General features: G+C 38.5%; 3 protein-coding genes across 9 annotated transcripts in view; all 3 read left to right on the forward strand.

Moving 5' to 3' along the window:
* LOC110898800 (probable leucine-rich repeat receptor-like serine/threonine-protein kinase At3g14840) overlaps window positions 1–3400 on the forward strand; it is a 17869-nt gene extending 14469 nt beyond the window's left edge. The window contains exons 19-24 of the mRNA XM_022145639.2: window positions 585–749; window positions 1038–1147; window positions 1230–1440; window positions 1753–1990; window positions 2079–2229; window positions 2862–3400. Of these exons, the coding sequence (XP_022001331.1) occupies window positions 585–749; window positions 1038–1147; window positions 1230–1440; window positions 1753–1990; window positions 2079–2229; window positions 2862–3128 (1142 nt within the window). The 3' untranslated portion in view covers window positions 3129–3400. The remainder of the gene's footprint in view (window positions 1–584; window positions 750–1037; window positions 1148–1229; window positions 1441–1752; window positions 1991–2078; window positions 2230–2861) is intronic.
* A 5972-nt stretch (window positions 3401–9372) lies between these two features.
* Window positions 9373–25124, forward strand: LOC110901382. The gene is made up of 4 exons (XM_022148213.1): window positions 9373–9522; window positions 9601–10093; window positions 24466–24581; window positions 24987–25124. The coding sequence occupies exons 1-4, from the start codon at window positions 9373–9375 to the stop codon at window positions 25122–25124; spliced, it is 897 nt and encodes a 298-aa protein (XP_022003905.1).
* Window positions 25125–79648: 54524 nt separating this feature from the next.
* LOC110898801 (probable leucine-rich repeat receptor-like serine/threonine-protein kinase At3g14840) lies at window positions 79649–116770 on the forward strand. Of its 7 annotated transcripts, none has more exons than XM_035979637.1 (24): window positions 79649–79975; window positions 80052–80211; window positions 100617–100688; window positions 100799–100870; window positions 101580–101651; window positions 101729–101800; window positions 101899–101970; window positions 102077–102148; window positions 102229–102300; window positions 102385–102453; window positions 103734–103796; window positions 103974–104045; window positions 104240–104305; window positions 104518–104577; window positions 104655–104690; window positions 104790–104833; window positions 105307–105671; window positions 110336–110519; window positions 113026–113178; window positions 113879–114012; window positions 114092–114301; window positions 114745–114983; window positions 115077–115227; window positions 116239–116770. In XM_035979637.1, exons 1-24 carry the CDS (start codon window positions 79894–79896, stop codon window positions 116632–116634), a joined length of 2988 nt encoding a protein of 995 aa, XP_035835530.1. In that variant the 5' UTR covers window positions 79649–79893; the 3' UTR covers window positions 116635–116770. The 7 variants fall into 7 exon arrangements, with proteins under 7 accessions (XP_035835530.1, XP_035835533.1, XP_035835529.1 ...); XM_035979636.1 differs by having other exon boundaries at window positions 79651–79975; window positions 110327–110519; XM_022145642.2 differs by having other exon boundaries at window positions 79651–79975; window positions 104793–104833; window positions 110327–110519.
* The last annotated feature ends 13581 nt before the right edge of the window (window positions 116771–130351 follow it).

Below are 130351 nucleotides of genomic sequence, written 5' to 3' on the forward strand. Positions count from 1 at the left end.
TATGTTATCTCTTGATTCAGTGCATATATATTCTATCTTATGTAGCGTAAATTGTATCCAAAATTAAGAAGATTTGGGCCATCGGAGGGTTTGGGCCTTGTGTCGTCGCCCACCCCGCACCCCCTACGGGCCGGCCCTAACCCCTATCTCCTTGGTGCACCTTGTGCATTTTATAGAACCACGTGTATGCAACCCCCTAATCTCAATCTACATGGCCGTGACCTTCGTCGGTGCACCTTGGGCTTTTTATATATATTTTATCAAAATACGTTGTTTGTTTCATCTAAATATGCAATTTCTATTATATAGTTATATTAATACAGAAAAAAGCCTAAAATTCATCTATTTATATCAAAACAAAAAAGCATGATATCCTGGTATTTTCACATACTCACGCTATGGAGTCGCTAACAATCAGATTGCGTGATAGGGTCCCTCTGCTAACACTCACCTTTTAGCATTTCTACAAGAACTTTTCTTTGATAAATATCCTTTTTATAGTTGGATTTGCTCCTTGTACACTATTTTTTTTTTTCTTAAATTGCCCTTGATCGACTATTGTTTCTATCTTCTTAATTTTTCAGATTTTTGGGTTCCAACAAAAGATAGACCTCTGCACGGAAATGGAAACAGTGTGTCTGCAGGGACTCTGTCTGGAATTGTGGTTGGAACACTTTGCCTTTTCATCTTAATTTTTGGAGCTTTATGGTGGCGGGGTTATTTAACATGCAGAAATACTACAGAACTAGGTAATTGAAAATACAAATATGTATAAAAGAATAATGGTTTAAAATATTATAATTGATGTCATTTTCTGTTTTTAACTTCTAATTTTGGTGTACTTCGTATATGGCATAAAACACAATTCTAAAAAGAACACTAAACTAAACTAGTCAACCTATTGTGCTAAATGTGTTTGTAGGCTTGACTTGAAACTGACCCGAACCTGTTTAGACTAATCCCAAACCCGCAAATTTAGTGATAGATTCGTGTCATGTCAGGATTTCACATGATTTGTTAAATTTGTGGTTCAACAGAGCTGAATGGGCTTACTGGTTCCTTTACACTGAGGCAAATTAAAGCTGCAACAAACAATTTTGATGTTGCTAATAAGATTGGAGAAGGTGGTTTTGGCTCTGTTTACAAGGTAATCTAGTACTTAATCTATGGATCACATAATATTAAACATGTTTTTAATTATGTTGGGTAATATTGTCTTTTTTATGAAGGGAGTATTGCCAGATGGCACCTTAATAGCAGTAAAGCAGCTTTCCTCCGCATCAAAGCAAGGAAATAGGGAGTTCTTGAACGAATTAGGCGTGATTTCTGCTTTGCAACACCCGCATCTTGTGAAGCTGTATGGATGTTGTATTGAAGGCAGTCAATTGTTGCTTGCATATGAATACATGGAAAATAACAGTCTCGCCCGTGCTTTATTTGGTAATTATGATACACTTTTACTCCATTTAACAAGTTAAAACTTGTAGTTTTTTTACACGGGTCGGGCTAGGTTGTCCTAATTCCTAAAACACTTTTCTTGAGTGTTTTTTTTTTTTTTTTTAATATTTTTATGTACTTCATCGAATATGACTGCAAAAATCCTATAAATTGACTAAAGAGTACACTTTCTGTCGGTTTTGATGTGTTCCACCTGTTTCCGTTTTAATTAATTGTTTTTCGTTTCTTTTTTTCAATCTGGATCTTATGTATTTACTTATTAGTTTCAAATGATTTTGACCTTATGGATTGAAGGGCCTAAAGAATGGAAGTTGGAACTTGATTGGCCAACACGATATAGGATATGCATCGGTATAGCGAAAGGTCTTGCTTTTCTCCATGAAGAATCAAGATTAAAGATTGTGCATAGAGACATTAAAGCAACTAATGTGCTGCTTGATAAGAATTTGAATGCCAAAATTTCTGATTTCGGTTTGGCTAAGCTTGATGAAGAGGATAACACCCATATAAGCACCCGTGTTGCTGGCACTTAGTAAGTCATATAGACTTGAGTATATTTTTTTTATTAATTTATTGCATTTTCAAACCCTTACTGTAAATTTTCATTTTTAAATTTTCAGTGGATATATTGCTCCCGAATATGCAATGTGCGGTTACCTCACAGAGAAAGCAGACGTCTATAGCTATGGAATTGTTCTCTTAGAGATCGTGAGCGGGACTCGTAACATTGCTGACATGGCAAAGGAAGATGATTTTGTTCTTCTTGATTGGGTAACTAACTGCGTAAATAATTAGTCCGTTAAATAAGATTCTTAAAACAGTAATCTTGAAATAATAATTAAGATCTTTTAATAAATATATTTAGGGGGTTTGAACTTTTTTTAGTTGTAATTGTAGTGTTTTTTTTTTTTAAAGTATTTGCAAATGGGTGTCATTTGTTTTGTAAAAATTGTTCAAGACTCCAATAATTTAAAAGTTTTTTTTTTTTTTTTTTTTTTTTCAGTTTTCACTTTTTTTATAAAACTTAGTTTATTTCACTAATAATCTGTAATATTTGATATAATCTAAAGTTTAGTTTTCTCTACGTTTCTGTATAAGTGTTACTGAAAACAGGGTTGTATGCGAATATTTTTTGATGTATTATGAGACCAATTAATACATTATTTTCGATACGACTTAAGATTAAATGAAAATATAAAAAAAAGTTATGCGATTCAAGAGAAAATATTTGGTTCCCAAACACGGATACCCTGTTTTTACAAGAAAAACCACCTATTTTTTTCTTATAAAAAACTCCATTTGAAACCACTTTAGGTTACTTTTAAACCATTGCATAACCCTTTTTATTGCATTTATCCATCATACTCAATATTTTTATTATTCCCCATGTTTCTTTATTTCAGGCCATATATTTGAAAACCAACGGTAATTTGATTGAGTTAGTTGACCCGAAGCTGAATTCCAAATACGACATCCAAGAGATGATGGTTGTTATAAATGTAGCTATACTGTGCACAGCAATCTCTCCAACCAATAGGCCAACAATGTCATCAGTGGTTAGCATGCTCGAAGGGAGAGTAGTTCCTCAAGAATTTGCTTTTGAACAAAGTGTCTCAGTGACTGAATTAGACCGTCACAAAATGATGGAGCAACTTGAGGATATGAACTAGAGCCAGATCACAAAAACGTCTATCCCGTGCACCAATTACTCAAAATCTGTTGTTGATTTGTACCCAGTTGACGCTTTTAGTGACCATCTGCAAAACAGATCCAATGATACAAATATATTATTATCTAAATGGTTTTAGTGTAAATGTTTACGTCTATAGAAGGATCGATAGAGTACAGTAGATCATAAATTTTTTTTTACGTGTCTTAGATCGCAATTATTTAAACTTTGGTTTTTCTTATGGTAACACTAATTTTAGTTTTCTGGTGACTATGAGCATGTCTGCATGATATTTTCTTTTATAGTTAAAACATATTGCAGTTTTGACATATTCTAACCACATTCTGCTTGTAAGTTGTAACTATTATGTTAGATTCTAAGGCTTACATACCCCAAACAACGGTCCGATTATGTCCCATCTTCATGAGGGAATGTCCGCTAATAAACTCCCACAACTTGGCAAGGATGTTTGGTTGTCTGCTCGGATAACACTATGGAATCATGTAACATTCTACAATGCCAAAGAGGTAGCTTTCCATTCATATACATTGGATCGCGAGTACGTGCTAACAGGAACCATGTTAGACACTAGAAACCTGTAATTGAATTATATGAAGCCAAAGTCTCATAAAGGAAAGCAAAAACAGAGAATTACACTGATTAAATCAGTATTGGGAAGCATAACAATATACTACTATCTATCACAGTTTACAACAAAGCAAATACGAAGATCTGTTGGATCACATGGGAGAAGGTTGTAGCTCCAAAGAAGTAGAGGGTCTTGGTGTGGGTAGAGTTTGAGAGCAGCCAATCTTGTGCTACTATTGTTGAGTATATATCTGACAATCAAAATCTATGGTTTAGAGATCATAACATAACAAGTATTGATGTAGATTTAGAATGACTTTCAATGGACCTAAGAAGTTATATGAAAGGAATAATGAGGGATGCCAAAGAGATTGATTTCTGGTTAGTTGTATGGGCGGATCATAAAATGTCAATGATAAATATAGATGAATAAAATTTATATTGGAATTATAAACTATACTTTTATAATTCTTTATGCATTATGTATTAAGTTAATTATTATGGGTCAAATTATGAAATGGGTCAGCCAAATGATATAACTGCCATCCAAACGGTTTGTCAGTTAACAGATAGTCCCGACGTTTAAGTTTACGACTATATATACACACATATTTGTAAACAGATTTTGTACTTTTGGTTGTTACCATATTTCTGATCAATACAAAGATTCTTATTTTTAGAATTCTTGTTCCTGCATATGATTGTATACATGATGTATGATTCTTGATTCTTGTGTTCGAATTCGTTCATTAGTTATCCGCTGCCAATAAAGTGGTATTAGAGCATGGTTACGATTCTCGGACTATGATTGAATACCGCCGCGCGAATCGAAAAGAATCAAGAATCAAGAATTTATGAAAACGATCCAGAATTTACAACATCAGTGTTGAAGAAGTAAGAATGAAACAGAGGAAATCATCGCAGAAAAATTAAAGAAGAAGATTGATCAAGAAAAGAAACAAAGGAAGGAGAAAAGGAAAAGGAATACGAAACGAAGAACATGGATTAATTTGATTCATATATGACACCGAGTTCATACTCTCATATATGAAAAAAGGAATTAATCGGATCCATATATGACACCAAGTTCATACTCTCATATATGAATGGAGATAATACGAACGAAGCAAAGAATTGATAAATACTCTGTTTCAATGATCGAAGAAGAAAAAGAATGACATATGCAGGACTTGATTAATACAAAGTCGAGAAACAAGAGACGAATCAGATTTAAAAAGAATGACAAAGAACGAAAACATGAGGAACACAAAACAACCGGCTCTGAATCACAGGAATTTTGATTAAATAAACAACCAAAAGTCACATCAATTTTGATTTACTGCACAAAAGAAAAGGAAAAGAAGAAAAAAAAACAAAATTTTTTGTTTCTTCTTATGTTTGCTGTACGAAGACAAAGGAAGAGGAAAAAAAGTCAACAGAGAGTATTCAGGTTCCGATGAGGATGTAAAAGTGAAAGAAAAGAGTAATAATGGCGGTAAAGATAAAGAGAAAGAACATGGTGTTGGGTCAGTTAGGGTTTCTAAGGATTCAGGAGAGAGAAGGGGTACAAGGATTCGAAGGATAGAGATCGCGGTTCGGATAATCTACAAGAAATGACCGTTCGAAAGAAAGACGAAAGGCATAAAAACAAAGAATACGGAGATATTAGAGAATCCCGACAAAAGGACGAAAAACATCTGGAAGATGGTGAACGCGATAGAAAAAGTCGGGACCTTAAACATCGAAGTGAGAGTGGAAGATATAACAAACACGATAAATATATCGAAAATAGTGATAAAGATGATAGAAGTAGAGACCGGAAACGCATATATAAGGATGATAAAGATAGTAGAAGAGGCAAATAAGAGTGATAACACATCATTAAGAATGAAGCAATCAAAATTTCAACTCAGCTATGGATCGGGAAGAAACAAAAGAATAAACAAAAGAATGAAGGCTTCAACTCAATCCTAAACTAGTTACATAGTCTAGTTTAAGGGAGGGTATTGGAATTTTAAACTATACTTTTATAATTCTATTATGTATTATGTATTAAGTTAATTATTATGGGTCAAATTATGAAATGGGTCAACTGAATGATATAACTGCCATCCAAACGGTTTGTCGGTAGATAGTCCCGACGGTTAAGTTTATGACTATATATATACACATATTTGTAAACAGATTTTGTACTTTTGGTTGTCACCATATTTCCGATCAATACAAAGATTCTTATTTTTAGAATTCTTGTTCTTGCATATGATTGTATACATGATGTATGATTCTTGATTCTTGTGTTCGAATTCGTTCGCTAGTTATCCACTGCCAATAATTTAAACACCTAATAACTAATAAACTAGTTGAACTCGAGCATTAGAAATAGATCTCTAAACAAGCCAAGCTCGAGCACATGCTCTCTTAACTTAAATGACCTGAGTTCAAGGTTAGGCGCGCTCAGGCTTAGCTCAGCTGGCCTACTAGGGGTGTGTACAAGCACCAAATTGATATCACACTAAGATATTACTTAAGGATTGACTTCTAACTAAATTTTTCATATGTAACTTTGATATTAACTTTCAACTAATGTAAGCAGATAACAAGGTGATGGACTTAAGGTCTATCATATGCACCTTATTGCTTTGGAGTAACATAAATAGCTCAACCTCGTGAGCTTGACACCATAACCACAAAAATGAGTATTAATATATTCAGTGTGGTTTGTGTTAGAATATATTAATTAAGTTAGGATAGTTATTTTATTCTTCTTTTTAACGGCCAACAGAATCAATCCTAAGCACTTTTGGGGCACTCACTGGACTAAACGGAGTACTCCGAGAGTAACCTAATTCCACCACCAATTCCGGGGAAAACCCGGTAACCCACCCGCCCGTAGACACAACAGTGGAATTACCTTTAAAACACGTTTAGCTCAAGGATCGAACCTAAGTTTAGCTCAAGGATCGAATCTAAGTTTCCCTGGGTCCCCTATCATTGCCCACCAGTGCGTCACTCTGTACCAAGTGAGAGTTGAACCTGCATCTCTCAAGAGAAATGCAAGCCTTTCACCACTTGATCTAGAGATGATTGGCTTATTTTGTTTTATTCTAGTTATTGAATTGTAATATCTACTTTTTATATAGAGTCTATCAATTGTAATCAGAATTGAATCCATAACAAGGGAAAAGATCAAATAGGAAGTTTATTTTAGCTAGGAAGTATAGGAAGCAATAGGATTAGGACATGTGGCAAGATTTAAAATAAAGAAAAATGGTATTTTAGTAATCCAACCCTTTCTTCTTCCTTTTCAAAACCCAGTAACTTCAAAACCCACCATTTTCAAAACCCACCATCTTCAACCATTTCTTCACTTTCTATCTCAATAATCACTACATTATAATGCGATTTTCATCACCAATCAATGATTCAAACACCCGATCAACGTGTTCTTCAGCTTTTTTGAACAGTTTAATTTAGTACAAAACTATTGTCATGGTTCAATGCGTTTTAGAGAGAACACTTTCTTTGGTGTTTTTAGGCAATTGCGTTTTAGAACTAAAACATTTTTATGTGTTTTTTGGCCATTGCGTTTTAGAAAAACACATTTCCTGAAGTGTTTTTGGTGCATTGCGTTTTAGGTAAAACACCCTTTTAGGTGTTTTCAGTCCATTACGTTTTACAGAGAACACTTTCTTTTGTTTTTTAGGCAATTGCGTTTTAGAATGAGTCATTTTTAAGTGTTTTCTGGTCATTGCGTTTTACAAATAAGACATTCTTTTTTGTGTTTTTGGTGCATTGCGTTTTAGGTAAAACACTTTTTTATGTGTTTTCAGTCCATTGTGTTTTAGAAAACAGACATTTTAAGTGTTTTCTTGCCATTGCGTTTTAGAAATAAGACATTTGTATGTGTTTTTGGTGCATGTAAAACACATTTTTATGTGTTTTCAGTCCATTGCGTTTTAGAAAGTACATTTTCTTTTTAGTTTTTAGGCTATTGCGTTTTAGAAATAAGACATTTCTTTGTGTTTTCTGGCCATTGCGTTTTACAAATAAGACATTTCTTTGTGTTTTTGGTGCATTGCGTTTTAGAAAAATGTCATTTTTTAGGTTTTACGCAACTGGGTTTTTTCCATTGCGTTTTACGCAACTGGGTTTTCAAAAAAAATTTTTCGAAAATATAGCAATAGTATACTCGTTTTAAAGATAAAAAAACGCTCGTTTTTTTGGTGCAATTTTTATAAAAAAATAATATCGTATGAAAGAGTTATTAACGTTTAAAAAATGGGGGGAATTGGAGGAGAGAGAAACTATTGCCTTGGATTGACTAGAATGCCCCTAAACAAACTCACGCGCCTCTTTTCTTCCCTTCAATTTCCATCATTTAATCTTAGCCCTTGATTAACTAAATGGATGGTCAAGATCACTTCCTAGCCTTCCTAGCCAAATAAACTTCCTATTGTATCTCCACCCTCCATAACAATTATTCTTTGCGTCCCAATATGGTATAAGCCAGGTTAATCAACCGGGAACCGAAAAAAAATGTTATGAATATTATTAAACATTTACCATGAAGATCAAGATTTACCTCTAGATTTACCAAGCAAGTGGACGAACTCTTTGTCAAACTTAGGGATAGCTTTGTCTACTAAATAGTTAATCTTGTCTACCAAATAGTTAACCTTGTCTACCAAATAGTTAACCTTTTTGTAGTATAAATACTAGCTCAAGTTAGAAGAAAAAAATGCACCTCATGTATATACTTTCATAAGTTATACAATTCTCTTCTTCTTTCTCTTATAACATTTCTAAAGTTATTAAAGTTTTAGCACTAATCTTGTGTTAATTCTTGTTATATTATAACACGTTATCAGCACGAGTCGCTTATATCCTAATCAGAGAAGACCTTAAGCCCAAAGATATCCATCATAAGCAATGTAAGCACTTAATTAACTTTATAATTTACTTTGAAAAAAAAAATTAATTACAAAAGAACATTTTAATATACATATTTCATAACTATGGGACTACTAACAATATAATATTTAATTATGCATCTAACTTTACTTTTATCGCCGTAACTACGGGACTACTAACAATCTAACATTTAATTATGCATCTTACTTTTACTTTTATCGCAACTAACTTTTATTTATATACACACGCTCACATTTCATTTAGAGTTTACGTTTATTTATATATACTAACATTTTTATTCTTATTATTATGCATCCTAATTTTATATCTTATAAAATAACATTTATGTAGTACATCATTTATATATATATATATATATATATATATATATATATATATATATATATATAACCGTTATATAACGGCTATAAAACGGTAATATAACCGTTGCAAAACGGTTATAATTTACCACTATAAATTACCAACTATCAATCTCATTTTTTTTCACAATAAACACTCTTCTTCTCAAGGTTATTCAAGAAAAAATTTCGAAGATGATTCACCCGGTTTTAATATTTGTCGGCATAATATTAATATTGTTGCCGACCTTAATGTATGGGCTTCCACCTCATCTTTTTAGTACTTATGTATTCATTTATTTGTTCATAGCTGAACCTATGTATATTATCTCATTTTTAATGAGTATTTAGATTTTAATATTTATCTTATTTATGTTTAGCAACAAAATGGCAAACATCGCAAAAATTGAATTCCCAGCTCTTAATATCACCGGAGAAAATTATATGCCGTGGACGGCACATGTTAAGAGACATCTCAAATCAATGGGTGTTTTGGAAACGATAACGGAGGGGAATAAATGTAGCGATCAAGACAAGGCAAAAGCCGATGTCTTCCTCCACAAACACATTGATGAGATGTTGTAATTTGAATATTCAAATTGTGAGGATCCATAGGTTTTGTGGGAAGATTTAAAAAGCAGATTCGATCATCAGAGGGAAGTTTTACTTCCCACTGCTAGAGATGAATGGAACAATCTCAGGTTCCAAGATTTTAAAAAGGTGAATAAATACACCTCTGCTTTGTTCAGAACATGCTCAACACTCCGATTCTGTGGGCAAACTGTTACGGAGGAAGATATGTTAGAGAAAACTTTCTCCACATTTCATGCATCAAATATAAACTTGCAACAACAATATCGGTTGCAAAGGTTTCAAAGATATTATGATCTAAATTCATTTCTCCTCGTAGCAGAGAAAAACAATGAGCAACTAATGAAAAATCATCAAGCTCGTCCCACTGGATCATTAGCCTTCCTAGAAGCAAATGCTTTTATTAATGATGATACTAAAGACTCTGGAAGAAAATGGGGACGAGGCCGTGGCCGTGGCCATTTTGGTAAAGGTAATGGTCGCAACCATTCCTTCAAAGGAAATAATAATTTTCGAGGTAATTCCCATGGTCGTGGACGTGGTCGTGGTCGTGGTCGAAATCAAAGAACCCCCAATTACCATCCTTTAAGTTGTGTAATACATGTCCCCTGTGTTCAATATATTTGAAGATTTAGGAACACAAACACAGTCGTGCTTTTAGCTTTACTAAATAAATCCTGAATATCCTGGGATAAACCCTTAATATCCTGGGGATAAACCCTGATTTTCATGCGCTACAGGTGAGAGTGTACAAACTCCAAGACTTAGAAAGGTGAAAACCTTTAAACCTTAGAGAGTATGAAAATACCCTTTGATGAGAGAGGGTGATCAATCCTCATATACCTTTAGGATCCAGGATATAGCCAATAGTAACGAAATTGTCAGCCACTTTTACATGAACTGGTCCCGCTACCTTGAACTATCCCTAGATAACTTGCACTCCAGGCGGGGTGTTTAAACCCAGTTCGAGAGAAAGGTGAATACCTTTAAACCTGTGAAGGGATCAGGATCCCTCAAACGTGAGAGAGGGGGCTAATCCTCTAATCTTTCGAGTTATCCTGAGCGTATATCCTGGAGCATATTCTGCAAAACATCCTTAAACTAAGGTGGGTGTTAGCTTGGCTAACACCCCTCCGATGCTTAAGTCAGTATTGGGTTTGAAAGAATATATAAACTCAAATATATTGAAAACAGATAGAATTCATACCATTATGAGTTAGAAATTAAATTCTAAACTCACCTGAAATAAAGCTTTAGATGTATAGCATTCCAGGATCTTGGTAGCATATCCCCTTCCATATTCTTGAGTCGATATGCTCCGTTTCCTGCCTCTGATTCGATCTCATAGGGTCCTTCCCACTTTGGAGCTAATTTTCCATTGGCAGGATTAGTAGTATTCCGAAAAGCTTTTCTTAACACCCAATCCCCAACTTGAAACCTCCTAGTCCTTATATTCTTGTTGTATGCTCTGGATATCCTCTATTGATATGCTGCCATCCTTAGCTTTGCTGCATCTCTTGTTTCATCCACAGTATCTAATTCTTGGCACATAGCTTCAGGATTCTGCTCAGGATCCCGGAGATTGGATCCTGCCGTAGGTATTGTTAGGGCTGGATTTTTATGACCTATGATCCTTACTTGATATCCTAACAAGTGATCCTTGTTTCTTTGGCAGATAGTGATCCTCAGAAGAGCTCCAGGATCATGATCATGGATCATCCTAAGGATCCTCATACTAACGATTGTTCTCTTTGGATTTAATGTTGTTTTGCAGGAATTACGAGTTGGACTTGGTCTTAGCAACGTAAACAGGGAATCTGTCACGCTAATTTTGCACATGCATAATCAAAGATGGACGTTATGGAGAATATGGAAACTCAACACAATTCAAGGGCAATTAATCAGGCTAAATTTACTTCTATTTCTAAAGGGGGTAACGAGCTAGTAGTTAGGTGATTTGCCTAGTATGACCACACACACTTATATAAAGGGCACTCTTCAGCATTCGGAAGACACAACACATTTCTCACACGCTTTAGCATACGATACTATAGAGATCCTTGTACCTAGCTCGTTACCATCCGAAGTTGTAAACATTGTTTGTTATATTGAAGTTTGGTGATCGGTAGTTTCCATCACCCGAGGTTTTTTATGCCGGAGATCATTCATTGATCAAGGGCTTTTTCCTCGTATAAATCCTTGTGTCACTTGTGCAATTTTCATTATAGTGATCCTTATCTTTGTTCATCATACCAAGCATCATTCCCCGTTTACAAAGAGTTTGGTTGCATTATCCTTGTGTGATTTTTGACCAAAACAGTTTGGCGCCCACCGTGGGGCAATTGGTGCTTCATTCATAAGAAAATTTTTCTGTTGGTGATCATTCCGGAAGTGTTGCATGGCTTCATTGTTGAAGAATACTTCCACGGCGATGTCTGCAGTCAATTCATCTAATGGCATTCCACCTTTGCCTCCACCACCAGCTGGATCTCAGAAAAATGCTGAGAAGAGACCAACTCCTATCTTCTCTAAACCTTCATCTTCTGCTCTAACTTCTTCTGCTCCCAGTACTAGTGATATATTTACTTTGATTTTGCAGATGAGGGATCGTATGCAGCAGCAGGATGAAACTAATGACAGGATCCTCAAGGAAATCAGAGATCTCAAAAGGCAAAAGAAAACGGCAGAGGATCATTCCCCACTAATGCCCAAATCTTTGAATTTTGATACTCCGATGATTACTTCTCAGCCATCAGAGGCCCCAGACATTCAACATATGGGTGGATTAAGAGGAGTGCATTTCGGCCCAGCAGCAGTGACTCAGGCATCAGGATCATATTTCCAACCGGCAGGATCCTATACTCAGTATATGGGATCCTTCATGAACTCAGGATCCTCCTTCGTTCCAGGATCATCCTAGGTTCTAGGATCCTCCTTCGTTCCAGGATCATCCCATGTTCAGGGATCCCTTCAGATACCAGGATCCTTGAAGAATTTGCAAACAGGAAGTCCAGATGTCCATCAAGGAGATTTTATTCCGATGCAGACCATTGCTTCCACTGGTCCCTCCATCATCCCAGAATCCCAGCAATATGGATTCACATCCAATGTTCCTAACTTGAACCCGATGGGAGGTAACACTTTTAATAATTCTCATACCACTAACCATGGATTCATGCAGGATACAGGTATCAACCATGCTATGGCCAGAGAACTGCAAAAACTAAAGGATATGATATCAAGTGTTCCAGGGGTAGTCAAACCTATCCCGGAGATTGCAGATAGAAGCCATAAGGTATCTCGTTTTGCACCACCAATTTGTGATGCTGAGATACCCAAAAGATTCCATATCCCTACTATGAAGCTGTATGATGGTACGACGGATCCTGAGGAACACATAGCACAATACAGGGAGAGGATGGAGATCAATCCAATTCCAGAAAGGTTAAAGGAAGCATGTCTGTGCAAGGGATTTGGATCCACTCTTACTGGATCAGCTCTTAAATGGCTGCTAAGTCTTCCCCCTTACTCTATTACTTTGTTTGCTAATTTAGTTAACTTATTCAATAATCAATTTTCTTGTAGTAGAAAATTTGAACGATTGACTAGTGATTTATAGAGGATAACTCAGGGTCATAATGAATCATTAAGGGATTATATAACCAAATTTAGTAAAGAATCCTTGGACATTCCCAACTTGGATGTGGCCACAGCTGTTGAGGCCTTCAAAATGGGATTGCTTAGGGATTCATTGTTCTATGATGATCTTGTTATGACACCATGCAGGAACCTAGATGAAGTAAGAACTCGAGCCCTCAGGTTCATCCGGCTAGAGGATGACAAGAGGATCCAGGAGAGACAAGTAGGACCCTCAAAACAAGAAAAGCAAGGATCCTCTTTCAATAGCAACAAATTCAAATCCTATAACAGAACTGACAACCAGAATGTGCATGCTGTTGACCAAGAAGAGGATGATGAAGATTATCCTCCGATTTCTGAATACTGTTTTTCCGTTGATAACCATGAACTAATCCTTGCAATGCAGAATCTAGGAGAAAAGGCCAGATGGCCCAGAAAAAATGACAAACCAGCCGCAGCTAAAGATAAATCAAAGTGGTGTGCATACCATGAGGATTTTGGGCATTTGACAGAGGAATGCATCGCATTACGAAAGGAAATTGGATATCTGCTGAGCAAGGGGCATTTGAAAGAATTGTTGGGAAGAAAAAAGCAAAGGACTCAGGATCCTGAAAGGATCCCTGAAAGAGCTCCAGCTCCTCCGGCAGATGCACAAGTGATCAACTTTATTTCTGGAGGATCAGACATCTGTGGTACATCCTTCTCAGCAGCTAAAAGGCATGCAAAGGAAGCTAAAATGGATAACGGAGAAAGACCTATACGAACATCAAGTGTCTCGGAAGGAAAAATTATAACCTTTGATGAGGATGATGGAGTTGACATCCAGGATCCTCATCATGATAGTTTAGTTATTACTCTTTTTATTTCTAACCACTTTGTCCGCAGGATCCTTATTGACAGAGGAAGCTTAGTAAACATTATCCAGCTTGATGTTCTGAAGAAAATGGGTATCCCTGAATCAGATATCACACCAAGATCCTCCGTGCTTGTAGGATTTAGTGGCGAAACTAAGAAAACCCTGGGGGACATCAAACTCCCAATTTATGTGGAAGGATTACATAATTATCAAAAATTTTGTGTTATTGACTGTTTGTCTTGCTGCAATGTTATCCTTGGTAGGCCCTGGATACACGATATGAAGGCAGTCCCATCCACCTACCATCAGTGTGTGAAGCTCCCTAGCCCATGGGGAATAATCAAGATCGACAGTGATCAGCAGGAGGCTAAGGATTGTTACACCTCATCAATGAAACCAGCCTCGAAATCAAGGGAGCAATAGCAATTAAAGTATCCTCCAAGGGATGTCTTGGAGGCAAGAGACCAGGATGTGGACGAAATCCTCTTGGATCCTGATGATCCTGAATCCAAAGTCTACATCGGATCAGGGATCCTTGATAAAATGAAAGAAGACATAGTATCCTTCCTCAAAAGAAGAAAATCTACCTTTGCATGGAAACATGAAGATATGACAGGTATATCTAAGGATATTATCACTCATAAACTTGGCATTGACAGGTCAATTAAACCGATCCATCAAAAAAGGAGGAAGTTTGCACCAGAAAGAAATGCCATTATCCAGGAAGAGGTAGAAAGACTACTACGAGCAGGTATGATTAGAGAAGTGAAGTATCCAAAATGGCTGGCCAATGTGGTTGTTGTTCAAAAGAAAAATGGAAAGTGGAGGGTATGTATCGATTTCACTGATTTGAATAAGGCGTGTCCCAAGGATCCTTTCCCATTACCCCACATTGACTCCATGGTGGATGCAACGGCGGGTCATGAACTGTTAACCTTTATGGATGCATCATCTGGATTCCAACAAATTCAGATGGAACCATCTGACCAAGAGGATACGGCCTTTATGACCCCAACCGGTTTATATTGTTATATTGCTATGCCTTTTGGATTAAGAAATGCAGGTGCAACATATCAAAGGCTGGTGAATATGATGTTCAAAGATCAAATTGGACAAACTATGGAAGTGTACATAGACGATATGGTGGTGAAATCCAAAAAAGCTGAGGATCACCTAAGTGACTTGGAGGAAGCATTTGATATCCTTGATAATTATAACATGAAGCTTAATCCTTCAAAATGTCACTTTGGTGTTAAAGCAGGTAAATTCTTAGGATATATGGTAACCCAGAGGGGCATTGAAGCAAGCCTGGAACAAATCAAAGCATTGGTGAATATCAAATCCCCTGCCAACGCTAAGGATGTACAAAGGCTAACAGGCAGGATAGCAGCTCTAAACAGATTCATATCCAAATCCTCAGAAAAGTGTAAAGAATTCTATGATATCCTAAGAAAGAACAAGAAATTCGAATGGACTAAAAAGCATGAGAATGCTTTACAAGCCCTAAAAGAATACATGTCATCAGCCCCAGCATTGATGAAACCAGAAAAAGGAGATGTGTTATCCTTATACCTTGCGGTATCCTCAAAAGCAGTAAGTGCAGTCCTTGTTAAGGATCATGAAGGTACACAATATCCTGTCTATTATGTAAGTAAGAGTTTACTTGATGCTGAATCCAGGTATTCTCACCTTGAAAAACTTATTCTTGCACTGATTATGGCATCTACTAAACTAAGACATTATTTTGAAACCCATGTTATTGTTGTTAGAACTAATTTTCCAATTAAGAATGTCCTCATGAAACCAGAGATGTCCGGAAGAATGGCTAAGTGGGCAGTAAAGCTTAGTGCCCATGATATAAGATATGAGCCTAGAACAGCCATCAAATCCCAAGCATTAGCAGACTTTGTGGCTGATTTCAGTAGTGATTTACAAAAGGAAGCCGAATTGGAAGTCCAGCAGCTGGATGAAACCAAGGATCCTTGGATACTACATACTGACGGATCCTCAAATGTTAAAGGCACGGGGCTTGGTATACTACTAAAATCGCCACAGGGGGACATAATACCCCATTCCATATCTTGTGAGTTCCAAGCCACTAATAATGAGGCTGAATACGAAGCCTTAATCGCTGGTTTGCAAATCGCTAAGCATATGAGGATCAGGTATCTTGAGGTATACGTGGATTCATTGTTAATCACCAATCACTTTAATGGATCCTATGCTGTTAAAGGGGAAAAACTAACCACATATTTAGAGATAGTCAAAGAACTGGCACTCTCCTTTGTTTCCTTCAGTTTGACACAGGTATCAAGGGAGGAAAATACAGAAGCTAATGCATTGGCCAATCTAGGATCATCTTTGAAGATCCCAGAGGATATAAGTATCCCCATCATCCATATCTTGGCTCCTGCTATTGAAAATCAGGTGGCCATGGAAATAGAAGAGGATTCTGCAATGATCCCTAGTGAGGATACTCAATCTTGTTCAGGATCATGGATCTCATCAATCATGAGATACTTACAACACGGAGAGATTCCTACGGGAGAGAATCCTAGGGCTTTCAGGATTAAGGTATCTCAGTTCACAATCTTAAATAACATACTGTATAAGCGATCTCTTGCAGGACCATATTTAAGATGTATCGAGGATCCTGAAGTTCAAGAAGTGTTAAAAGATTTCCATGAAGGAGATTGTGGAAACCACACTGGGGGCAGGGCATTGTTCTCAAGGATCTTAAGGACAGGACACTACTGGCCAACTATGAAAAGGGATGCTGTGGAGTATGCTAAGAAGTGTGATCCTTGTCAAAGACACAGCAATATCCTTCATCAGCCGGCTGAATTTCTACATCCTATACCATCCTCTTGGCCATTTATGAGATGGGGGATGGATATAGTTGGCAAACTCCCTAAGGCACCTGGTGGAAAAGTATTCATGCTTGCTATGACTGACTACTTCTCCAAGTGGATAGAGGCTGAAGCTTTTGCCCAAGTCAGAGAGAAGGAAGTTATATCCTTTATTAAGAGAAACATTATAACTAGATTTGGCATTCCTTCCGAAATTGTATGTGATAATGGTTCCCAATTTATTGGGAGCAGGACTACTAACTTTTGTGACAGTTGGGGGATTAAGATGATAACATCAACACCAGTCCACCCACAAGCCAATGGTCAAGCAGAATCATCCAACAAGATCATCATCAACAATCTGAAGAAGAAACTTGGATCCAAGAAGGGGAAATGGGCAGAGGAATTACCTTATGTGCTTTGGGCTGATAGGACAACCCCCAAGAATGCTACTGGTCAAACACCCTTCTCTTTGGTGTTTGGGGCAGAATCAGTGATCCCAACAGAAATGGTGGTTCCAACTGCTAGAACAAGTACCCGTGATCCTGAGGAGAATGATGCAAACCTGGCTCAAGACTTGGATACTATTGAAGAAATCAGGGATCTGGCTAGGATAAGGATGGCTAGCTACCAACAAAGAATGGCTGGTGCTTACAACAAAAATGTCAGGATAAGGAAATTCCAAGTGGGGGATATGGTATTAAGAAAAGCATTCCAAAATACCACCAACCCTGCTGATGGGAAATTGGCACCAAAATGGGAAGGCCCTTATTTGATTGAAGCCGAAGCAGGAAAGGGGGCATATAGATTGCTTACCATGGAAGGTAATCTGTTACCAAGAGCCTGGAATGCTGTCCACTAGAAAAAATATTTCATGTGAGCAGGATCCTTCTGGCATGAATGATCCTTACATTGGAAGTATCCTTCAAGGATCCCTGAAGCATCAATGATCCTTACTCTGGTAATGTCCTAAGCTTGAACTCTTATTTACATATCTTCTTATTTAAGGATAAGGATCATGTATCCTTCATCCTTCTCTCACGAGATTTTGAGTTCTGATAAGTCCAGGTATCCTTAGCATAATGTCGACAATCTTCAGAAGCGACTCAGATCCTTGGGTTCAACCCCAGTTATTTGGGCTTGTCCCCAGTTATCCTTGGGCTTGTCCCCAGTTTTCGCCTGTAGCGCACGATGATCCTGGTATAGCTCACGTCTTTGGGACCAGTACTCGCTTTAGGGGCTGATAACCCCATCGTACTGGATATACCTAGGATCCTACGTATAATGGTAGATGTAGCATACATCCGTTCCTAAGGTTTCTAACGTTTTCACGTTAGCTAAGGTTTTGGCATTTTCATGTCACTAAGTTTGGATAGTCGCCAGTGAGGGCCATACTCCAGTTTACATACGATCCTTGGGCTTGTCCCCAGTTATCCTTCGGGCTTGTCCCTAGTTATCCTTCGGGCTTGTCCCCAGTTACCCTTCGGGCTTGTCCCCAGTGATCCTTTGGGCTTGTCCCCAGTTACTCACTTATCTATGATATTGGCTTAGTCCCAAGTTATATTCTATTTTTCAGGTTTTCGAAGTTAAACAATTAAGGATCCTTAATCCTTATTATCCATTAAAGTTTTACTTATGGTTATCCTGATTAAAGGTTAGGATCCTAACTTGGATCCTCAGGTATGATCCTTGACTATTTTTAAATTTCATTCATTATTCATTTGAATAACCCTTAGACCTTGACAACTGAACCTATGATCCTTAAAACGAACTACTTTTTGGAAGTTTTCAACTATAGGATACTTGATCATGGATCGTATCCTAAATTTCTTAAACATAACTTGCTTAACTTTTCTTACTCAAACAAATATATATCAAAACAATTGGAAATTAAAAGGATAAACAAGGATAACAACGCAAGATAAGCCAAAAAGATTAAAGTTATTTTATTAACAAAAGTTTAAAACCCTTCAAAGTTGTCAAAATTGCCAACCCACGTTTCTACCAGCAAAATGTGGCCCGTCCACATGGGTTGGCAAAGGGTGTCCATTGTTCACGCGGTCATAGCAAGTGCAGGAAATTAAAAGCGGCAGGATCACAATGGCTTCATCCCCCAAACAGAGGATCCCTCCACCATATGTAATCCTACCTATTGTTCACAGGATCCTAGATCCTCAACCCTAAACCTATTGTTCAAATACAAACCATAATTGTTTTAAAACATCACAACCATCAAACAAAAAATTGGGCTCCGGCTAAGTCTCGAAATGTCCGTCATTGCCCAATCCTGCAGCTCAATCCTTAGCCGCACCATCACCACCAGCTCCGCTTGCCTCTCCAGCATGATCCTTGCCAGCGCCTCCACCCTCAAGCATCGAGATCTCCTCAGCCTCCTCATCATCCTCCAACTTTGCCAGCCTCGCCTTCCAGCCCTCTACGTCCCATGTGCCCTTGTCGAAGGCAGGATCCTGAGCCTCCATAGCCATCTGCAGCTGGATCTTGTACATGGCTATCGCAGCAGAGACCTTGGCATCCTGGGTGATCTCATGCTTCTCATAGTCAAAGTTGATCAGCATCTTGGCAGCATCATCCTTGGTGGCCCGGAGCTCCTTCTCAAGATCAGCTATCTTAAGATCCTTCGGCACACCCACTTGTTGGAGGTCAGCAATCTGGCGGTCTTGATCCTCGACATGGCCAACATACGTCTCTATCTCAGCAAATTTCTGCAAGGAAGACAAGGCATAACATCAGAAACAAGTGATCCTCAAAACTGTCAGGATACACAAACAGGGGCAGTGATCCTTACCTCGTTGAAGTAATCCAGAAACTGTTGGCGGAGCAGGGGCAAACCTTGGAGATCCTCGGCTTCAGAGGCCTTTCTCTTCTTTCCTTTTCCCCTAATAGGTGCTTTAGGGGCCGACGCACTTGGGCTAGCAGGAGTCTTCTTCCTTGAGGATTTGACATTAGTAAGATTAGCAATACCGAACTTGGAAGCAGACTTAGAGGATTTTCCAGCACCTACACAACCAAAACAAGATAAGTATCTTAATTCTATTTGACTCTCATTATATATATACTCCTTAAAAAAGGATACTTACTTGACATTGTAACAGAAGCAGAGGATACTTCCTGAGAATCCTGGGTGATGATCTGGAAAGTTCTTATTTCAGGATCAAGCTTCCTAAAGGCCAGCAGTCTCTCTTTGGCAGCAGGTGTCAACTTCAGATGAGAGATGGAGATAACTGCACAAAAAATAACAGAACATCAGTAATCCTTATGCTATAGGATAGGTCCTACGGTGATCCTTCCAGGATCCTCTATCCTACCATGAGTAGCCCACTCCTTGGGCAAATCCTTCCCATCAGGGATGGTTTCTCTCCTTACAAAAAAGAACCGCCGCTTCCAGTTCAGGTCATTTTTGGTAACTTTGAGAACAGGGTGATCCTCTCCAGCTTTTCGTTTAAACAAGTACCGGTGGGATCCAAAAGTGGTGAGATCGTACATCTCAGCCAACTCCGCCATGCCGAGGTCAATCCCTTCTTGTTCAATGATCCTTTCAAGGGTGTATAACACCCTCCAGATCATCGGCATAGCCTGGATGTAATAGATGCCGGTAAGGGAGAAAAAGGATTGGGTAAACTGAGGAAAAGGATACGAGTATCCTATCATGAAAGGAGTGACCGGAAAAGCTACCCAAGTCTCTGAGATGTGATCGCTCAGAGCGGTAGAGTCAAAAGATTTAAAGAAGGTGTCCGCCGGAAAACAATGACGGATTTTGTCAATTTGAGAATCAGTAAAACAACACCTCTCGGTGGGGGAATCCTTGATGATCCCTTGACCCTTCAAGGGGCTGCTCTTCTTAGGATCCTTACAGGGAGAGTTCCGGAGCAACATCTTTCGCAGAACGATGGAAAAAGAAAGAAAAACAGAGTAAGCAAGAGAGAAGGAGAAGGGGAATACCTGTTCAATCCTCTGATCGCGGTTATAAAGAGAAGAGTCCTTGAATTTAAATGCAAACGATCCTATCCCCATTTCTATTTATAATGATGATTTGTGTAGGGCTGTCATCTCCATGACGTCAGATCGCAACGGATAGTTCATTCTTAACGGCTACATATCCGTTGAGTTAGTTATAGATAAGATTCAGCAAAATATAACTCGTTTATATTACATAAATACTCCTTATATTTTGGGGGCAATTGTTAGGGCTGGATTTTTATGACCTATGATCCTTACTTGGTATCCTAACAAGTGATCCTTGTTTCTTTGGCAGATAGTGATCCTCAGAAGAGCTCCAGGATCAGGATCATGGATCATCCTAAGGATCCTCATACTAACGATTGTTCTCTTTGGATTTAATGTTGTTTTGCAGGAATTACGAGTTGGACTTGGTCTTAGCAACGTAAACAAGGAATCTGTCACGCTAATTTTGCATATGCATAATCAAAGATGGACGTTATGGAGAATATGGAAACTCAACACAATTCAAGGGCAATTAATTAGGCTAAATTTACTTCTATTTCTAAAGGGGGTAACGAGCTAGTAGTTAGATGATTTGCCTAAAATATGACCACACACACTTATATAAAGGGCACTCTTCAGCATTCGGAAGACACAACACATTTCTCACACGCTTTAGCATACGATACTATAGAGATCCTTGTACCTAGCTCGTTACCATCCGAAGCTGTAAACATTGTTTGTTATATTGAAGTTTGGTGATCGGTAGTTTCCATCACCCAAGGTTTTTTATGCCGGAGATCATTCATTGATCAAGGGCTTTTTCCTCGTATAAATCCTTGTGTCACTTGTGCAATTTTCATTATAGTGATCCTTATCTTTGTTCATCATACCAAGCATCATTCCCCGTTTACAAAGAGTTTGGTTGCATTATCCTTGTGTGATTTTTGACCAAAACAGGTATCACCATTTCTGTTGGGATTACCGCTTCTGCTCCAAATACTAAGGAGAAAGGAGTTTGGCCAGTTACATTCTTTATTGTTGTCCTGTCAGCCCACAAAACAAAGCGTAGTTCTTCTGCCCATCTTCCTTTTTTAGCTCCTAGTCTCTTTTTCAGGTTGTTGACTATTATCTTGTTTGAGGATTCTGCTTGCCCATTTGCTTGGGGATGCACTGGTGTAGATGTGATCATTTTAATTCCCCAACTCTTGCAAAAGTCAGTAGTCCTCTTACTTATGAACTGAGAACCATTGTCACATATTATCTTGGCAGGTACTCCAAACCTGGTCAGGATATTTCTCTTTATGAAGGATACTACTTCTTGGTCTCTAACTTGGACAAATGCTTCAGCTTCAACCCATTTAGAAAAATAGTCAGTCATTGCTAGCATAAAAACTTTTCCTCCTGGAGCTTTTGGCAACTTTCCTACTATGTCCATTTCACACTTCATGAATGGTCAAGGGGAAGCTATAGGATATAATGGTTCAGCTGGTTGATGCAATATGTTGCTATACCTCTGACATGCATCACATCTTCGAGCGTATTATGCAGCGTCTTTCTTCATTGTCGGCCAATAGTATCCTGTTCTCAACACTTTTGAGAACAAAGATCTGCCCTCAGTGTGGTTACCACAATCCTCTTCATGTATATCCTGAAGCACTTCCATGGCCTCAGGATCCTTCAAGCATCTTAGGTATGGACCTGCAAGAGATTTCTTATACAAAATATTATTTATAATGGTGAATCGTGATACCTTCATCCTAAATGCCTTAGGATTTTCGTCTTCAGGAATGTGTCCTTCCTTGAGATATCTTATGATTTGAGTCATCCAGGATTCAGTATTCTCGTCGGGATCATGACCAGGATCTTGAATGTTGGTTACCTCCTTATCCTGAGTCTTGTATAGATCTGTTTTGGTCAAAAATCAAGCAATGATAATGCAACCAAACTTTCTGTTGTGAGGTATGATGCTTGAATCAATGAACAATATTAAGGATCACTCTGAAATGTAATGAACAAGTGACACAGAGATTTATATGAGGAAAAAGCCCTTGATCAATGAATGATCCCCGGCATAAAAAACCTCAGGTGATGGAAACTACCGATCACCAACTCAAATTAAACAAGAAATGTATTACAACTTCGGATGATAGCGAGCTAATTACAAGGATCACTATAGTGTAATGTGCACAAAGGTGTGTAATCGCCAAGTGAATTGTCAAGAGCTGGTGAGAGCAGTTACGAGTGTGTGTGTTAAGCTAAAAATAGCCAAGTGTTTCTATTTAGCTCGCTATCCCCTTTAAAAATGGAAAATATCTAAGCTAACAAACATTCCGCATTTGGTGCAAGTCCCCCACGACCTCCATAACGTCCATTTTAGTCATGCACGTGCGGAATAAATATGGAATATGCTCTAGGAATATCGCCAAGATCAAGTCCAAGCTCGTACTCTTGCAAAACAACATCATATTCAAAGTAGACAATCGTTAGTATAAGGATCCTTACGATGATCCATGATCCTGATCCTGCAATACTTCTGAGGATCACTAACTCAAACAGAAGTGAGGATCACTAAACCCAACAGTAATTGAGGATCACTGATCATTGGAAAATCCTCCCCTAACAATTGCCCCCAAAATATAAGGAGTAATAATGGAGATAACGAGTTATATTTTCTGTTCTTATCCTCAACGAATCAGTCGGATAACTAGCCGTTATAAGCGGACTAGCCGTTAACATCCTGACGTCACTGAAGTGACCATCCTGCAAAATCATCATTATAAATTGAAGTTAGAGATAAGGATTAGAGAGCATTTAAATTCGTGTGTTTCCTCTTTAAATCCTCATTCGAAGACTTGATCTAGTATTTCTCTTTCCTTTCTCTCTTCATCTTCTCACTCTGTTTCTCTTCTTCACCACCGTCATAATCAAGATGATGCTGAGATCCTCACCGGCTAAGGATCATAAGAAGGACAGCCCCTTGAAAAGCCAAGGGATCATAAAAGATTCTGCAAAAGAACGTTGCTGCTTCACCGATCCACAGATAGACAGAATCCGCCATTGTTTTCCGGCGAATACCATTTTCAAACCATTTGATCCCACCGTTCTGAGTGATTTCGTATCTGAGAATTGGGTAGCTTTCCCGGTCACCCCATTCACAATAGGATACACATACCCTTTTCCAGATTTCACCCAATCCTTCTTCTCTCTCACTGGCATCTCTTACATCCAAGCGATGCCCATAATCTGGAGGGTCTTGATCACCCTTGAAAGGATCATAGAGCAGCAAGATATTGATCTGGGAATATCAGAGCTCGCAGAGATGTACGACCTTGTAAGCCATGGGTCTCACCGGTATCTACTCAAACATAAACCTGGTGAAGAACATCCCATCTTCAAAGCTACTAAGAATGACACCAACTGGAAATGGCGATTCTTCTTTGTCAGAAGGAATTCTATCCCTGATGGAAAGGATCTGCCTAGAAAATGGACCACTCATGGTAGGATAGAGGATCCTTAGAAGGATCACCGGGTGAGTTTGCTTCTGATCAGGATCACTAACATATTTCTATTTCTTTTGTGCAGCTATTTCTGTTTCACATATCATCAAAACACCCGCAACAAAGGAAAGGCTTGCCGCCTTTCGGAGACTTGATCCTGCAAAAAGATCATTTAAAACAAAGACCCAGGATTCTCAAGAGGTATCCTCAGGTTCTGTCACCATGTCAAGTAAGTATCCATGTTTATATGTAATTAAATGGTTAAATTAAAATGAAATAAGGATACTTATCTGTTTTGAATGTGTAGGTGCTGGAAAATCTTCAAGATCTGCCTCCAAATTCAGTGTCACTAATCTTGACACTGTCCGATCCTCAAAGAAGAAGCTTGCTGCCAGTCCAACTGTCATGATCCCCAAGGCAACCACTTCTAAAGGCAAGGGTGGCAAGAAAAGGAAGACCTCTGAGGCTGACAATCTACAAGGCTTGCCTCTGATCCGTCATCAGTTCCTTGAGTACTTTTCTGATGTAAGGATCACTGACTTAGCTTAAATATCCTGCTCACTTGAGGATCACGTGATCCTGAACTTTGCACTGTCTTCTTTGCAGAAATTTACTGAAATCGAGGACTATGTTGGGAACGTTGAAGGGCTGGAAGGGAAATACTCGGACCTCCAACAAGTATCGGTGCTCAAGGATCACAAGATTGCTTCTCTTGAAAAGGACCTCAATGATGCCAAAACCTAGATGGCTAAAGTTCTGATCAACGCTAACTATGAGAAGCACGAGCTCATGGAGGGTGCTAAAGTCTCCGCTGCCATTGCCATGTACAAGACCAAGCTGCAGATGGCCCAAGAAGCTCAGGATCCTGATTTTGACAGGAGCAACTGGGACATTGAGGGCTGGAAGGCTAGGCTAGCTGAGCTGGAGGATGAAGAGGAGGCTGAAGAGGTTCTGGCAATCGAGAGTGGCAAGGATCAGGCCGGTGGAGAGGCAAGTGGAGCTGGACGAGCTGGAGATGGTGATGCAGCGAAGGTGTAAGCTGCAAGGATGGGCGATGATGGACACTTCTAGACATAGCCGGAGCCCATTTTTAAGTTTAGTTGTTTGGTTATGATGTTTTTGTTGAACAATGATGGGTTGTAATAACTTTAGACAATAATTTCTAGGGTGAAGGATCATGGATCCTTGAACAAAAGGCAGGATAATGGGTGGTGGATGGATCCTCTGTTTGGGGGATGAAGCCACTCGTTATCCTTCCGTCTTTTATTTCCTGCACTACAAAGACCCATAAACAATGGACACCCTTTGCCAACCCATGTGGACGGGTCACGTTTTGCTGGTAGAAACGTGGGTTGGCAATTTTGACAACCTTAAAGGGTTTAATGTTTTGTGAATAAAATAACTTTAACTTTTTGGCTATCTCCCGTGTTGCTATCCTTGTTAGTACTTTACTTTTCAATTGTTGTGATATTCATTTTGTTTAAACTTATCAAGTAAAGAAAAAACTTAATAAATATCCTCAAAAAGTTTAGGATATGATCAAGGATTACATATCCTATAGTCGACAAGTTCCGAAAAGTAGTATATTTTAAGGATCATAAGTTCAGTTGTCAAAGTATAAGGGTTACTCAAATGAATAATGATTAAAATCAAAATAGTTAAGGATCATACCTGAGAATCCAAGTTAGGATCCTAACCTTTAACATTATAATCAGGATAACCAAAAGACAAACCTTAGTGGAAGGTAAGGATCAAGGGTCCTTGGTCGTTTGTCTCCAAAAACCTAAAATAGGATACAACTTGGGACTAAGCCAATATAATATAAGAGTTAGTAACTGGGGACAAGCCCAACAATTCTGGGGACAAGCCCAATATACTGGGGACAAGCCCAAAGGATAACTGGGGACAAGCCTAAAGGATAACTGGGGACAAGCCCAAAGGATCGTGTGTAAACTGGAGTATGGCCCTCACTTGCGACTATCCAAACTTAGTGACATGAAAATGCCAAAACCTTAGCTAACGTGAAAACGTTAGAAACCTTAGGAACGGATGTATGGTACGTCTACCATTATACGTAGGATCCCGGATACAGCCCCTAAAGCGAGTACTAGTCCCATTGCCATGAACTGTACCAGGATCATCGTGCGCTACTGGCGATACTGGGGGACAGGCCCAAACTGGGGACTAGCCCAAAAAACTGGGGTCAAGCCCAAATAACTGGATACTTCTATGGATAATCAGTCCTTTGTTAAGGATACCTGAACCTTCAAAACTCAGAATCAAGTGAAAGGAGGATAAAGGATGCAGGATCCTTATCCTTATATAAGAGAATAAAAGAATGAAATAGTTTGAGATTAGAATGTTACCAAAATGAGGATCATCTGTTCTGTAAGGATCCTCCAAGGATACTTGTCATGTGAGGATCATGGACCCTTGTCACATGAAGTATTTCTTCAAACGGACAACATTCCAAGCTCTTGGTAGCAAATCACCTTCCATTGTTAGCAATCGATATGCCCCCTTTCCTGCTTCAACTTCAATCAAATAAGGGTCTTCCCATTTTGGTGCCAACTTTCCATCAGCAGGATTGGTGGTATTCTGAAATGCTTTCCTTAATACCATATCACTAACTTGGAATTTCCTGATCCTGACATTTTTGTTGTAAGCTCCAGCCATCCTTTGTTGATAACTGGCCATCCTTATCCTTGCCAAATCCCTGAGTTCTTCTATAGTATCCAAGTCTTGAACCAAGTTTTCAGCATTTTCTTCAGGATCACGAATGCTTGTTCTTGCAGTTGGAACCACCATCTCTGTAGGGATCACTGATTCTGCCCCGAATACCAAAGAAAATGGAGTTTGGTCAGTAGCATTCTTGGGAGTTGTCCTATCAGCCCAAAGCACATAAGGTAGTTCTTCTGCCCATTTTCCTTTCTTGGATCCAAGCTTCTTTTTCAAGTTGTTGATGATGATCTTGTTGGATGATTCTGCCTGACCATTAGCTTGTGGGTGGACTGGTGTTGATGTTATCATCTTAATCCCCCAGCTGTCACAAAAGTTAGTAGTTCTATTCCCAATAAATTGGGATCCATTATCACATACAATTTCAGAAGGGATACCAAATCTAGTAATAATGTTTCTTTTAATAAAGGATATCACTTCTTTCTCTCTGACTTGAGCAAAGGCTTCAGCCTCTATCCACTTGGAGAAGTAATCAGTCATAGCAAGCATGAACAATTTTCCACCAGGTGCCTTAGGAAGCTTGCCAACTATATCCATTCTCCATCTCATAAATGTCCAAGAAGAGGATATAGGATGCAAAAGTTCTGCTGGTTGGTGAAGGATATTACTGTGTCTCTGACAAGGATCACACTTCTTGGCATATTCCACAGCATCCTTCTTCATAGTAGGCCAATAGTATCCTGTCCTCAGGATCCTTGAGAACAATGCTCTGCCCCCAGTGTGGTTTCCACAATCTCCTTCATGGAAATCCTTTAGGACTTCTTGGATTTCAGGATCCTCAATGCATCTTAGATATGGTCCTGCAAGAGATCGTTTATACAACATATTATTAAATATTGTAAATTGAGATACCTTAATTTTGAAAGCCCTAGGGTTTTCTCCTGTAGGAATCTCTCCATGTTGTATGTATCTCATGATTGGGAGGATCCATGATCTTGAATGAGATTGAGTATCATCACTAGGGATGATTGCAGAATCCTCTCCTATCTCCATGGCTACATGATCCTCGATAGCAGGGGTCAGGATATGGATAATAGGAATCCTTGTATCCTCCGGGATCTTCAAGGATGATCCTAGATTAGCCAATGCATCAGCCTCTGCATTCTCTTCCCTTGGTACATGCGTCAAACTAAAGGAAACAAAAGAGAGTGCCAATTCTTTGACTATCTCTAAATATTTGATTAGCTTTTCACCTTTAACAGCATAGGATCCATTAAAGTGATTAGTGATCAATAATGAATCAACATGTACCTCAAGATACCTGATCCTCATATGCTTAGCAATTTGCAAACCAGCTATCAAGGCTTCATATTCAGCCTCATTGTTAGTAGTTTGGAACTCACAAGCTATGGAGTGGGGTATTATGTCCCCCTGTGGCGATTTTAGTAGTATTCCAAGCCCTGTTCCTTTGACATTAGAGGCTCCATCAGTGTAGAGTATCCAAGGATCCTTAGTTTCTTCTAGCTGTTGGACTTCTAATTCAGCTTCCCTTTGCAAGTCACTACTGAAATCTGCCACAAAGTCAGCTAAGGCTTGGGATTTAATGGCTGTTCTAGGCTCATATCTTATATCATAAGCACTGAGCTTCACTGCCCACTTAGCCATCCTTCCTGACATTTCAGGTTTCCTAAGAACATTCTTAATTGGAAAATTAGTCTTAACAATAATGGCATGAGTCTCAAAATAATGTCTTAATTTAGTGGATGCCATGATTAAAGCAAGAATAAGTTTTTCTAAATGTGAATACCTGGATTCAGCATCAAGTAAACTCTTACTTACATAATAAACAGGATGTTGTGTACCTTGGTGATCCTTAACAAGGACCGCACTTACTACTTGTGAGGATACCGCTAAGTATAAGGGTAATATATCCCCTTTTTCTGGTTTCATCAGGGCGGGAGCTGAGGATAGGTAATTCTTAAGAGCTTTAAGGGCACTTTCATGCTTCTCAGTCCATTCGAATTTCTTGTTTTTCCTCAAGATGTCATAAAATTCCTTGCACTTTTCTGAGGATTTGGATATGAACCTGTTTAAGGCTGCGATATTGCTTGTTAATCTTTGCACATCCTTAGCATTGGCAGGTGATTTAATGTTCGCAATAGCCTTAATTTGCTATGGACTTGCTTCAATGCCCCTCTTTGTCACCATATAGCCTAACAATTTACCTGCCTTAACACCAAAATGACACTTGGAAGGATTTAGTTTCATATTAAATTTATCAAGGATATTAAATGCTTCCTCCAAGTCTTTAAGGTGATCCCCAGCTTTCTTGGACTTAACCACCATGTCATCAATATAGACTTCCATAGTGTGTCCAAGTTGATCTTTGAACATCATATTGACTAGCCTTTGATAAGTAGCACCTGCATTTCTTAGTCCAAATGGCATAGCAATATAACAATATATATACCAGTTGGGGTCATAAAGGCTATATCCTCTTGATCAGATGGTTCCATCTGAATTTTTTGAAATCCAGATGAAGCATCCATAAAAGTTAACAGTTCATGACCCGCGGTAGCATCCACCATGGAGTCAATGTGGGGTAATGGGAAAAGATCCTTGGGACATGCCTTGTTTAAGTCAGTAAAATCGACACATACCCTCCACTTTCCATTTTTCTTTTGAACAACAACCACATTGGCTAACCATCTTGCATACTTAACCTCTCGTATCATACCTGCTCGGAGTAGTTTATCTACCTCTTCCTGGATAATAGCATTCCTTTCAGGTGCAAACTTCCTCCTCTTTTGATGAATTGGCTTGAATGATCTGTCAATGCCAAGTTTATGAGTAATTATATCTTTAGATATACCTGTCATATCCTCATGTTTCCAGGCAAAGGTAGTTTTTCTTCGTTTAAGGAAGGATATTAGCTCCTGTTCAATGTCGCTAAGGATCCCTGATCCTATGAAGATCTTGGATTCAGGATCATCAGGATCCATGAGGATTTCTTTCAAATCCTGTTCTCTTGCCTCCAAGACATCTCTTGAAGGATACTTTAATTGCTATTGCTCCTGTGGTCTTGAGGCTGGCTTCATTGATGATGTATAACAATTCTTAGCCTCTTGCTGATCACTCTCAATTTTTATCACCCCCCATGGACTAGGAAGCTTTACACACTGATGATAGGTAGATGGGACTGCCTTCATGTCATGTATCCATGGCCTGCCAAGGATAACGTTACAATAAGATAAGCAATCTATAACACAAAATTTCTTATAAGAATGAAGTCCTTCAATATAAATAGGGAGTTTGATGTCCCCCAATGTGTTTTTGGTTTCCCCACTAAATCCCACAAGGACTGAGGATCTTGGGACAATATCAGACTCCGGGATATTCATTTTCTTGAGGACATCAAGCTGGATGATGTTACAGAGCTTCCTCCATCTATAAGGATCCTGCGAACAAAATGGTTAGAAATAAAAAGAGTAATAACAAGACCATCGTGATGAGGATCCTGAATATCAACACGATCATCCTCATCAAAAGTTATGACTTTATCCTCGGTAACACTGGATGTTCGAATGGGTCTGTCTCCATTATCCATCTTTGTTTCTTTGGCATGTCTTTTGGCTGCTGAAAAGGAAGTACCGCAAATGTCTGATCCTCCAGATATGAAGTTTATAACTTGTGCATCTGCTGGAGGTGCTGGGGCTTTTTCTTGGATCCTTTCAGGATCCTGGGTTCTCGACTTCTTTCGTCCCAAAAGTTCCTTCAAATGCCCCTTGCTTAACAAGTAACCAATTTCTTTTCTTAGTGCAATACACTCTTCAGTGAGATGCCCAAAATCCTCGTGATAAGCACACCATTTTGATTTGTCTTTTGTAGCAGCTGGTTTATCACTTTTTCTTGGCCATCTAGCTTTCTCACCTAAATTCTGCATTGCAAGAATCAGTTCATTGTTATCAACAGAAAAACAGTATTCAGAGATTGGAGGATAATCCTCATCATCCTCTTCCTGTTCCACTGCATGCACATTCTGGTTATCAGACTTGTTGTAGGATTTGAACTTGTTGTTCCTGAAAGAGGATCCTTGCTTTTCCTGTTTGGAGGATCCTGATAGTCTATCCTGGATCCTTTTGTCATCCTCTAAGCGGATGAACCTAAGGGCCCTGGTTCTTACTTTATCGAGATTCCTGCAAGGTGTCATAACAAGATCATCATAGAATAATGAATCCCTAAGCAATCCCATTTTAAAGGCTTCTACAGCCGTAGCTATATCCAAGTTAGGGATATCTAAGGATTCCTTACTAAACTTAGTGATATAATCTCTAAGTGATTCATTTTGACCTTGTGTTATCCTATACAAATCACTAGTTAATCGTTCAAACTTTCTACTACAAGAAAATTGGTTATTAAACAAGTTAACTAGATTAGCAAATGAAGTAATAGAGTAGGGGGGAAGACTTAGCAGCTGTTAGGGCTGGATTTTTATTATAGGTGATCCTTACACATGATCCTAACCAGTGATCTTTGTTTCTTTGGCAGACAGTGATCCTCAGCAGAACTTCAGGATCAGTATCATGGGACATTATGGTGATCCTCATACTAACGGCCACTTCCGCTTAATACAATATTGTTTTGCAGGAACATGTAGCAGGATACGCTCTAAGCATCATGATCCAGGGACGCGTCTTCACAATTATGGCAAGAGCTTAATTGAAGATAGACGTTGCACAGGATATGGAAACTTGGCTTGATTTATGGGCGGCTATTTAGGCTAGATTGTATCTCATTTCTAAAGGGGTAATGAGCTGAATATTAGTTTAGCTACCTAAAATAGGTCACCAACACATGTATAAATACCACTCTTCCTCATTCGGAAGGAGACACACGACATACAACGCAACTCTCACACACTTAGACACCAAAAGCAATAGTGATCCTTGTACTCAGCTCATTATCATCCAAAGTTGTAATCATATTTTTTGTTATATTGAAGTTGGTGATCGGTAGTTGCCATCACCCGAGGTTTTTTATGCCGGAGATCATTCATTGATCAAGGGCTTTTTCCTCGTATAAATCATTGTGTCTTTGCATCTTTATCACAGAAGTGATCCTTTACTTTCATAATTAACCAAGCATCATACCCCGTTTTCATAAAGTTTGGTTACATTATCCTTGTGTGATTTTTGACCAAAACAGTTTGGCGCCCACCGTGGGGCAATTGGTGCTTCATTCATAAGAAAATCTTTTGTTCGAAATCATTTCAAAGAGTTACATGGCTTCATCATTGAAGAACACGTCCACGGCGATGTCTTCAGTCACCTCATCACAGATCACCTTGCCTCCTCCACCGGCAGGATCTCAGAAAAATACTGAGAAGAGATCAACTCCCACTTTCTCTAAACCTCTATCTTCTTCTGCTATGAATTCTTCTATTCCCAGTACTAGTGATGTATTTGCTTTAATTTTGCAGATGAAGGATCGTATGCAGCGGCAAGATGAAACTAACGAAAGGATCCTCAGGGAAATTGGAGATCTCAAAAAACAAAAGAAAGCGGCAGAGGATCATTCTCCACTGATGCCCAAATCCTTGAGCTTCGATACTCCAATGATCACTTCCCAGCCATCAGGGATCCCCGACGTGCAAATCATAGGAGAGTCAAGAGGATCACGTCTCAACTCGGCAGCAATGACTCAGACATCAGATTCACATTTTCAGCCAATAGGATCCTATCCTCAATACATGGGATCCTTCATGAATCCGGGAACCTATCCGGGGGCACAGCAGTTTCAAGGATCCCACTTTGTTCCAGGATCATTCCAGGGCCAAGGATCCTCCTTTGTTCCAGGATCATCCCAGGTTCACGGATCCTCCTTCGTTCCAGGATCATCCCAGATACCAGGATCCTTACAGATGCCAGGATCCCTAAAAAGTTTGCAAACAGGAAGTCTAGATGTCCATCAAGGGGACTTCATTCCAATGCAGACCATTGCTTCCACTGGTCCCTCCGTTGTTCCAGAATCCCAGCAATATGGATTCCCTAACTTGAACCCAACGGGAGGTAACACTTTAAATAATTATCCTACCACTAACCTTGGATTCATGCACGATACAGGTACCAATCATGCTATGGCCAGGGAATTACAGAAACTAAAGGACATGATCTCAAGTGTTCCAGGGGTAGTCAAGCCTATCCCAGAGATTGCAGATGGAAGCCACAAGGTATCTCGCTTTGCACCACCAATTTGTGATGCAGAGGTACCCAAAAGGTTCCATATCCCTACCATGAAGCTGTATGATGGCACAACGGATCCAGAGGAGCATATAGCACAATACAGGGAAAGGATGGAAATCAATCCTATCCCAGAAAAGTTGAAGGAAGCATGCCTATGTAAAGGATTTGGATCCACTCTAACTGGATCAGCTCTTAAGTGGCTGCTAAGTCTTCCCCCCTACTCTATTACTTCGTTTGCTAATTTAGTTAATTTATTCAATAACCAATTCTCTTGTAGTAGAAAATTTGAAAAATTAACTAGCGATTTGTACAGGATAACTCAAAATCATAATGAATCATTAAGGGATTATATAACTAAATTTAGTAAAGAATCCTTGGACATTCCCAACTTGGATATGGCTACGGCTGTTGAAGCCTTCAAAATGGGACTGCTTAAGGATTCATTATTCTATGATGATCTTGTTATGACACCATGCAGGAATTTAGATGAAGTAAGAACTCGAGCACTCAGGTTTATCCGGCTAGAGGATGACAAGAGGATCCAGGAGAGACAAGTGGGATCCTCAAAACCGGAGAAGCAAGGATCCTCCTTCAAGAGCAACAAATTCAAATCCTACCATAGGAATGAGAACAAGAATGTGCATGCTGTTGACCAGGAAGAGGATGATGAAGATTATCCTCCAATCTCAGAATATTGTTTCTCCGTTGATAATCATGAACTGATCCTTGCAATGCAGAATCTAGGTGAAAAAGCTAGATGGCCCAGGAAGAATGATAAACCATCCGGGACTAAAGATAAGACCAAATGGTGTGCATACCATGAGGATTTCGGGCATCTAACTGAAGATTGCATAGCCTTAAGAAAAGAAATTGGATACCTGCTAAGTAAGGGGCATCTAAAAGAACTGTTGGGGAGAAAAAAGCAAAGGACCCAGGATCCTGAAAGGATCCCTGAAAAGGCTCCAGCACCTCCGGCAAACGCACAAGTGATTAACTTTATATCCGGAGGATCAGACATTTGTGGTACATCCTTTTCAGCGGCCAAAAGACATGCAAAAGAATCAAAAATGGATAATGGAGAAAGGCCTATTAGAACCTCAAGTGTCTCAGAAGGGAAGATGATAACATTTGATGAGGATGATCGCATTAACATTCAGGATCCTCACCATGATAGTTTAGTTATCACTCTCTTTATCTCTAACCATTTTGTCCGCAGGATCCTTATTGACGGAGGGAGCTCAGTGAACATTATCCAGCTTGATGTCCTGAAGAAGATGGGAATCCCAGAATCAGACATCACACCAAGATCCTCCGTGCTTGTAGGATTCAGTGGGGAAACGAAGAAAACTCTGGGGGACATCAAACTCCCAATCTACGTGGAAGGATTACATAATTACCAAAAATTTTGTGTTATTGACTGTTTATCTTGTTGCAACGTTATCCTTGGCAGGCCTTGGATACATGACATGAAAGCAGTTCCATCTACCTACCATCAATGTGTGAAGCTCCCTAGCCCATGGGGGATAATCAAGATCGACAGCGATCAGCAAGAGGCTAAGGATTGTTATACCTCATCCATGAAGCCAACCTCGAAGCCAAGGGAGCAATAGCAATTACAGTATCCTCCGAGGAATGTCTTGGAGGCAAGGGAACAAGATGTGGACGAAATCCTCTTGGATCCTAGTGATCCTGAATCAAAAATCTATATCGGATTAGGGATCCTTGGCAAGATGAAAGAAGACTTAATATCCTTCCTCAAAAGAAGAAAATCTACCTTTGCTTGGAAACATGAAGATATGACAGGTATATCTAAGGATATTATTACTCACAAACTTGGCATTGACAGGTCTATTAAACCAATCCATCAAAAAAGGAGGAAGTTTGCACCGGAAAGGAATGCCATTATCCAAGAAGAAGTAGAGAGACTACTTCGAGCAGGTATGATCAGAGAGGTAAAATATCCAAAATGGTTAGCCAATGTGGTCGTTGTCCAAAAGAAAAATGGAAAGTGGAGGGTATGTGTCGACTTCACTGATCTGAATAAGGCATGTCCCAAGGATCCTTTCCCATTACCCCACATTGACTCCATGGTGGATGCAACAGCGGGGCATGAACTGTTAACCTTTATGGATGCATCATCTGGGTTCCAACAAATCCAGATGGAACCATCTGACCAAGAGGATACAGCCTTTATGACCCCAACCGGTTTATATTGTTATATTGCCATGCCTTTTGGACTAAGAAATGCAGGTGCAACATATCAAAGGCTGGTAAATATGATGTTCAAAGATCAAATTGGAAAAACTATGGAGGTATACATAGATGATATGGTGGTCAAGTCAAAGAAAGCTGAGGATCACCTAAGGGACTTGGAAGAAGCATTCGATATCCTTGATAGTTACAACATGAAACTTAATCCTTCAAAATGCCATTTTGGTGTTAAGGCAGGAAAGTTCTTAGGATACATGGTAACCCAGAGGGGCATTGAAGCAAGCCCGGAACAAATCAAAGCATTAATAAATATCAAATCTCCTGCCAATGCCAAGGATGTTCAAAGACTGACAGGCAGGATAGCAGCTTTGAACAGGTTCATATCGAAATCCTCAGAAAAATGCAAAGAATTCTACGATATCCTAAGGAAGAATAAGAAGTTTGAATGGACTGAGAAGCATGAGAACGCTTTACAAGCCCTTAAAGAATATATGTCCTCAGCACCAGCATTAGCAAAACCGGAAAAAGGAGATGTGTTATCCTTATACCTGGCGGTATCCTCAACCGCTGTAAGTGCAGTCCTTGTCAAGGATCATGAAGGTACACAATATCCTATCTACTATGTAAGTAAAAGTTTACTTGATGCCGAATCCAGGTACTCACACCTCGAAAAACTTATTCTTGCATTAATCATGGCATCCACTAAGTTAAGGCATTATTTTGAAACCCATACTATTGTTGTTAAAACTAATTTTCCAATTAAGAATGTCCTCAGGAAACCGGAGATGTCAGGGAGAATGGCTAAGTGGGCAGTGAAGCTTAGTGCCCATGATATAAGATATGAACCAAGAACAGCCATTAAATCTCAAGTACTAGCTGACTTTGTGGCTGATTTCAGTAGTGATCTACAAAAAGAAGCGGAATTGGAGGTCCAGCAGCTGGATGAAACCAAGGATCCTTGGATACTACACACTGACGGATCCTCAAATATCAAAGGCACAGGGCTAGGGATCCTACTAAAATCGCCACAGGGGGACATAATACCCCACTCCATAGCCTGTGAGTTCCAAGCAACTAACAATGAGGCTGAATATGAAGCCTTAATTGCTGGCTTACAGATTGCTAAGGATATGGGGGTAAAATATCTCGAAGTATATGTAGACTCATTATTGATCACCAATCACTTTAATGGATCCTATGCTGTTAAAGGTGAAAAACTAACCAAATATTTAGAGATAGTCAAAGAATTGGCACTCTCTTTTGTTTCTTTCAGCTTAACACAGGTACCAAGGGAGGATAACACGGAAGCTGATGCATTGGCCAACTTAGGATCATCCTTGAAAATTCCAGAAGACATAAGTATCCCTATCATCCATATCCTGGCTCCTGCTATTGAAAATCAAGTGGCCATGGAAATAGAAGAGGATACTGAGATGATCCCTAGTGAAGAAGCTCAACCTCATCCAGGATCATGGACCTCACCAATCATGAGATACTTGCAACACGGGGAGATTCCGATGGAAGAAAATCCTAGAGCTTTCAGGATTAAGGTATCTCAATTCACAATTTTGAATGATGTATTATATAAGCGATCTCTTGCAGGTCCATATTTGAGATGTATCGAGGATCCTGAAATTGAAGAAGTATTGAAAGACTTCCACGAAGGAGATTGTGGAAACCACACTGGGGGCAGGGCATTATTCTCAAGGATCCTTAGAACAGGATACTACTGGCCAACCATGAAAAGGGATGCTGTAGAGTATGCTAAGAAATGTGATCCTTGCCAAAGGCATAGCAATATCCTCCATCAGCCAGCTGAATTTTTACACCCAATACCATCCTCTTGGCCATTCATGAGATGGGGAATGGATATAGTTGGCAAGCTCCCTAAAGCACCTGGTGGAAAAGTATTTATGCTTGCCATGACTGACTACTTCTCTAAATGGATAGAAGCTGAAGCCTTTGCTCAAGTCAGAGAAAAAGAAGTTATATCCTTTATCAAAAGAAATATTATAACTAGATTTGGCATTCCCTCTGAAATTGTATGTGATAATGGTTCCCAATTCATTGGAAGCAGAACCACTAACTTTTGTGACAGTTGGGGAATCAAGATGATCACATCAACACCAGTTCACCCACAAGCCAATGGTCAAGCAGAATCATCCAACAAGATCATCATCAACAATCTGAAGAAGAAGCTAGGATCCAAGAAGGGGAAATGGGCAGAGGAGTTACCTTATGTGCTATGGGCTGATAGGACAACTCCCAAGAATGCCACTGGTCAAACACCTTTCTCTTTAGTATTTGGGGCAGAAGCAGTGATCCCAACAGAAATGGTGATCCCAACTGCTAGAACAAGTGCTCGTGATCCTGAAGAAAATGCTACAATCCTAGCTCAGGATTTGGATACTATTGAAGAAAACAGGGATCTAGCTAGGATAAGGATGGCAAGCTACCAACAAAGAATGGCTGGTGCCTACAACAAAAATGTCAGAATAAGGAAGTTCCAAGTCGGAGACATGGTGTTGAGAAAAGCATTTCAAAATACTATCAATCCTGCTGACGGGAAGTTAGCACCAAAATGGGAAGGCCCCTACTTGATTGAAGCTGAAGCAGGAAAGGGGGCATACAGGTTGCTAACCATGGAAGGAAACTTGTTACCAAGAGCCTGGAATGCTGTTCACTTAAAGAAATATTTCATGTGAACATGATCCTCCATGCACGTGATCCTTATATTGAAGTATCCTTAAAGGATCCCGGTGATATCAGTGATCCTTACTCTGGTAATATGCTTATCCTAGAAACTATTGCATTTTCTTACTTTTTACCTAAGGATAAGGATCATGTATCCTTCATCCTCTACTCACGAAACATTTGAGTTATGATAAGTTCAGGTATCTTCAGCATATCGTCAAAGATCTTCAAAAGCACCGCAGATCCTTGGGTCCAACCCCAATTATCCTTGGGATTATCCCCAGTTTCCGCCAGCAGCGCACGATGATCCTGGTATAGTTCACGTCTTTGGGACCAGTACCCACTTTCGGGGCTGACAACCTCATCGTACTGGCTATATTTAGGATCCTCCGTATAATGGTAGACGTACCATACATCCGTTCCTAAGGTTTCTAACGTTTTCACGTTAGCTAAGGTTTTGACATTTTCATGTCACTAAGTTTGGATAGTCGCCAGTAAGGGCCATACTCCAGTTTGCATACGATTCTTTGGGCTTGTCCCCAGTTATCCTTTGGGCTTGTCCCCAGTTATCCTTTGGGTTTGTCCCCAGTGATCCCCCGGGATCATCCCCAGTCATCCTATGGGCATGTCCCCAGTTACTCATTTATCTTTTACATTGACTTAGTCCCAAGTTATATCTCACTTTTCAGGTTTTGGATGTCTAAACATATAAGGATCCTTAATCCTTATTAACGATCAAAGTATTATCTATGATTGTCTTGATTGAAGGTTAGGATCCTAACTTGGATCCTCAGGTATGATCCTTGACTATTTTGATTATACTCATTATCCTAACCGACCCTTATACTTTGACAACCAAACCTATGATCCTTGAACTAAAGTACTTTGAAAACTTTCAATATCAGGATATTTGATCTAGGATCATATCCTAAATTTGGATAACATATTTTCAACTCTTGCTACTTTAAAATATACTACAAAAACAACTGAGAAACAAGAAGATAAGGATAACAACACGAGGTAAGCCAGAAAAGGTAAGTTATATTATTAAATAAAAGGATCATTAACCCTTTCAAAAAGTTGTCAAAATTGCCAACCCACATTTCTACCAGCAAAACGTGGCCCGTCCACATGGGTTGGCAAAGGGTGTCCATTGTCTATGCAGTCTTAGCATTATGCAGGAAATTAAAAAAGCGGCAGGATCACAAAGGTTTCATCCCCCAAACAGAGGATCCCTCCACCTTTTGCAATCCTACCTATTGTTCAAAGGATCCAGGATCCTTAACCCTAAGAAACTATTGTTCGAAGATTACAGACCATAATTGTTTCAAACACCACAAACTACTATCAAAATTTAAAAAATTGGGCTCCGGCTATGTCTAGAAGTTTCCATCATTGCCCAATCTTGCAGCTCAAACCTTCGCTGCACCATCACCACCAGCTCCACTCGCCTCCCCCTGATCCTTACCGGCATCTCCACCTTCAAGCATAGGGATATCCTCAACATCATCGTCATCCACCAACTCTGCTAGCCTTGCCTTCCAGCCTTCAATATCCCATGTGCTCTTATCAAAGGAAGGATCCTGAGCCTCCGTGGCCATCTGCAGTTGTATCTTGTACATAGCTATCGCGGCAGAGACTTTAGCGTCCTGAGTAATGTCATGCTTCTCATAATCGAACTTGATCAATGCTTTGACAGCCTCATCCTTAACAGCCCGGATCTTCTTCTCAAGATCAGTGATCTTGAGATCCTTCAGCACACCCGTTTGATGAAGGTCGGCAATCTGGCGATCCTGATCTTCAACGTGGCTAACATAAGATTCTATTTCAGTAAGTTTCTGCAAAAACAACAGGATATAACGTCAGACACGGGTGATCCTCAAAAACCATCAGGATAACCAACAGGGGCAGTGATCCTGACCTCGTTGATAGAATCAAGAAATTGCTGACGGAGGAGGGGGAATCCTTGAAGATCCTCAGAAACTTTCCTCTTCTTTCCCTTACCCCTAATGGGTAATTTAGGGGCCGAAGCAGAAGGACTAGCAACCGAAGTCTTCTTCTTCGAAGACGTGACCTTGGCAAGATCATCAATCCCAAACAAGGAGGCAGATTTGGCAGACTTAGCGGATTTCCCAGCACCTACACAATCAAAACAAGATAAGTCTCCTAACTAATTTAATATTTTTTACCTAAAACTTATTTTTTGGTAAGGATACTTACTTGACATTGTGGCAGACGCGGAAGATACTTTTTGTGAATCTCGGATGGTGACTTGAAAACTTCTGACCTCAGGATTAAGCCTTTTAAAAGCTAAAACTCTTTCTCTTGCAGCAGGGGTTAACTTGAGATGAGCAATGGAAATAGCTGCAAAGGAAAAGAGATATTAGTGATCTTCATCAAATGAGACAGGACTAATAGTGATCCTTCGAGGATCCTCTACCCTACCATGAGTAGCCCACTCCTTGGGCAGTTCATTCCCATTAGGGAGGGAATCCCTTCTCACGAAGAAGAAACGATGCTTCCAATTTGTCTCATTTTTGGTAACTTTCAAAACAGGATGATCCTCCCCGGCCTTCCGTTTCAACAAATATCGATGAGAACCAAACGTGGTAAGATCATAAAGTGCGGCCAGCTCTGCCATCCCTAAATCAATCCCCTCCTGCTCGATGATCCTCTCGAAGGTATACAAGACCCTCCAAATCATCGGCATAGCTTGGATATAAGATATGCCGGTCAGAGAAAAGAAAGATTGGGTGAAGGCCGGAAAAGGATACGAATATCCTATGATAAATGGAGTTGCAGGAAAGATCACCCAGGTATCTGAAGTAAAATCACTCAAGGCAGTGGATGTGAAGGATTTGAAAACGGCATCCGCCGGAAAGCAATGACGAATCCTATCTACATGAGCATCGGTAAAGCAACATCTCTCCGTAGGAGAATCCTTAATGATCCCTTGGCTTTTCAGGGGACTATCCTTCTTGGAATCCTTATGTGGAGAATTCCGGAGCAACATGTTTGTGACGGAACAGAAACAGAGATGGAGTAGAAAAAACAGAGCAAAGAGAAGGAAGAAGGGAAAGAGAGAAGAAGAGGATACCTGATCAGTCTTCGGTAGCGATTATAAAGGGAAGATATCTCGAATTTAAATGTAGAATGATCCTAACCCTATCTCCTATTTATAATGATGATTTGCAGGGATTGTCACATCTATGACGTAATGATCACAACGGCTAGTCCATGTGTAACGGCTAGTTATTCGGAATCGCCCGTTAGAGATAAGATCGAAACAAAATATAACTCGTCTATTTACAATTAACTCCTTATATTTTGGGGGCAATTGTTAGGGCTGGATTTTTATTATAGGTGATCCTTACACATGATCCTAACCAGTGATCCTTGTTTCTTTGGCAGACAGTGATCCTCAGCAGAACTTCAGGATCAGTATCATGGGACATTATGGTGATCCTCATACTAACGGCCACTTCCGCTTAATACAATATTGTTTTGCAAGAACATGTAGCAGGATACGCTCTAAGCATCATGATCCAGGGACGCGTCTTCACAATTATGGCAAGAGCTTAATTGAAGATAGACGTTGCACAGGATATGGAAACTTGGCTTGATTTATGGGCGGCTATTTAGGCTAGATTGTATCTCATTTCTAAAGGGGTAATGAGCTGAATATTAGTTTAGCTACCTAAAATAGGTCACCAACACATGTATAAATACCACTCTTCCTCATTCGGAAGGAGACACACGACATACAACGCAACTCTCACACACTTAGACACCAAAAGCAATAGTGATCCTTGTACTCAGCTCATTATCATCCAAAGTTGTAATCATATTTTTTGTTATATTGAAGTTGGTGATCGGTAGTTGCCATCACCCGAGGTTTTTTATGCCGGAGATCATTCATTGATCAAGGGCTTTTTCCTCGTATAAATCATTGTGTCTTTGCATCTTTATCACAGAAGTGATCCTTTACTTTCATAATTAACCAAGCATCATACCCCGTTTTCATAAAGTTTGGTTACATTATCCTTGTGTGATTTTTGACCAAAACAGCAGCCATTTAAGAGCTGATCCTGTGAGTGTGGATCCAAAACCGTTGCATAGACATGCTTCTTTCAACCTCTCTAGGATGGGGTTAATCTCCATCCTTTCTCTGTATTGAGCTATATGTTCTTCAGGATCTGTGGAGCCATCATATAACTTCATGCTTGGTATCTGGAACCTCTTGGGTATCTCAGCATCACAAATAGGTGGTGCAAAACGAGATATCTTATGGCTCCCATCTGCAATTTCAGGAATAGGCTTAACTACCCCTGGAACACTGGATATCATATCCTTAAGCTTTTGTAATTCTCTAGCCATAGCTTGATTGATACCTGTATCCTGCATAAGGCCATGGTTAGTGGTATAAGAATTATTGAAAGTGTTACCTCCCGGTGGATTCAAGCTTGGAATCCCGGATGTGTATCCATATTGTCGAGGCTCTGGTATGATTGAAGGACCAGAAGAAGCAATAGTTTGCATTGGAATGAAGTCTCCTTGATGGACATCAGAACTTACAGGCTGCAAACTTCTCAAGGATCCTTGATCTTGCGGAGCATTGGATCCTTGATGCACTGTGGATCCTTGAACCTGAGAGGATCCTTGAACCTGAGAGGATCCTTGAACCTGAGAGGATCCTTGAACCTGCTGCGTCCCCATGTATCCTCCTAAGCTGACGAAGGGTCCTGGATGCTGGAAGAAGGATCCTGCTGGTTGAAAATAGGATCCTAGGGCCTGAGATGTTGCTGAGGATCCATAGTGCATTCCTCTTGTTCCACCCAAGTATTGGACATCTGGGGCTGCAGAATGCTGGGAGGTTATGACCAGAGTGTCGAAATTCAAAGATCTTGGCATCAATAGGGAATGATCCTCTGCCGATCTCTTCTGCTTCTTGATATCACCAATTTCTCTGAGAATCCTTTCGTTGGTCTTATCCTGCTGCTGTATGTGATCCTTCATCTGCAAAATTAAAGTAAAAAGGTCACTAGTAGTAGGATTAGAGGAAACAGAAGGAGTTAGTGGTTTTGATAAAATAGGAGTCGGTCTCTTTTCAGCATTCTTCTGGGATCCAGAAGGTGGTGGAGGCAAAGGTGGAACGCCTTGTGAAGAACTGATTGCCGGTATTAAATTTGAGGTGTTCTTCGCTGAAGAAGCCATCTGCTTTGTTGTATCGAACCGAAATGATCACAAGAACAAGAATTCCTTAGGAATGAAGCACCAATTGCCCCACGGTGGGCGCCAAACTGTTTTGGTCAAAAATCAAGCAATGATAATGCAACCAAACTTTCTGTTGTGAGGTATGATGCTTGAATCAATGAACAATATTAAGGATCACTCTGAAATGTAATGAATAAGTGACACAGAGATTTATACGAGGAAAAAGCCCTTGATCAATGAATGATCTCCGGCATAAAAAACCTCGGGTGATGGAAACTACCGATCACCAACTCATATTAAACAAGAAATGTATTACAACTTCGGATGATAGCGAGCTAATTACAAGGATCACTATAGTGTAATGTGCACAAAGGTGTGTAATCGCCAAGTGAATTGTCAAGAGCTGGTGAGAGCAGTTATGAGTGTGTGTGTTAAGCTAAAAATAGCCAAGTGTTTCTATTTTGCTCGCTATCCCCTTAAAAAATGGAAAATATCTAAGCTAACAAACATTCCGCATTTGGTGCAAGTCCCCCACGACCTCCATAACGTCCATTTTAGTCATGCACGTGCGGAATAAATATGGAATATGCTCCAGGAATATCGCCAAGACCAAGTCCAAGCTCGTACACCTGCAAAACAACATTATATTCAAAGTAGACAATCGTTAATATAAGGATCCTTACGATGATCCATGATCCTGATCCTGCAATACTTCTGAGGATCACTAACTCAAACAGAAGTGAGGATCACTAAACCCAACAGTAATTGAGGTTCACTGATCATTGGAAAATCCTCCCCTAACAAGATCCATGGCAAGATATAGGATGTGAAGTATTGGTATTTGGACTCCCTCAGGTATCCTGACTGATGATCCTAGATTTGCCAAAGCATCTGCTTCAGCATTATCTTCCCTCGGTACCTGTTCAAGTGTAAAAACATCGAAATATCCTGCTAATTTTTTGAGAATATCGAGATATTCAATCAACTTTTCACCCTTAACTGCATAGGAGCCATTAAAATGATTAGTAATTAACAAGGAATCGACATATACTTGCAAGCTTTTAATGTTCATGTTCTTAGCCAATTCTAATCCTGCAATCAAAACCTCATATTCTGCTTCATTATTAGTGGCAGGAAATTCACATCTAATAGCCTAGGGTATCATGTCCCCCTGTGGCGATTTTAGTAGTATACCCAATCCTACTCCTCTAACATTAGATGCACCATCAGTGTATAATGTCCAGGATCCTAAGGATTCTCCTAATTGTTGAACTTCTAAGTCTACTTCATTTGAATATCACTACTGAAATCAGCCACAAAATCAGCTAAAGCCTGAAATTTTATGGCATTTCTAGGTTCGTACACTAGATCATAGGCACTTAACTTCACTGACCATTTAGCCATTCTACCTGACATCTCGGGTTTCCTAAGCACATTTTTAACAGGATAGTTGGTTTTAACATGAATCCTATGTGTTTCAAAATAATGTCTAAGTTTTGTTGATGCCATAACTAGTGCTAATATTAATTTTTCCAAATGAGAATATCTAGTTTCAGCATCTAATAAACTTTTGCTAACATAATAAACAGGATACTGCCGACCTTCATGATCCTTTACAGGGACAACACTTACTGCATTCCCTGATACTACAAGATACAGGGATAATGGTTCACCATCCTCAGGCTTCATTAATAGAGGTGCGGTTGAAAGATACTGCTTCAAATCCTGCAAGGCTGCTTCATGCTTCTCTCCCCATTCGAATTTCTTATTCTTCTTCAGGATATCATAAAATTCCTTGCATTTTTCTAAGGGTCTTGAGATAAATCTGTTTAATGCTGCTACTCGTCCTGTCAGTCTTTGAACATCCTTCATGTTAGAAGGTGATTTGATATCTAGGATGGCTCTGATCTGTTCTGGGCTCGCTTCTATCCCTCTTTTAGTCACCATATATCCTAGAAACTTTCCTGCCCCCACTCCAAAATGGCACTTAGCAGGATTCAGCTTCATGTTATACTGATCCAGGATATCAAATGCTGCTTCAATATCCTGGAGATGATCCTCAGCCTTCTTAGATTTCACTACCATGTCATCGATGTACACCTCCATAGTGTCCCCCAGTTTGTCTTTGAACATCATGTTTACCAATCTTTGATATGTTGCACCTGCATTTTTCAAACCAAAAGGCATAGCAGTGTAACAGTAAATACCTGTTGGTGTCATGAAGGCAGTATCCTCATGGTCTGAAGGTTCCATCTGGATCTGCTAAAATCCTGAGGATGCATCCATGAAGGTTAACATTTCATGGCCGGCAGTAGCGTCTACCATTGAGTCAATATGAGGAAGAGGGAATGGGTCTCTTGGACAAGCTTTGTTTAGGTCTGCAAACTTGAGGGGGAGCTATAGACTGCACTCTTTTTCCCTTAGCTAAGGTTTTTTCCCACTGGGTTTTTCTTTAGCAAGGTTTTTAATGAGGCGGTACTTAAAGACCCGAAGTTTGCAAAGTGTCATCCAAGGGGGAGTGCTATGAATATTATTAAACATTTACCATGAAGATCAAGATTTACCTCTAGATTTACCAAGCAAGTGGATGAACTCTTTGTCAAACTTAGGGATAGCTTTGTCTACTAAATAGTTAATCTTGTCTACTAAATAGTTAACCTTGTCTACCAAATAGTTAATCTTTTTGAAGTATAAATTCTAGCTCAAGTTAGAAGAAAAAATGCACCTCATGTATACACTTTCATAAGTTATACAATTCTCTTCTTCTTTCTCTTATAACATTTCTAAAGTTATTAAAGTTTTAGCACTAATCTTGTGTTAATTCTTGTTATATTATAACAAAAAAACCTCTTGCCACCGGTTATTATTATTTTTTTTAGAATAACCATACTGTTGTCGTCTGATTATTTTCCCGCCGTAACCACCTTACTGCTGCAGATGTTTTTTCCAACCCTAATCCTTCTAGCAGATTATTCGTCCAATCCTTCCAACACAGCATCCTATCTAATCCCAATTCTATCTTCAAAAGATACAAATAATCATGGCCAATCTTGCCTTCTTTACTACTCAAGAAAAGAACAATCATAATTCTTACAAGTTTGCCTTTACTCTTTTCACGCACAAACTATGGGTGAAGGCTATGGTGAAACCGTTTCTTGTCTCCAATAATCTATTAAGGCGTGTTGATGGGACCATCCCTTATCCATCACCAAAATTTTCAACTGATCCTTTTGCGGCTAACAATCCTAACTTTTCTCGTTGGACTGCTAACGATGCTCATGTCCGCATGCTTATTATCTGGACTGTTTCCAAAGCCTTGTTTCAGCATGTTCAAGGAACTACCTCCAAGGATGTTAGGCTTTCTCTGGAACGTGCCTACGCACCGCAAACGGCCTCTCATGAATACACATTAGAAACCCAACTCCTCAAACTGACCATGACAAGAGATAAAAAACCAGTTGATTGTTTGAGTCGTGCTCAGGAATATGCCACAGCTCTGGCCAATCTTGGTAAGCCAATGAAGGATAAGGATTTGGTTATGCTTGCAATCTCAGGTATGCACAAGGAGTACAATGGGTTAAAAGGCAATCTCTTAGCTCGTTCCTTACTGGTTCAATTTTTGGAAGTACATGGCCTCTTAATTGACAATGACTACATGATCAATAAAACGAATGACACCCCACCCCCTATAGTCCCGCAAATCTATAACACCACTATTGGAAAATCGCCACCTTCAATCGATACCATCCAATCACAACTTCAAAACCTACAAATCCTATCTTGGGTATCAACTAAACCTAATCTCCAACACCAACCAGCAAACCCAAGCATATACTCCACAGCCTAAAGCCTATTTTGCACCACGGTCTTTCAATAACAACCGTGGCAATTGCCGTAGTAACTCTCGCGGGAACCCATGTGAAAATTCTAATAATTACAAGGGCGTGACACAAACAGTGGCGACCGACTGTTCTCATGGACTTCTACTCAAAACACAGTTTTTGTCATTGTAACAGGTGTGGTATTGGTCATCTACTATCCCAATGTCCCAACCAGCCAAGTGTTGGTGCAGTTTGTGTGTCTGATGTTGTTCGAATAGATTTGTTATTATTTTATGATGATAATGTAATAGTTAGTGAAACGGTCAAACGAATGTGTATTGACCCGCTCGTTTGGAGTGGTCAAACGAGAGGGTTATGTGTTTGACCGTGTGTGTTTGCTAGACAAGTGGGTGTGGGTATAAATACCTAGCCCTTGTTCATTTGCAAAGAGAGAGAGTGAGAGAGTTCACAGAGAAGTTTGGTTGAAGGTTTTAGACTTTGGGAGAGATCACCACTTGGTCTCTCCCCGGATGTATACTCCTTTGGTATTGTTCGGTTATCTTGTAATCTGGCCGCTTTGTAATGTTATACTACCGGATTAATACAAAGAAGTTGTTTGTTTGTCTCTAATCTCTCCCGTTTTGAACATAATCACTCACTAATCACGGTTTCGGTCCGAAATCCTGAACCTAAAATTGGTATCAGAGCCATGGTGCCTGATTTAGTGAACCTAACAGTTTGCTAAATCACATGTGCTCTAGATCTGTGATTTTTTTTGTAGTTTTAGTTCAAGTTGTAAAAAAGGTGTAAAGAACAAAAACCCAGATTTGAAGCCAAATATACGGATCCGAGCTGAAACAGGTTGCACAAAAGGGTTAGGTTTTGTATTTTACACCAAGAAAGTCAAGTTTTCATCTTGTTTTGAAGCTTTTTCATCAGATCTGCAAATGAACAGTGGTTGTGTTCTTGAGGATAATGGTGGCTACTTTAGAGAAACTAGGGATTCTTCAGATCTGATCTAAAAGTGAACCACGAACATTCCCGGCGAAGACTAATGTGACGAAGAGTCTCCTTTGACGAAGACTCAAGGTGTTCGTCCAACTCTCATGTCACGAAGACTCCTAGTGGATGAAGTCTCCATTGTTCGTCCAAACTCATTGCCTCATGAAGATTCCCTTTGTTCGTCTCTCTTGATGCGACGAAGACTCCACTCAAAGAAGTCTCATGGTTCGTTGATCTTTACCTACGAACACTCACTCAAGTTGACGAAAACTGAGTGTTCGTCCAACTCAACATGGCGAAGACTTAAGGTTCGTCAAATTATCAATGTGGACGAAGTCTCCTTTGTGACGAACAATGATGTCGACGAAGACTCTTGTTCACCGCGACAAAGCTTGAGAGTGTTATGTCAACGAAGATTGAGAGTGTTCGTGGTGTCTCAATGCATTCCAACGAAGACTCCATGACGAAGACTAGTGGGACGTAGACTCCTCACGAACACTCATGTGACGAAGACTCAAAGTGTTCGTTTGATTTCATCTTGGGCCAAACAGTTTGAGCCCAATTCAATTGTTCGTCTAAGGTTTAGTCTTCGTCGGACACATGTTGTTCATCTAAGGTTTCGTGTTCGTCGACCCACATGTTGTTCGTCTAAGGTTTAGTCTTCGTCTGCCTACATGTTTGCTCGGCCCAACTGATAAGATTTTTCGTGGGATCCAATCTGTTCTGATATTGATTTCTTTCGTGGTCATCATCAAATTATTTTTGTGGGCTTTAAAGTGTGTTTCGACAACAAGGAATCATGGATTTTAATAGTGGCCACATTGACCAGGTATGAACTTATTTGATTTAAAATCCATTAGTTGAAGGCCCAACTGATAAGATTTTTCGTGGGATCCAATCTGTCCTGATATTGATTTCTTTCGTGGTCATCATCAAATTATTTTTGTGGGCTTTAAAGTGTGTTTCGACAACAAGGAATCATGGATTTTAATAGTGGCCACATTGACCAGGTATGAACTTATTTGATTTAAAATCCATTAGTTGAATTTTTAAATCATGGTTTTGGATTGGAATTATGGGCTACACATGGATTAGTTTGTTATTGGGCCGAGATTAGCTATAGGATGTGTTTGGTAACATGAACAGTGGGCTCAATGCCCGGATTATTTATGAGTTTGGGCCGGGAATACAAGATTATTGTATGGGCCAAGAAATTCAAGTGTTGAGTACGTCTTCGGGGGCGCGTCGGGTCAAGTTTGGGATGATGAGAGATGATGAAAACTTGATTTTTGTTAAACGTGGGGTAGTCACGGTTACCGGTGCAAATGACAAAATTGGTGACGGACTATTATGGGGCAAAAACGGTATATTTTTCTTCCACGCGTGAAAATTAATTTTGTTATCGATGTTCGTACATTCTCGAAAGAATTTTGTTTATTGTCATGTTCTCGCATTTGGTAACGATTGAAGGAACCTAGAGAGCCAAGACCGGTCCTAACGAGTTCACAAAGTCGAAGAGTTATGCCTATGATGGAAGTTTTCGGATTAGGTGTTAGCAGAACTTTGGGGGGATACAAGTCGGATCCTACGGGGCCAGGGGACTTTCATTATCAACTAGAATATGCAAAGAAGAAAGTTGCTTTCGTGATTTTTAGAAAAACCGAGAACGTTTGAAAGATACTGCTTAGTGGAGAGAATCTGTTCAGTGTAGTTAACGACAGTTCCGCTCAGTGGAGGGTATTTGTTTAGGTTTAGAGATTTTACCAAAGAAATGGGGGGATGAAAATTTTCATATGTTTTGGAATTTCTTTGGTAAATTTCTAAACGCAATCACAGGTGGTAGAGTTTGTGATTTAGAGAAAACGGGGGAAAGTGTGAGAATGGTGAGAACGCTTACGGATCGTCAGATCAAAACAATCCATGGGCTAGATTGCGCGGTGGCATTTTCGTAAATAACATCAATTTTATTATGTGGGATGCATTCATTAAGGGTAAAAGGGTCTTTTACCGCTAAAATTCAAAACGCCAACAAATGATAAAACGCCATTAAAAAAAATAAAATGCCATTAAAAACAAAACGCCAAAAATTAGTGATAAAACGCGTTGGATATTACAGGAAGAGGAAACAACACAGTAACTGAATTCCAGTTATTAACATTTATTAGAAGAAAATTCCCTCCTAAATTACGCGCCAAAAACATCATTATATAAACGACATAAAACAACGCTTCCATAATCACTTCAATCTATCCATTTCTGCAAAAACATCTTTAACCAAAAACGCCAATTTAACCAAAACGCCAAAAATGGCAACAATCGTTTTGTGGAGATACACTCTGGCAATAAGGCGATTCGTCCTGCGTTTTGACAACAGAAGGAGGGGTGTATGTTAGGACGATCAAGGCAATTTTGAAGATGGAAGAAGAGGTATAGAGGGGTATCCTATCCCTTAGCATCGCTCTGGACAACGAATGCCATGAAACACATATGCTTATGAAAGCATTAACCAGGAAACTTGGACCAATCAAAGTAGATGTAAAGCCAGACCCTGTCATGACATCATGGCGTATTGATGATAAAACAGACATGGTGACCGTTATATACGACAACGGAGAGCAGGAAGTCTACTGGCTTGAAAACATCATAACAAAGCAGGGGCTTGGTTTCATGGAAGAATTGCCTAACGCCACTTGTTTGAACACAGAAATGGACTCAAAATTAGAGTTAATGCAAGACATGTTCAAGTGGAGGCTTCAGAATCTTTAGGAACAAGAAGCCGATGAAGGTGAAGGTGATGACATGGATGAAGATCCAGATGAAGACTCCGAGGAAGAAGATGACGCAAGTGATGGATACTTTTCGGATAAAGTACCTTCTGACGAAGGGTTTTAATTTTTTTCTTCTGTGTAATCTTCTTTTTTAAGATAACTAAATGATATATTTCTCTATTTATTTGCAAAACGCCAAAAAAAAATACTAAAAAAGGTTATTGCTTATAAAACGCCAGAAATAACAAAAAATATTTTTCCTGCTTAATATTTTTTCATCTTGGTCTGCATAACGCCATTTAAAAAAACGCCAAACTTAGAAGATGGGACGTCTATCACCTATAAACTGATAATGCTGATCAAAACAGTAAATACAAAACAGTAACTGAAAAGACGGTTACTTAATTACTATCATTTATTACAATAAAAAATCTTGCCTAAACTACGCGCCAAAAAACTCCTATAAGAGACGGGTCTATACACAATGAATTGATCACACCCAGAAAAACAAAATCCATATTCTCTAGAAACCACTCACTTTAAAACGCCAAAAAAATGTTAGTTAAAATAACCACAGATGGAAAAGCTTTCACTGAATGGATTCTTCTTCTGATGGGGTTATCTCAATAATCTTTTGCTGAATGAGATGGACAAATATTCAAGAAAAAGAGACTGATGACAATGATATGCCATCATGTGAGCTTTGTTCTTGATGAATATTGGCTTGGAATAAAGGGATAAACACAAGTGTAAAATGTTATTTTGGACTCCATTATTATAAATAGCATCAAGCAAGAATTGATCTTCAATGACATGCCACCAAACAAGAATATCACACCAAAAAACAGGATGCCACTAAGCAGCTTCGTCTAAAAAAGACGGTGTTTATGTAGGAAAGTTGACATCTAGCTAAGGTATTCAAAGGTTCAAAACGCCAAAAACAAATTCAAGAAGAAGAGCCTGATGACAGTGAAGATTCGGAAGAGAAATTAGATTACCATTTTTAATTTTTTTTTCTTTTTCATTTTTTATTATTTTGTTATCAAATTATCTGTTGTTTTGATATCTAATTCTTTACAAATAAAATACATTATTATATAAAACGCCAAAAACTACAAACACCAAAAACTACAAACACCAAAAACTACAAATACCAAAACGCTAGTAGCATGAAAACTATGAGAACGGGTGCTGGCAAAGCACTTTGTCAAATGTATTAAACGCCAAAAAATTCACTAAATGCCATTAAGAACATTTGGTCTTATTGTAATTTTATGAAAAATATTAATCACTCGTAGTGAATTATTATACAACGCCACAAAACGCCAAAAAATTGACCAGAAAATGCTATAACGCCAAAAAATTATCTATGTGACACAAAAACAATTAATTCAACGCCAAAAAGTTTAACAAATACAATTAACGCCAAAATAATTTTAGACGCCAGAAAATGTCATAGCGCGTTGGGAAAATAAAAGAAGATTGAAAAGACACAAAAACCCCTCACCCCCTGATCATATCCGCGCTACGTGTTTGGCCAGAATGCGTTCTCACCATTCTCACAATTTTAGGCGTTTTCTCCTGATCCCGTTTCTCTCTCTCTCTCTCTCTCTCTCTATATATATATATATATATATATATATATATATATATATATATATATATATATATGGATCATGACCTCAAAACTTGTGCGAGGCACAAAGCTATATGAAGGGCTAGGCCGTTCATACAAAACGAGAGCAATATATATATATATATATATATATATATATATATATATATATATATATATATATACAAAATATATAATAACAATAAATGAAAATAATCAACGTATCAAATACAAAGGAGGGTTCCAAACAATCAAACATATACAAGTCTAACTAACATTCAAGATGAGTGACTTGTACGAAGTCAAGCATAAACCTAAGTGTTTAATGAGATTAGAACACTTGTAGGTTACATCACGTACACGGAACCCGAGGATCACTAGTTATTAGCACGGAACGCTATCAGTGAGTTCATGTCCCCCTTTTCTTTAAACGCTTTTCAGTTTTTAACATATGGGGGAAATACATATTACAGTGGTATGGTTAAGCTAGTTAATGAAACAAACATAATATCATGTGCGATAGGATAGTATCAAGGGGCCATTAATGAATATCTAAGTACCAAGGAACGAAAGGGATAGATCTATTGGGTTTTGGCGAGCCCCACTCTTATCGTCACAACTTAGTTCATTAGAGTGCTTTTCTGTCCAAAACGAGTGTCGTAGACACAATTATCATCTAGGTTCGGTTGCCTCCTATGTCGGTGCACATATTAATGTCCTTGTAAAACATTAATGATCAACGATTTCATTAAGGTTTTACATACCCGTTTTTAATGCTTCATATGTTTTAAAGATTCATTTGATTCAAAACAAACGTATAAGTTCACCAACTTTTGTAGGCATTTTCAAACTTAACATGTATTTCAGGTAACTAGTGGGCTGCATTTGGAAACGAGTTCATGGTGTCAAGAAGTCAAGCATAAGATGTCATCCACTTTTGATGGACTTTGGTTCACATGTCACGCATTCGTGTGAAACATGGAATGCAAAGTCTTAGTTGTATAAGTACTTTGTTTTATAAACTTATGTTTTAATTTCAAATAATGCAACTTACTCTCTTTGGTTGTTTTTCTTTTGAACAAACATGTATGGGTGTAAATTTGTTTAATTATATGGTATGGATGAACATCTTACTATCTTTTATTCATTTAGATGTTTACTTGGTTGCATTTAATGATTACTGCTTCGATCACACCTCATGCTTCCGCTACGACCAGGTGTGATAGACCTGGTATTAGAGTTTTGATTGTAGTGAACTAGGATTCTCTCTTTGAGTTTAGTCTACAATTACAAGGATCCATTCATGAAAACCTCTTTGTTCTTGAAAAGAATTACAAAAATACAACATGTGTTTTCATTGCATTACTAACACAAAGTCCACTAGTACAAAAATCATTTCAAAAACAATAATACAAGGACATTACACGGGTTAGTCGATAAGGGATAGATACGCGGGTTAGTCGATAAGGGATAGATACGCCCTGCTTACGGTATGCACATGTATATATATGTGCGGGCGCTCGGGGGGGGGGGGGGTTAAAGTGCACTAATTTTAACGTTATTTTACTAATTTCGTGAAAATAACGTTAAAAAGGGGGATGGTTAATCATGCATCATGTGGTGGTGTTGATAGCGGAAAGACAAGGGAGTACATGCACTAATCGACCTTTGTCTTAATTGTTGAGTGTTATGTGCCTTATGTCTAAGGCTTGATGCAAAACTACTATCGAGCCGGGGGTCTCATTGGAAGTAGCCTCTCTATTCTTTCGGGGTAGAGGTAAGGTTGTCTACATCTTACCCTCCACAGACCCTACCTTAGCAGTGCTATTGGTGGGATTTACTGAGTATGATGATGATGATGATGAGGAGTCGATAAGGGATAGACACAATAACAATAAGTTGATCCACACAATACATATAGGATGACTTAAAATGAAATTGAGGTGATTAACAAAAATATATAATAAGTAATATTTATTTACTAATATATATACGTTTTATGGATTATTTTACCACGAACGTAATATCATTATATTAAAATTCTATTATTATTCTCGATTTGCATAACAAGCGTATTGACCTCGCGTCTATTGATGAGCTTATGGTGGACGTAGTTCCTAAATGGAACCCTAAGTTCGACAATCCGTAGAAGATGGCTGTTTTCCCTCGGATGTTGAGATGCCTAACTTCGATAATGACAATGAGGCAGAGGTGGTAGCCTTGGACGAACACTCTATTAGTGGGAATAGGGTCCCCATGGTTCATATTAATCACGATTGGTGACATTCTCGCAAAACAAGGAAGATGAAGCACTCATCTTGAAAGTGCCCCTCCAGCTATTATTGTTATGAATCCTCTCTATTTCTATTTCTTATAACTTGTGCCATTCCATAAGTGAAGACAACAAGTATTAACGCGTGGACCATCACGAAGGTCCCTTCTATGTTAAAGGTAAGTAGACAGTCGTGTCCCCTCTCTGACTGATCGTCTATTTTGAACGAGGGAACACTATGGTGACCATGCAAGGCAATTTATTATTACGGGGGCCCACGTAATAATAACTTGCAGTACATGGGAATCTTGGGGACTCTGCGTGTCAAGCTAATGATCACTAGCTATTCGAAATTCTTAAATCATTATTCGAGATTCAATTTTTCCATTCTTAATACGCTAACTAAGGTGGTTACTATAATTCTCTGCAATACAGGAAAACAGAACGTACTGGTTCGTGACTAGCATTTCGATCTATAACTCGAGTCGGTTGAGAATAGTCATCTAAGCAAACAAAATTTGGTTAATCTCACGGTGCCTATAACACCTTATCTTATTCATTGGAGTTGTTACGATAAACTCCATCATTTGACATTCGTTTTGTCTCAAAGGGTAGTATGGCATGAGCCATGGCATGACTCTTTTACTGCATTCTATTTGACATCTATGGAAATCATAACAATCTTGTTGGAACTCGTAGAGCTCAAGTAATGTCAATGTATTCGTCACATAGGTTAGTGTGGCAAAGTATTTTTCCCTACTTTTGACGATCGAGGTCCATGGAGTATGAAATACATACTGTAAGGATGGAGGTGACTGCTTGGTTTTTTCCTCCTCAACAGATTGTTGTTCCTATTATGCATATGGACAACCCATGCAAGAAGTTCTTATCATCCTTCACCTCACATACATCCCACCACCACTACCGACGTCTCCACCACCATCACCCCCATCAGTACCTCCACACTTTCCATTCCAAAATGCGCCTCCATCATTTGAGGAGTGCATTCGTACCCATGAGACCCACTCTGCTGCCGTCACTAGGCTCATTTTAGGTCTCGGGGAGGAGGTTACGTACCTTCGCGGTATAATTTCTATGTCTTCACTTTCACATCCCACACCACGGTAGTTATGTTCAGTTACCATCTTTTAGGAAGTATACCCATTTTTGTGGAAGACTAAAGATTGTTGAAGACTTGGAGGCTTGAAGATCAAGCAAGGAACAATGTGAAGAAAAAGACCTTACCTTATTTTATATATTACTGTATGACTTGTACCGACCGGAGTGATGTAACTCCGAGATTATTTTTGTTTTCTTCACAAAAATAATTGTAACAAGTTGACATGGTATATATAAAAGTTGGTATTTTCTTAGTGACACATTGTTGTAATTTATTTGACTTCCCTACAATGATGTGATGATTATGATGTGAAGGATTTGCATAAGTATCATTATGATTTATCTTACCCTTATGCTCGTAGTGCGTGACGATGTGTTTTTTATTTTCATTCATAAATGACAATATTTATTTTAAATATATGTCTAATCTCTTTGATATATGTTATATATATGAAGATCATACACCGACCTCAATAAACCCCATTACCCGCATCTCAAGTAGAAATTGAGGCTCTACTGAACTAGCGATTAGCTTAAGCGATCGCGCAGCACGAAGCTAACCGTACCTAGCACAATGATAAAGCTAGGGTCTAAACCCCACCGAGAGCTCTTAATCTTGCTAACGGTTGGTCATTTAAAACCTTAGAAAAGAATTTTCATTAATATTATTGTGATAATGTATTGTTGACAATTCTTGGGAACAATCATTTAAGGATGTACGTACAAGCAATTTCTAGATTGCAAGTCACCAAATTATGATGGCCCCGGTGGTGCTATGGCTTTCGTACGATGGACTGAAAAGATGCACTGAGTGATCCGTATGAGCAATTGTTCTCTTGATCAAAGGGTTATGTATGTTACAGGGTCGTTTGTTGATGAGGCACTTTCATGGTAGAATTTGCATGTATAAACTTTGAGAGATGCAGCTCCTTATGCTTTTTCGTGGGAAATATTGAAGGAAATGATAGAAGCAAAGTATTGTTCGAGGCGTAACTCCAGAGACTAGAGACTGAATTCTAGAATCTGACTATGATCGGAACCGATATTTACAGTTATACTCAACATTTTTCATGATCTTTCACGGGTCATCCTATACATGGTGACTCCTGATTTCAAAAGAGTTGAACGTTACATTTGGGGTTTAGCCCCTGAGATCAGGAATATGGTCACGTCATCACATTTGGCTACGATCACTGAAAGCTGTGACTCTTGCTGTGAGTCTTACCGAAGAGGCGATAAGAATGAATAAGTTGACAAGGAAAGGTGCTGAGAAAACGAAGGAAATGCATGTGGAGTCTTCTTCGAACGACAACAAGCAAAAATTTTTGCATTTTTAAAAAGAATTCAAGGTCAAACAACAAGAGGAAGGAAAACCCCGCAACATTAGAGGCCAAGGCATTTTTGGCCAATACCGAAACTGGACCGAAGGGATATGCTGGGAACTCACCAAAGTGCAACAAGCATGGCTATCAACACCTTGGTGGATGTCGAACCACAAAATGTGATAAGTGTGATGAGTTGGGTCACCGCACAAAGAACTACTGGGGAAACACTAAGAGAGGAAAGAATGGAGGCAGAAAAGAAGGTGGAAATGGTAATGACTATGGAAAAGGAAGGAACCAAGGATGTTATGGATGCGGAGATATGAGCCACTTCAAGAAAGACTGCCCCAAGAAAATCAAGGACATGGCCGAGCTTTTGTGATAGGAGTCTGAGATGCGTGCCAAGGCCCTAATGTGGTCACTGGTACATTTCATATCAACAATCATTTTGCATCTATATAATTTGATGTTGGCACCGACTATAGCTTTATGTCTTTCAAATTCAAAAAAATATTTTTGGAGTAGAAACAAATAAGTTAGACATCCCTTACGCTATCGAACTAGCAATGGAAAAGTATTCGAGTTTGGAGAAATTATCAAAGGATGCTCGCTGGAGCTTGGCGAACGAAAGTTCAACATCGATCTCCTACCTTTTCAATTAGGTAGCTTCGATGTTATAGTCTATATGGATTGGCAAACCCATAACCGTGCTGAAGTCGTATGTTACGACAAGATTATTCGCATTACCCTTCCTAACAACCAAACGCTTCTTATTCATGGTGAGAAAAACGAGATGCCACTTCGAATCATCAACTGCATGAAAGCTCAAAAGTGCTTGCGAAAAGGATGTATAGCTTTCATAGCACACGTAGTTGACAAGAATGTCATGGAGCCGAAACTCGAGGATATCCCTGTTGTGAAGGAATTCCTCGAAGTCTTTCCAGAAGACTTGCTAGGATTACCGCCACAATGACAAGTTGAATTTTAAGTTGACTTGATTCCAGGTGCCGCACCCATGGCGAAATCTCCTTACCGACTAGCTCCTTGTGAAATGCAAGAGTTATTGGACAAAGGTTTCATTAGACCGAGTTTCTCACCTTGGGGAGCTCCGGTTCTATTCGTGAAAAAGAAAGAGGGAACCTTCAGGATGTGAATAGACTACCGAGAAATGAATAAGCTGAGTATCTATTCCAAGATTGACTTAAGGTCATGATATCACTAACTCAGGATACAAGAAGAGACCATTCCGAAAATGACATTTCGAACTTGTTATGGTCACTACGAGTTCCTTGGTATGCCTTTTGGCTTAACGAACGCACCAGCAGTGTTCATGGACTTATTGAACCGTGTGTGCACTTGTTATGGTCACTACGAGTTCCTTTAGTTTCGAATTTCCTACTTTGATGTGATTTGTGTTTTTGCACTCAGAGCTTTACGGTGCATCGGGACGGAAAACATATCAACCGGTAGCGAGAAACAAACAAAACAGAAAACAAGAAATCAAGAGGCCGTCGGCGACACCCCCTGATAACCCCGCCGGGAGAAAATGCTCGTAGGCAGTCATTTAGGCTGTCAGACACAAACGCCGAATTTCAAAAATTATGTGGTTTGGGCGGGTATAAACCCAATATTGTGGGTCTTGAGTTGGGGGTTACGCATTTTTGAGCTTTTGAACCTCACCTTGGAGCCAAGAACACCATCAATCGCCATCTTCATCTTCCATCAATCCCAATCACATCCATCAATCCAAATCATCCGAAACCTAAATCACCATTCTCACCATCATCTCACCAATCCATTCTCCATCATCATCCACCATAAACCCTAACCTTCATCACACATATCTTCAAGGCTTCAAGATGTTCGTGATCAAGCTTAATTTATCCGACGATAGTGTTCCGTTCACCATGAGCGGCTAATCCTCTCGGATTTCACCCCGGTGTAGGTTTTGTAAGATTCTAGGGTTAAACATTGTTTTGAGATTCGATTTGTGACAAATTGTATTTTGATTTTGAAGCTTTTGATAATTATCGTGTATTTGAATTGAATTTGTGAATTGTCGAATGATGATAAAATTTGACTTTGCGAAATGAATTTGTGCACTTATGCCTTATCATTTGGTGGTATTTAAATGTTCTTGGTAACGAAGTGCATTGCAGTCTGTCGTCTACGGCATTGGTACCTCTTGGCACCTGAGCCACACAACACAAAATCCGTTAATCATATATGCAAGTGAATTAAATCTAAAACGTGTAGAAACCCTAGGTCTTCAATTACCGAACCAGGTGTGAACCTTGTTCCAAATCATTGTTTTAACTTAGTAATTGTCACACCCTGGCTTTGCGGAAGCGTGGTTAATTTAGTGTGACTTCTTAATACCATAGCTTAACCATAACAAAGCTATATGAATAAAAACCATGCAAGATCATCTATTCAGTTAAGTTTAAAAACCAAGTACAACAACATTGTTTTAACGGTAACACAACCTAAAGACATAAACATTGTTCACAAACACCACCATATCATAATATAAACACAGTTTAAGGACTGTGACTTGTCCAGGAAAGAGTCACATTCCCTAAACCCGGATGACCTCGTACTAGTGCAGCGGGAAAACGTGCCATACCGTGCCAGATCCTTTAATTCCCTGAAATACATATAAGTTGAAAAATCAACAATAATGTTGAGCGAGTTCATGTGTAGGTGAGCAAATAAACCTTTGTTTGTATAAAAATCCTGGTATGTAGCAAATAAGGAAAAAGAGATCACCAATGGTTTGCAAGGCCATTGATATGTGTGAAATGCAAGTAGGAAGGCTCAAACCTAGCAGATTTATGCGCCGGGTACAAAGTCATCCCGAGGTCCGTTATGCTGGGCCTGGGACTGGGCTCGCTACACCCAAATAGATCTATCGCTCCTGCCCCTTGGTCCTACCCTGAGGATTAATGACCTCAAGTTTCCGCCTACCCATTCACATGATCTAAGTAACAAACCTCCTTACGCTAACCATACCATGTATAAAGTACTCATAAACATTGTAACATGTATTTCACCCCCGTAGTTTAGAAAACTGAAAACAGTTAAGAGAAAAGGGGGACATGAACTCACAGCGGTGCGTCTCTACCAAGTATGTCTCCAAGTCAAGCAGCTGTGCAACGACCTACATGTACTAACTCTATTAGACGGACGGCCATGCCTTAGCTTTATGGTTTAAGTTTTGGGAAATAGTTAGACAACTATTTCGTGTTTACATTCTGCGCATACTTGGTAATTATTCTCCTTCCCAAGGATCGGGGATTTAATACATGTGTGTTCGTAATATATTATTAAGTCTCACTTAATATATATTTATTTCTAACTCCAAAATATAAATATTTTTCTCAAAAATATTATATTTTTACTTCACAAAATTCTCCCAAAATAGTACTTTGTCAAATATACGCGTTCATAATTATTTCCGTAAAATGCGTAAGTTACGTTTTAACGATCGAGTGGTAATAAATATTACCGGTGTAACTTATATGTTTGTCGTGAGAGCGTTCGTATTATTTTGGATTCGTTAACATTCGATAATATTATTTTTACCCTAAAAATAATATTTATACACTTCACAAAATAGTTGATAAGTGACGTTGTGAAAAATATATTTACTAAATATATATATATCACGTTTAATTTTGTGAAATCCCACCTCCGATATTTTGTAAATAAAGTCGTGGCGAAACTTATATATTTTGAAAACACGTCAAAAAGTATTTCTAACACTTGTAGTGAAAATAATTCTAAGTGTTAGGTTTTTGGAAAAATTTCGCCAGAGTTTCCTCTGGAACTGGAGGTGGCCACGCTTTCAAGCGTATCATTTTCTTTTACAAATCAATTCAACAATTTTCTTATTCAATCAAAACAACGTCCAACACACCAACTAGTCCATAATATGTAAATCGCAAAGATTTCATGAACTTGTAGTTTTTCCAAAACTATGGTGTAAATCCCATCACTTTTAGCGGATCTTTATATAAAGCAATCCGATCTTGTAAAAACCTTGCTTTTAAAGAAATCTCGTCTCTACATCTTCTTGTAAATTTTACAAAAATTGTTATTTTGTCGAAACTTTGTGTTACACAAGTGTTTACACACTTGTGTGTTCTAAAAATCATTCTAGTTATCATAAGATCCGTCTTTAGAAAACATGATTTTCTTGACACTCGGTCCTTTGAAAATACCACTTGTAGATACGTAGATCTGCTAGTTTTAAACACTATTTCACAAGTAAAAACGCTTTTACACAAGTTCATGATTCGTGTGTGGTAGAGTTTCACCCTTTAACCCTTGTTTCATTCAAAACAACCTTACGTCATGATCCATGATCATGACCAACCCGGGTTAAACGATGATCCGAGCTACCACAACATAGATCGGGTCCAAATAACCACACAAATCAATTACTACAACATTTACACATCATATGAGCTTTTAACCATCACTTTAAGTGTTTTTAGTGAACTTTCATGCATCAACTTGTAAGATTTCGAGTTTTAACCGTTACAAATCATATTAACCACTTCAAAATAGTTCGAGTAGGTGACTTAAGCAACATACCACTAGCTCGAGGCTAGGGAAGAATCTAGACGCAAATAGGGTGGATAAAAGCAAGAGAGTGTGGTCCTTCGCCTTCCGTTTGCACTAAGCCTCCTTATACGTGATCCTTAACGTTTGTGTGGACTTGGAATGGGATGATCAAAACCGAAAAAAAATATGATGGATGGATAGGGGATGTTCGGCCGAAAGCCTTGAGGGAGAGAGAGGTGTGTGTTTGTGATGTTAGTGAAATGTTATGATCATATGTGCAACCTTTGCTACTTATAGACAAAATTAAAGTTCATTATCCCATGGATTTTATGCCTTCTAGATATCAAACAAAGGATTAAAATATTAATTTAGAGGACAAAGTATGTCCCCCTTGTTGGGGACGGTTTCTAGGGGGGGTAGTTTGGTTAGATTCCAAGTATTAGTTAGATAATAGTTAGGTTAGATTAGTTAAGTTAGGGATTAACTCGGTTAGTTGTGTGTAGTGCTTTATGGCGGGTGTTAGGGTATTCAGGGACCCTAACTGGCTCAGAAAAAGACAAATAGTGTTATTAACAATATTTTCATGTTCCGGGTATAGTCCGGTTGTTTGGTTGGATAGTAATCCGTTAAAGCGCTTAACAAAGCTTTAGGGTGTCGTTAATACCATTTTTAGTGACACAACTTATTCCCGACACTTTGGAAAGTGTCTAGTAATATTTTTCTCACGTTTTGGCACTTTATTAGTTAGCTAAAAGCTGAATTGTTTATTAAAGTGCTGAGGTTTGTGCTTAGTGTATGTCCTAGGCACATCCTGTCATTGTATTCTATTCCTAGAGACGCAGTTCTACAACCCTTGTGTCCCTACACTCACTATGGGTGTAGTGAAATATTTCTGGCTTATACAGGCCTTAGAGGAAATATCTGCCTGATGCTGGCTTATCAGCATGTTCAACAGGTTATCCGTTCATAGTGCTACTGTGCTTTTGTGCATCATGTTTGTCACTAAGGTTCAGCATGTAAATAATGTAGTGACGGTATGTAAAGTATGATGCAGGAATATGCATGTATCAGAAATCAAGTAGCAGTTCATCAGTAATTTCAAGTAAGCACAGTAATTGAGCAGTAATTAGTCATTAATTAAGTCGTACGGATACCTGGTTTAGTGAGGGTTGTCACATTCTCCCCCCGTTAGAAAAATTTCGTCCCGAAATTTTAAGTTCTGCTTCTAGTCGCAGGGTTCTTGGGAAATAAGCGGGGGTATTTCTCTTTCATCCGGTCCTCACGTTCCCAGGTGTATTCAGGACCATGTCTGGCATTCCAACGAACTTTGACGAGCTTGACACTGCTCCGGCGGGTCTTGTTCACTTTCCAATCCGTAACCTGAACGGGTTCTTCAACGAAGTGGAGCGTGTCGTCAACATGAATTTCTTCGGTAGGAATGACAACGGTATCTTGAGTTGGACTCTTCCTCAAATTTGATACGTGGAACGTATCGTGAACGCCATTCAGTTCGGCAGGTAGGTCCAACTTGTATGCTACGTACCCAATTCTTTCCAAGATTTTGAACGGACCAATATACCGGGGATTCAACTTCCCACGCTTCCCAAAGCGTGCCACACCCTTCCAGGGTGATACCTTCAACAAAACCATATCTCCTACCTCAAATTCCAGAGGCTTCCTTTTTCGATCCGCGTAGGCTTTCTGCCGGTCATGAGCCGCACTGATGCGATCCGAGATCTGTGCAATCTTATCTGTGGTTTCCTGGACCACATCAGGACCAACTAACTGTCTATCACCAGCGTCTGACCAACAAAGCGGTGATCTGCACTTGCGGCCATATAGAGCTTCGAATGGTGCAGCACCAATACTGGCGTGATAGCTGTTGTTGTATGAAAATTCAACCAAAGGTAAATGCTTATCCCAACTACCGCCCAAATCCATAACACATGCTCTCAGCATGTCTTCCAAAGTCTGTATCATTCGTTCGCTTTGACCGTCGGTCTGCGGATGAAACGCGGTGCTCATATTCAATTGCGAGCCAAAAGCTTCTTGGAAGGATTGCCAAATCCTTGATACGAACCTTTCGTCTCTATCAGAGATGATGGAGAGAGGTACTCCGTGGCGTGTAACAATTTCTCTCATGTAAATTTCGGCCAACTTGCTCGTATTATCTTTCTCTCTGATAGGTAAGAAGTGCGCTGACTTCGTCAATCGATCCACTATTACCCAAATAGTGTCATGGCCTTTTGGGGTTCTTGGCAACTTTGTAACAAAATCCATTGAGATTTGTTCCCACTTCCACTTGGGAATTTCCGGTTGTTGCAGAAGTCCTGAAGGCTTCTCGTATTCCGCTTTAACCTTAGCGCATGTTAAACATTTGCTCACATAAACAGCTACATCGCCTTTCATCCTAGGCCACCAGTAGTAATCCTTAAGATCTTGGTACATCTTATCCGCTCCTGGGTGGATAGAGTACCGCGATTTGTGTGCCTCATCAAAAATAACCTTCCTTAAACCTCCAAACAAAGGAACCCAAATCCTTTTCTCAAAACATAATGTTCCTTCCCCGTTTGGTACCAATAACTTCTCCATCCCACGGAGATATTCTTCTTCAAGGTTTCTTTCCTTGAGAGCTTCTTTCTACGCGGCACGAATGCGCAAGGAAAGATCGGTCTGAATAATCATTTCCAAAGCCCTAACCCTTATGGGCTTGATCCTCTCCTTTCGACTTAGGGCATCGGCGACCACATTCGCCTTCCCTGGATGATACTTTATCTCGCAGTCGTAATCATTCAACAACTCTACCCATCGTCTTTGTCTCATATTCAACTCCTTCTGGTTGAATATGTGCTGTAGGCTCTTGTGATCTGTGAAGATTGTGCACTTTGTACCATAAAGGTAGTGTCTCCAGATCTTTAATGCAAAAACCACTGCGCCGAGTTCCAAGTCGTGAGTGGTATAGTTCTTTTCATGCACTTTCAGCTGTCGTGACGCATAAGCAATAACCTTTTGGCGTTGCATCAATACGCAACCCAATCCTTGACGTGAGGCGTCACAGTATACCACAAAATCATCTGTACCTTCCGGTAGTGCTAAGATTGGCGCGTTGCAGAGCTTATCTTTCAATATCTGGAACGCTTCTTCCTGTTTGATTCCCCAATCAAACTTCTTATCTTTCTGCGTGAGGAGCGTCAATGGTTGAGCGATCTTTGAAAAATTCTCAACGAACCTTCGATAATAGCCAGCCAAACCCAAGAATTGTCGAATCTCGGTTGGCGTCTTTGGCGTTTCCCAATTCTTGATCGCTTCGATCTTGGTTGGATCCACGTGGATTCCATCTCCATTCACCACGTGTCCAAGGAACTGGACTTCTCGTAGCCAAAACTCGCACTTAGAGAATTTGGCATACAGCTGTTCCTTCTTCAGCAGTTCCAAAATGGCTCTTAAATGTTGTTCGTGCTCAGCCTTCGTCTTTGAATAAATCAAGATATCATCGATGAACACTATCACGAACTTGTCCAAATACGGCTTACAAACTCTATTCATCAAATCCATAAAGACTACAGGTGCGTTTGTCAACCCAAACGGCATAACTAGGAACTCGTAGTGTCCATAATGAGTTCTGAAGGCTGTCTTCGGGATACTCTCCTCTTGTATCCTTAACTGATGGTATCCAGATCGAAGATCGATCTTTGAATAAAAGCTTGAACCTTGCAGTTGGTCAAACAGATCATCAATCCTTGGCAGCGGGTATCTATTCTTGATCGTCAGCTTATTCAACTCCCGGTAGTCGATACACATACGAAAACTACCGTCCTTTTTCTTGACAAACAAAACTGGAGCTCCCCAAGGCGAGAAGCTTGGTCGGATAAATCCCTTGTCTAACAACTCTTGAAGTTGTGTCGACAGTTCTTGCATCTCAGACGGAGCAAGTCTATAGGGTGCCTTAGCCACAGGCGCGGCGCCTGGAACTAAATCGATGCGAAATTCCACTTGTCTCTGAGGCGGCAATCCAGGCAAGTCCTCTGGGAAGACTCTTGGATATTCCCTCATGACAGGGATGTCTTCGATTCTTGGCTCAGCAGCTTTCTTATCCACAATGTGTGCCAGAAAGGCAGCACATCCCTTCTGTAAACATTTTCGCGCTTTGAGGCAGCTGATAACCAATCCATTCCTACCACCACGTCGAAGCTTCCCAACTGGACCAGAGCAAACTCACGCTCTCCCAATTCGATCACACATCCTCTGATAACTTCATTGGCTTCTACCAACTTTCCATTAGCCAATTCGATCGAGTACGGAACATCTAATTTACTAGCGGCTAAACCAAGCATATTCTTAAACTCCAATGATACGAAGCTATAATCGGCACCAGTATCAAGTAAAACGGATGCATAGCGTTGGTTTACAGGGAACGTACCAGTAACGACATTGGGGTCCTGGCGCGCTTCCCTTGCTTTGATATCGAACACTCTTCCCCGGGCTTGGTTCAACTCTGGGCAGTTCCTCTTGTAGTGCCCATCATCACCACAGTTAAAGCATCCAGATCTTTGCTTGTTTCCACCACCATTTCCAGCTTGATTACTCCTCTGGTTACGATTCACAGTGCCCGCTTGATTCGCATTGTTGCCTTGATTCCCATTTCCTCCAATGTTTCCTTGTGGGCGATTTCCATTACCACCCCGGTTATTGATTCTGTTTCCGAATCCTCCCTGGCCTCTCTGGCCAGCTACGGCCCAACAAGAATCCTTCAAGTGGCCAGTCTTTCTACAAGCTTCACATATTTTCAAACCACATCGGCCAGAATGGTGACGCTGGCAGGTTTTGCACTTGGGCTGAGTGCCCATATATCCCTTTCCTTTCTTTTTACTACCAGCTGTAACCGTGCCCATATATCCCTTTCCTTTCTTTTTACTACCAGCTGTGCCTTGCTTGAAGTTCGAGAACTTCCGTTTGTTACCTCCGGATGACTCGACGTGAGTCTCCTTGCCAGGGTTTGCAAGTTTTTCTAATCTAATGACTTCCGTAACGAGTGCCAAGCCCATCTTACTTGCAGCCATAGATGTTGGTGGCGTGGATGCTGTCATTAAGCTCAGGACTTGAGGTGCCAGTTCCCAAATGAAATGTCCTAATTTCCTCAATTCTGGTTCTACCAAGTACGGAACGACTCGTGCCAAATCATGAAGTCTTTGCATGAATTCCAACATTTTCAAACCTTCCATTATCAGGCTCTGGAATTCACCTTCCAACCTCTGTGTTTCTGTTTGGGTGCAATACTTCTTACGCATTATTCCTTTCAACTCATCCCAAGTTAACGCGTATGCTGTAGTTAGGCCCATTATTCGAACCTGAAGATTCCACCATAATCGAGCTCCATCTTGAAACAACTCAGAAACGTATGGGACTCGTTGTTCTGGCGTACAACCACTCATTCGAAAGATGGATTCCATACCTTCAATCCATTTAACAAAAGCTATGGCACCCCCAGTGCCGTCGAACTTCGGAGGCTTGTAATTGAGGAAGTGCCAGTAGGAACAACCGTTGTTTTCTGGGGTGCCTCTGCTAGGTTCGGAGCGTAGGGCCTCGTGCTGTGCTATAGCTGCAGCAATTATCTTTTGAAGTTCCGTCTCTGAGGTGGGCATGTGCATTTCGCGTTTTGGTGGCATCTTCTAAAAGATGTTTCACGTAGGTTAGGTCATAACAGGTGAAATGTACGTATGTATTCAACAATATCAGCACATAACATCTCATGTTATAAATAAATCAGCCACATAACATCCCATGTCATAGAACATAAACAATAGATCACTACGATTGCATTGCCACAAATCGAGACCAGAATGTAAGGTTTACAGGTACCCGACTGTATCATACAACATCAATGACTTAGTAGGGGACGACCCTAGGCAAGTCGTGCGATCGCTGGACATGTTCAGGAATCTCTGGTTCGTCCATTTTCAAATTCCAGGACTCCATCTCAAGCTTTTGTTATCCCAGTCTTAGAACCACATTTCTCCTCAATCATTTCCTTGAGCTCGTCCCAGCTCAGTGCATAAGCAGCATCTGTACCAAGGGTCTGAATCCGAAGGTCCTATCATGAGAGTGTGCCATCTAGAAATGACCCCGAGGTAAAGGCAACACTCTGTTGGGGCGAACAGTTAGAAATTCTTAGAATGGAGTCAATCTTTTCGGACCAACGAACAATTGCAATGGCGCTTCCTGTTTCGTCGAAGTTCAAAGGCTTGCAGTTCAAGAACTGCTCATAGGTGCGGTCAGTTGGGGGGGGGGGGGGTTATTTCCAGTAGTGCCATCGCTGTGCTTAAAGCGGAGTGCTTCATGTCGTGTAATTGCCTGTGAGTTGCGTTTTCGCAGCTCAGATTCTATTCTTGGCAACGTACCGGTGTTTGTGTCACGCCTGGGTGGCATTCTCTTCTGCCGAAATGGCATGAAGCGGGTTAGACAACATTCCAATTGTCTATGAGATACATAGCACCATAAGCCATCATGTAACCACCCAATTTTACATGTAAATATACTCAATGTATGGGTGGGGAAATAAATTTCTGAGCCTTTACATAGGCTTGCCAATTTGGCTTGATGCTTGTAATAGAATGAACTCGAGGCTACATCGCCTTGGTCATTAGTTATTTCCTACTACATTGGTTTTCATTAGCTTGACTCGCAGAGTCCACCGGGATTTCTGTGCACTACAAGTCGTTATTATGTGGGCCCCCATAATAATAAATTGTCTTGCACAGTTACCCCAAATTTTCTCTCGTCCAAGCAGATGATCAATCAAGGAGCAACAACAGGTGCATCGGCATGAACAGGGTCATGCTCCAATGCGGTGTTAGGAGCAATGCCTGGCTCAGGGGCCACGGCTGGCTCCGGATCAACAAACTCCATCTCAAAATCAGCTGGATCAACCATCTCAGGGGGTTACAGGATCCTCCAAGGGCTGGTCTAAGTGTATGAACTCAAGGTCATGGTCTGGATCAAAACCAGGTGGAAGAACAGGATCACCCTCAATACTGTGATCCAACTCAAAGCTGTGTGCGGGAACCGGTGCAACTGATGATGCCGTATCAGGGTCGGCGTCGTGTGAATGGTGCTGCACTCCCTGTATATGCGAAAATGAGGATGTCAGAAACTCAAATGAGTCTGGGACAGGGGAATGGGCATGAGTTCCCCCCGCAGGAGCGTCCGCAAGCAGTAGGCTAATACCAGCAGCAATAGGGCCTCGCCCTCGAATGGGTTCTTCTCTAGTAGATCGTTATCGTCGTCAGAGGCCACGTCGGGGGGGGGGGGCATATCAACAACAGGATAAGTGGCAAGGGGCACAGGAGCAGGGATCACCGCGAGTGGCAAATTCCCAACAAGATGGCCATCAGTAGGCTCTGCTACGACTTCAGGCAGCGCAAAAGGGCTGAAAGTCGTCATTGTCTGTGCCGGTATTATCGGAAATGTACACCTTATGCTTCGATGAAACTATGTCGTCTGATAATATGGCCATGGGATTCGTAGTGTCCATCTTTCTAGTACATGATGAAAGCATGACGTTTGTAACACAAACACATATACGTATAATAATTAATCATATAATCATATAAACATGTTAGTCAACAATAAACAATCAAATAATTCTCCTAGTCCCACTAGCCTCCCAGTCTCCTAGACTGACATTCCTAGTCCCACTAGCCAAATTCTCCCAGCCTCTCAGACTGTTCTATCATCTACCTCGACCTCTTAGATCGAGCCTCGGCCTCCAAGACCGAGCCTCAGCCTCCAAGACTGAGCCTACTCTTCCTAGTCTCACTAGCCAACTACCTCGATCTCCTAGATCGAGCCTCGGCCTCCAAGACCGAGCCTCAGCCTCCAAGACTGAGCCTACTCTTCCTAGTCTCACTAGCCATCTACCTCGATCTCCTGGATCGAGCCTCGGCCTCCAAGACCGAGCCTCAGCCTCCAAGACTGAGCCTACTCTTCCTAGTCTCACTAGCCATCTACCTCGATCTCCTAGATCGAGCCTCGGCCTCCAAGACCGAGCCTCAGCCTCCAAGACTGAGCCTAAAAATAAATAAATAAAATGTGCTCAACATTTGTTTGTAAAAACGTTTTGGATCTGGACTTCAGTGGTATGCAGTAAAAATGTTTTCGTGAGAGCCCTAGTGATCATAGTCTAGACTCGAGAAGGAATCCTAGTTCGCTATGATCAGAGCTCTGATACCAAGCTGTCACACCCTGGCTTTGCGGAAGCGTGGTTAATTTGGTGTGACTTCTTAATACCATAGCTTAACCATAACAAAGCTATATGAATAAAAACCATGCAAGATCATCCATTCAGTTAAGTTTAAAAACCAAGTACAACAACATTGTTTTAACGGTAACACAACCTAACGACATAAACGTTGTTCACAAACACCACCATATCATAATATAAACACAGTTTAAGGACTGTGACTTGTCCAGGAAAGAGTCACATTCCCTAAACCCGGATGACCTTGTACTAGTGTAGCGGGAAAACGTGCCATACCGTGCCAGATCCTTTAATTCCCTGAAATACATGTAAGTTGAAAAATCAACAATAATGTTGAGCGAGTTCATGTGTAGGTGAGCAAATAAACCTTTGTTTGTATAAAAATCCTGGTATGTAGCAAATAAGGAAAAAGAGATCACCAATGGTTTGCAAGGCCATTGATATGTGTGAAATGCAAGTAGGAAGGCTCAAACCTAGCAGATTTATGCGCCGGGTACAAAGTCATCCCGAGGTCCGTTATGCTGGGCCTGGGACTGGGCTCGCTACACCCAAATAGATCTATCGCTCCTGCCCCTCGGTCCTACCCTGAGGATTAATGACCTCAAGTTTCCGCCTACCCATTCACATGATCTAAGTAACAAACCTCCTTACGCTAACCATACCATGTATAAAGTACTCATAAACATTAACATGTATTTCACCCCTGTAGTTTAGAAAACTGAAAACAGTTAAGAGAAAAGGGGGACATGAACTCACAGCAGTGCGTCTCTACCAAGTATGTCTCCAAGTCAAGCAGCTGTGCAACGACCTACATGTACTAACTCTATTAGACGGACGACCGTGCCTTAGCTTTATGGTTTAAGTTTTGGGAAATAGTTAGACAACTATTTCGTGTTTACATTCTGCGCATACTTGGTAATTATTCTCCTTCCCAAGGATGGGGGATTTAATACATGTGTGTTCGTAATATATTATTAAGTGTCACTTAATATATATTTATTTCTAACTCCAAAATATAAATATTTTTCTCAAAAATATTATATTTTTACTTCACAAAATTCTCCCAAAATAATACTTTGTCAAATATACGCGTTCATAATTATTTCCGTAAAATGCGTAAGTTACGTTTTAACGATCGAGTGGTAATAAATATTACCGGCGTAACTTATATGTTTGTCGTGAGAGCGTTCGTATTATTTTGGATTCGTTAACGTTCGATAATATTATTTTTACCCTAAAAATAATATTTATACACTTCACAAAATAGTTGACAAGTGACGTTGTGAAAAATATATATACTAAATATATATATATATATATATATATATATATATATATATCACGTTTAATTTTGTGAAATCCCACCTCCGATATTTTGTAAATAAAGTCGTGGCGAAACTTATATATTTTGAAAACATGTCAAAAAGTATTTCTAACACTTATAGTGAAAATAATTCTAAGTGTTAGGTTTTTGGAAAAATTTCGCCAGAGTTTCCTCTGTAACTGGAGGTGGCCACGCTTTCAAGCGTATCATTTTCTTTTACAAATCAATTCAACAATTTTCTTATTCAATCAAAACAACGTCCAACACACCAACTAGTCCATAATATGTAAATCGCAAAGATTTCATGAACTTGTAGTTTTTCCAAAACTATGGTGTAAATCCCATAACTTTTAGCGGATCTTTATATAAAGCAATCCGATCTTGTAAAAACCTTGCTTTTAAAGAAATCTCGTCTCTACATCTTCTTGTAAATTTTACAAAAATTGTTATTTTGTCGAAACTTTGTGTTACACAAGTGTTTACACACTTGTATGTTCTAAAAATCATTCTAGTTATCATAAGATCCGTCTTTAGAAAACATGATTTTCTTGACACTCGGTCCTTTGAAAATACCACTTGTAGATACGTAGATCTGCTAGTTTTAAACACTATTTCACAAGTAAAAACGCTTTTACACAAGTTCATGATTCGTGTGTGGTAGAGTTTCACCCTTTAACCCTTGTTTCATTCAAAACAACCTTATGTCATGATCCATGATCATGACCAACCCGGGTTAAACGATGATCCAAGCTACCACAACATAGATCGGGTCCAAATAACCACACAAATCAATTACTACAACATTTACACATCATATGAGCTTTTAACCATCACTTTAAGTGTTTTTAGTAAACTTTCATGCATCAACTTGTAAGATTTCGAGTTTTAACCGTTACAAATCATATTAACCACTTCAAAATAGTTCGAGTAGGTGACTTAAGCAACATACCACTAGCTCGAGGCTAGGGAAGAATCTAGACGCAAATAGGGTGGATAAAAGCAAGAGAGTGAGGTCCTTCGCCTTCCGTTTGCACTAAGCCTCCTTATACGTGATCCTTAACGTTTGTGTGGACTTGGAATGGGATGATCAAAACCGAAAAAATATGATGGATGGATAGGGGATGTTCGGCCGAAAGCCTTGAGGGAGAGAGAGGTGTGTGTTTGTGATGTTAGTGAAATGTTATGATCATATGTTGGTGTGTGTTTGTGATGTTAGTGAAATGTTATGACCATATGTTCAACCTTTACTACTTATAGACAAAATTAAAGTTCATTATCCCATGGATTTTATGCCTCCTAGATATCAAACAAAGGATTAAAATATTAATTTAGAGGACAAAGTATGTCCCCCTTGTTGGGGACGGTTTCTAAGGGGGGGGGGTAGTTTGGTTAGATTCCAAGTATTAGTTAGATAATAGTTAGGTTAGATTAGTTAAGTTAGGGATTAACTCGGTTAGTTGTGTGTAGTGCTTTATGGCGGGTGTTAGGGTATTCAGGGACCCTAACTGGCTCAGAAAAAGACAAATAGTGTTATTAACAATACTTTCATGTTCCGGGTATAGTCCAGTTGTTTGGTTGGATAGTAATCCGTTAAAGCGCTTAACAAAGCTTTAGGGTGTCGTTAATACCATTTTTAGTGACACAACTTATTCCCGACACTTTGGAAAGTGTCTAGTAATATTTTTCTCACGTTTTGGCACTTTATTAGTTAGCTAAAAGCTGAATTGTTTATTAAAGTGTTGAGTTTTGTGCTTAGTGTATGTCCTAGGCACATCCTGTCATTGTATCCTATTCCTAGAGACGCAGTTCTACAACCCTTGTGTCCCTACACTCACTATGGGTGTAGTGAAATATTTCTGGCTTATACAGGCCTTAGAGGCAATATCTGCCTGATGCTGGCTTATCAGCATGTTCAATAGGTTATCCGTTCATAGTGCTACTGTGCTTTTGTGCATCATGTTTGTCACTAAGGTTCAGCATGTAAATAATGTAGTGACGGTATGTAAAGTATGATGCAGGAATATGCATGTATCAGAAATCAAGTAGCAGTTCATCAGTAATTTCAAGTAAGCACAGTAATTGAGCAGTAATTAGTCATTAATTAAGTCGTACGGATACCTGGTTTAGTGAAGGTGTCACAGTAATCAAGTTTTCATACAATCGATAGTTTTCAAGTTTTAGTAGTAAAGTAATATAGCATGTAAATCGTTAGTACATTCCGACACCCTTTTCCAATAAACAAACAAATTAACCATTTTCGTAGCAAGCTTCATAAGAAGCGTGACATCGTTTTTAACAACTTTATTACCCTTTTTTTCTCCTATAATATCAACCAAAATCATAAAAATAACAAAGAAACTTACCCATGTTTGGATTCCGGTTAGATTTGGTGTCAATCGACGGTGGTATGGTGGCTGATTACGGTGGCCGCCGGTTGCTGGACTGTTGTCGCTAGGGCTGTTCATTTTTATCCAAAACACGAAACCCGACCTGAATTCAAAGCCATCCGAACCCGAATTAGCGAATATCTGAAAACCCCGAACCCGAGAAACCCAAACCCGAACTTTAAATGGTTTGGTTACCGGGTCACTTTTTTCCTACCAAAACCCCGAACAACCCGTCCCGAAAAAACCCGAAACATGAAACCCGAAAAAAAACCCGAACATTTATTGTTTTTTTCTTATAGAAATGTTTTGGTTTGGAGTCTTTAATATATGAAACATTAAGTTAAGTTTTGAGACTTTTAAATATTATAATAGCATATTGTCAAATAATGTTTGAACTTTGATGATATTTTTAAAGTAGCCACATGAATTTTGATGATATCTTGTAAAAAAACATTAATTTTTCATTTTACATCTAAACCCGAAAACCGAACAACCCGACCCGAATTAACCCGGACCCGAATAACCTAAAACCGACTAACCCGAACTTTAAATGGGTCAGTTATCGGGTCAATTTTTCCTAGACATTAACCCGAACAACCCGACCCGAAAAACCCGAAACCCGAAGAAAAAATCCGATGAACACCCTTAGTTGTCGCTTGGTGATATTGTTCGTTGGCAGTGCAGGGACGTAAGAGAGAGAGAACGAGAGAGAATTTCTAAAGGTTTTGGGCTTTAATTATTTTATTATAGTTTGAAATATTGTTGGGTTTGGTTAATGGGCTAAGACTTAGTGGGCTAGGTAGTTAGAAATTATAAGTGGGTAAAGGTATGGGTATTTGGGTTTAGTTAGTTAGGTATTTAAAAGTTATATAATTTAGGTAGTATTTTTTTTTTAAATAAGAGTTTACTAAAAAAAAATTAAAATATAAATTGATAATACTTTTTACCTAAGGGGTGCGGACGAAAAATTTCAAGGGTGCGGTCGAAAAATTCCAAGAGGTGCGGACGAAAAATTCCACGGGGTGCGGACGGGATTTTCGACGGAACTTAGCACTAAATTTTTTTTCCCCGAGGGTGCGCCCACCCACCTTGGGCTGGGCTTGGGTCCGCCCCTGCTACCGCTAACTCATAGTTAAGGTTAATTCGTGTTTATAAATATTATCTTTGACCGGTGTGCGACACTCTGATCAGATTTCATTAAGGCTTTGCATACCAGTTTTCAATACTTCAAATGTTTTGTTGACGTTTTCAAACTTAACATGTATTTCAGGTAACTAGTGGGTTGCATTTGGAAAACGAGTTCATGGTGTCAAGAAGTCAAGCATAAGATGTCATCCACTTTTGATGGACTTTGGTTCACATATCGCGCCTTCGTGCGAAACATGGAATGCAAAGTCTTAGTTGTATAAGTACTTTGTTTTATAAACTTGTGTTTTAATTTCAAACAATGTAACTTACTCTCTTTGCTTGTTTTTCTTTTGAACAAACATGTATAGGTGCAAATTTGGTTAATTATATCGTATGGATGAATATCTTACTATATTTTATTCATTTAGATGTTTACTTGATTGAATGCAATACACTTCGCGCTTCCGCTACAACCAGGTGTGACGCCATCAGTGTTGGTGGCAACGTGGAATTAATGGTGCAATCGGTTGTCTCGTAATATTTGATTGTATATGTGCACCATCTGGCGCTAAACAAGAATCCCACATGTGGTGGTAAGGGGTGGAGTAGTGGACCCATAATTGAAGTCGGCTACATGTTTAGTTATTAACACATCTTTTGAATATGGCCCTGTTTGGTTGTATAATTGGCTTGAATTCGGTCAACATCTTCGTATATTGATGGTCAGTTAATGTTGGGGTCGTTGGTCTCAACGCTCAAAATTTAAAGGCTTCCCAATATGATTCTAAAATTGATCGCTGTAACGACTTGTAGTTCTGTTTTAGATTATAGTATGATTTAGACGTTGATATTTTCAAACGATCTGTCGGGTATGTTTCATCCAATATAACTCATTAGCACATAACTTAGTATCATCCAGTATAACTCATTAACATTCAATAACTTCTTTACCATCAATTAGGTAATGTATCACCCAACAACCCCTTTTCCAAAATTCAAAGTTAGGGTATGGTCTCAAATCCTGTGTAAATCATGTGCAACACATGTGCGCAAAGAACCATACCCAAACTTAATCACAACAACACTCAGGTGTTTCCAGAATGCTTGTGCGGGGTTCATCCGCACATGTATATACTTGACAGACTCGACAACAAGTACACTCGGCAGCAGTGGTGGATCTAGGATTCCGACCAAGCGGTAACGTTTTATAAATAGGCGGTAACGAAATCGAAAAAACGTCAAATTTTACCAAAATTTACACTAAAAACGTCAAAAATTTTCCGACCAAGCGGTAGTGGAGGCTACCCCTTGTTCACACATACATTCGCCCCTGCTCGGCAGGCCATGTGGCTCCAATTACCGTACGCCAACGTCCTTCTACCACTGCAAACACTATATGTCGTGTCAGAGGCGTCAAACCAGATATTATTTGTACAAAAATAATGTCACAATATCTAATTATGGGCACAAATATTTTCATGCTAAAAATTATAAATGGCGCCACTATAGTTAAATAATAGTTTAGTGATAGGGTAGAATTACTAAGATAATTACTTGTACAAAAACCTTAAATCATGGAGCTATTTTATTATTTTTGTTACTTGGTTATTTAGTATTTTTATGTTATTTATACTAGGTTTATCACCCCGTAATACGGCGGGGGATTCATTAGTTATATATCATGTTAGATTAAAGACAAATGTTTCTCACATGACCACAAGTCTATGTGTAAAATCGAGAAAAAAATAACTAAGTCGATCTCTGACTCGCACGTTGCGACAGACCAATAGACACGCAATAGATGAAAAAACGTTGAACCCCACACGCACGTTGCGGTGTGTTAACTCGGAAATTTAGAGTGACACGTTAAACGAACAACTTATAAAAGATGAAAAGTACATAAGGGACCAAAGTTGAAAGTAAAAAAAAGTGTTGAGATTGAATTGTAAAGGATGAAAAGCTTAGGGTTGAAAGTAAAAAAAATTAAAGGGGTTAAATTGCAAAAGATGAAAACTTTTGAATTAGAGGTGAAAAATAAAATTTATCAAAGGGGTTAAAATACCAAAGATTGAAACTTTAGACTTAAGTTGCCAAAGATTGAAACTTTAGAGTTAAAAAAGAAATCAATTTGAGATTAGAGATAAATAGATTTAGTTAAATTGATGTTTAATATTATTATTATTATTATTATTTAATAAAAGAGATAAATAGAAAAACAAGGATGGAAAATTACCAGAGAATATGACACGTGTCCAAAAAAGGATTTTTATTTATTAGTATAGAAAGATTTTTTAGGATAACATACTAGTTCGCGGAGTTTTCCTTCCCCAAAATTCGTGCGGTTATAAATATTTGCATTTTATCAGGATCTTATAACACTTTACCCTTTTTACATTTATAATCATTGGGATGTATGATGTATCATGTTATATTTTTGCATTTTATTTAATTAATTATCATTAATATACAACTTTCAATGTGTTATTATATGGATATATTTGTGTTTTATTTAATCGTTATGTGATGTCACAGTCCATAGTATTTTAGTATGTCATTGTGGTTCCATGGCTGATTAGGTTCTCCATGACCATGGGTTGTAGCCGAGTATCGCCACCATCATTAATTAGATTCGCTCTTCGGAGCTCGAGTCTCGAATAGTCATATAATCAAGTTATCGTATATTCGTTTGATTCATATGTTCACTTGGTTATTTGTTTCGCATACATGTTTACATTGTATGTACTGTTGACACATTATAATCTCTATACTAACCTTGGAAAAACATGTTAAAACCTTTTTTCAAAAAATAAGTTAATACAAGTACACAAGGGTGAGATGAGTTCAAGATAAAGACACATATGATGTTCGTTAGATAAATAATTTGATTTTATTTCATGGATTATGTCTTTTGGTACTTGTATGAATATTTTATGTGTGACAATTTAACTTGGTTGCTTTAAATATTTAAAATTATAATATTGTTGTGAGCTATGGACAATCATTATACCCCGTACTAATTCGCTGCAGGTCGGGGTGTAGCAGATTGGTTGTCATTTGATTTGGTGGATTCGAGGAACTTGACACATCAAAAACGGTTCGTGCCTTGGCGGGTGGGCGGAAAGAGGTGTTAGAGCATTCACATCCTAACCATCAAATTATGTGAGGAGGGGTTTTTATATTATAAAGGGTATAAAAAATGGTTGTGAGTAGAGGAGAGAGAAAATGTTACTGTTCATCTGTATATTTGGGGGGACACTGTTCACCCGTTATAATTTTTTAATATATTTTGAAAGTGGTTGTGAGTGGAAGTGAGAGAAAAAGGTAATGATAATATTATTTAATTGAAATGAGAGAGAAAAAGTATTTGTTTTTAGTGGAATTATATTGATATAGGAGTTGTTTTTTAGTGGAATGTATGTATAATTTGATGGATTGGATGTGAATGCTCTTAAAGGGGTGACCATACGGAAACATCTTCTATTTTTTTTTTTTTTAGAATTGAGAGAAATGTAGAATAGATACAGAGAGTTTTTGTTTGTTTGTATGAAAATTAGGAAATAATGGGTATTTATAGGGTGATTTTAATTTAAATGAACCTTTTTATTAAAAGCAAGTTATCGTTCAACTCGTTCAACTCAATAGTGATATTCTATCAAAATTCGCAAAGCAACCGCGTGGTTTAAACCACGGGTGCCGGACCACGAGTGTCGGACCACGAGGGCAATCATGAGAGGGAGGGGGCGGTGTTCCCCTCGTGGTTTGTCCATTCCACACGCAACAACGTAGCCACTACGGGTGTCTTTATTACAACATATTGAACTTGTAAAGCTTTACGGATTGCTTCAATGTTTTGAAGCAAGTGCGCTCCTTGACCCATGTTTTCTTTTGATACATTAGGCCACCCAGGGTGGTGCCTTTTTTGTGCGTGATGAAAATGTTCAACGCGTGAACAATAGCAAAAATCCACCGCCACCCCATATATTTCAACGTGTGAAATTGTTTTCATTAAATTTTTGACGCGTTATTTTTGGTTATGTTTTGAATGTTGTGAGAGAAATTGTTGGGGTATGGTGATAAGTGATGGACATTTCCACTAAAAAAGGTTGTGAGTGATGGAATAAAGCTCGATGACGTGACGGAACTTGATTGGAAGTTGTGAGTGATAAATGGGTGATGAGTGATAACCACCCCTACCGACCCCTTATATTGTACTAAATGTTTTGATGTACCATTGACACTTTGTAACTAATTAACAATAAATTATATACTATACAATATTTTATTAAGAAATTAGAATCATAAAGTGCATAAAAATTTGGATTTTTCGTTATAGTCCTTTTATGAGAAAAACTTGATTATATTAAAGATTTGATGGAAAACTACTTTTTATAAAAATTTAAATAAAAAGTAAAAAGGCAACTAAAGTTTTTCTTTCTTTCTTACCTTTTTTTGTATAAACAACAAACTTTTTTACAATAAATAAATATCTCATGTCTCTCTCACACACACACACACCTATTTATCACATTGATATAAGATGGGTCACTTTAGTAGTGTATCTCTCACAACAAACACACTTTCTTATCACATTGATATAAGATGGGTCACTTGGTAGGGTATTATTGAAAGCTGACAAAACCATCTTATATCACATGGATATAGATGGGTCACTTGAGTAGTGTATTATTGGAAGCTGACAAAACCATCTTGTTCATATAAGTCAAACGAGCAAATGGTAAAGCTTGATGATTAGCCAAACAGGTCTCCATGTTCGCAGCTCGCATTTAATTCCCAACTACTACTGATTATTTTCCACTACTTGGATATTCGTTGTAAGGACATCTATATGTGTTCGATCCAGAAAGCATTCAATTATAGATCCAAGCAACATGTTGTTGGTAATTCTATGTGTTACATTCCTACCTTTTGCTTTTGCATCCATTGACATAACATGTCTTCCATCCGAAGAAGGTTAGTTTACAAGATATTCCATCTATATCGCATATTTTCCTAGTGCATTTACTTAAAAACTTTTCTTTTCTGGCAGTGGATGCATTGAGGGAGATTGGAAGAAAACTCGGTAAATTAGAGTGGGATTTTCGACAAGATCCATGCCATGCTTGGGAGATTTCTAGCGATGGACCACGTGAAAACAATGTCACTTGCAACCCGGAACCAAACAGCACGATATGCCACGTCGTTAGCATGTAACTTCCTCTTCCCTCACTTGGTTGTTATTTCAGTTGAGTTACTATGTAAGATATTGTGACACACGTACGTGAAATCTTAAAAACATATAAAAATTGCATTTGGACAAAGTTTTAAGTGGAGCTTTGGTTATGGTTGGATTCGTTGCAAGACCTTTTCAAAGAAATAAATTTTACAACTGGTTATTTGAGTCAACTGAAAAATGGTTACCTTGAGTTATATTAAATTTGCATTTGTGGTAGTGATTTCAGTGATGCAGATTACCATTTTTTTCGGAAAAGTCCCTTATATGGATATTGTTTGAAAATTAAAAGTTGAACTGAATTTTCAACGACTTGAATCAATTTTAATATTTAAGAGTTAACTTAGATTAAAGTATGTGTTGTGGAATAACAAACAAGCATTGTCACCTCAACGCGATGGAGGCAGAGAGAATAACTAAATCATCCAATAACTAAGCGTTTTGGAATAACTAAACATAAAAAAGACATGATTGGTCAAATGGGGTCTTCCCCACCTTCTCCTCATCAATGTATGTTAACACATTCATGGCGGCTCCATTGCCGCCCGTGAACAACTATGCGGCGCGGCGTTTATTGCCCCAACCGGCGGAGGTGGCATGGGGCTGAACAGCTATCCGGGGTGGCATTGATTGCCCCAACCGACTGACTGAGGTGGCATGGGGCAGCAATCGACAACACTTAGCCTTTGAAACTTTTAATTTAATATAAAATAATGTTTTACCGAGATATATTTTTGTTAGGGCTAGCAATAGATATCTATATAAGAAACGACTAAACCGGTTTTACTGAAAAAGTACACTACTTGGTTTTTTATTTTTTTTAAATAAATATAATTAAGAGGCTACGATCTATCATTTTTTATCCTTGGTACATAAAATATACAATTGTTTTATAGACATGAGATATAAAGTAGTTAAACAAGTTGTATTCATGTTTAATACTTATGTTATTCGTGTCATCAGTGACATGTTAAACCCGATAAGACACCATTTGTTAACCCTAATTTTTGTTAATAAGTTATAAAAGGGGAAATATTATAAAAATACCATACTTTTTGTTTTTTTTTCTTATAAAAGTCACTCAACAAGTTTTTGTATGTATATAAAAACATTATACTTTCCGATTTTTCTCACAAAAGTCAATTGACAATTTTTTACACATAAAAGTCACTTTATATGTCAATTTGGAACAAAATTATGATTTTTTTTTTTGTATTAATAAAACTGTAATAAAGTTTTTCTTTGATAAAATCTATCTTTACACCAAATGTTACAAAATAATTGCACATCATTGTCAACTTTTATATATAATACTAGATTAGAATCCCGTGTATTACACGGGTTGAATAAATGTAATTTTATATATTAAATAATAAAAAGTTATATTTTTATCAACCTCGTATATTGTACGGGTTAAATAAATGTAATTTTATATATCAAATAATAAAAAATAGTATATCTTTAAAAACCATGTGTATTACACAGATTAAAGAAATGTAATTTTGTATACTAAATACTAAAAACGTCGTATCTTTAAAAAACCCGTGTATAATCGGGTTGAATAAATCTACCAAATAATAAAAATATTACATCCTTAAAAACCCCGTATGTTACATGTGTTGAATAGATCTAAAAAAGAGTTATATCTTTAAAAACCATGTGTATTACACATATTAAATAAATGTAATCTTGTATATTAAATACTAAAAACGTCGTATCTCTAAAAAAACCCGTGTATAGTCGAGTTGAAAAATCTACCAAAATGTAATCTTGTATATTAAATACTAAAAACGTCGTATCTTTAAAAAACCGGTGTATAGTCGAGTTGAAAAATATACCAAATAATAATAAAAAATTGTATCCTTAAAATCCCCGTGTATTATACGTGTTGAATAAATCTAATTTTACATAGCAAATGATAAAAAGTTATATCTTTAAAAACTTCATGTATTACACGTGTTATATAAATGTAACTTTGTATAGTTAATAATAAAAGTTATATTTTTAAAAACCCCACGTTTTACACGAGTTGAATAAATATAATTTTGTATACCAATTAATAAAAAGAAGTTATATTTTTAATAAATTAGGATAACATTTAATATTAATTTATTATTTATATATTTAATATAAGATAAGTAGGAAAGAGAGGTATTTGTTTTAAAAATATATTAAATTAGCAATTTAGATTTGAGGATAATATTTTATTAAAGTATGATAAGATTTAATATTAATTTATTATTTATTTATTTAGTTAATATAAGATAAGTATAGATTTAAGGATGCCTTCTATGAATGACACGTGTACAAAACTTGATTTCTTTTATTATAGTAGATAGATTTGATGTTCTAACTCATAGCCGAATAAGGTGTAAGGGATTTAAAAGAGAATACACTTATACATAGTATTTAAACTTAAAAATTATAAATTTAGAAAATATTTATTATTTTAAAAACTGTAGTTAGTTATATTGATGTGTTTGATTTATAAAGGTCAAAACAAATCAATTCCATCTTCAAATTTAAGATGAATCTTGAGATGCTCTAACAAAATAATTTACAACTGGTGCAAAAAATAAAAAAATGTTAACATGGAATTTGAAATATAACGCGTGTCTCCCACATGTTCTTTAATTTGTGTCATACGCTGCTTATATATTTTTTATTCTTAAAAAACGATTCAAAATGATGAAATTGTTGAGTGACTTCTATAAGAAAAAACAGAAAGTACAGAGTCTTTTATGTGAAAAAAAAATGTTTAAGTGACTTTTGTGAGAAGAACACCAAGTATAATGTTTTTTATTTGTAAAAAATATATATATGTATATATATATACTAGGTTAGAACCCTGTGTATTACACGGGTTGAATAAATGCAATTTTATATACCAAATAATAAAAAAATATATCTTTAAAAATCTCGTTTATTACATGGGTTGAATAAATGCAATTTTATATAGCAAATAATAAAACAATATATATTTAAAAATCTCATTTATTACATTGGTTGAATAAATGTAATTTGATATATTAAACAATAAAAAAAGTTATATCTTTAAGAACCCCGTGTATCGTACGGGTTGAGTAAATTTAATTTTATATATTAAATAATAAAAAAGTTACATTTTTAAGAACCTCGTCGAGCTGAGGAGCGAGACTAAGTTCGACCGTTAGGGAGACTAAAGTGGGAGGTTGTATTATACGGGTTGAAAACATGTAATTTTATATACCAGACAATAAAAAGTTATATCTGTATAAATCCTATGTATTATATGTATTGAATAAATCTTATTTTATATACTACATAATAAAAAAAAGTTATATTTTTAAAACCGCGAGTATTACACGAGTTGCATAAATGTAATTTTGTATAGTAAAAATAAAAATGTTATATCTTTAAAAAACCTCGTTTATTACACGGGTTGGATAAATCTACTAAAAATTTATATCTTAAAAAAAACTAACGGATATACTCGATATACGATGGATGGGGTGATTGTGGTGATTGTTCTTATACATGTCACATAAACATAGTGATTACTGTATTTGAGTTGAGAATTGAACACGAAAATATAAGTATATAACCAATAAACACCTTTTAAACATTTTTGAAATAGGTTCTACTCTTAACTATTTTAGTTTAATAAAATAAATAAATCATTTAAATTAACTGAGTTAGGGCTAAAGGACATAACTTGCAAGAGTTTGCAAACATCGAGTACGTTTTCTGTAATTATTAAAGAAAAAGGATACAGTTTGCAATAAATGGCATACATAAAGGACGATTTTTTTTGTAATTTACTCTATTTTAAAATATTATATATATTATCTCCTATATGAATTGTTTAAATTTATATTAAATTTAATTGTATAATTATCTTTTAATTGATATTAATTATTTATAAAAATAGATAGCTTCAATGAATGACACGTGTCCAAAATTTGGTTTTTTTATTATATATATATATAGAGTAACTTTTATAAGAAAAAAACAGAAAGTATAGTGTTTTTATGATATCTGCTCTTAAAAACTTAGTACATTCACCAATGAATCCATGTATTTGTCAATAAATACACTTAAGTTTGTAAAATTAGTCACTCGTAACATGTTCTTACACAAGGCTATCTGTTATGCTTGTCTCTCATTTCTCATCATTTTTTATATATTGAAATGTTAATAATTTTTAAAACATGACATATTATATAACACTAAATTTTAATTCAAAACAAAGGAATACAAAAGAAAAAGAATACATATATATTTAATAAAGTTGAGTACATTACAAAAATCGTCCTTTATGTATGTCACTTATTGAAAACTGTGTATTTTGTCTTCAATAATTACAGAAAACGTATTCGATGTATGCAAACTCTTGCAAGTTATGTCCTTTAGTCCTAACTCACTTAATTTTTTGTGGTTAAATCTGACCAAATGGACCTCATATAAGGGTATTTTAGTCATTTTACTCTCATGTGGGGTCCATTTGGTTAGATTTAACCACAAAAATACACTCGTGTTGGGTCCATTTGGTCAGATTTAACCACAAAAATTAACTGAGTTAGGGCTAAAGGACATAACTTGCAAGGGGGTTTGCAAACATCGAGTACGTTTTTTGTAATTATTGAAGACAACAGACACGGTTTGCAATAAGCGACATACATAAAGGACGATTTTTGAAATTTACTCTTTAATAAATCAGTGAAACAGTACGCACATTTAATTTTCAACTAAGTCTACCTGTAATGGGGCGCTAAGAGGGGCTTTATGTGGTCCATAACGCCCCATAACGCCTAGCACACCGCGACGGGCGGCGTTATGGAGCAAAAAAAGGGGGGAGGCGCATGCATTTCGCGGCGCTATGGGGTTTGCTTTTCAAACTTTAACCATTCAAAATAAAGCAAGATTTTTTATAATTAATTAATAAAATTGAAAATTAATAATGAGGTAATGATGGGTTGGGGCTTTATGACTATGGGGGCTCTAGTGATATAACGTCCCATAAAGCCCCCGTGTAGTGTGTCACGACACGTGTCGCATAACGCCTCACAAGATACTTTATGACTACGGATGACCTAAGAAAAAACAAAATACATATATTTTAATACCTCTTTTTCCATCTTTTCTTTATTGAAGCCTAAGACTAGTGGGTATGGTTTGGCTCATCCCCACGGGGATGAGCCTCCACGTAGGCGCCACGTAGGCGGCTCGTGGGGGATGAGCCAAATGAAGGATGGAGGGGGATGGAGGATGGGGCCTCACCTCATTATTTTATAATTTCTTTTGTTTTAATTTTATAACCCAAGGTAATAAAATCTTTATAAAATTTAAAAAACACAATATAAAACAACATAAAATAATTTCATTTCATAACATAAAAATAAAAAAAATTACATTTCCTAAAAAAAAAAAAACCGAAACTAAAAAATAAAAAAAGCCTACGAATTCTAAAATTTAAAACAAACACACTACTCGTCTTCGTCTTCGCCTTCGGCTCCGTCATCGTCCACCATGTTAACGTTGTTCCAAATATGTTCTACCAGATCTTGTTGAAGGTTTGCATGCGTGAAGTCGTTTGTTAGCGAGAACGAGTTTAAATCCTGTTGTGGGGGATCAACCGGGACAGTGTTCCCCCAAGGTGCATTCTCATCAAACTCACAAATCGCCCGACCCTCGTCTTCAATAATCATGTTATGGAGCAAAATGCAAGCGTACATACAAAGACGCAGCCTTTTTGGGGTGAACGCACGTGCCGGTTATGCAAGGATGGCCCATTTTTTTGTAAGACACCAAAAGCACGTTCGATGTCTTTTCTTGCCGCTTCTTGACGCTTCGCAAATTTTTTCCGTTTTTCGTCCTCGGGATATGGAATAGTCTTCACAATTGTAGACCAAGACGGATATATCCCGTCAGCAAGATAATACCCACGTCTGTACTCTACCCCAGAAACTGTAAAACGTGTGTCCGGTCCCGTTCCATTAACGACATCGGTAAAAATGGCCGATTGGTATAACACGTTGAGGTCGTTGAGTGAACCAGGGAGACCAAAGAAAGAATGCCATATCCACAAATCTTGTGATGCCACAGCTTCAAGTATCACGGTTGGATATCCGTGATCACCTCGCGTATATTGGCCGCGCCACGCAGTCGGGCAACTATGCCACTCCCAATGCATACAATCAATGCTACCAAGCATTCCCGGAAACCCGTGCCTTGCTTCATGAGCTTGGTACAACTGTTGAACATCATACGCGTTTGGTTTCCGCAAATATTTTTTGCTATACAGTTTCACCACATTATGGCAAAACCGATACAAACATTCCCGCGTAGTTCTTGCCGACATCTGTAAATACTCGTCCAAAGCGTCGGCCACTGTCCCGTACGCCAGTTGTCGAATGGCCGCAGTACACTTTTGTAACGTTGTAAACCCTTGATAATTACGAGCATCAGGACGTTGCGTGAAAAACGGGTCTAGCCCCGCCAAATCATTGGCAATCCTTGTGAATAAGCGGCGACTCATTCGGAACCTGCGTCTAAAAATGTCGGCGTTGTAAAGTGGCTCATCCGAAAAATAATCGTTCACCAATTTGTCGTGCGCTCCTGTCGTATAAAATATATAAGTACGAGTTAAAAAAAAATAAGAACAATGAAATTTTGTAATGAAAACCTTGGCGGTCTCTGTTAATGCGTATTCGTGTGGTAATAACATTTTCACCAATTTCTTCCATTTCCTCTTCCTCTTCCTCTTCCTCTTCGATTAAAATCTGTCCCGCCCGTAGTACAGCGTTTGCGAAAAACATCTCCTCTTCGTCATCCGAAGACGAGGGCCACCAAGGATTAGAAGCCATTGTGAGTAAAAAGATATTTTTTTTTTATAAAAGTGGGAGAAATTGGTATAAAAGTGAGAGGGTTTTGGGTTGAAAGTGGGGAAATAATAGTGAAAGTGGGTGATTTTATAGATTAAAATGAATTTTTTTTTTTTTAATAATTCTAGCCGTTCAACGGCTATATTTTTTGAATGGAGGAGCGGCGCACCCGGCTATGGGTGGCCGTTTGAGACGGGAGCCGATCCAGGGGGGCGGTGTGGGGGTCCGGCGCCGGGCCAAGCCGGGCCAAGCCGGCCCCCATACCTTCTAGTCTAACCATTCCTTTCTCCATTTGGGACACCTATCACATCCCCTTTTTCTCTACCATCATCGTCGTAAACATCTTCATCACATCTGATCGTTGTTTCCTAGGCAAATAAAGTAAACACAATGAAATTGGGAAGTTGGATGTGGTGAACACGGAACGTAGTCATCCGCAGGCCCACTCCTTCCATCTTAGCTTTCCTTTCTCCTTCCTGCTCGTATAACACCTAACCTTGGTTACAAAGTCGGATCCCTACTCTCCTTACATTTTCCACATCATCACTAATTTTTCTTTAAATTTACTTACTCCAATTATTAAAATGTATCTAAATAATAAGTAAATAAGTAATGTCTAATTCATAAGCAAACTAGATTTAAAAAAATATAAATACATAAAGTTTAAAATTTAAATTAATCCTAAAGCTTATGTAATCTTCTTCAATTAAAAAGGTTAACATAAACCTTTTATTATTAAGTAGAAAACAACTCTGCTTATTTACTTTTTAATTATCTTCTCTAACCCCACTCATTTCTCACCCTTCATTTCTTATCAATATTTTCTTATGGGTGTATCTATTGGCACACCAATGTGCCTATTGCCTATTGGCACACCAAACCCTAGTTGAATCAGGGTTTACCTACGCTGCGTATAGAACTATACGCAGCGTAGGTAAAGCATGGATCTCAGAGTCTGATCACAGAAAACAAGGGTTTATATACGTTGTGTATAGCTCTATATGCAGCGTATATAAACCATCTGAACTTTTGGGGTCATTTTGGTGGGTTTGAAGCATCAGTTTTCCACAAAGTTTATATACGCTGCATATGGAGCTATACGTAGCGTATATAACCTTTTATAATTTTGTTTGGTTATTTGGCATATTTGTGGTATAAATTCTCACCCAGTTACAACGTTAACTTGCTTAAAATATATAACAAGTTAAAAATATATAATGTTTTTTTATTAGTCGATGTCGTCGTTAATTTATTTAGTCGATGTCATCGAAAAGCGTATAACGTTAAAATTTTTTGAAAAGCGTATATACAGTTCAAATATATAATATCGTTATCAAGCTTTTGAAATAAATTATTATACCAAGTCTAGTGCCGTTCGAATACTATAAACGTTTAAATATTATACTGTTAATTATTTTTGAATACTCGTGTACGGTCCGAATATATTATACCGTTTGAATACTATACCATGTTGTTCGAATACTATAACGTTAAAATATTATAGCGTTAAATAAGTTGAAATACCCAGGTACTGTTCGAATATGTTACACCGTTTACAGCAAAAGTTTGATATATACAACAAAAGTTTGATATATACAGCAAAAGTTTGTACATACATAACAAAATGATAAAATACTATGGCAGTAGATCCTTCTGCTCCTGCTGCTCCTCCTGCTCATGCTGCTCCTCCTGCTCATGCTGCTGATGCCATTCCGCAGCCAGAACGTAGGGTCGTGGAGGTAACCCGTTACGCTGTAGCCGCTCCTGCAGCTCCGCAACCACCCACTCCATCATATAGTTCAGCCTATCAAAGTCGCGACGTAGCCGCTGATATGATGGGGCAGGACCGGGCCCAACATGTCGTGGGAACTGAGGCGCCCAGGGTGGTCCACGCGGCTGTGGTGGCCCCAGAAGGACCATGGCCGGCTCATGCCCCTCTGGCACCTCCGGATCACGTGGGGGATATACCAGCTCGAACTGTGCCGGCAGCTGTGTAAACGCGTAAGGCAGGCCGTCCGCACCCTTAAACCCGCTTCCCGCATGGGAATTTTTTGGTAACGTGCATTCCCGATATCGTGTTCATCCCCATCCGCTTCGCCTGTATCGCCGGTGTAAGTGCAGTTCCTGCCGGGTAACTGTCGCTTATCAGTTCTGGTCAACCAAAGCAGAAGTCCAAGTTAAAGTCAACCATAACGAAGAATTCAAGACCACATGAAGACCTGCATTGATCAAGGGGGAGTTTGTTAATGCAGTTTTGGTGATAAGTGCAAGGCTTCCAACATTTAGGGTCTTTATTGAACAAGTGTCCAAACTTAGTCCCAAGAAGTTCCTAGGGACAATTTGTCCCAAGAAGTTCCTAGGGAGAACTTTTGTCTGAGTTTTGGTGTAGAATTGGTTTGTCCGAGGTTTAGTCCCTAGCCTATATATATGTGTGTATTGTGTAGATTAGGGCAACGATTTAGAGAAAGCTTTGTGCAACTCTTGTAGCTTGGTGCACCTCTCCCACTCGTTCATCCTTCTGTGTGAATTCTAGAGAGAGATACTATGTGTTAGTGAGAGAAAGCTAGGGTTTAGATCTCTGTGATCTAAACCAGCTTGTAGATGATGTATACTCCTTTGGTTTGTGTAATCTGTGATGACTGATTCATAATAAAGAGTTCATCTTCTACATCTTTCTATCGCGTTCTTCATATTTTGTTCTTCATGTCTTGAATCAAGTGCAATGTTTGATGTTCGTCATCGATCCGGTGCTTACACAGTGGTATCAGAGCGTGGTTACCGATTCAGAATGGTCTAACCGCCTTCTGAATCACCATTGCTCTTGATTTGATGTTTGTTTCCGCCAAACATCTTGAAGACTTGAAGATTTTGGAGAAAAGTTGAAGAAAATGAAGCTGTTCTTGGTTGTTTGTTCTCCAAGTTGTTGCAGATGTGAGGTTTGATCCAAAATTTGCTCTGTCCGAGTTTTTCTTAGTGTTAAACTTGTCTGAGTTTTTAAAACTCTGTGTTTGTTGCTTCCGGGGTTTTGGTGAACTAGTGTGAAGTCACACTAGGGAGATTGTCCGGAGATTTGTTTCTTCTGAGCTTCAGCTTGTCTGAGTTTTCATTTAAATGTCTGAGTTTTCATTTAAATGTCCGAGTTTCAACGTGTTCTGAGTTTTTTTTTTCTATTCTAGTCCGAGTTTTTTTTTTCTATTCTACTCGGACTAGAATAGAAAAAAAAAACTCAGAACACGTTGAAACTCGGACATTTAAATGAAAACTCAGACATTTAAATGAAAACTCAGACAAGCTGAAGCTCAGAAGAAACAAATCTCCGGACAATCTCCCTAGTGTGACTTCACACTAGTTCACCAAAACCCCGGAAGCAACAAACACAGAGTTTTAAAAACTCAGACAAGTTTAACACTAAGAAAAACTCGGACAGAGCAAATTTTGGATCAAACCTCACATCTGCAACAACTTGGAGAACAAACAACCAAGAACAGCTTCATTTTCTTCAACTTTTCTCCAAAATCTTCAAGTCTTCAAGATGTTTGGCGGAAACAAACATCAAATCAAGAGCAATGGTGATTCAGAAGGCGGTTAGACCATTCTGAATCGGTAACCACGCTCTGATACCACTTGTAAGGCCTCCTAATCCAAGATCTCACTCAGCTAAAGCAACCAACAGGTGTGCGGAAACCACCTGATGATCAACCACTGTAGATGAAAACAAGAATGCAAGGATTTGAGAGAGAAATCAAGAATACACAGAGTATTTTTGATGAAGATGAATGACGTCACTCACACAAAGCGCCGCCAGACAAAACACACAATGATTAGGGCACAGAAATTCACACAGAAATCGTTACCTTGTCTATTCCATATTAAAGTATATATACAAGGTGAAACCCGGACTTTCAAGACTAACTAGAAAGCCCGGACAAAACAAATAGCACAAAGCAAGCACAGAGCTTTTGCCACAAAACTCAGACAAAGTCTAATCTATACAAAACTCTGACTAAACAAAAACTCTTCCAAACCTTGGACAAAGTTGTCCCTAGGAACTTCTTAGGACAAATTGTCCCTAGGAACTTCTTGGGACTAAGTTTCCATAAAACTCTGACCAAGAGCTCTCCCTAGGAACTTCTTGGGACTAACTATTGGCATTTGTACAATAAACACCCTAAATATTGGAAGACTTGCACTTATCACCAAAAGTGCATTAACAAACTCCCCCTTGATCAGTGCATGGTCTTCATTGGTCTTTAGATCTTCATCCTTTCATTGGTAACATGGGAGTCATGCACTTATCACCTAGGTGCATTAACAAACTCCCCCTTGATCAGTGCATGGTCTTCATTGGACTTGAGATCTTCATCCTTTCTTCGAGAACTGCTTCCTGCCCAGACCTTGTTCTTCACACAGAAATTGAACCACCTTGATGAACTGGTCAGCTAGAACACGATCTTCTTCATTGTATTTTAGAGGCAGGCGTCGAAGCCTTTTCAGATGTGTTTCCCTTAAGTTGGCAAGCCAAATCAGATCCAGCACTTTAGCAATCTCAACCGTCACTTTCTTTTCAGAAATCACTGCTTCCCCAGTCTTGAGATGCACGATCCAAACGCACACAGCTTCTCCAAATCTTCCATCTTGAGATGAACGATCCAGACCTGAAACACTTAACCCAGAAATAAGAAACTTGACCTTGGAGACATCGGCCCAAACCTGAATCCCAAAAATAAATTCTAATACCCCAGAATGAACAATTGAAACATTAAACAATCAATATTTAATAACTTATTTAAACAATTTTCACAACCCTAGAGTATACGTAATATGATAACTCGCACATAGAAACAAGAAAGCAAAATCCTTTTGTTGTTTTTCAATCTTTGAATGAAATGGAAATTAAACCTAGAACGTATTTACACTAAATTTCTTTTTGTGAAATCGGAGCAAAGGAATCATATCGGTTTTACTGTCAGTACCCAACACAAGAACCATAGCATTTTAGCTTTAATCTTTTAGAATGATGTTGACAGTTCAAGACGTTCAACGGTATTGTGGTCCACTTAAGTTTTAGCACGCTTTCGAACACTGTTTTCGAGATATGGAATTAAGTGTATTAAGCTGACAGTAACTATGTTTACCCACCTCAGAATATACTCCCGTATCAAGGTATGCGCGAGAGATCATCTTACTGGTGAGTATACCATTTATCATCTGTTTTTGACGTATAAGCTAATGTGAGATACTCACTTATTTGGGATTGAAAACAAGTCCTTTGTGATAGAATCACTTATTGAGGAGGAACTTGAATTTCAGATGCAAAGGGCACAGGAGCAAGTCCTTTGTGATAGAATCACTTATTGAGGAGGAACTTGACTCCCGCAAGATTTTGTTGGACATGTGATTGTTTATCACTTATTTGGGTCGGATGCATCATATTTTGAAGATATTTACACGTATGTATGGTATCATGGAAGATCTAGACTTGCGTCCCCGTTATTTTCCGGTAAAAGAAGCAACCATGATACCCAGATGATAAACAGCATAAAGACCACGTATCTCAGAACCTCGGCAATCTATCAAACGAAATTATGGTACCAAGACCATATATCCGAGAGATGCGCCACACGAGTTACGCAGTTCATTATGTTTATATACCAAAGACAGGTTCTTATTTGCGCGTAAAACCTACCGAAGCAACATATAATGAAGCTGTCATAGTTAACGGTTAATTTTATGCATATAACCATAGTCCTGCACCAGATACGACTAACCGATGTACTATCATTTCCCTTATATCTCAACACGACTTCATTTTAAATTTTTCAAATGTTTTTGTATTTTTCTGAAATTTATCCTACAACTAAGTAAAATATTTTTGGAGTTTTTCAATTTTTGCGAAAGCGGTAAGAACTATACAGAAAAGATAAAATAAAGTATCTATGAGAGTTTGGAAAGCATTTTACTCTGGGTTGATCATGCCAATCATTCGGACGAGATTTTCAAATCTAGCCCGATCGAATGTTTTCGTAAACAGGTCGGCAAGATTATCCAAGGTGTCTACCCTAACCACTTCAATTAAACCCTTCTCAGCACAGTCCCGAATAAAGTGATGCCTAACATCTATGTGCTTAGTGCGTGAGTGATTAACTGGATTGTTTGTTATGGAAATGGCAGAGTTATTATCAACAAGGATAGGAGTTCGAGTAAAATTCAAACCGTAGTCCTTCATTTGCTGCTGAATCCACAAAACCTGAGCACAACAGCTTGAAGTAGCAATGTACTCGGCCTCGCACGTGGATAGAGAAACGGCAACTTGCTTTTTGCATTGCCAAGAGACAAGACGATTTCCAAGAAGTTGTGCGCCGCCAGAGGTTGACTTTCTATTCATCCGGCACCCTCCAAAATCTGCGTCAGCATACGCCATCAAGTCCAAACCACCTTCAGCTGGATACCACAATCCAAGCTTAGGCGTCCCTTTCAGATATCTGAAAATACGCTTGACAGCTTTCAAGTGCGACTCCTTCGGAGTTGATTGGTACCTAGCACACAAATAAACAGAGAACATAATATCTGGTCGTGAAGCAGTAAGATACATCAATGAACCTATCATTGCTCGATATAGAGTCGGATCCACTTCAGGATCTTTCTCATCATCGGGTGAAAGCTTGAGATTTGTCGGTAGAGGCGTGTCATAGGGTAAGCTATCTTCCAATCCAAATCTTTTGAGAATCTCGTGGACATACTTTGTCTGATGCACGTACGTCCCGGTTTTTTCTTGACTCACTTGAAGACCTAGAAAGAATGATAACTCGCCCATCGCGCTCATTTCAAACTTTGACTTCATCACCATCTCAAACTCACGACACAACTCTTCATTTGAAGAACCAAAAATTATGTCATCAACGTAAATTTGCACGATCAGAAAATCTCCCCCTTTCTTCAAAATGAACAGTGTGGAGTCGATTGCACCACGCGAGAACCCATGCTCCAAAAGATGTTTTGACAACGTCTCGTACCATGCTCGAGGAGCCTGATGGAGACCATAGAGAGCCTTGTCCAACAAATAGACCTTGTTGTCTAACCCTGGAGCTTCGAAACCCGGCGGTTGGGACACATACACAGTTTCATGCAATTTCCCGTAAAGGAAGGCGCTTTTCACATCCAACTGATAGACTTTGATACGCATGTGTGCAGCAAAGGCTAGAAACAAACGAATAGCTTCCAGTCTTGCCACCGGTGCATAAACTTCTGTATAATCAATCCCTTCCTCCTGATTGAAGCCTTGAACAACCAACCGTGCTTTGTTTCTGACAACGACACCCTTATCGTCTTTCTTGCACTTGATTCACATGATTCACATTTGTTGTGCATATTGAAACTACGTAAAGGAACCCCCAACACCAAGTTGTTTTTCACTAAGTGGTTCATTTTTCGCAGATGCACATGGCCCATTCTCCTATGCCAGAGATACGATTGATCTTCAGTCGCCTTTGAAAGTAGACAAGTCACTGGAGCAGACGAGTTAACCAACGGGCGCATGTCCATGACATATGTATTATTCACCCTTGGAGCCCTCATAACGATCCAATCTTCAGGAACAACAAATCCCGGACGTAAGACGAAGCAAGCTTTATCAGTGAACAACATCGTGTACTTGTTATCACAGATTTGAGAAACCGACATCAAGTTATGCTTCAGTTCTTCAACATAGTTCACTTTATGCAGCGTGATTTTTCCATTTGACACAGAGCCTTCACCGGTGATGTAACCTCCCTTTTCACCGGCAAAATTCACATAACCACCACGAAATTGTTTAAAATTGTTCAATAATTCTTTATTCCTGTCATGTGTCTGGAACAGCCACTATCGATATACCAAATATAGATAGCCCTCTTCAGCTGCTCCTACACTCCCCAACAAAAATTTAGTTAGAGTGTGGGACCCAAGCCATGATGGTCTTGGGTCGTCCTGATTCGTCAACATAAGAAAACTCTTTGAAATAACCATCATCGCCTCTGTGTCCACCATTTCCATTTCGGAAATTGTTGGAATGAGTCCCCGCAAATCGTGGATTGTACGGAGTTGACGATCTGTTGGTATAACCAGAGTTTCCATACCCTCGGCTTCCACTCGGCTTCCATAGTTTTGGTAATTGTAATTTTGATTCCTGGGAGGCTCAAAATTCCTACCAAATCTAGGAGCATCTTCGTGTCTTGAGAATGATCGTGGATGATTATCCGAATGCGGTCTTTGATTTGGAAATCGGGGGGGGTGACCCATTTCGATCATTCACGAATCTGTTCTGTGCATGAGGTCTAGCATAGTTGTTGTTCGAACCTCCAGAACGTTTGTCATTCTCAACTCCTTGAAAGGTGACATGATTTTGTCGTCTGTGAGGGGTTTTCTCACGAGTATCATGTCTTTGAGGCACATTTTCTGATCTGTCCCCACGGTTAATAACAACGGGTTTCTCTTTTTGATCCTGATTTTGTTGAGATTTAACATTTGGTTTAACAACTGGTTTACTTCTTGTTTATTCACTTTGTTTTTCTCAACCTTTTGATTTTTACCATTTTTCTTTTCAACATTAACTGATTCATTTTGTGGCTTGTCAACAAAAGGTTTCTTTTGATCAGGATCAACAAGTGATTTACCCCTGTCATCTGGACAGTCTGCTGCTAAGTGTCCTTTCCCACGACACTTGTAGCATTTGCGAATTTTCGCAGCGTTCTTTGGACGTTCCTCATGATCGGTCGAAGATGAAGAGGCGTTGGTGGAATTTTTCAAAATTTGGTTCACAAACTGAGAGTTGGAACCTGTTTCAATTTTTACTTCTTCTTTGATAAAATCCTCCCCTTTAACAAACTCAGTTTTGGGAACATTTTTCAAAGCCTTTTTATTTTTCCCACGTGACTTAGGTTTTGACTTCTCATTTTGAACTTGATTGAAAATTTCTAAAATCTTGTTGCTTATCAAATTTTCAATATTTTCAAGATTCACCTCATTTTTCTTTGAAATTCCACTCTTCTTCGACTGATCTGAGTCAGTGACTTCATCTGGTTCAGATTCTGACTCACTTTGTGGTTCAACTGTCAGAGGGGTCGTTGGCACAAAGTTTGCCAATTCAGGATCGATGCTTGGCATTGATGTATAATTATGGTTTACCGGTGGAGGCACCTTGTTATAACCAATGCCGAACATTCCTTCCTCAGATTCTTTGAGACGTTGACTGTTAAGACAGAAGTTCATCACTTCGGATGAATCCCTGAACTTTTCGATCTTTCGTTGCAAATCTAAAATCAGATTATCTTTTTCCAAAATGATTTTGTTCTTTTCCAAAACACAATTTTGATTCATTTCAAGTTCAGATTTTAATTCCTGATTTCTAAGATTACCCACAGCCACAAGTTTCTCAAATTCAGAAATATCATTTTTCAGTGCTTTTATCTTAATTCGGTGTTCTTTATCCGAATTAGATAAAACAGCAATGAGTTCTCTGGATTTTTCTAAATCTGCAATTAAGTTTGTGTTATGAAATGCATATCTATCAATCTTAGTCACAAACTCAACACATCTAGCACATCGCTTATCTACAGAAGATGATTTTACCTCAATGCCAGCCATGAATGCACAAGCCTCATTTTCCACGGAATTTTCTTCCAACCTTTTAGCTTCTGCATCCGCAAATTGCTGCATTTCAGCTGTGGAGATGTTGAATTCAAAGCGTTCTCCTTTTTCTCCATCTTCTGTCTTGCTAGGCTTCTCAACAGTCTCTTCGATCGAAGGACTTTCATTCTCAGTAACATTCCCCGAATCCAACTCTTCCCCAAGAACTTCAGCTACAACTGCAAGCTCCTCAATGCTAGTCTCTTTGACAACCTCTACACACACTTCTTCGTTCACAATTTCAGCTATAAAAGCTTGTGACACAATAGCTCCCGAAATATATTCCAAGGCACAACCCCAGTCATAAGGCTCAGTCACATTTTGTAGAGGTTGAGCCACCATGGCATTGTTTGTCGAAGGTGTAAGATTTTCAAACCCACTTGAACGAGCACTTGAGTTGGAGGCAGCATTTGATGCATTGTTTTGAGGTCTTGAATTGTTTCCTCGGGAGTTGTTGTCTCTGTCAGATCTTTCCATCTTCGGCTTTCGACAATCACGTGCGAAATGCCCGTAGATCCCGCAGTTGTAACACTTTACCTTTGACATGTCGACCCCCATTCGAGTCTTTGTCTGACCTCCTATGAACTTCTTACCCGTCTTCAGCAGAAACTTCTTCGCTCTACGGACTAACAGTGCCATATTGAGCTGTAGATCAAGTTCTTCCATCTCGTCTTGATCTATCTGATCAAAGTCTTCATCGAGACTTGACGGTTCAACGAGTTTCCCAAGACAAAAGTTCTCGTAGGCAGTCATGAAGGACGCCAACAGACCCATATTTTCTTCAATCAACTTCAAACCGCTTGCATCTATCTTAGGAATGTTTACACTTGTTCCTTGAGATTTCTGAGCGCCACTAGAAGAGTACATCCCTTGATTTGAATTGGTTGTTCCGTTTGAACTGACATTGTTGCTTATGAAGGCGTGTTCACTTGCAGGACCTTCATTTTCCGAATACAAAGCAACACCGACACCACCATTACTACCCTTATCCGTTGGTTTCGAAGCCTTATATAACTGAGGATCTTGGATCTTCTCGAAATCAGATGCTTGATCTTCCATATTCCAAGCGTAACCCCTCAGCTTCTGAACAGCTTCTTCCAATGTAAGCTCTTCGTAGAGAACACCCTATCTGATCAAAGCGGTGTACATATTCCATTCTCTCGAAAGACAATTCAGAAACTTCTCAACCTTCTCGAATTCAGTGTAGATACCCTCTTTACTTCTATCAAGTTCGCTCAGCAGATGATAAAATCGATTCACTGTGTCATCAAATGATTCATTCTTCAAAGCCTTGAACACAACGAATTGAGTCTTCAAACGTTCGAGATGTCGTTTCTTGTACATTTCGTTTCCTTCATATCGCTGGATCATACTATCCCACAATTCCTTTGAGCTATTTCTCTTGCGGAACGTATGAAGTATAGATTGTGTCATTGCCATCGTTATCATTGACATAGCTTTCTCTTCACAGTCATAAAACTTTTTCTGGTCGTCAGTAAGCGCCAAGTACGTATCAATCGTCAACGTACGTACTGGAGTAGCTCCACATCCTTTGACGATGCACAACCAGATTTTGATGTCTTTTGCTCGAACATATCTTTCGAAACGCTCCTTCCACTCAGGAAAATCAAGTTCGTTGATCAACAAAGGAGGTTTGTCGCTACTTCCTACCTCAGCATTGTGCTTGAGGTTTTGCACCATTGTAGTCAGATTGTTGTTTGCCATTTCAGAAAACAACAGAGAACTTCCAAACTTCCAAGCAGTGAAGTGAGCTTTAGTCAGAGTGTGAACCCCGGATCACAGAAACCTGAAATAGAACACAGACAAAAGAACTCGGACACAACACTATTAGAAATTTAACCTCAGACCAACTAAGGACACTCTAAGAACTTCGGACACACTACACTTATACCTCGGACTAGACTGTATGAAAAGAAAGTTCAGACACAAGTAAATAAACTTCAGACTCTTATATATATATTAGAAACTCGGACACTAAGAATTAAAAAAAAAAAAAAAAATCGGACTCTAATATCTTAAAAAACTCGGACTCTAAACTCAGACAATAAACTCGGACTCAATACATCACTTAAACAAACTCGGACTCTAAATATATTATATAACTCGGACTCAAAGTTATCTTAATACTCGGACACTATATATATATTCTATAACTCGGACTCAAAAACCTATACCAAAACTCGGAATCTACCAATAAACAAATAAAAGTCGGACAATAAAACTTAACAGAAATCGGAGATAAAATTCGGACTTAAGAAATGAAGAGAAACTCGGACTGGATATGTTAAACAACCAAACTCGGACTAGAATAGAAAAAAAAAAACTCAGAACACGTTGAAACTCGGACATTTAAATGAAAACTCAGACATTTAAATGAAAACTCAGACAAGCTGAAGCTCAGAAGAAACAAATCTCCGGACAATCTCCCTAGTGTGACTTCACACTAGTTCACCAAAACCCCAGAAGCAACAAACACAGAGTTTTAAAAACTCAAACAAGTTTAACACTAAGAAAAACTCGGACAGAGCAAATTTTGGATCAAACCTCACATCTGCAACAACTTGGAGAACAAACAACCAAGAACAGCTTCATTTTCTTCAACTTTTCTCCAAAATCTTCAAGTCTTCAAGATGTTTGGCGGAAACAAACATCAAATCAAGAGCAATGGTGATTCAGAAGGCGGTTAGACCATTCTGAATCGGTAACCACGCTCTGATACCACTTGTAAGGCCTCCTAATCCAAGATCTCACTCAGCTAAAGCAACCAACAGGTGTGCGGAAACCACCTGATGATCAACCACTGTAGATGAAAACAAGAATGCAAGGATTTGAGAGAGAAATCAAGAATACACAGAGTATTCTTGATGAAGATGAATGACGTCACTCACACAAAGCGCCGCCAGACAAAACACACAATGATTAGGGCACAGAAATTCACACAGAAATCGTTACCTTGTCTATTCCATATTAAAGTATATATACAAGGTGAAACCCGGACTTTCAAGACTAACTAGAAAGCCCGGACAAAACAAATAGCACAAAGCAAGCACAGAGCTTTTGCCACAAAACTCAGACAAAGTCTAATCTATACAAAACTCTGACTAAACAAAAACTCTTCCAAACCTTAGACAAAGTTGTCCCTAGGAACTTCTTAGGACAAATTGTCCCTAGGAACTTCTTGGGACTAAGTTTCCATAAAACTCTGACCAAGAGCTCTCCCTAGGAACTTCTTGGGACTAACTATTGGCATTTGTATAATAAAGACCCTAAATATTGGAAGACTTGCACTTATCACCAAAAGTGCATTAACAAACTCCCCCTTGATCAGTGCATGGTCTTCATTGGTCTTTAGATCTTCATCCTTTCATTGGTAACATGGGAGTCATGCACTTATCACCTAGGTGCATTAACAGAACGTCATCGGCCGTCCGACTCCAATGCAACTCCTAATTTCGGATGGCTCCGACGTGGCTTGGATGACATGGTTTTGGTATATCAGTATATGTATGTGCGTGTGTGAACAAATCTATATGTATGCGCGTGTGTGAACAAATTTTTATTATCAATAAAATACAATTTTCTTAAGGGGTACAAAACTAAAATATAAATTAATAATGACGTCACTCGCCTTTTTAAGTAAAATAATTACATCACTCAATCGAACAGTCCCAATTTAAACTCAACGGGCAATATACCCTTTCCCCAGTTAACTTCAATGTTACAAAAATTAGGGTTTTCGAACTTTCAGAATTGCAAAAATTATGGTTTCTGAATTGAAACATGCACAAATTGAGCTTGATATATTGAATGATCTTTTGATTGGTATGAAATGCAGAAGCCTGAAAGGACAAAACCTAACAGGCACTCTCCCACCAGAATTCGTCAATCTTCTTTACCTCCAAAATCTGTACGATCCTTTCTTGTTCATTAAATTTATTTACTTCAATTGTTTGTTTGTTTGTTTGTTTGTTTCTTTGTTTGCATTTGACAGTTGATTTGTGTATATCATTCATACAGAGACTTAACTCGCAATTATCTCAGTGGCACCATTCCTCCACAATGGGGCTCCATGGAGCGAATTCTAAACATGTAAATCTTCTACTTTGCCTATAATTGTTAATATACTAAGAGCATCTACAATAGAGTTGTTTTTTGGTGTTTATAAGGAGAGAGAAGGTGATATGGAGGAGAGAGGTTGTGAGGTGGAGGAGAGAATGTGTACTTTTGTTCTTGGATAAAAACGCGCATATATATATTTTTTTTTTGAAAGGTGAACTTCTTTTAAGGTTATTCACATCCCCAAATCGGGGACCCTAACCAAGATCTGCCCAGACTTACGTTGTCTTAACCGGGCCCGCGCTGGGTAGTCAGACTTGGCTACGGCTTTCGCCCGGAAACCGTGCCGCCTCCACACGAGTGACCTCGCTGGAGTAACGGCCGGATGAAAACCAGGGCCGGATCAGGCTCGAACTTGCGCAACTAGTGGCTAACAAGTTCTTACCATCATTGCCTGGTCCTGCCCCTTTCGCCACAAGCAAGAGTCGAACCGGCGCCTCATGAAGAGGACACCGGCCCAACTACCAACTGGGCTATGGGACAGGATTAAAAACGCGCATATTTGAGTGAATGTGAGGAGGAGGAGGGTGGAGAAAGGAGAGAGAGGGTTTCAGATTGGTGGGACCAAGTGCCATGTGACACCTTAAAAACACCCACTAAATACACTCTATTGTGGATGGTCTAACTACTATATCGAGTTTGGATCTTAAGGCATTACGTTTGAGTTTGATATCAATTGCAGTTCTCTTCTCGCGAACCGCTTAAACGGATCACTCCCGAAGGAATTCGGAAACATAAGCACGTTGAAATCTTTGTAAATTTCTATTAATCTGCTATTTTTTTAATATACTATAACTGTATCTTTGTGACTACAATTTACTTGTTAATTAGATCGGTAGAGGACAATAGGATGTCTGGAGCAATTCCTGTTCAACTTGGGAGTCTTAGAAGCATTGAGAGACTGTAAGAGTTGGTGAAAGTTGATGGTATCGTTGTACATGGATGCTTTTTGTATTTCGTTATCTGATGACTGTATACAACTGTTGAATTTTCTATTGTAGATTACTGAGCTCCAACTTTTTCACTGGGGAATTGCCTGCGTCATTTGCAAATCTGATCAGTATGAAGGATTTGTGAGTTCTACTGCCTTGTTGGATCTATTTTTTCTTTGATCATCATATATGGCTAGATGTATGTTGACTTTTTATTTTTATTTTTATTTTTTTGTTTCTTACGCAGTCGAATTAGCAGTAACAACTTCTCTGGGAAGATCCCGGACTTCATTGGAGAATGGAAAAATCTCACAAGCTTGTGAGGCGCATTTCTGTACTCTTTCTATTTCTATTTGTTGGCTATAACAATTAGATTCAAGTAAAGTTTCTGAATAACAGAAGGATTCAGGCCAGTGGATTGGAAGGGCCAATACCTCTTAACATTACTCTCCTGACAACTTTAACAGACTTGTTAGTAATTCCTCATTATACCGGTTATTTGATGTGGTTGCCATTTTGATCAAGTATTGGTATTGACTTAGTCAAGAAATGCAGGAGGATTAGCGACTTGAGAGGACCAGACACGCTTTGTCCACCCTTTGAAAATACATCTTTTAAGAACCTGTTAGTAAATTTCTTCTTTTAATATAGTACTATTTGTGCTTTGAAATCTTACTATTTTGTAATTGAAGGGCCTGAATGCATTGTTCTCCTTTTACGGTTCTAAGCGTGTATATATATATATATATATATATATATATATATATATATATATATATATATATATATATATATATATATATATATATATATATATATATATATATATATATATAGGATAGGGATCCTAAGAGAAGCCCACCCTATTTGAGAAACTTGAGAAGCATTCTGGACCACACATTTTTCTAAGCTTTTCGTAATATACATATATGTATAGTTTAAAATTGAGTATATACATATATGTATATTGAATTATACACATATGTATATAGTCAATTTTAAACTATACATATGTGTATATTACGAAAAGCTTAGAGAAAATGTGTGGTACAGAATGCTTCTCAAGTTTCTCAATTATCCTACTACTTCTCACATGATCCTTATCCTATATATATATATATATATATATATATATATATATATATATATATATATATATATATATATATATATATATATATATATATAGCTGCAAATAATAGCTATTATTATTATTATTATTATTATTAATTATTTGTAAATGTTCATGTTTTGGAATTTGGACACACTTGTGATCCTCATGTCTAGGTGGTGTCTTTTAGTGACATTGTTAAAAACTTTATAATACATATTTTGCCATGCCACCTCTATGATGCAGATAAATTGAAAACATAGTTTTTTAATAGCAATGAGAAAGGTTGAGATTGATATGTCGTGCGGTATTAGATTTTATGTTTGGTGTTGTTTATTAAATTAAAAGTATTTAGCATCTAGACGGGACCGTACTCTTTAGATGTCGCATATTTCTCCTATTGAAGGCTTCTACAACAAAAACATAAGACATGGGTGCACACTGCACACATAGAGTGAAAATGTTGTAGGATATAAGTTATATGGTGTGTGTTGCTAGAAAAGTGTGCTGAGTTCAATACAATACAATACCATGTGAGATTATGAACCTATGTAAACATGAGGAGATGTTGTGACTATTAGCGTGACTGTGAGCATGGGAGTGTTGAGTCACTATACCTTAAACATTTGTAATTTCTCTTTGGTTGGTACATTTATTAAGTAAGGCTCAATAGTTGGTACGACTAATTTATTTTAATATGTTCATTTATTCATCTTTGCGTTATAACATCGATCTATGTCTCATACTTCAAATACTTCAAGTAATGTATTCTAACTTAACACAATCTTGCTAGGATCTTGAGGAGTTGCAATCTAATCGGCGAGATACCGAAATCTATTGCTTCATCCAAACTCTTGTTAGTAATTTTCCCCGCTAACTATGCTATTAAAACAATTCTTTGCAGTGATATAAACATGCAGCTATTTATGTTTGCATTGCCTTGTTGATGTGAGCATTTTAGTGATCACGTATCAGTGCACATGGGTTTTTTTAACCAGATATCACCCCTTCATTGGTTATGTTGTTCTCTCAGAGACTTGAACTTTAACAAACTTAATGGATCCATTCCTGAAAGGTTCATTGATCTACAGGACACAGACTATATGTAAGCATTTTATTCTAATGTATTAATTGCTATCTGACTACAGATTATGAAGACGAAACCGTATTTATGCTTACTAGTTTTAAGTCCTAATAAGATTTTCAATATAACTGCAAGATTATCCTTCCACGTGTTTCTAAATAATCTTTCATTGTGAATTGAACATTCCACATACTAATTTCTTGTTTTGACTTTAGCTATCTTACTGGAAACTTGCTATCCGGAACGGTGCCTAATTGGATGACCACTTCAGCAGATAATGTGTAAGTTAATCTACTGTTAGAATTGTATACGAGATAACTGAAGTGGGGGCAATAACCAGTATATGGTGTTATCAAATAAGTTGCAATCTGTATAAATCAACTGATATGATCTATGTAGTGTGAACATCACAGTTGATGTGAGTTTGTACAAGTAAAATTACATCCATGTTCCCTTGTATAGTCGTATATTAATATTGAACATTTTCTTCCAGTGATTTGTCATACAACGTTTTTGAAAGCAACAGAGATTTAAGGTGTCAGATGCGGCAAACGTAAGACCGCCCCCATCTCTCTCAAAGTGTTTCTAATTGCACTGGCTAAGTAATCTTGGTGTTTCTGTTTCGTGCAGAAACTTGTTTGCTTCATTTTCAACAGATAATATCTCGTACGTTTCTCTACCTTGATTTTTTTTAATCCAAATAAATATTTGGTTATGGTCATATCTGTGTGGCATAATACCATTCCTACCTCTGTACTATTTTAGCAGCAGAAAGGTCTCATGTTTGGGGGATAGTTCTTGTCCAACAAGTATGTTAAAGTTACATATTATTATCATATAGAGTAAAATGCTTTCGTCCCTGAGGCTTGGCTACATTTGCAACTTTCGTCCAAAGATTTGTTTTTCTGCATTTAGATCCAAATGGTTTGAAATCTTGCCATTTTCATCCAACTCGTTAACTCCATCCATTTTATAAGGTCAGGGGCATTTTCATCATTTTATACATTTTTTGTGATTTAAAAAGGGTTTGGGTGGGGAGAAAGTCAACAGAGGTGGATCTTTATTTCTTATAGTGTTTTTTTTATTTTAATAAAAAATGTATAAAAAGACGGAAATGCCCCTCATTTAACGGAGAAAAATGGATGGAGCGAACGAGACTGATGGAGAAACAAACCTTTGGACGAAAGTCGCAAAAGTGGTCAAACCTCAGGGACAAAAATGACATCTTACTCTATCATATATCTTGATGAACTTTTTACTTATTAAATAGTTCTTTGTATAGACTGGACCTCCTTGTATATCAACTGTGGTGGAAGAAAACTAACAGATGGAAAAAAGGAATATGAAAGTGACCTGCAAGAAGGGGGTGCTTCAGATTTCTCTGCAGTAGAAAGTCGATGGGGATTTAGCAATACCGGTAACTTCTTAGACGACAACAATCATGACAGTTATATTGTTTCTGGGGTCCCAACGAACACTTCTGAACTGTACATGAATGCACGAACATCAGCCTTATCTTTGACGTATTATGGTTTCTGTATGCACGACGGAAGCTATAATGTAAGTCTTCACTTTGCTGAGATCTTTTTCACTGATGATGAAACATATAGCAGCCTTGGGAGACGTGTATTTGATATCTACATCCAGGTGAGTTCTCATGGATAAATATTTTCTCAATATCAAATATTGAGACATTTGAAATGTTGGATTCTTACTAGTCGACCAGATTGGATTTAACCAACCCACACTTTTCATGTCTTTTTAATAGAGTAAAGTAAAGAGATAGTCCTTGTGGTTTACTAAAATTTTGAATTTGGTCCCTAACTTTCCAAAAGTACATAGATGGTCCCTGTGGTTTGCAATTTATAACGCATTTAGTCCTTAGCTTTTTCCAAAAGTACATGGATCGTCCTTGTGGTTTGCAATTTGTAACACATTTAGTCTTTAACTTGAAGGTGCTAAAACCTTTAGATTTGTTGGCTGAGAACTAAATGCGTGCATACCACAGGGACCATCCGTGTACTTTTGGAAAGCTAGGGACCAAATCCAAAATTTTGATAAACCACAGGGACCATATGTGTGCTTTACTCTTTCAATAAAAAGAACGTTTTGAATAGTGAAGGTGTTTATTGTGATTACATAAACAACATTATTAATAAAAAGAAGGTTATGAATAGTGAAGGTGTTTATTGTGATTACATAAGCAACATTATTAATAAAAAGAAGGTTATGAATAGTGAAGTTGGTGAAATAAAACGGAGTTTGGGCGACTTGTTAGTGTCAGGGTATCGAATCAGAGTAAGCTCGAGCGGACGCGAACAAACGCACACACATACTAGCAGAAAATAAAGAACACGAGGATTTACGTGGTTCGGTCAAGGTGACCTACGTCCACGGATTGCAACTAGGGTTTCATTTTTATTAGATGCCCACAACGGTTCACAGAATGACATAGACTACAACTACATCATGGGTATATATGGAACAAGATTAGGGTTATCAGACCAAAATAAATAATTAAAGTGACGCCAGTCTAGATTAGAAGGGTCTTTAGTGTAATTTGTAATTCTATAAATTCCTATGCATCTCTCCAGTTTCTTTGTGAAATAATAATCAATCCTTTGAGTTGTTTTGATATCCAGAGCCTTCCTTTTTTTTTACTAAGAATTTCAAAAGTCCCACCACCAGCCTCCCTGCCGACGTCAATTTCCGGCAAACCTATCCCCAGCCAACGATAACTTCCGGCTCCAATCTAAAATCTTCCGATGCTTGCTATCATTCCTTTCACCACCCAAGAAAAGACGGCTCACAACTCTCACAAATTTGCTTTCATGTTGAACCCTAAAAATTATGGTTATTGGAAAGATATGATCGAACTTTTCCTCATCGCCAACAATCTGTTCAGCTATATTGATGGTACGATTCCGTGTCCACAAGAAAAAGTTACAACTGAAGTTGCCACCACTGATAATCCTAGTTATCGAGGGTGGATTGCTAATTAATGATGCTCATGTTCGAATGATCCTTGTCTCTATTGTTTCTGAAGCCTCCTTCCAACATGTTCAAGGAACGACCTCCGGTGACATTTGGCTCGCCTTAGAGCGTGCTTATGCTCCTTCAACATCTTCTCATGAATTTACTTTAAAAACGAACTCCTTAAAATTGTCATGAAAGGCAATGAAAAACCAATTGATTACTTAAGTCGTGCTCAGGAATACGCAACTGCTCTCGCCAATATTGGTGAACCCATGATGGAATACGCAACCTCTCATCGCAGCTTCTTGTTGCGGCTGCCACTGTACCTGTCACCCCCCTCGCTGGTCTTGAATCCATTCAGCAACAACTTAAAACCCTTCAACTCATGGCTGCCCAGATTGGTTATCAGCTTCATCCCGCATCCCCGACTCAACAGGCTGCCACTTCTTCAGTTTCTCAACCGCAAGCATACTTTCTCCTCATTCCAACAATAACAACCGCAATAATCGAGGAACCGTGGCAACTATCGCGGCAACACTCGCTCCAACCGTGGCCGAGAACAACAAGGAACAAGACAATTTTCTTGGGCTTCCACCCAGAACATGGTTTATGGTCACTGCAATCGGTGTGGAATCGGACACATTCCGTCTCAATGTCCAAATCAGTCCTCTAATGGTCGTGCACAAGCCAACTACGCTGCTTCTGATGTTGGCTCATACTCCACTTGGAATCCGGACAGAGGCGCTAATCATCATGGCACTCTAGACTCGTCCAGCCTTGACAATTCCGAGGCTTACTATGGTATTGACTCTCTCCATGTTGGTGACGGTAACCCACTTCCTATTCTTCATATTGGCTCTAAACAATTTTCTTCCACAAATAAAACTTTTAACCATTTAGACATTCATCATGTACCCCAACTTAAAAAGAACCTACTTTCTGTACAAAAAATTTGTTGTGACAATAACGTCTTCTTTGAATTTCACCCTTCCTTTTTTGTTGTGAAGGACGAGTTTACACAAGCTACCCTCTTCAGGGGTCCAAGTGAACAGGGTCTCTATTCCATCTGCCTTCCTCGGTTTCAGTTGCTTCCTAAAGTTGCTTTCACGGCCACCAAAGCTTCCTCCACAATATGGCATCAAAGATTAGGTTATCCTCACAGTCGAGTCTTTAATTCTGTTATTTCTTCATGTTCTTTACTTGTTTCAAATAAACTGTCATCATCGTTGTGTATTTCTTGTCAAATGGGCAAGTCATCTAAACTTCATTTGCAAGAATCAACCGTTCTTAGTGATAAAGTTTTGGATTTAGTTTATTGTGATGTCTGGGGACCTTCTCCCTTATTGTCTATTGATGGTTATCGTTATTACTTGTTGTGTGTTGATCACTATTCTCGTTATATGTGGTTTTATCCACTGTCTCAAAAATCAGATGTTTATACTCAATTTACCAACCTTGTGCATATGGTGGAACACCAATTCAACACCAAGCTCAAAAGCGTTCAATCTGATTTTTACATCCCTTGTTATTATTCATCGCAGGTCGTGTCCTCACACGAGTGAACAAAACGGGACTATTGAACGACGTCACCGCCATGTTGTGGAAACCGGGCTTGCTCTTCTTGCTCAAGCTCATTTGCCTCAACACTTTTGGTTTTTTGCCTTTGAAACAACGGTCTACCTCATAAACCGTCTTCCTTCTCGAGTCACTCGAGAAAAATCTCCTTTTCAAATTCTCTTCAACCGTAAACCAGATTACACATTTCTTCGTGTCTTTGGCTATCAATGTTCTCCTTATCTTCGTCCCTACAACCGTCATAAAGTTGATTTTCGGTCTGTCTCATGTGTCTTTCTTGGATATAGTCCCGTTCACCATGGATATCGTTGTTTTGACCCTCAAACCGAACGTGTGTACATTGTTCGACACGTTCGCTTTAATGAACATATTTTTTTCCCTACAATCAACCTTTACCTACTCAACCTACTTCCCCACCCTCATCTCCTTACACTTCTATATTCCCTGACCTAATACCTGACTTCTCTACACCATCTAAAACACCACACCCACCAAGCCCACCACGCACTCTGCCACCTGCCCACACTCAACACCAACCCGAGACTATTCAACCTCCACCACCTCTGCCACCTAGAACTCGTCCTTCTCACCTGCGACAAAACCCAAAACAAACTAAACATTTTGATCCTTCGGCCTATACTGACTCCACTAACTCTATCCTAACTGAAGCTCATTGGTCTGCTGTGAAACGTATTTTACGGCACTTAAAAGGAATTCTGCACCTCGGTCTTCTTTTTCGGCATTCATCTGCTTCGCATCTTCATGCCTTTTCTGACTCTTTTTGGGATGATGGTTCTAGTTCCCTTGTTCAAGCTTACTCTGATTCTGATTGGGCTGGTTGCCTGGTGGACCGCCGATCCACGGGGGGATATGCAATATATTTGGGCTCTAATTCCAGTTTCATGGTCTGCTCGCAAACAAAAGACTATCTCTCTGTCCTCCACAGAATCCGAACATAAAGCCATTGCTGATGCTGTTGCTGAAATAATCTGGCTTAAATCCCTTCTTCAAGAACTGGGTGTTACATCAACTGACCCATTCTTTTATGCCCGTACGAAACATGTTGAAGTAGATTTTCATTTTGTTCGAGAACAAGTTGCTAAAGGGAAGTTGTCTATCAGGTTCATTAAAATAGACGACCAGATTGCTGATGTGTTTACAAAACCGTTGTCTTCACAGCGCTTCACGTTTCTTAGGTCCAAGTTGCAGGTCGTTCCCCGCCCTCAACTTGCAGGGGAATATCAGGCAAAAATAAATAACTAAAGTGACACCAGTCTAGATTAGAAGGGTGTAATTTCTAATTCTATAAATTCCTATGTATCTCTTTAGTTTCTTTGTGAAATAATACTCAATTCTTAGAGTTGTTTAGGGTTAACTCCTTACTCAACAAGTTAACTAAATGAGCCTAAAACCTAATTAGGGCCGGTTGCCCTAACTAATTAGGGCCGGCTATCAAAGCCTACAAACCCAAAAATTAACGTGTTTGACTATTAGCTAGATTTTTATTTTATGATATGTTTGGTATAAAATACAACTAAAATCAATCATTTGGCTATTTATAAGTAATGAGTCAAAGTTGTCATCTCTCCTAAAAACTAACTAGATAAAAAAAAAAGTATTAGTAGCTTACTGCACCCACTTATTGTAATAAAAAATGGGCATTTTGCTTTTTTCAGTGAACTATTGTGCCGTAGGATTTAAGTAAGCTTAATTTATTGTTGGTTATAAATGGTTGGTATGTACTGTGTCAGGGTGTGCAGATGGAGAAGGATTTTGACATCAGTGATAGAGCGGGTGGGGCAATGAAAGCAATTGTGACATCTTATACCGTAAATGTTACAGGTAGTTTGGAAATCCGTCTCTATTGGGCTAGAAAAGGGACAACCAATATCCCATCGCGAGGAGTATATGGTCCTCTTATCTCAGCTATTTCTGTGGATCCAAGTAAGCTATTACTAACTCTTTATGTGTTTGATGATCTATGTGGTGTTCGTGATTTGCAGTTTGTACTATTTTTTACGATTATGGTAGATTGCCAAATGACCTAGCACTTGTCTAAATAAGTTCAATTTAGTTTATAACTTGCAAATAACAAAGTGTATTTTAGACGTTGACTTAACGATAGTTAGTTAAGATAGTAAGGGCTGTTTGGCAACATCTGAATGGTTAAGTGCTGAACCAAGAGGTTTGAACCATTAAGTGTTGAACCAGTAAGAGGTCTGAACCATTAAGAGCCTGTATAATGCTTAACCGTTCAGAGGCAAATGTCTGACCAATTCAAATTAGAGGTCTTAACCATTCAGACTTTGTATAATGCTTAACCATTCAGAGGCAAATGTCTGAACCATTCAGACATCTGCTCGTGAAACAAACAGTCTGAACCATTAAGTGCTGAACTAGTAAGATGTCTGAACCATTAAGAGGCTCATTAATAGGTAAACAAACAGCCCCTAACGTTACTATTCCAAATTAAATTAGGCAACGTTGTTAAAATCGATATCCTAGTCTCCTACCTTTTAATAATGACATGAATGAAACAAAAAGTCCATCTTTTAGTTGCTAAGTAGAACAAAATATAAACTAAAATAAGTGTATGTCGTCAGCATAGATGTCAAAGGCGCCACAGGTCTCGCCTAGGGCATAGGAGCAAGGTGCAAAGAAGCGATAGCCTGAGAAAAAAATCACACTTAAATGCATTTTAAATACACTTATATATAGAAAAATAATACTATTCTTCAAGTAAAATAAACAAAATTATTATATAACATTTTATATCATCTAACTGGTACCAAAAGTTCTAAAATAGTTGAGATTCAAATGTAATTCCAAAACTTGAATACCAAAACGTTAGAATATCAAAATGTTCAAAATACCAAAATATTTAAAACCTGAAAACCAAAAGTTCAGAAAGTATCAAATGATCTGTTAGAAACTAGAAAATTTGATTGGATTATAACAGAAACAAAGGGATAGTCGGCCCGATTCGAGATGGTCTATTCACCAATCACAAGGTTAACAACCCTAATTCTGAAAATAAAAACCACGACAGAACAAACCAAATGAAGAAGATAAATACTTAAACTAAAATTGAGGCGGGAACAATTATAGATTGAATTCCCCACTTCTTCATGTCGTGGATCGTCCCCCATCCCCAACAATTTCGAATGTTTTCCCTCCCTCTCGTTTCCCTCCATTCAGCTTCAAATGGGCCTGGCCCAACCCAGTGTGACCTAACTAGGTTTGTATCATGATCATTGTTCAACATGAGTCATCGAGACCATCATCAAAGCCATCAACAAAAGACTGGATAAAGGCAAAGCCTTTAAAAACACCTAGCTTGGGAAGGGGAAGGTCTTGGGTTCAAGTCCCACAGACGACAGAGAATTAAAGAAATTAGCCATTCAAAAAAAAAAAAAAAGACTGGATAAACACGGGATGTGCATCAATCGCTATTTAAAAAACACTGAGTGCTAAGCATTACAGAAGTTTTATGTTAATGATAGACATCAACGAAAGGTTTACTAACCCGGTGATGCAGATCTTTAAGTAAACTGGATGATTAAACCTTCGGTCGGTATGGTGGAAGATTATATTGTGGAGAAGCTAAATAATAAAGCATTAAATAAAGAAAAAAAACTGAACCATCACCTCGGTAATTGTAAAGCGTATTTATTGCGCCTCGCCTGGAAATTGCGTCTAGACTCACAAGACGCACGTCCATTGGAATGGTTTGTTGAAGAAGCATCCCGATTCCGTCATATTGAGCATTAAGACTCGAGATAAGTTGTAGAACAAGACGTTCATCGGAGACAGTAACCCTGATATTAAACGAATACAACTTTGTTCGAGAGATAAGGGTGGTTCGGTTGGTCTCATGGGGTGGGATAGGGGATCTGATGGAATAATATCGAGTCAAGTTATCTGATTAAGTATAATATGTTAATTAGTATTTGAATTTTATAGATTAGTCTAGTTATTATTCGTATTTGAGTAGGATTATATAATGTAAGGATGCTTATATAAACCCATAGCCAGTTATCAATATCTTGTACTCGTTCTTTACTTTTTCGATTGAATATAGCGTCGCACGTTTGTTGTGCAGAACTGGTTCTTGTGTATTTGGTCATTACGTAATTCACTTGTGAAACAATTCCTGGTTTAACACCCGACATTTGCAAGTTGGTCCGATAAAACTTTTAGAGCTTGACAGTAAGTAGGTTATTTTGGGGAGATTGCTACCTGCAGAACTAAAGTGGGCTGATTTTGCTTTTGATCTTATGTACATTGCTTTCAATAAAATTTAATTTTGTGGTTGTAATAGTGCACATATGCAAGCTCTATATGAATACCATGTAAATCTTTATTGGTGTTATCAATATATAGGATCATATTTATTGGTTGATTTTCCTCATTAACAATTGTTCAATCATTGTTTATTTCAATGGTTCAGATTACCACGTTCCACAATCGGGGGGAAATGGAAACGGTGTGTCTAGAGGTATTGTGGCTGGGATTGCGGGTGGAGCAGTTTGTGCCATCATTTTAATTTTAGGAGTTTTATGGTGGTGTGGTTATTTACGTTGCAGAGACGCTATGGAACTAGGTATTTATGTGACTACGTCCATACTTTAGAGGTGGCAAGATGAACGGGTTGGGTAGGTGTGATTAGGGGTGTTAATTTCTAACACGGCACGAAAACACACCACACTAACCTAACACTAAATTCACCAGTTTGGGTCAGTTTCAGGTTCAACCCGTAAACCCGTTTAGCTAAACGGTTCGGGTTAATGATCAACCCGGTTGAGTTGGCGGGTTGACCAGTTTAAAACATTTATATTATGCTATATTTTTTTACTGTATGTTTTGTGTCGTAAATTAAATTGAGTGTGTATTTATGCTGTAATTATAACTTAAAAAGTAAATTGATGCAAGATTGTATAATTTATTTGTAACTGTATCATATACATTTGTGTGTTTTTGTAGTAAATTTTAATATATTAATTTACAAAAAAAATCGGGTTGAACGGGTTGTGTTCGGGTCCACCCAAGAATATTCAAGTTGTGTTCGGGTTCATATGTATGGCACGATTTTCAGGTTCGGGTCATGTTCAAATTCGTCTAAAATTTTAGGGTTCAGGTCGGGTTAAACCCACCAACCCATGAACACAACTTGTTTAGCACCCCTATCAGCTCGTTTATAGGTAATGGGTTGAAATTGTCACGTTTACAAATACGTGCTTATTAATTTTAGTTCTCTCCTAACGTTTTTTTATCTTTTGTCAATTACAATTGTGGCGGAACAGATCTGCATGGTTTAGAGCTGCATGATCTAGAGCTAAACACTGGTTCCTTTACTTTGAAGCAACTCAAAATTGCAACAAACAATTTCGATGTTGCTAATAAGATTGGAGAAGGTGGTTTTGGCTCTGTTTACAAGGTACTCTACAACTTCTTTCTCAATTACATAGTATTGAAAAATGTTTTTTACAATGTTGAAAATGAATAATATTGTGTAGGGAGTATTACCAAATGGCACCTTAATGGCAGTGAAACAACTCTCTTCCAAATCAAAGCAAGGAAATAGAGAGTTCTTGAATGAATTAGGCATGATATCCGCTTTGCAACACCCGCATCTTGTGAAGCTATATGGATGTTGTATCGAAGGAAACCAATTGTTGCTAGCGTATGAATACATGGAAAATAACAGTCTAGCCCGTGCTTTGTTTGCTAAAGATTAGTTTTTAAATACTATGTTGGATTACGAAATTTTCATTCTTAGACGTATGAAACAACTTGGATAGAGCTGGAAAAATGAATGGGTGAGACACATTAAGAGAACGGACGGGTAACTTTTTTATGGGTTGAAACTCAAAAGTGATTATGTTGACCTGAACATGTTTTATCCAAACAATTTAGTTTCATAAAAATATTTATAAATTTTGTATGCCAAACAAGATATCAGAAATATATAAATTTAACAGTTTTCTAATGTTTTAAACAAAACATTTATTAGAGAATTTTATTTATTAATTAAGATTAGATTGAGATCGTTGAACCCCGCATGATAGATCATCTTGTCTACCGAAAAAGCGGGCCCTCTATTTTACGGAAAAATGGGTCCCATGATATATCTAACCTTTGCTGAATTTTTGTTGACTTGCGGCTTGAAGGGCCTAAAGAATGGCAGTTGGCACTTGATTGGCCTACAAGATACAGAATTTGCATTGATATAGCACGAGGTTTGGCTTTTCTACATGAAGAATCCAGATTAAAGATTGTTCATAGAGATATCAAAGCCACTAACGTGCTCCTTGATAAGGATTTGAATGCTAAAATTTCTGATTTCGGTTTGGCTAAGCTTGATGAAGAGGACAACACCCATATAAGCACACGTGTCGCCGGAACTTAGTGAGTCATTTATGCCCTACTTTACACCATTTTCTCTATAATGTAATGCCATTATCACACTTTAAGAATCTCTTTTTTCTTTACATATTTTAGTGGATATATGGCTCCAGAATACGCAATGCGTGGTTATCTAACAGATAAAGCAGACGTCTATAGCTATGGAATTGTCCTCTTAGAGATTGTGAGCGGGATGGCTAACATTGCTGACAGAGCAAAGGAGAATCATTTTGTTCTTCTTGATCGGGTAACTAACATGAACTTCGAGGTGGCAAACTGCTTATAATATAGTGTTCAAACCTGTTGCGCTCAACATTTTTTTGGTCATTTTTTTAATTGTATAAATAGCTAGTTTACAAAATAAACTTATGAAAAAATAATAGTTAAATCGTTAATACTATAAAAACCCCACATACTTTTTTTTATTTTTCATGAAAAAATCCCTCAACCTAATTTTGTTATATTAAAGTCCCTCAACTTGAAAAAAAATACCTGTCTAATATGCACGTACTTTTGATTTTTTTTAATAGTGACTTATTAACTCTTCAATTTATTTTTATTTCATTTTTTTGGGTCAAAATAAGATGGTATTACTTTTGTTTTTGCAAAAGAGTTGAATATCACTTTATCAAATTGTAACCAATTTAAGAACTAACATGTCATTATTTTAAATTAAAGAGGAAACTGTCATTTTGGTCCCTGAGGTTTGCTCACTTTTGCCACTTTAGTCCAAAACTCAAATCTTTTAAATCGGGGTCCTTGTGGTTTCAGTTTTATTGTCATTTTTTTCAAAAATGAAATCAGCTCACATTTGGCTGATAAAATCGTGTTATTTTGTCCTTTTTCTCAGGGGCAAAACGGTCAAAATAATTTTGCCTCTGAGGAAAAGGACAAAATAACAAGATTTTATTAGCCAAATATGAGCTGATTTCATTTTTGGACCAAAATGGCAATAAAAGTGAAACCACAGGAACCCAGATTTAAAAGATTTGAGTTTTGGAATAAAGTGGCAAACCTTAGGGACCAAAATGGTAGTTTACTCTAAATTAAAAAACATGTATGGGACTTAATATACCAAAATTCATGGAAAATAAGAAAGCATATTTGCTTTTATGGTGTTAACTTAAAGAAAAATGTTGAAATAAATCGTCTTTTTGTTTTAATTTTATTGGTTACAAACCATATTGACCCATGTTAAGGCTTATGCGTTGACATTAACACATCTATATTCATTATCCCCCCTGTTTCTTTATATTAGGCCATTGCTTTGAAAGCCGAGGGTAACTTGGTCGATCTTGTTGATTCAAAGCTGGGTTCAGAATATGACATCTCTGAGATGATGGTAGTTATCAATTTGGCTCTAATGTGCACCGCAATCTCCCCAGCCGATAGACCAACAATGTCATCAGTGGTTAGCATGCTAGAAGGACGAATAGTTCCTGAAGCATTTATTGCTGAACAAAGTCACTCAATGACTAAAATGGATCGTGACAAATTGATGAAGCTACTTGAGATCAAGAATGAGAACCAAACAGAAGAAATGTCATTCACGTACACTGATTCTTCGACATCTGCGGTCGATCTCTACCCGGTCAATGATTTTAGTGAGTATCTGCAGAAGAGAGACAGTGATGCTAAGAAGCTGTTATCTTAGACAGAGCATATGGTTGATAGTCGAATACCTTGGTTATACGGATATACAATACTTATATGTTTATAAAGTTGTGATCACTGTGACGTTTATTTATTGGTTGATATGGAGTATTTTATATTTACTTAGTAATTGGTGTTATTGAATATTTGGAATTATACAACAAAGAAAATATTTGTCTCGCATTTACACTTTTACAGCCTTTCTATTAGTTGCATAGTACAACTGTGACAATTATTTTATTATTTCTCATATAAAAATAATTTTTTACATGTAAAATAAGGGGTTTCATAGTTCCCTATTGAATGTAACACTATGGATATGTTTGGCATTGAGCTTTTAAGAGCTTCTAACTTTAACTTTTTATAAAAAACCTACTACTCAATAAAAAAGCCTTTTTGGTTGAATGAGCTTAAAGTCTTTAGGTTAGGACCTTAAAACTTTTGTTTGAACGCTCATACTAGTAACGTTCAGAAGGAGCTACAAACTTTTAAGGAAAAATGACTATTTTAATCTCTAAAGATAATAAACTTTTTAGTTATGTTTTTTTTAGTTATGTCCATTTTGATCATTTTATTAAAAGCTCTAGCTACTCTGCCAAACACCTAAATATATCTAAAAAGCTCTAGCTAAAGCTACCAGCTACTTTTGCCAAACATACCATATATATAGTATGAGGTTCAATGAGAAAAAAACTAAAAAAGTGAGGAAACGTGGAACAATGTATTTAACATGTTATATATATATATATATATATATATATATATATATATATATATATATATATATATATATATATATATATATATATATGGGGAAAGTGAATACGGTGCTGTTAAGCATCTAACCTTACATGTGAAACCCTCAAAACTACGTAGTTTTAATTATGATTTATAAAAAAAATGATTTTTACTCTTTTTACTCCTGGTTCCTCTCCATTTATTTAGCCCACTTTAATTGACTTTGATATCCCTACGATCATATTCATGCTCCTTCAACAGATTGTTATTCAACTTGCAATCGATCAACCACCAAGTTTACTTTTTGACTAAATAATATTGAAATTGTTATTCCATTTGCAAATCATATCCCTATTGCCGATCAATGACAAGTTAATTTGCCCTAGCAATCGATCAAAGAGGTAAAAAAAATTTACATCGTTCATCAATTTCACCATATGTCGATCAATATGAGTTCGCTATATTACCGGTTTAATATGAGTTCGCTACATTTTGACGCGTTTAATATGAGTTCGCTACATTTTGACTCGTCTAATACGAGTTCGCTATATTTAAGGCTTATCAGGTAATAATGAATGATACTAAAATTTGTTTGATTTCTTCATACTATTTGTTAAAAACTTTGAAACTATAAATCTTGTCTACTTTTCAAACAAATCACATGTTCATTATCCCCTCGGACATGCATACATGAAATGAAATACAAGTATTTAGCAGATGGTTTAAAATTAATAAGCAGTATTAACAGGGCCACTGACAAAATTTAATTGACAATCTAAAAAAAAAATAATGATCGGTCTCGTAGCCAAATTATCATGTTTATCAGTATGTTGAGTTACTAATCTTGTATTTTATATGGAACTCCTAGCTATTTGGTCGGTAACCCAATGCTAAATGAGTTGTTTTATATACTTTTTAACGACCAATAAAAGCCCGATCACTCGGGTTAACCAATGGCAAAAGGCGACCCACGCCCGTGAACGCAGACGGTATGGTGAATCCGACATATGATCGACATATGGTGAAATTGATGAACGATGTAAGATAATTTTTTTTTACCTCTTTGATCGATTGCTAGGGAAATTAACTTGTCATTGATCGGCAATAGGGATATGATTTGCAAATGGAATAACAATTTCAATATTATTTAGTCAAAAAGTAAACTTGGTGGTTGATCGATTGCAAGTTGAATAACAATCTGTTGAAGGAGCATGAATATGATCGTAGGGATATCAAAGTCAATTAAGTGGGCTAAATAAATGGAGAGGAACTAGGAGTAAAAAGAGTAAAAATCATTTTTTTTATAAATCATAATCAAAACTACGCAGTTTTAAGGGTTTCATGTTGGTGCACTACATCTGCTGATTCCGTATTGTATCGAGTCATAGTCTTAGGATGTTAGATCTGGGCACGAAATACGAGAAATTGTGAGATTGTATAGAATTAGGCTTATTGGATCGCTCATTAGGCCCATTAGTGTTTGGACCGCTCGAACGGACATATGTGAGGTCCGCTCGAACGACAGTTAACATGGACCGCTCGAATGAACAAGTGTAGAACCGCTCATGTGTCACATGTCTGGATCGCTTATTGGGCCTGTCCAATAAGCGATCCCAAAGGCCTATAAATAGCCTTGGAGCGGTTTCAGTTAGTGTGGGTGTTGAATCTCGTACCGAAGTGCCGCCGGATCGAGAACTGATTGTAATTGCTGTCAAATCAATACAGAAAGAGTTTAAATTGAATCGCAAGCTATTCCTACGTTGATTACTTGTTTTCCGCACCTGTAATTGACGAAAACGCCTCTGATCGACTCATTTAGGTCTCGAAACGATCCTACAATTGGTATTAGAGCTTCAGGAGGAGGAGTTTTGCAGAGAATAGCTGAAAATCATCAAAATTTCTGTCTCCTACACCTTCTTTTTCTGTTTCAGACACTTCTAACGGTCGAAATTTGCTGAAAATCTCAGGGATTGTGCACGATAGTATAGAGACAAACCCTTGAAAGTTTGAAGCCAAAATTTGAAGAAAAAAACAGGTCCGATTGGAGGTCAGCTCATTCGGACAATTGTGGTCCGCTCATTGGACCATAGGTGAACCGCTCGTACAGCATTTTTTTTGGCCCGCTTATTCGGTCAGGTGACCTGGTCCGCTCCAAATTAACTCGGTTGGTTCGCTCCTGTGAACAAGTTTGGTCCGCTCGATCGGACACTTAGCTGATCCGCTTATTTGGACCCATCCGGTCCGCTCATCTGATTCCATTGGACCGCTCTTGTGACAATTTGAACATTTGATCCGCTCTAATAGACATCTATCTTGTCCGCTTTTGTGTCCAGTTGTCATCCCCAGTTCGCTTTTAAGGCTGATTATTAAATTTTTCGAAAAATTTGAAAATGGACGAGGACTTTTATAATGCATTCGCTACTCCAAGTACCCCAATCACTGATATTCAAACCACAATGTTAGAAAACGAAACAGGGACGATGCAAAAACCTCCCAAACTAATGAACATTGAAGAATATAAGGGTTGGGAAGGTCGATTTGAAAATTGGGTGCAGGCGAATTATCTTGACGCTTGGGAATGTGTCGAGACAAAGTATGTTAGACCTTTGAATGATGATGAAGAACCCGTTCCGATCAAAGATCTTACTGATGATGCTCGGAAAAAGTACATAGATGAAAAAATGATGCTTAGTCTTCTTCAACAGGCAGTCAAAGAAGATATCATGGTTCTTTTACAGCATAATGGAACGTCGTACTCGATTTGGAAAGCGTTACGTTCGAAGTTTAGAGGAAGTGAGGAAATGGTCAAAAGAAAGAAATCACTGCTGAAGAAAGAGTTTGATTTATTCCGAGGGTTGAAAAATGAGAGCACGAGAGAAATTATTGAACGATATTGTAATCTGCTTGCTAATATGAAAAGATTAAGTATTGAGAAAAGTAATGAAGAGTTGATTGAAAAACTTGCTGATGCGTTGCCATATGAGAGTTGGGGCACATACTTGATGATGCTCAGAAACAAGAAAGGTTTTAGCAATCTGACGCTCAGTAAGTTCATCGAAAAGATCGAAGCTCAAGAAATGGAACAACGGAAAGTTATTAGAATGAAAGATTTCGATGGTGAACAAGACATCTGGTTATATTATAAAGCAGGGGTAAATGAGAAATCATCAAATTTATCTCCAAAGATTGTAACTGGTATGAGTGCCAAAAGTTCATCAGAAAGTCCATCATCAGGGTCCAACAGCAAAAACAACTTTACATCGTTTTCATCATATGATCCAAACATCTCTGCAACTAAAAATGGGAGAAAGTTACAATGCAACATAGTGTTAAATCTTGAGTATGATCAAGATTATTCTGAAGAAATTGCCAAAAACCAAATGTCTTTATTAGGAATGGTTTTGGAATCTTATACTTGTTTTGTTGCAGATCGTATCGGCAATCCAATGTTAACCAAAGAAGACTACGACCAGATAGATGCTGAAGAGATGGAGCTGATGGATATAAAATGGTGTCTGGCTAGTGTTTTACGGAGAGCTGAGAAATTCAAACAAATCACGGGGAGAGATGATCTTCGTGATGCGAATGTTTCTACTTTAGGTTTTGACAAATCTAAAGTCACTTGTTTTCGGTGCAGGGAAAAAGGACACTTCAAGAGGGAGTGCACAAACCGAGAAGCAAGTGGAGCTCAAAATCCGTTCAACAACAACAACGATTACTATCGCAAAGCCATCTATCACCAAGTTGGTCAATCATCTCAACAACAAAAACATCAAGCTCAGACTGCGCATGGAAGAGATGTGATTGAAGATTCTGGAAAGAAAGCTTGTGTGAGCAGTTATAATTATGGAAAAAAAAGGGATGGTAGTGCTTTGATAATTGATCAAGATGATGAGAGGTTACCAGATGGTTTTAGCTGGGCAAATTTCACTTGGGATGATTACATTCCTGATCAAACCACAGCTTACACTGCATTTACAGCAAAAATTGTAGATGATAGTGATGATGATACAGAGTATTGGGCGAGAAAATACAGAGAAGATATGAAGCTGCTTGCTGAAAGTGATAGTGAAGATGAAAAGGTCAAAAAGAAAAAGAAAAAGATCAAGACACCGGTGAGCAGTGATGATGAAGAGGTGCCGGTGGTAAGAAGACAAAAGGTGAAAGAAGTGCCTAAATTCAAGGTAGAAGAAGAAGTTGATGCGAAAAAGATTCCGGTGAAGTGTGAAAACTGTGAAGCTATAAAGAAGCAGAACAACACTTTGATTTACAACTTGAACAGTTTGAAGGAGTCTTATGATGTGCTGAATAAGACAATGAATCAGTCCAATCAAACGAGTGAAGAACAAGCTGTAGCAATGAAGACTCTTCAGGGAGCGTTTATGTGACATCTGTGCTTGAAATCATTGTAAACAGTTCAGTTATCAATGAAATAAAGTTATTTGATCCCTATGTTTGTTTGTTTATGTTTGATGTTTTTCATATTTTGACTTTTATTCGATTTCAAACTCTATATCGCTTTCTAGAGAATTATACGCAAACTGGTGCGAAAACGTAGTCAGTTTAATGCAACAAATACTCCGGAACATCAATTTATGCTTAACATACCTTAAATAACCTTTACATAACTTAGAAATAAGTTTTGAAGGCTTTGGTATGGCGAAATAAAGTTTATTCGCTTACAGGGACTAAAATTGACAAACTGCGAAAGTATGCCGATTTGAACTGTAACGAACATTCCGGAACATGCCCATAAGTTAAACACACCCTAAATATCCTTTACATAGCTTAGAAATAGGCTTTGAGGGGTTCGGTGTGCTAAAATAAACTTTTGGGTCATTCAGGGACTAAAAGCGTCAAAAAGTGCATAAGTTTGCATTTTCACGCATAACTTACGTTTTGAATACATCCGGACATCCAAAAATTTATGTAAGCATTAAAATATTATGTTTTAATGTTTGGCATGAGAAAAATCCATTCGTCGCGCAATTTGGACCATTTTTGTGTCCGTTACGACTTCCGTCGTAATTAACCGAACAACGCAATCGTACGGCCAAACGAACTAACATCCGGCATATTTTTGAGCATATTTCAAGTCCCCTATACTTTAACTTCATTTTAGAGCTTAAAAATGGGTTTGACGGGTTTTAGAAGTGCCAAAACACGTCCATACGCGCACAGGGGTCAAATCTGCCAAAACTGAAAGTTAGCTGGTCTGCAGGTCCCTTACGGACCGTATGGGGTTGCTTACGGTCCGTAAGCCCCTCCCAGATCAGCAGAAATGCTTTCCAGCCATTTCCAGCTGTTACACACTTATGCACATGGTTTCTCCTAAACTATGGGCTGGTTTTGGGTGCCAATGGTTTTGTAAATCAGTGGGTACGAGGTGTACGACTCAGATTTAACGCTTGGGGAACAAGAAACGATCTTAACGGTTCCATGTTTCCTATAAATACCCAACCCCAACTTCATTCAAACCCACTTGATTCTGAGATTTTCTCTAAGTTGGAGTTATAAACACTTCATACCTGAGAAATACTCGGAAATCAATCTTGCGGGGACCTTCTGTAAGTATTCTTTCGCGTTTTTCGTTCGTATTAGCGTTAAAGTCAAACTGTGTTTGACTTTCTGCTTTGACCAGTTTATGATCAACGCGAAGTTCGTTTGAACTTCCTAACGTGAGCGTAATCACGATGGTTATAGTCCCTAGTGACTATACCTACTGATTACCACGTTATCTAGGCTCAGTGATGAGTCGTAGTTTCGGCCAAAATGCGTTTTCTCACGTATTTTGTAACCAAACTACTCTAGGGTATTAAAACCGTTTGTTTTAATACCAAACCTGTTTTCTAACTTTACTAAACATGTTCTAGCATGTTTAGCTCGTCGCTTTTAGATTTGTGCTTGCTTAGGGTCGTAAAGATAAGCGATCTAATCAATCGCCTATACTTTCGAACCCGACCCATTTGGTCGATCATTAGGATCCGACCAAAACATTTTAGGTGACCATAGTTGTATAGGGAATAACCTTCCGAGGTTAAACCTTATGGTCACGACGTTTAAGTAGTTGTATGATAAGTAGTTCTTATGCCTTAGGTAAATTACCAAAATACCCTTTTGCGCCGAAATTCATTTTAAGCATATGTAACTTAATTTTTGACATCTAAACTGATTTAGCAACAATATTAAACATGTTAAGGCATATCTTGCTTGTCATAGGACTAGTTAGGCATTCCAAACGCGTTTTACGCAAACGACGCGTTAAAGTAGCATAAGCTACCTAAACGGGTCGTAACGGGTCAAAAGCACTTAGGATAAGTTTCGTTTTAGTACGTAGGCTTTGTTAAACCATGTTACATAAGTTCCCCTACTTATTTGGTTTACGAACACTCGTACTACCCGATCCTCCGATATGTCCGTTAATTAATGTAGATACCTATATAGGTGCCGTTTGATTCCGTGATCTACTAGCATTGCTTGGTGGTTATCCTACGACTTCTAAGCAATCTCAAGTGAGTACATAGAACCCCATCTTTCAAATGCTTTCAAGGTGTCTATGTGAGTACATAGAACCCCATCTTTCAAATGCTTTCAAGGTGTCTATGTGAGTACATAGTCCCCACTTTTACTGTTTTTCAAACATTTTGGGGTGAAACACATGTGCCTACTTGTTACTTTCGTGCTTTCTTGTTTTCATATCATATGCTTGCTATGTTCTTTAGTACACTTATAGTACATGATTTCATTACATTGTTTTGCTATGTATGTTAACTTAGCATGCTAGCACATTGATTTACATTACGTTGCTTTGCTACATATGTTTACTTGGCATATTAGCACATTGTTTTACATTACGTTTTTGCTATGTATGTTGACTGAGCATACTAGCACATTGATTTACATGACTTTTCTGCTTTGTATGTTTACTTAGCATACTTAGTACATTGTTTTCACATAACTTGTTTACATTTGGTATGACATTTGGTTTGCATAAACGGTTCTTTACTACATTCATTAACATTAGCTACGCCGCTCGGTAGTAAGTAATGGTACCATAGGACTTGACAAATCCCGTTCCTGACATCCTGGGTTGGTTTGGATGAAAGGAATGACTGAATCCGTGAACATTTTACTTTGATAACCTTTACTCTAAGGTTGTCCTGCTGTCTCAAGGCTTGAATGTAATGCGTTAACTTACCACATAAATGTTTGTATCAATAAAACAAGCTTTTACTTGGCAAAACACAACTTTTTGATTTATTCAAAATACTTTGTTTTGTTCCTTTTTACTTATGGTTAAGTATTCTCATTTTGTTACTTACCATACATAACTTTTGTTTACACTTAACTACATGACTACATTTTGGGTTTTAAACATTGACAATGGTTTAGACAAGAACATTTGATTATTGGTTTGAACATGAACTATATGCTTTGGTGGTTTGTTTAAGTGACTTAAGTAACGATATGTGTGTAGTATGCTACAAGCATGGTGGATACGCCGCTGGTACTTCCTATATATAAGTGCTTGTATTATATTACATGACATACCGTTATTTAAATCATTCAATTTTGGACTTATACATTTTTGCAAATAACATATTTTTCACAAGACTTTGTTTTACAAAACAATTTATTCCATACAACTTATTTTTACTTGGTTATTCTTTTAACCCTACATCATTCTTTTATACATACATATTAACTGATTTGTTATCGCTTTTCAAACATTTTATAAGCAAACACTTAAACTAGATTCATGACAAGTTTTCATTAAACATTTTCTTAAACCTAAGTCATGAATCCTATTTTCATAAAACCTATGTTACTCACAGGCATTTTTATGCTGACGTACCTATTTTCACATGTGTTTCAGGAGCTAATGCATAGGATGATCGTGACACGCTAGGGTGGACTTGGGCCTTAGTGACATAAAACAGAGCTAGACTTAGTTTAATGACGTTATGTACTCTTTATTTCAGTAGTTTTAAGACAATGTATCATGTTGGTTCTTGTTTTGAACAATGTATTCCACCCTTGGGTGATGAATAAAATTTTATTTTAATTACCATGGTCGTGGAACAATAATTCTGTTACAACACTCCCCGACGTTTCCGCCACGATTTGATGTTTTACGTGGTCGGGGTGTGACAGAAGAGTTGGTATCAGAGCCAATGGTTATATGGAATTAGGTTATTAGTAATGCTTTGACCTAGACTATAACCTTTCTAGGACCCCAACACAAGTAGTCTTGTGTTTAGATCTTAAAACATGCACTTCACCTATCCTTAGGTGATCGCTAAAACAAGAACCCAGTTTTCTAAAACGATTTTTGAAAAACAATCCTCTGTTTTCAAATGATTTATTATTTGGTTTTGAACCCTTTTTGATTTTTTCAAATGGATTTTGGGATTTTATCATTTGTTTTTAAATGACTCTTTTGGCCTTGTGCCTTCCAAGTTTTCAAAATCTCTTCAAAGTTTTGGGTTCTAAATAGTGTGAACACGTGCAAACTGGAAGAGTGAATGCCTGTACCCTGGGTTTTCTGTCTAAGGCTAGAGTGTTCGTACAAATCCACATAATCGGACCAGTCACTCTTACCTGGGAACTCTTGGGGTGAGTGTTCACTTATAGGCGAGCATGTCTTCGCTAAGCATTATTTATGGACCCATTTACTTTGATTAGTCACTGTGTGTCATTTGTTTGCTTTGTGATACGGACGAATGACCACCATCCTTGCTTTGTTGATTTTGTTTCGTCTCGTTCTTTTCATCTAATCATCTCACTCGTTTCCTCTCGTGTTTTCCTCTTTTTAGCATGCCTCCTCGACGCGAAAATCAGCTACCGAATGCCGAACTGGCAGAAATCATCGCACAGCATATGGCTGCTGCGTTCCCGAATCTTATTGCTCAGTTTAACCACGCCAACATCAATCAGAACGCTCCTTGTAACTTCAAGAGCTTCAATTCGGCTAAACCACTCAAGTTCAGTGGTACTGAGGGGGCAACTGGGCTCCTTCAATGGTTTGAGAGCATTGAGAATACTTTTCGTCATGTTCAGTGTCCTGATAATCGCAAAGTCGAGTTTGCTTCTAGTGTTTTTCAGAAGAGGGCGTTGATATGGTGGAACAGGGTCATGAGGGATCGTGGTGCTGAAATTGCTTTAGCACAGACATGGGCTGAGTTGAGGACTCTCATGATGAGTGAGTTTTGTCCTCGTCATGAACTGCGAGCATTGGAAAGGGAGTTCGATGATCTGAAACAAGTAAGTGGTGAGCACCGGGCGTATACTGATAGGTATGAGGAGCTGAGTTTGTTATGCCCAACAATGGTTACCCCACTTGACAAGGCTATCGAGAGATACATCGATGGTCTACCCGACTCTGTGCAAGACATAGTTACTGGTAGTAAACCTACCACTGTTCGTCAGGCAATCGAACTATCTGCAACGCTGACTGAGTCGCAGATACGAAAGGGTAAGTTGCATAGAAAGGGTGACAAGAAGGGTAAGAAGCAGGAGTCTGACAAGAAGGATAGCAAGAAAGGTAAAAGCAAGAAGGGGAGTGATACGGGTTCTTCGAAGGGTTCAATGAAGCGGAAGGCTTCCCAGAGCTATGCCGTTACTACTCAGGCTCAAGCTGCTCAAAATCAGCCTGCGCAACCTCTTGCCAAGAAACCATACTTTGGCAATGCACCTCTGTGCAATAAGTGTAACGGACATCATCAGCCACACCACCAGTGCCGTCAATGCACCAACTGCGGAAGACCTGGTCATCTTGCTGCTACATGTCGCATTCCTGTCAATCTGAATCGGGCAGCTCAGAACCCGGCTCAACAGGTTGCTCAGCCTCTTGCTCAGCAACAAGGTCAAGCAACACGACCCCACTTCCCACCAGGCTCTTGTTACAACTGTGGGGATCTGAGCCACTACCGTAATCAATGTCCAAGATTGGTGAATGCAAACCCGGTTCAAGCTCAGGCTCGTGGACGAGCTTTTAACATGAATGCTGTTGAAGCGCAAGCAGACAACGAGGTGGTGAACGGTACGTTCTTTGTTAATAATCAACCTGCGTCTGTTCTTTTTGATTCAGGGGCCGATAAGAGTTTTGTGTCGTTATCTTTTGAGCCCTTGCTTCGCGTGTCTAGAACGAAACTAGGTAAGCCTTTGACAGTCGAAGTTGCGAATGGCGAACCCACTGTTCTTGATTCTGTTCTTCGCAACTGCCAGTTGAACCTTAACGACCACCATTTTCCTATTGACCTCACGCCTATGCAACTTGGAAGCTTCGACATTATTGTGGGTATGGATTGGTTAGCCAAGCATCGCGCAGAGGTAGTTTGTTTTGAGAAGATTGTTCGAGTTCCGCTTTCGTCTGGTGAGATACTACAGGTTCGTGGTGAAAAACCTGCTAGTAGCCTCAAGCTTATGTCTTGTTTTCAAGCTCGGAAGTATCTGCGAAAGAACTATGTGGCCTTCTTGGCACATGTTACAGCAGATAAAGACCAAGGTAAGTCTATGCAAGATATCCCTGTTGTTCGGGATTATCCGGAGCTGTTTCCTGAAGAATTACCTGGACTACCCCCAGCACGCCAAGTCAAGTTCCGTATTGATCTTGTACCTGGTGCAAATCCTATTGCCAGAGCTCCATATCGTCTTGCACCGTCTGAGATGCAAGAGCTATCTAAGCAGCTTCAGGAGCTTTCTGACAAAGGTTTTATCCGTCCTAGCTTTTCACCTTGGGGTGCTCCCGTTCTTTTTGTCAAGAAAAAGGATGGATCCTTCAGAATGTGTATCGATTATCGTGAGCTGAATAAGCTTACCATCAAGAATCGATATCCCCTACCTCGCATTGATGATCTCTTTGACCAGTTATAGGGTGCTACTTGCTTTTCGAAGATTGACATTCGTTCTGGGTATCATCAACTTCGTGTGCATGAAGAGGATATTCCCAAAACAGCATTCCGCACTCGATATGGGCATTATGAGTTCACAGTCATGCCATTTGGTTTGACCAATGCTCCTGCTGTTTTCATGGACTTAATGAATAGGGTCTGCAAGCCTTATTTGGATAAGTTCATCATCGTTTTCATTGATGACATCTTGATTTACTCTAAGACGCGAGCTGATCACGAGCAACACCTCCGTCTTACTCTGGAACTCCTAAAGAAAGAGCAACTTTTTGCCAAATTCTCCAAGTGTGAATTCTGGCTTAAGGAAGTTCAATTTTTGGGGCATATTGTCAACGAACAAGGTATTCATGTAGATCCCTCCAAGATCAGTGCGATTAAGGATTGGGATACGCCTACTACTCCTACTGAGGTTCGTTCTTTTCTTGGTCTTGCGGGTTATTACCGCCGCTTCATCGAGAACTTCTCAAAGATTGCAGTTCCTCTAACTGCTCTAACTCAGAAGAACAAACCCTTTGAATGGGGTTTTAAGCAAGAAGAAGCATTTCAAACCTTGAAGCAGAAACTTTGTGATGCACCTATTCTGACTTTGCCTGAGGGCAATGATGACTTTGTCGTTTACTGTGATGCATCGAAATTGGGTCTTGGCTGTGTTCTGATGCAAAGGAACAAAGTCATAGCCTACGCATCTAGACAATTGAAGGTATATGAGAGAAACTACACCACTCATGATCTTGAGTTGGGTGCAGTTGTCTTCGCTCTCAAAATCTGGAGACATTATTTGTATGGCACAAAATGCGTGGTTTTCACTGACCACAAAAGTCTTCAGCATATCTTCAACCAGAAGGAACTCAACATGAGGCAAAGACGTTGGGTCGAACTCCTAAACGACTATGATTGCGAAATTCGCTACCATCCTGGTAAAGCGAATGTTGTGGCTGACGTATTAAGTCGTAAGGAACATACTGTGCTTTATTGTGTTCGTGTTCAATCTGCTATTCAAGCTCGATCTGATATCCAAGCACGCATTACTCAGGCTCAACAGGCTTGTGTTTCACAAGACTTGATGGGTAAGGAATTACCCTATCATATTAAGCCTGATCTTGTGCTGAAGGAAGATGGATCGTATTATTTCATGGACCGTTTGTGGGTCCCAAGCCAAGATGATCTTCGCACTCTGCTTATGGATGAGGCCCATAAGTCTCGTTATTCTATTCATCCTGGCTCAGATAAAATGTATAAGGATCTTCGTACTCAGTATTGGTGGCCTGGTATGAAGAAAGACATTGCCTTGTACGTTTCTAAATGCCTTACGTGTCTCAAGGTTAAGGCTGAACACCAACATCCTTATGGTCTTTTGGAGCAACCTGAGATCCCAGTTTGGAAATGGGAAAACATTTCTATGGATCTCATTACTAAACTTCCGCGCACTAAGAAAGGTCATGATGCCATCTGGGTAGTTGTTGATCGTCTTACTAAGTCAGCGCATTTCCTGCCGATCCGTGAGAATCTATCTGCTGAAGATCTGGCCAAAATCTACGTGGATGAAATTGTATCTCGACATGGTGTTCCTTTGAACATTATTTCTGATAGGGATGCTCGCTTCTCTTCTCGATTTTGGAGAACCATGCAATCTGCTATGGGGACCCAACTCAATCTGAGCACAGCTTATCATCCACAAACAGATGGCCAAACTGAAAGAACAATCCAGACTTTGGAGGATATGCTTAGAGCTTGTGTGATCGATTTTGGTGGTAGTTGGGATTCACATCTTCCATTGATTGAATTCTCCTACAACAATAGTTATCACTCCAGCATCAACATGGCTCCTTTCGAGGCTCTCTATGGTCGAAAATGTCGTTCACCAGTCTGCTGGAATGAGATCGGTGAGGCTCAGCTTACTGGACCTGACCTCATTCTAAAGACAACTGACAAGGTTAAGAAAGTTCGTGATAACTTACAGGCAGCTCGAAGCCGTCAAAAGAGTTACGCGGACCGACGACGCAAGCCCTTAGAATTCCAAGTCGGTGATCGTGTATTACTTAAGGTCTCACCTTGGAAAGGTGTGATCAG

The sequence above is a fragment of the Helianthus annuus genome, chromosome 11, assembly GCF_002127325.2.
Source record: "Helianthus annuus cultivar XRQ/B chromosome 11, HanXRQr2.0-SUNRISE, whole genome shotgun sequence".
Lineage (NCBI taxonomy): Eukaryota > Viridiplantae > Streptophyta > Magnoliopsida > Asterales > Asteraceae > Helianthus > Helianthus annuus.

What these genes read in the sequence shown, in the direction of transcription:
- LOC110901382 (XM_022148213.1), top strand. Translation starts at nt 9,373, where the DNA reads ATGGCAAACATCGCAAAAATTGAATTCCCAGCTCTTAATATCACCGGA. An exon ending in AATGTAGCGATCAAGACAAG is followed by an intron (nt 9,523 to 9,600) that starts GCAAAAGCCGAT and finishes GAGGATCCATAG; the next exon opens with GTTTTGTGGGAAGATTTAAA. An exon ending in AGACCCAGGATTCTCAAGAG is followed by an intron (nt 24,582 to 24,986) that starts GTATCCTCAGGT and finishes TCTTCTTTGCAG; the next exon opens with AAATTTACTGAAATCGAGGA.
- LOC110898801 (XM_035979636.1), top strand. Translation starts at nt 79,894, where the DNA reads ATGTTGTTGGTAATTCTATGTGTTACATTCCTACCTTTTGCTTTTGCA. An exon ending in CTGACAACTTTAACAGACTT is followed by an intron (nt 102,301 to 102,384) that starts GTTAGTAATTCC and finishes CAAGAAATGCAG; the next exon opens with GAGGATTAGCGACTTGAGAG. An exon ending in ACCACTTCAGCAGATAATGT is followed by an intron (nt 104,306 to 104,517) that starts GTAAGTTAATCT and finishes ATTTTCTTCCAG; the next exon opens with TGATTTGTCATACAACGTTT.